Below are 142,998 nucleotides of genomic sequence, written 5' to 3'. Positions count from 1 at the left end.
AGCACCCTGTCAAGGAGAAGGATTTCTGCCCTGAGCTCGCTGTACTGCTCACACCGGTATGGCTGAATTTCTTTTGCCTGTGTGACAGGAGGGGAAACAAATGTGTTAGAGCCCGGACGCTGCCCTGCGACACCCGCCTTTGGAGTTAGCAGCTTGCTTCGTCCCAGTTTATTGCTTCCCAAGAGAGCAAGCGCCCATTGGCATGAGCATCATCTGCCGGTGGGAAGGCAAACTGGAGGTGGGCTGGGATCACCCCAAGCCCTGCCTGCGCTGAGGGCTTGCACGGCAAAAGTCACCAAAAGGTTTGAATTTGGCAGAACCAGAAGGGCAAACTGTGCTCTCTAAATCAGGCAGCCTCGGAGGAGTGCCACGGAGGTCTGAAAATGAAACGGGAGGAACTCGCCCTCCGCCCCCCCGTCCTGCCGCAGCGTGGGTAGAGCAGACGTGGTGTTACTCACCGGCACTTCTCCGTCGTCAGCTCCGTCAGCTTGCTTTGCAGGCCTGGGATAATTAACAGAGATGGAGAGGTGGGTATTTATTATCAATTCCCCAGCACTCAGAAAAAAAATGCAATGGTGGAACTTCAGGAGGGTGCTTGGCTTTGCAGACACCTCATCAATTTACAAACCTTATTTCTGAGGAGGAATAACACACTGCCCGTGTTAAACAATATCACAGTTTAGCATAGCCGGAAAAGTTGTACAAAATGTGCACACATTTTGTATTTCCACTATTTAATGAGTCTGCATTTCCCTCTCACCCCCAAAAAGTCTGTTGCAGTTTTGTTTTTACTTATTTCTTATTGCAGCACACATTTCCCAGGTGGGCAGTATTTTATAATTTTAAGGGCTGCAAAGCATCTTGGAGGATATTTACAGCTGAACACGAACGGCTTTCGTTGATGGATCTGCAGACGTTACATCTTGTCAAATCCATTTCATGCAAAGTAGATGTAAACATGTGGTTTAAGTTGCTCAACAATTTCCGCTAACTCTCACATGGCTTGAAATTACACAAGAGAAGAATGAATTCATAAGCCAGAATCTTCCAAAAGTGCTGTTGTTTTGTTCATAATATTGATACTGGAAATTATTCTAATAGGAAAACAATTGGATTTGGCATTTGTTTGCTTAACCTAACGGTTCTTATTTTAATAACGTATGACCTGAGGAACAATTTATTCCCTAGAGGAATAAACTATCCAACCTGACTCTAAGGTTTTCTTTAAGAGAGCCTCATCCTCCTGCTGCTTCTGTCTTCTAGATTATCACATCTTTCCACTTTCTCTTTGATCCCTCAGTACTCAAATATACTCCAACCTACGTCGCTCAGAGAAAATGCCCGTTGGGTGTACGTGTCACTTCTGCAAACCTCCCAGTTCACCTTTCTCACAGGCCATGGCAGCAGGAGCAGGAAAGGAGCCAGATCCCCCAGGATTAATAGTTGGAGCAAGTGGGATTCCTGCAGGTGGGATATCTCCAGGGATATCAGATGCAGAAATGCCCTCTCTCTTCTGCTCTTCCTCATTGTCCAAAAATTTACTGATTTTCTCAGTAAAGCTCATTCTCCACTGGGATAAGGTGGATAAACCACAACAAGGTGCCATCGGATGGCGTGGTCCCCTGAGAGCCAGGCTGTGACTCTGCATCCCCATCCATCCCCTGGGTGATGCTTGCATTCCCTAATTCCCAAAGCTCCCTAATCTGCACCCACGCCTCCTCTCTTTGAATTATTTGAAACCAAACAGATCAAGGTGGCATTACAAAGAAATGACCTTGGCCAGTTTTTAGACTTCTTGTGTCTCCTTACCTTGGACCTCTTTATCATGGATTTCCTTGAGCTTATTCAGGAACTCTGCAAAACTCTCTGTGGTCATGTTCAGGGCTGTGCCGCACGCCGGGCTGCTTCCAACGTGAGGATGTCCTTTTGTTTCAAATTATTCAAGTTTCAATCTAAAATAGAAATTACAAGTCCAATAAAAGAGAAGTATCTTGTGTACGCGATGTTTTGCAAAGTCATAGAAACAGGGCAAAGCCCAAATCTAGAAAGTGAAATCCTTTGATAAACCACCCGGACGCATAAAGCAGCAGGCTCATCTGGGAACTCATTTTCAGACCTGTCCTCCCTGCCTCAGCCCCAGGCTGGGGGCACAGACAAAGTGGAAGAGCACTGAAAGCCCAGCTGAAAAATCAGGCTTTTCCTCTACTTTTTGAGCTGTTTAAATCGCATTTCTCTGGAATGAGGTGGGGCAGGGCATCTTCTCGAGGAAGGGACTGCAGGGCTCATGTCAGGACCACCTTGCTGGGGACAGATGATGGGACAACTCGCGACAACTTTGGTGCTTGAACCTGACAGACCCATCTCCCGCCGGGTCCCGAGATGCTCCTGTGCATCCCCCTCCTCCCTCTGGTACCACGCACAGCTTCCACAAAGGCAACACATACCGCTCGGCTGCCGTGCTGTCATTGCCCAGGCTCCTCACGTGGCCTCGCTGGCTGCAGCCTCTTCAAACCCTTGAGAGACACCAAACTGGGTGTTATTCACCCCATTTTACAGAGAAACCTGGAGAGGTGATGTGCAGAGCCGAGCCCCACAGGAAGCCTGGTGAGTGGAGAGCTGCTGTGGGTGCAGAGCTGGTGGTGACGTGAACTGGGGCACCCTGGGGTGCACTGGCTGCCCCCAGCCCCCCCATAGTGGGAGCAGTGTCCCAGGTCCTGCCCCTGCCTCAGTTTCCCCATTGATGTTATGGGGTGATTAATGCTCCATCATGCTGAATGCCATCACTTAGTAGTATTCAGTAACCACCAAGAACAGATAAAGTGCTTTTCTTTCTAAAAAATGGTTGCTTTGTCCTTTTTTGGTTGAAAACACCTCCAAACAACAGGAGAGGTGGAGAGCAACCCATGACACCCCTAGCTCAGTAAGCTGGGAAAGGCAGGAGGTAAACAAACAGCCTGAAAGTAAAATGGTTGTTTTCTAAGAATGTTGCCTAATTTTAAGAATTTTGCCCTAATCTCATAAATTTTTAAATTAGTAGAGGTGAAAAGCAGAAACTTTGGTGATGAGAAACCTCACTACATCATTGATGAACTCATTCACCCCTGAGATGCTGACGTTGGGATAAACTCTTTCCTTTCCATCAGCCAAAGCCTTGGGGAGTCTCAGATCCCCTGAAATAGCTGTGGGAACAGTTCTCTCCAGGACCATGGTGGTACTGGGGAGGGGTGCGTGTCCAAGCATCCCTGCAGAGCATCGTGGAGGGTTCCCCGGGGTTTGGGCAGGAGGGGTGTGCAAACTTTCTGCCCTCCCCCCGAGCAGGTCAGCAAAGCCCTGCGTGCTCCGGCGTGTCCTTCGGGACCACCCAAACCACACTGGAAGAAGAGGGACTTCCACGTTGGAGCATTCAGCATCACCGCATCGGAGCTTCTCCCCTAAAAGTCATGCCGGGTTACTGAGCTGCAGCCAGTAATCCCGTTCCTGACAAAGCACCTGGGCACTCAGCCTTCAACCACGCAGAGATGACCAGGGACAAAACCTCCCCTCTGTTGTTTGAAGGTGAAAGTCTGGGCTGGGACCTGGGCTTTGCAGCCCCATGGCAGCACGGGGAGGTTTCTACTGGGTTCCAGCACACTCCCAGCCGGCTCCGTGCCGGCAGCCTGCCTGTGCCTTTATCTGCATGCATAGCAGAGGTGTGCCAGATCGCCTGCATATGCAAGATGTGGGCACGAAGAGCTGGAAGAAGAAACTTTCCCCTAAAGCGTCTGATTTTCAAAAGAAATGAGGCACGCGCCAGTGAGCAGAAGCAGGGAGCTTGTCTTGCGTGCTCTTACCACGCTTGGATCAGCAAAATAGCTTCCTTGCCTTTTGCACAAACAAGCAGAGATCATACTCTCTGGAGAAACAATTTAAAAAAATATTCATTGCTCCCACTTCCCTGGGCAGAACCCACCCTTTCCCAGGGCTGCGTGAGATCTCCCAGAAAATAAAAGCCGCGCGAAGCACAGTGTGGCTTGTTGTGGCTCGCGCAGCTCTGGATCAGCTGCTGTGAAATGGGACTGTAACCGATCTCTGCTGCTCAGCCCCAAGAGCCACAGCTGAATAACGAGCCAGGTTGCCTGGTCCTACTCCAAAAAAACCCCCCAAGCCCCTGATGAAAAGACGTTAGTGGGAAGCACTTCTTGGGATCGCTGAGTCTTACATTCGGCTCTGCCCTGGGCAAAGCACCTCCCCCGGGCTGAAGGGAGGTTGTGAGACCCACCGCTGCCGTCGTGGGGCTGAAACCCCAAGCGCTGGCTGGGAAGGCTTTGAAGTACTCAAGCATTAATTCCATTGCATTCCCCAGTGCTGCAAACTGGGAAGGGATTGCAGCTGGGGGCAGAGCCACCTCCGGCAGTGTGGACTGCTTACCATGATTGCCGGTGCTGGATAAGCCCCTGCCCGCCCCAGCGCTGCCCTCTCCCCAAGGCTGGTGTCTTGGAGGGCTGAGCAGCACCCGGTACGTCCAGCCATGGGGCTCCAGCTGGGACATCCTGGGAAGGTGACATCCAGGCTGGGGCTCATGCCAGCCCACGGTTCAGGGAGCCAGGGACGGGCTTGGATGTGGCTGGAGGCAGAGGGCGTGGGGGCAGCCCAGGTGCTCAGTGCCGGATCCAGATCCCGGCTGCTGTGACTCAGCACTGCGGGCAGAGCCCAGCAGATCAGGATTTGGGACTGGGGTGTGGGCAGCAGCTTTGCCTTCTGTGCATGGCTGTGGTGCCACCAGGGCTGATTTTCTTTTCCTCAGAGCCCCCAGGTCAGTGGGGATCTGTGACCTACTGGGGATCTGGTCAGTGGGGAAAAGCTATTGCCATTTTCCATGCTTTTTGAGATGCCAGCATCCATCCCTGCCTGCAGACGGGATTGCCACTCAGCAGCAGACCTGGCAAGCACTTTGGTTCTCCGGTCCGTACACACACAGGGTTACAGAGATGTTGCATGAGCATTTGCCCCTGCGTATCCCTACCCAGGATTTGGCCTTTTGCTGCAGCAGAGCAACCCCGCAGACAGCCCAGGCTCTCTGAGGGCTTCAGCTTTGCTCCCTTCTTGCCTGGTCTGGACTGGCCAAGGCATGAAGCCGCAACTCCCTGCTCCTCTGCTCTGCTTGAGAGGATTTATTGAGGGAGATTTATTGATGAAGACCAGACCACAGAGTCCCTCAGTGTGGAGCTTGCTCCCTGAGACAGGGATTTCATTTACAGCCCTGAGCCCTTTCCAGAGCTGTCACTGTAATATACACCCGGCAGTGCTGGATGCGGCCCTGCGGCGGGGCTGGGAGCAGCCCTTTGGCGTGCCGGTGGGGCCAGACATATTTCAAAGTGACGGGTACCCTCTGCAAACAGAGCCCCAGTGTTGGGGACCAAAGGCAAACTCCCCATCCAGCCCCTAAATCTGGCTGATTTGGAAAGCGCAAGCCCCAAGGCAGAACAGTTGCTGACGGCTGTGGCTTTGCTCACCTGCTCTCCACGTCCCCCGATGCTCAGCTCAGGGTGGGACAGGGGGCCCAGGTGGGGGCACAGACTCCTCGGCACATCGGCTCTCAAGCACGGGGCTGGGACAGCCCCCAACATCGCATGGGTACGGGTGGCATCGCTCCTCGGGGCGGGATGCTCCTGACTGCGGCCAGGGAAAGGAAAAGCAGTAGGAAGGTTATTTCCTAGCCCATGCCAGGGGGCTTGGGAGGGAATGGACTTGGACAGCCAGCTCTGACAGCACAGCTATTCCCCACCCCCAGGTTCCTGGGGGCGTTTCTGGCCTCTTGTTGCCATCCCCAGTGCTGCCTGCCGGCCACACTTGCATCGAGCCGTGGCACATCCCCACCTTCAGCACTGTATCCTTTCAGAAGAATAAAGCAGCTCATTAGCTAAATGATCTTAAGGCATTTAAAAAAAAAAAAAAGGCAAGACTCTGAAGTTCTGACACTGACGGATCAGTGAAGCTTAATGGATTTACAACCAGATATTTCCCCATCAGCAGCGCTGGAGTTGTTCAGCTTCAGGCAGGATTTATGTAATATACCTTTTGCTGGGTGATTGCCGGGCAGGACTGCTTTCACCAGCCAAACTTTCTTTTCTTGGCTACCCTACTATGTTCTTGGTCTAATTTTAGAATTATAAATTGAATTTATACTCAGAAAAGCTGCCTGATCGCTCATGGAAAATCTGCAGTGCCAGGAGTATTTCACGGGCCAGCATGAAGCTGATCCGCTTTGCTGATGTACTGTGCACTTGGCAGATTGGAGAGGGGGTTTTTTGTGTGTGTGTGTTGGGGATATTTTTTTTTAATGGGCATTTATTTATTTGTATGACTTAACGTGGTATAGACTGTCCTAAAATGGAGCCCAATGCTTGCTCTCCTTCGTGCTGGTTTTGCATGCGGGTATTGGATACGGGCTGGCATATTGCAAAATTACCCCCTGACGGGTGAGACAGGAGGAGCAGCTTTGGCTCTCACCTCACCAAGGAGGAGAATTCGGTGCCTTGCTCAGCCTCACACAACCCAAAAATCCTCCCCAAAGCAGGGCAGCTGCTCTGTGCTGCTCCACCAGCCTGGGAGCCAGTTTGCAGCAAGCCCTTGCTGCAGACACCCTGCCCCAGGGTCGCCTCTGCCGACTGAGGATGGGGATCCCACCCAGGCGGTGCGGAGCTGCAGCGGGGCTGTGATCTGCCTCGCTGGCCCTTTAGTTTCACTGGGGACTGGTGCTGGTCACAGCCCCCTGAACAAGCCAAACAGGACCGGCAGCACCAGGGAGATGCAGCCCCTGCTCAGGTGCATACAGACATACCCCATTTTGGGGAGAGGAGAACAAGAGCCAATGCTCCAAGAGAAGCCTCAAGTCCCAACCTGCACACTTATTTACTTCAACCTTATAAAATCTGTGTTGTCATAATACAGAACAGCCCCAGCTATCACAAAAGCAGCAGCTCAATTTCTCCCCCATCACCCCAGCCCTTTGGAGGCAGCTTCTGCTTCTCTAACCACAGTTGCAACCACCAACCACCCTTATTTCCAGGGGACACAGGGACACCCCTCCTTCCAACATACAGTCTGTGCTGCCCTGGGCTTGCAGGATCACTAAAAGCAGAAGTTGGTCCTCTGCAATACCTGAACATACCTGGGAACCAGACTTTGGCTTTTATATATCAGGGTGACCAGTTAAAGGGTCTCTTCTTGCACCAGCCCCAGCTGGGAGGGAGGCTTTATCCTCCTGCTCCCCAGCTCCCTGCTGCTTTGCTGAGGTTTAGCAATAAGTATTTGTCCTACTGCCCAAGGAAGAAGGAAGGGCATTTGGACCCACCAGCCATGCCATGATGCTCCCCAGAGCATGGTGGGCTTTGGCTGGATCTGCAGGCAGGTCTGTGTGCCTGCATGAGGATTCACAAGATGATTAAAAGTAGCCACTTATCTGCCTGTGCATCTTGGGGTAACCACAGCTTCTATAAACACTACTTAATTAACACCTCAAAATGCTCTGGGAAGTGGGTAATGAAGCATTATCACATTTTTCAGGTGTTTTAATTGAGAAGTGGTGAGGCTCAGGGAATAGCTCAAGGCCCCGTGGGGAGCAGAGGCACACAGCCGCTGCCTCCTCCCAGCCCAGCCAACACACTCCTGCTGCCTCCCCTGTCCCCAGAGCCCTCGGCTGGGGAAAGCGGGTGGTAAATACCCTGGGAAGCTCTGACAGATGACAGTATCACCCCGTGCTCTGCTTGTGATCCTGTTACGCTGTGCACAGTGCCTGGAGAGCATCTCAGTCTTCCTATCTTCTCCTCCACAGCAGAAGACCTTGACAGAAGCGTGCCTTGGAGCCCACGCTGCTCCTGATGGATGGAGAATTCCTCATTCATGGTCCCGCACAAGCAAGCGGGTCTCGTGTGGGGTAAGGGGCATGAAGATCCTTCGTAACCATACTCACAAACTGGCACCTCTGCTCCTGCTGTGTTAGGGTGTGTGTGGGCACCCCGAGTCCATCTGATGGCCATGCAAATGAAAAGAATAAATCTCTCTCCCCTGGATACAGCACAGGTTATGAAGCCCTTAACTGAATCAACTTTTCTCTTCAACACTATTTAAAAAAAAAAAAAAAAAAGGATAATGTGCTAGAAAGATTGTCCTGCAAAACCATCCTGGGTGCTTGGGCCCCACTGGTTGAACCGGGTCAGCCGGATGGAGGTGGGACAGCCTGTGGCACTTCTCTGTAGGAGCTCACAGGACCTCGGGGTGCTGGATCTATCTCCATAGCCAGGGCAGTTTAAAGGTGGTTCACATCAAAAGCTGAACCAGGTGGCTGGGATCCCCTGCCAATGGCGACGCCCCATTGGTGGATGCCCTAGCTTTCAGGGGGGCTGGAAGACCACATCAGGCTTTTATCCACTGATGTAAGGCTGAAGTCTCGGTGGTCAGTAAATATTTCTCTTTTATAACAGCAGGAGCTGCAGGAAAGACTCTATGTGCTTTGAAGACCCGGGGCAACATCTGTGTTTGCTGTTATTCTGCAAAACAAGCTCCTCATCCTCCTACAGGACACCTGCATGGGACGTAGTCTCCTTGGCCATCAGTGGCCGCGAGCTGCTGGGACCATGGTGGTGCCTGGTTTGGGGCAAGGGGAGGCTGAGGGGCTGCGAGAGGTCATTTCATTCACAAGGATCTGCTCCACGTGAGCTGTGCTCGCTGGTCCAGTCTTGGGCAAGACCTCATGCTTTGGGTTTCCCCGTACATCCCACATGGCTCTTCTAAGGCAGTGACGGAGCACATGTCCTGACACTGCTTCTCTGCTTTCAAGGCTCCTTTTGGGCAATTTGAACAATGACAGGGTTTCAGGTGACATGCAACTGGGGCCTCCTCAGGCCGAACACAAGCAGGGCAGGGAGGGTGGATGATTTCTGTTCCCGGCCTTGGCATCTGCTCCTGGTGAGGTTTGGGAGCCAGGTTCCCATTCCTGACGTGGTACGGGAATGGGCGCATGGTGCTGGGCAGCTGGAACAAATAAGCTGCCTCTGAAAGCCCAGGAGAAGCTTTGACAAAAGATGCCAAGGACTAATTCCACCAAATCTCTGTCCTTTGGGAATTTCTGGAGCTCATATTGAAACAGGTGGGAGGTCCTGCTTACCTCCTCACTTCTGGGGAAGGAAGGAAAGTGCCCAGTGCCTCTAATTTGGAAGAAAACCCCACCCAGCGTGGCTTTACCTTCCTCACAGCTATACATCAGTCCACCCAGCTGTAGGAGCGTTTGCCAAGCAGAGCTAGTCCGCTCCTGAGCACAGCCCCTAACACACCGCATATTTGCAGGCTAGCCAGGACATGTGCACCCTCTCACTGGATCGAGGGCAAAGCTCAGTGGGAGATGCCATATTTGGGAAATATCTGCTTCTTCGACAGCTTGCACAGGACCACGCTTCCCCGCTTTGCTGGGCAGATCTCTGCCACCTTCATCCTACATCTGATCCAGATCAAGTGGTGACTTGATTCTCTCCAGGGCAGCTCTGCTCCACTTGAGCTTTATCCCCACTGTGGCATAATGGATGGGTCCTCTCTTACCAGCTCATCCCCACACTGTGCCATCCAACAAGCGAGACAGTCGCAGTCAGGCATTTTTATGGGCTGAGGCATCTCTGCTTGTCCCAAATGCTTGGTGACGCATTGGTGTTGGGGACACTTTGCTGCCCAGGCTGTGTTTTGAATCAATACCATGCATCAGTGTCCCGTGTCCTCCACTGAAGCTGTGGGAGTATCTGCGGTCATCTCCCCTGCAAGTGCTTTCAGGGCATTCCCCATCATGGGGCTGTCCCAGCAGAGGGGACAAGGAGCAGGCGATGGGGACAGTCCAACCCACAGCAGCAAAATCCCTGTGCAGGGAAGCAGCTTCCCCCCTGCAGCAATCCCACCATCGCTTCCTTTGACCTGGATTTAAGGCAGAGGAGAGCAGGGAGGGGCGTGACAGTCCCCATCAGCATCACAGATCGTGGCTGCGGCTGCCCCTGGAGCTCTGGCAAGCTCCAGCGTTGCTGAGTATTTGCACTGCCTGCAGGAGCGTATCTGCCTGCCCTGGGAGGGCACCAGCAGGATGTCCCAATGGGAATGCAATGGGGTCAGAGGGTCTGAAGGTGGTGGGGACAGACAACCACCTCACCCAGCTAGTGGGGGTCACCGCAACCCAGCTCCCACCTGCCATGGAGGAAAAAAGGGTTCTTATCCCTGGCAATAGAGATGCAGTTGATTTAGGGTGGGAAAGGAGCCCCACGACCCCATTCAAAGTTATTTACTGCCAAGCACACGCATGGTTTGGCACAGCCCAGCGCTGTGTGAGATGCTGCATGGGAGGTGGATCAGGCACGAAAGGAAGTGATGCCCCCCCCCCCACCCGGTGTTGGGCACTAACGCCCGGGTGAGTGGTGCTGCCTGCCCGGGACGGGCACCGCTGCCAGCCCACACGCTCCTGTGGTGCATCCCGATGTGGCCACGGACCCGGCTCTGCTCACACCACGACTGTCACACACCCTGGATGTTTGCTCAGAGAAAGCTTTGATGTTTGCTGCCTCTGGTCCCTGCTCTCTAATGCAAACGTGACCAGATTCCCCGGAACTCACACAAACCCTGACACCCACAAACTGCTCTGACCCTCGCACAGCTATTTCACTTCACCCGAGCTAGAGCTGGATGCCGTTTCTTTGCATTTCAGATTCCAGTGATATCTCATTACCTTTCATGCTCAAGTGGAAAACGCCAGAGGAGAAGTTTTTGTTAGAAGAGAGCAGAGCCCCGGGGTCCCAACTGGGCAGTGGCTGCGCAGCCCGGGCTGGCTCAGCTCCGCTCCCTGCCGACCCCACATGCCCGCAGAGGCAGAGCCGCTCCTTTGCAACAAGCCGTCAACTCCCCAGCTGCTAGAAAAATCCAAATTTCTTCCACAAACTCCGAGAGGGGACAGAAAAGCAAGCAAACCTGTGGCATGACAGCCTCTGCCCATCAGATGGGAGCTGGAGCAAGCTCTGGCTGCCAGCACCAAGTGACAGCTCTCCCCAACATGCTGCTGTGTGGTTTTTGGGCAATTCTCCATGCGCAGCTCAAGCCAGTTCCCTTCCCAGCTATGCAACGCTGCCGAGGATGCCGGGGACAGATAAAAAAAATCAGTGCAGGCTGATACTCACATTGGGGGGCTGTCTCTGTGTGTCTCTCCCTCGACTCCTCTGGCTCAGTTAAGTTGTGATCAAGAGACGGTCATCTGGGACACGGGAGACAGGAGTGAGCAGTGTGGGTGAACTTGCACAGACAATAAGCCATAATTTTTCTTTGCAGTCTGACTGGCTCTACTGGTTTGTGTTTCTTTGCCCCAGCAGCAGAAAGGAGGCTCAGCTTAACTAAAGCTGCCCAACAGGTTCTGCTATAATACAAAAAAAGTGGCAAGACCAGTATGGTTTGAACCCAGATAGAGATTTGATTGTTTTCCCATAATTACAGTTCAACCTGTGCTGTTGGTTGAAGTCAATCACATTAGCAAACAGACCCATTTAAATAATTCATCTACCATTAAGAAGGGAATTTTTTTCATTTTATATAAATTTTATCTCTTTCTGAGAGGAAGAGAAAAAAGAAGAATCAAATGTGACAGCAGCATCCTCCTACTAAACTAGAGTGGCATGGCCCAGAGTACACAACAGCCCCCAGCCCAAACAGGTTGGGAGAGGGGCAGGAACATGCCCAAATTGACCCAAATGGCTACTTGCAAGTGCAGGATGAAAGCCTGTGGTCCTGGGCTGCCTCTTGGGGGCACTTTGCAGCAGCTGGAGATGCTTTGGGGACCAGCAGGGAAAGGCTGGGTGATTTGGGTGCTGATCCTGGCCGGCAGCCCTGGCTCAGCCTGGGGTTGCCTCCCATCTCCAGCTGCTGACACAAGCAGCTTCCACCCCGAACCGTGGGCTGTCGGAGCTGAAGGTACATGGACACGTCCTGAGCCTTTGAAGTGCAGGTCTTTCAGCATCCTCTGGGAAAATGCTGGCACTGATTCCCCTGCCCATCTCCGCGGAGGCTGGGCAGGGACAGCCTCCCCCCGCATTGCTGCAGACAGCGGCAGCTCACAGGGGCTGTGAAAGCAAGCGGTGCATTTGCTCACCACCATTGTGGCAGCAATAAGAAGCAATAAAAATTTGTTGCCTACATATTTGAGATGCAGACAGTATGTCCTGCTCAGCCAAGAGCTGCCTGGCGAGCGCAGGGCCCTGCTGTGCTAGCACAGCTGCCTCCGAGCACGGCTCCCTCAGACGCATCCGTGTTGCTTAACAGGACACGTAAGCTGCGGAGGGTGGATTCCCTGTGATTTTTTCAGGGCCAGTGGACAGGGAGAGTGCCTGGGGAAGGTGATTTGGAGCATCAAGGCTGAGGTCTTTCTCCGAGCCACCCTCTGGAGCAGCCATGCTGTGCAAGGAAGGCAGTGCCATTCTGCACACCCCTGGAGCTCAGTCCCCCGCCATCAGCTCCGACCCTCAGTCGATGCAAAGCCACATCCATCCACCGGCAGCAATACCACCATAGTGACTTACACCCCAACTGCTGAGCTGGCTCCTTAAGTAAGCCCAACGCAGTGCTGAGCATCCTTGGCAGCATTTCCCTGCAGCAATTGCATCGCCCATCTGCAGCCCTGCTGCCAAACGGTGGCTTTGTGCTTTCTTACTTGTGCACGGACAGGTCGGGCAGGCAGAGAGCAGTTGGGGCTCCCAGGAATGTGGCTGCACACCCACGCTATGGAAATGGGCGGCAGGTAAACAAGCAGCTGCTCGGTGAGCCGTGGTCCTCGGCAGACCTGTAGGGACTGTTTGGTGGTTGCTCTACGTGCAGGGAATTCCTGGCTTGTTCCTCTGCAAGAAGGACATAGCACAGGACTAAGAGGGGTTATTTTCCACCTGAGGCTTCTCACGAGCCATCTGCAATGGGCAAAGGGAAGTTCTGGCCTCTTTATTCCCTTTCTCTTTCCTTTTGGGCTTTTTGTTTTACTGAGGGATATGGCAATTAAAGATTGATTGCTTGATATGGTCCGGTACCTCAGGCTGTTGTTTGAGATGGTGGAATTGATGGCAACCGCATGGTAGAGAGATCCTTGCTCAGACCAGCCCGGTGATATCATGGGAGCGGCAGTGGGGTAACAGGGAGGCATGGAGCTTGGGGAGATAACCCGCAGCAGCCAGACCTCTGAGCAGCGGCAGTGGGACATGTGGCACGAGCCATGGGGGCACCACGACTGTCTCACACCTGCCTCCAAGGTTCAGTGACTGCTCTATCTGCAGCATCTCCCACAGGGGCACTGGGAAGGGAAACACTAAAAGGAGGGCTTAATGGTAGCGGCTGCTTGTGGGGAGTGAGGAGACTCGAGGCAGGAGCAGCTGCCTGGAACGGTTGTGCCAGTGCCCGAGAAGTCAGAACGGACATTTCTGGGGAGCTTTTGAATGCACTTTGAAATAATCTCCACCTTGTCTTGCAGGTGTCTATTGGAGATCACGCAGACTGCTCACAGGAACCATGATTACACCAAAGATTGCTCTGCTTCCAGGCTGAAAAGCCAGACGATCTGGACAGGACATCAGTTTCTTTACAAGTGGGAACTTAAATGGAAATAACAATTAAAAAAAAAAAAATCAAGCCCTTTTTGTAGAAGGAAAAAAACCTTCTAAGCAAAGAAACACAAACCTACTAATGCAACCTGGAGGTATCTGATCAAGATGGAGATAGATGGCTGCAACTGGAAAACCAGCAAGACAGGGGAGCGCTGCTGCACGGGCAGGCAGGGAGGCTCTGCAGCACCGCCGCTCTGATGGGCAGCATGGAAGAAGGGGCCATCAGATAATTGCATCTGGGAAAAAGCAATCTGGTTCAGAGTCAGAGCTGTCAGAGGCTGCTGCCAAAATGTATCAGCTGTTGAAGAGAACGGTCACAAGCTGGAATCAGGGCAGAAATGCCTCCACAGTCACCCTGGGTATGTGCTGCGAGGAAATTGCTATGAACTTGTAAGAAACCTGGAGGAGGGTGGGTGTCCAGAGCAGACTCCAGGCATTAGACTGAATATATATTAAAAAAAATAAAAATCCTTCCCTGAATTGATAACAGCCATTATTGCCAAAGCTGGTTGTTCATAGCTTTGAGTACTATCTAAATAGAAGCCAAAGGGAGGGGGGGAGGAACCCCTCTCCTACTACCAAAGAAAGCAACCCTCATATCTTTCCCACCACCTTTTTGTACCAGATCACTTGATGACACAATAAAGAAGAGCAAAGTAATTGATCCAAGAGCATCAGCTCAATATACATAACAGAGAAACTGTTTTAATGGTGAGAAAATCCATTCCCCAAGTTGATTTGTACTGACCCCCACCCAAAATCAGAGGACAAACATGAGTTAGGCTTTCAGGGAAAAAATGGGTGCCACAGATAACATCTATTATGGATGTAGTTTATCCTTCATTCCACAAATTTCAAAAGACTGGGAAAAGTTCCTATTTCATGGAAGAACTCAATGAAAGCACATACTCATTCCCACTGAATGGGCCACCACAGGGGGCTAATGACACCCAGTGATGGAGGGGGTGGGGGGTCCTCCCCATGGGCTGGGCTGCAGTACCTGAGGAAGGATCAGGGCAAAGCTGGACATCACTAGCAAGTTCATCCAAGAGCCCAGGTCTCCAGGTGAGTTCACGGTGACATAGCCAGAGCTGGAGACCAGCATCCTGCAGCATCACTAGGACAGAACTGACAGTCCCACACTGGGCTGAAATGGGCTCCTGGGCCAGGGGTGTGGGTGGAGACCCCAGGTGAGGCTGCTCAGGGCTGTTAAAGCCCATTAGTGCCCTCAGCGCCCTGCCAAAAGCATCCCCACATCATTTGCAATCACTTGTGAGGAATCAGGCAAACAGGGAGCAGAGCCTAATGCCTAATTTTAGATTACATCCATAGTGCCAATTGCAGTATGTGTCAGTGATACTGGAGCCAACTTCACCCCCAGTAGCCTCGGAGCTGGTGGCCCTGCAGTGTGCACCTCCCTGCCTGCTAATGCAACTTCACGGGACCCCATTGCCATTCTGATGAGTATTTGGAGGCCAAATAACATGAAATCGAAACCCAGGTTGAGTATCCAGAAGTGTTTGCCAGCTCCAGGGCAGGATGGGCAGCAGGAACACCCACTGCAGTTCTTGGTTGCATTGCCCTGACCTTCCCACTCCATGGCATGGTCATCCAGCACAAAGCTTTCCCACCCATCCTGGCTTCTATTTAGATATGAGGCAAGGTCACAGACTATCCTCCACCTGCCTTGCCAACAGCTGCCTTTTTGCAAGAAGCACAGTCCTTATCCCTCTTAAAGTGTAAGTAAATAATAAATTGATGTTAGGCTGAAATCAGGACCTATGGTGCAGCTTCAGTGGGGCAGGCAGTGCAATTAAAGCCCAGAGCTCCAGATGTCTTTGGTGGTCTCAGGTTGGAGATCCAGCATAAAAAAGTTCATGTAGGTTTTCTTGCCACCTCCTCTGTTTCATTCCTGTTAACAGTCATCTCAGCACAGATTTAAGAAACATTTTTCCAGGCTTGCAATCCTTGTTGCCTTGTCAGCAGGGCTCTGGCATTTTTGCAGCCACACTGAGCACAATTTCTCTGAAGAAATGTAAGTGTGTGTCATGTGAACAGGAAATTTTTGGAAATACATCTCCCATGTTTAAAAGCAAATTATGTGGGCTCTGCACGCAGAAACCTTGCTGGGAAGTGATTGCTCCATCAGCATGGTTTTCTGGGAAGCACAGTGAGTTGAACACAGTTGTCTGTGCCATGTATAAATCCATATTAACGGTGGAATAAAATCTTCCCACGGACTATACAGGACTTTTCAACTTGGTCCAAGAGCAGACCCCCACCCATGGGTCCTTGCCAATAAGCTGAGCATGGAGGTGCGGTGTGAAATGTCCTCCTTGCTTGGCGCTTCAGTGGGGTTTTGTGGTGACGAGGACGAGCCTGACCCACTATGACTGAGGTTGATGCCTCCCCATTTCTGGCCCTGTTACCAGACCGATGTTAGCAGACATTGATATAAGCCTGAAGGCACTTCAGAGCCTGATCCTCCTGGGCTATTCATAGAGCCCCATAAAAGCAAACCCACCAGCTGATGCCCAGAGCTCTCCCTGGCAGGAACAAGCAGACAGGAGCAGCATCACTAGACTGATTTTGTGAAGACACTGCTGCGCAGCAGACATGCAGAAACAAAGGCAAAAAATATAAAGGGGACCTGCATAAATCCAACCAGGCAGATGTTGCAATGAGATAACGAATTTTTTCCCTGGTTAATACCACGCCAGCCGACATCCCTGCCGTGCCCGCGGTGGGCAGGCTGCAGGCTATGGCAGAGCAGCACATATAGCAGGCAGCATCCACCAGAGGCTGCTCGCCCGCTTCGGAAATGCTGCCGTTGCCTGCAGCTGCCTGCACAGGACACGGCTCCGGGCCTCGCCTGGGGCAGGATCGGTGCACCCGCAGGCCTGGAGGGGGTCCTGGCAGGGCAGCGCTGGATGCTGGACCCGAGGGATGCATCATCTCCTGGAAGATCGTTGCGAGGAGGTTGCAGGTTGCTGGATGCTTTTCTTGCCTTGCAAAGGTGGAAAAGCCCTGTAAAAGTGGGATAAGGAGAAGCCAAGATAAAGCAGTGGTTTGCAAGTGCTATAAGCATTTAAATAACGCCAAATAACAACATCCTGCTTTTGTGCAGTGTGGTCACACCCTTTAACCCTGGGTTTGCATGGGGTGGCACTGGGTGACACAGGGTGCCGGCAAGAGGGAGCTGCTTTAACCCCACAGGTGTCCTCCAAAACCTGCTTGGAAAAGCCTTGTTTTAAGGCATACCTACCTTAAATATCCATTACTAAAAGATATAAAAATGGATCAGCTGGGAGAAGGGCAGCCACTGCAAGTGTACTCTTGGCAAGGACAGAATAAATTCAATTTTTACACGGGTTTTCCTCCTGCCATCTGCTCCTGGAGAACGTAACTCATCTTCTCCGAGTCACCTCACTGATTTCAAAGCCAGGAGCTACCTGCTTGCAAGCCTCCTGTCATAATTAACAAACTGGAGCAAAATGCATATCAAGGCAGAGGGTGAACTTTGGGAAATCTCTAAACATTTAGACCCACAGCAAAGGGTATCACTTCCCAGACCTAAGAGCTTCATGCCGACACGGTAGTGCTGCGGGCAGGGAAAAGCTATTTCTGGAAGGGATGTTCAGCATAAGGATATCAGTGCTTTTTGGGCAGGTCTTTCCTGAACCAAAGGACTCAGCCTATATTAGATGCAGCCATGGAGACTCCAAGCAAATGGTGATAGCAGATAAATGTGTTGTGGTTATGCAGCCCCGCTCACCGGCAGATTGCCCGGCTCTTTGCTCTGAAGTGGGTAAATATCATTATCCCCCTTGCAGATGCAGAAGCTGCCAGTTGGAGAGATCAGAGTGATTTGTTCAAGGTAATGGAGCTAGAAACTACCTGACACCTCGTGGGAGGGCAGCCATGGTGCTGCGGGGTTCTTCGTGCAGCAGGGATGGATGCAGCCCATGGCCGGCATCGCTCCAGTGATGCCAGTGCTGGCAAACATGCAATACAAAAACAGCAGAAAAACTTTGATTCACTCAGAAATCAAGCATCCAGCCAATTTTTATTCTTTTACCTCTCGAAATAGCAATATGTTGTCCAGATTCATGAAGAAAGTGGGACAATTTCCTGCAATACCCCCTTTTTTCTTTCTCTTTGGACCAGTGCTGCCAGCTCCAGCCCTGGACACACACCGGCGAGCTGTGCCCACACCCCAGACCTCCTCCCACTGATGCTGCTTTGCCCTTTAGCTGTAATTTTTCTCTCAATTGGAAGGAGAAGCAGATGAGTCCTTTCCACTCTGGCTCAGTTTTCCTTCACCTTCTTGAACCTGCACCATCTGGGTTGCAAACCCCCTAGGTGAGCAGCTCTTGCCTTCCAAGGTGCTGCAAACGTTCAGTAGAGTACAAAGACATCAGCAAACTGGGTGACAGCTGTTCTCAATGAAGAGCAAAAGGATGATGGAAATGTAGCTGTCGACGTCAGGCTTTGGCACAACTTGTCTAGTCAGGAAACACGTTGTAAGTTTTTGTGATCCCACCTAAATTCACCTGTTCCTATCGCTGTTGCTCAGATTTTCCCGATAGCCCAATGTATAAATATTTAATACCCTAAAAAACATAGTCACGCCCTGTGGATGGCATGGTTTGCAGGGTGCACCAATGCCCGATGCCAAGGACTGGTCTATGCCAGAAGTTATCCCCCTCTCTCGCAGCAAATCAGCCTGTTGAAATGAGCACTTGAGAAACTTTACAAAAATGTCTTCTTTTTGGCTCAGCCATCTTCACGATACCCCTCAGCTGGCAGTGGCTTGGCCCAGGCTGGGGAAACAAGAACAGGCTGCACATGTTTGGATTCTCCTCCCCTCCACCTCTGCCTCCTTCTGCAAGGAGGAGATTAATGCAATTAGGGTTTTTTTAACCATTTCTGCACTAACATGAAAACGTGCAGGCAGTGTTCACAGCTGGCTCCCACCTCCCAGGGACAGAGGATGGCCTGGCAGCCCCTCTTCCAGCCCACGCTCCCATCCACGCTGGACCAGGATGCTGATCTTGCCCAAAATTCATCTTTTTTTTCCATGGGGAGAGAGGAGCCGGGTCTGTTTTCAGCTGGCTCCCACTTGGCTGAACTGGGGAGGACCCCGCTGTCCTCTGACACGTCTTGGCTCTCTTTTAAGTGGTCATGACCCATAGTTTGAGAAACTCTGCACCTAACAGTCCTTCCTATCTCTTACTCCTCCATCTGAGCTCTGTCTCCTACAATATCTGTTTCCCCTTGCCCCTCCCTCGTCCTCTGGCCAAAAAGAAATAAAAAATTAAGTGTGAATTTCAGAGCCAAAGTTACTTTTGTTTTTTTTAAGCAGACACCGAGAAGTGAAGGAAGAACCCTTCCCGTAAATTATAGTCCCATGAAAATGGCTCCAATTGCACAGAGAGTTTGGCAAATTACAGAAGATGCAAATGTCAGTCGGAGAAACTCTGGCAGTAAATATTTTTCACAACTGCTTCGTTAGTAACGCTTTTCATTGGAAAGGCTCCTGCTCTCAAGAGCTGGGGAAGGATAACAGCTCTTTATTTTTTGGTAGGTTTTAAATGGTTTACCCATAACACACAACTATGTCATTTATCCCTCTGTAATTAATTCATCAATAATATCTCAGTTTTAAAGGCAGGGAAGCTTATTTTGAACTTCATTGCTGGCACAGATCCTTGAAGGAAAGATGCTTTATTACTCTCCTCTTCACAGCTCTCCTTGACGTGTTATCTCCAGCAGGGCAGCACCCAAACACCCACTGTATGAACCCTGAAAGTGCCAGAGTTGGGTTTTTTCTCACTCTGTTTCCATCTCCTCTTCCCCATGATGGAAAACCAGCAGCAAAGTGGTCACACCACAGTAAAAGGCAGGAAGAGATGATTTGCGTGAGTCCAGTTGAAGTGGAAAGAATGAAAGCCAAACCAGCTGTGGAGCACCCAGTGCCACTAACCCATTGCTGGTTTCTCACCAGTTTCCTGTTATCTAACGATTTTCTTCAGAAAAAAACATAGAAAACCTAATTCTTTGGTTTGCAGTGGTGGCTGATCAACTCTTAGGCAAGAAAAAGTAGCTCTCCACCAAGTTAGGCTGCAAAAACTCTTAGAAGATGTTTCCCATAACCTCCAAACCCAGAAGGTGAATAAAAGGACCGAAACAAGCACTGCACTTACATGGATAAATTGCTAAGCTGGTGCTACCAACATTATGCTCTCCTTCTGGGGCCAAAACATTTGGAAATGTAAGACTTGCCCTAGGGTCTCATTGCTGGTCGGCCGTTTGAGTGGTGTAACACTCGCAGAGTGGTGTACACAGTTGTGCAATGCCACAGCTTGAGCTCTGTGAGCCCGTGATTTATGTCCCTTCCTCACGAGCACAAATAAAAGACAACATTGTCCGATGCATTTGCAAGGATCTCTGCGAAATGTCCTTCTCCGAGTGAGAAATCTACTTTGGGGAATGGGGTTTATTTGGGCCAACTTTCCAGCCGTGGTCTTTGCGGGGTCCCTTGCCCGGCTTGCTCCCTTGCCTGGGCGTGGGAAGATGCTGAGCAAGCGTGCTCAGCACACGAGGGTGTCTGGGGGGGGACGGCTCCTGCAAACCCTCCCTCTCCCATACATCTGCCTGCCCTGCCTGGAGGGGTCAGAGCACACCCACCCAGCAAAACCGCTGCAGCCATGTGCTGCCAGGTCCCCGTGCAACTCCTTTTGGGAAGTATTTTAGCAAGTTCCTCTCCATTGCCTGGTAAAAGCAACACCCGCTCCGTGCTTTTTGCAGAAATGACCGTGCAAATAAAACCTGAAGGTGAAGGGCTTTGCCGCTTGCCTTCACGCCTGGCCCGTCTGCTCCCAGCCCCATGATTTATGCTTTGATTTGCAAATGCCTCTTCCTGCCAGGTGATCACATGGGTCCTTGCCTGCACATTATTTTTGCATTTGCTTTTGCTTCCCTTCCCACCCCCCCCCCCCCCCCCCCCCTTGAAATGGTTTTCATTTTTATTAAAGCAATTTATTCTTGCGGTTGCCAAACGCTTATCAGGTTCGGCATACATTCAGACAAGTCGTGCCTGGTGATTTTGGAGGGGGGGGTATGTTTGAGGGGAAGAAAATGAATGAAAGCAACTCCACAAGGGCGGCCGAGAGGGGCTGGAGCAAGCGTGGCCAGGCTCCAGCGCCAAGATTTTGGCTCCAGGCAAGGGTGGAGGTCAGGAGTAAGACAGCCTGCGCGGGACTGGGGAGGACCAGAAAAGGGGCAAAGGGGATGGGGAGAGATATTTACACCCCCTTGAGCTATCTGCAAAACCACTGCTGCCAATCTGGAGCTGCTGGTATTTAAAATGGCACGTAGAGAGGCATCTCTTCTCCCTCGAAGGTATGTTAATGAGTACCCCATTAAGAAACTCCTTGGAAACTTCAAGGGAAGACAAATCCTCTTGGTTGACGAATTAATTTTCTTCCTTTGCTTGACCTGTCATCCTGTGCTGCCAGCAACGTTCCCATTAGCTTCAGCAGAGTTTGCCAACATTTGCTGAGATCCAAGACCCATAGAAATCCACTGGAGCCTTTCCATGGATCTCAGGGACCTTTGGGTCAAGTCTTCTGCCTGCGGGATGAGGCTCGGGGTATGCGTGTTGGCTGCCTGCTCGGAGCCTGCCGGTGAGTGATGAGCTGTTGAACAATGTCTTCATCTCTGGGCAGGGCTGGGAGGAGGGACGGGGATGCTAACTGGAACCAGCCTGGAGTGAAGTCATTTGTTTCACTGCACTGTTTCCCTTCTCCTGAAGGTTCCCAGGGCGGGAAGTGGAGCTCACAGGCGGTGATGTCTGCAAAAACCCGGGGCTCTTGTTCTGTTGTGTTAAAGCTTCACATTCATCCTCAGCCCTAGCAGAGCTGCTCAGTCCCTGAGGCTGTTATCCACCAAAGATCAACCCACCACATCTGTCCCACCATGGCAGACCTCCCGCCGCTGCTTTCCTGCAAACATCACGGCTCTGCTGGGAAAAGGCTGTGGCAAATGCTGGCGGCACAGGGCGAAGCATGGCCCCCGTGGAGGCTGCCCCGTCCCTGGCCAAAGAGAGTGAAATATCTCTGAACCGACAGTTTTCGAGCGCTCCTTGTGAGGCAGCTAAACATGGGTTTTATCAGCATATGAGAGCTTGCAGAGATAACACTTCAAAGAAAACACGTTCTAAATACACCTTTAAAAGCCTTAAAAAGTAATTCCATAAATGTTTGTGTTACTCGGGCAAGAGATAAAGCCAAGTGGTATTACTGAATTGTAGTGGTGCCGAATACTTGCAAACTTCCCTCATGTCCCTATCAGATGAATGGCTCACTTATTAATCTATATCTGAATACAGTAGAGCCCTTTCCTTTCTCAATAATCATTTTTTCCCCCATCTCTGTGTGCCAGCTGCTTTGCCACTCCAGCAGGACCTGGGTGCGGGTGCAAATCCCAGCAGGAGCGTGGGGCGGCTGAATGGGCTCCAGTTCAGTGCAGAGACCCCGTCCCTGCAGCTTTGCCTCGCACCTGAAGATTAACAGAAAAGCAAGGTTGTAGAGAAATAATTAAAGCCAATTCTTGCCTAATTGGCGATGCTGATCCCACTGGTTTGGAAGTGGTTGATCCCTTTTTCCTCTGCTGTTGGTGGATCAGGACTGTGATGTCTCCCTGTCCCAAAGGATGGCTGTATTTCAGCATTATAAAAGTGGTAGGAGAGATTTCTGGCATCCAAGGACCGCAGAGCTGTGGGGTACAAATATCCCATTTCAGTTTTGTCTTTTGTGAGTATTATAGAAATAAAGAAAATCAAAAAGGCAGGACCAAAGCAGTCTGTGCAAAATCCTGAATTTAAATCCTTCACAGCACTGCAGTCAAATGAAAACGACTCACACTGACACATGGTCAGAGAGACTTCACCCTGCCTGGGGCAGGAGTGAAGGAAATCCCTGAAATCTCTGCTTTTCTATGAGAGAGCTCTGCTCCGCTGTCGCTCCAAGCAGCCGGTGACCTTACGGTGGGTACATGTTTACGCAGGGTTATGAGTCTGGGGGGTGACCAATGCAATTTTCCAATTAATTTCCCTGCAGCTTGTTTAGTCCCTGCGATGCTTATCGGAGAAGACAGCACACTGTTTAACGGGCCAACGCAGCGTGTCATAACAAAGCATCACGCCGACACCTTTGGAAATGTTGAGCCCTGCGAGCGTCAGCCCCCAAAAACTATTTTAAGAAGTGAGTCTGCCCATGCTGGCACATGTGCAGCCCTCCAGCCGTCTGGGCTGTCAGCAGGATTTGGCCAGTAGTGGAAGATTTCGTGCCTGTTCACCCAATCTGTCCTTGACTTACACTCAGCAGCTTTCCTGAAGCTCAGTACGGGGCGATCTGGCCGGGGGTCTCAACGCCCATCGCCAGTGAGCAGTGGCACATATGAACCAGGCAAAGGGACTTGTCTCCGAGGGGCTGCACAGCCTCTGAGGTTTTTCCCTACGTGAAGAGTGGGGATGAGGCCAGAAGTTTTTTGGCAGAGCTTGCAGCCCCCACCCACGGGCAGGTTACCCTGGCAGCACTAATGGTCCGGGAGTGGAAATCGATGGCCATGCAAAGGCAGCACAAATTGATCCAAACTCTTGTCTGACAGACAAAAATTTCCTGGCGTATCGTTCAGTGCACTTAGTCTTAAATAATTAACATTATTCTTAAGGTGCTTTCTTCTTTCAATCCCCACATGCACCGTTCTCTGTATTTAACCTGTGCAGACAAATTTTCAATCTCTAGCACTTTCTTTCTCCCAAAACAAAGCCCTCTGGAGTTCTTTGGATGCCAGAAAGCAAGAGTTTGAATATTTGGTTTAGATCCAGAAATGCTTCCCTCTCTGCAAGCCAAAGAAAAGATATTTGAAAATTTTTTGTACTGCATAGTGCAGAAAGATGCTTAGAGAAAGGGGGGCGAAGGGTAGTCCAGGGTGTGCCATGTCAGCAGGACCTTGTCCTATCGGAGCCACCACCAGCACCCAACAACCCCAGCAAAGACCACAGGGAACCAGTTTTCCCCCATAAAACCTGCAGAGTTTATAGGGAACATTGATGATGATATGGTTTCAGGGAAGGTGACTCTACCCTGCAGAAAGTTGCTCTGAAAGCCCCGCGGCCAAGGGACGGCAGCTAGGAGCCGCCCGCCTGGTGGGCTGGGAGATCGAAATCAGGAGTCAACAAAGATGAAGAATGGCAGAGGGAGAAATCCTGTGTTTTCTGTGAAGGAGATGTTTTCTCTCCTTTATCTAGCACACAAGCTATCATCTAGGCTGTGTGTACGTTCAGCTGTCAGTGCCTGGGATGTTTAACATATTCCCTTCTGCTCAGCATCCGAGGGCAAACCCAGAAAAGGCAATGGCTGCAGCAGCACCATCAGCAGCTCAAGAGCTTTCGAGAGCCAGGGTGGTAAAGCACCCATCCTTCTCCAAAAGACCCTTCTGAAGCCCAATTCTGTGCTTGCCCAAAGGCTCCTCTGGCTTCTGGTGCTCAGGATGAGTTCCCAGCATATGGAGCTGATAGATCAGTGCTCCAACTTGGTAAACTCAAGTCACTAATGGTAAATAAAGGCTTAATCATTTGTGTAATCTTTCCTAATTACCAAAGAGAAGCAGCTACACTGAGCCCACCCAGAGGCTCCGGTGTCAAACACTTCTCCCTGTGGTGATTGATGCTGGGTCCCCAAAATTCAAACTGATAGGAGCGTGTTGAGTGAGTGCTGATGGGCAGGAGAAGGCACCCTGGAGGGCACACGTCAACCCAGGGCTTTATTTTCAGCCCTGAGCTCCTCGGCCTATAGCTGTGAGTGGTTTCTACCAGGGCAGTCAATCATGCTTGCTGGGACTGTCCACTCACGAGAAGAAAACACGTTAAAATACCACCCCTGTTGTTTTTGCACATAAACCAAGACTATTTGTGGCTGTAGGTGACCTGCTTTCAGGTGCAGCTTTGGGGGAAGGGGCTAGGTGCATCCCTAAGGTGCGCTGGCCTTTTTCCCAAGTCTGGCAGCACCCACGGGATGCTCCAGCCACATGGAGATCCCACTACAGCAGGGACACGAGGGTTCCCCCACAGGTTACGTGACCACATCAACAGCTGCTCTTACAATGCAATATCAAGACTGCAAAGGACCACCACAAAGTGTTAACTAATTAGGAATTAATGACTCCTTTTGACTGAGTTACTGAGCAGAGACTTGCCTAAGAGGTACTCACGGTGTCTGGAAGGGCTGGACGTGGCTCCGCTTCTGGAAGACTCCTAATGCTACCCCAGCCCCACTGCCAAACAGCCAAACGCCAGCAAACATCCCCTGCCCACACCAAGTGGCAGGGCTTCGCTCCTTTTGTGGTGCCGGTGGCTCTTCAGGCAGAGCTCAGGCAACGGTGCCCGTGTGTTTTGGCATTAGGGCTCCTACCCCTTCTCTTACCACTGCATTTGATTCAGACCATTGAACCGGGGTGTCTGTGGTAGGACCGATGGAAACCATTAGACTAGAGAATAAATGACCACGGCTTTCATGAAACCCATGCTGATGAAGAAAACACGATACCTCCTCTTTGCAGAGGTCAACAGGCTGTTCTTGGAGGCAGAACTGAAGGGGAAAGCCAGCAGGGCTGGTCACAGTCTGGAGCCATATTTACACTTTTCAGGCTTCACATGTAACATGACTTGTACAGGACTCGCTACACCTCATCCCAGGTGCAGGAGAAGAAAATGTTGTCCAGAATGCCAGTCCTAGGAGGTGATGCTCCTCTTCTTTCTGGCCAGGATACACAGTTTTATTGCAAAGAAGCTACTTTCTGTTTCATTTTACCTGGCTGTTATATGCTTTTCTTCCCACAAGAGTGAAGTGCTATCCACTGGTGCTGCCCAGGTTTTCAAGTCTCTATGTCCATTCAGTCCTCAGTGGAAATGAGGGAGATATTTCTTTAGTTATGTGACATCTTTGCAGCATGAATTGCCTCATGTTTTACAATGCTCACTTGCAGTCTGCTGTGCATGCACACTAGCACCGATAATATTTTGGCTAACGGTGGTATTAAATCATCAAATAAAAACTAATGAAGGAGAGAGCCAGAAGATGTGATGATGATGAGGGGGAGGAATTCATAGTACCAGAGGGGGCCAGGCATCATCCAGGCAGAGCTGTTGAATTTGTGTCTGTTAATTAACATTTTGATTCATTAAGCATGGCTTATTATATGGCTTCATTGATGAGAAGGTGATTTCGGAGCTGGTGTCAAGCAGAAGGAAGTTGTTCCAGGTCCCATCCTGTCCTTGTTTTGCTGGTGTAGGACAGAAGTGGCTCTTAATCTTAAATGCAAATAAAAAGAGAGCCCAACTGGAGCATGTCTGAGGGACGAGGCTGCCCATCGACTGGCCGGAGCGAATGCACGAACAAGGCTCCCTACCCACATCAAGTTTTCTGGGCCATTGCAATGATTAAGAGACCTTGCTGAAATCCGGCATCCGGATCCCCCAGCCTTCACTTCTATATACAGAAAACACTGTACATCTTCTCCTGGATGGCATTACACGGCATAAAGAGGTTACTGCTATAGAGATAGGGATGGCCACATAACTCATGTGCAGCCAAGTGCTGAATCATCTGGGTCACCTTATGAGATGTCATCTATACTTGTCACATGTATTTTACAGAACAAATATTTCCAGGATGTTTTAGAGAGCATTAATATCATTTATATGTATTGCTTCTTTTATCCCTTTGCATAAAAAGCCAGGTGTATTTTTTTGCCATGAATCTGGCCACCTGGGACTTGTAAGGAGAGAAGAGTTATAGCTCAAACATTTCAGAAATCTCTAAAATGCACCTGCAATAGTTTCCTCATCCATCACCACACGGTTATTTTAAGCTTCAACATTTTGGGACTTCCCAAGCCTCCAAGTGAGCGTTGCGTGTCCTCTCTCCCCCTCCTAGAAATTAATAACTACAATTAAGAAGGTGGACCAGGTTCTCCATGGGTGGATATCAGCGCAGCACCAGACCAAGCCACCAAGCCTTGCTATCCTACACCAGCAGAAGACCTTGCCCTACGCAGCTTTAGACTAGAAAATGCTGATCCAAGACCAGAGGGACATGAATGATCCTTCTTGAGGCACTTCAGCATTGTCTCCCCTGGCTGCTAGAGTAGGAATTACAGGGACTCATAAACATGGAAAATAACCTGATTAATTCTATTTGAACATCAAGAAATGAGGGGGGTCAAGATAGGAGATTGGTACTTATTGTGTCCAGTCTGTTTTGCCGAGTGCCTGGTGCCATGCTTTTTTACTGATATTGTTTTTCTTCAGAAAAAACTCAGCCAAGTTGCTCTGCTGGCTCACTGTACTTTTAAGAAGTGCATTTGGCCTCATGAGAATGCATCACAATTTTGATGCTTAGCAGAAAATAAAAATATTTGCACTCAGTTCATTTATAGAGCTGCACATAAAATGCTCCCCCTCAGGGCATATCCAAGGAAAAGACTAGAAATAAAATATAAATTCTAAAAAGCAGTAAAATGTTTATCGCTTTGGGGGTTATGAGTGTTCAGCTTTTATTACTATGAAAATCAATTTACTGAACTTAGGTTTACTGCAAAATCACAAAAGTGGAAACCTGAATTCATTCAGCACCCGCGGCTTCGCTGCTTCGCCCTTCCCGTGCCCAGGAGAGCCGTGTCCCACACAGCCCCGCTCTCTGCCTCGTCCCCACCATGGCTCCTCTCCCGATGACAGCCAAGCCGCCCTCCGTGGCAGACAGCCTACCTGGGCTCCCTCCTGCTGGACCTCTCAAAGAAGGAGACCAAGAGTCCAACCTGAAAAAACAATCCCTGAAAAAAAGAGGAAATGGCCCATTTCCTCCACCAGGATTTTCGGTTGCGTTTATGACCCCGCCATGAGCCACAGTTTGGGATGGGGATGCAGGATGCTAAAAGCAGCCCGAGTGTGAAAACCCTCATGTGAACTTCATCATAGTGGAACTGGATTATTTGGTGGAAAGTGCAAATCTGCATGTTCAAAATAATATTATGATATTGTAATAGTGATTCAAATGGTCAAAATAACAAAAAAAAAAAAAGGAAAAGTAGGTGCATAGAAGTCACTTCACTGTGGCTGGGTATCATTCAGTTCAACCCAACCCACCAACGAATCCCACACAGCCACTCCTCTACTGTCATTTCTGGAGTTCTTAAGGCTAAAATCAATGCAGGGTTTAACAGAGCTAATGGAGAACAGTGCAAAGAGTTTGGCCGAAGACCTTCAGGCTTGCTCTCCCTTAGCAGAGGCTCAGAAGAGACCCGTGGCCAGGCTGCCACGACAGTAAAACTTTGCAACTCCTTCACAATCCAGCACATTCCAACCTCAGAGTCCCAGTTCTCAGTATATGCAAATATTTCATATAAAGAGAATTTCAGCCCTGCTGATAATTTCTGGAAAAATTGTAGCAGGAAAAACTCTTTTTTTTTTTTCCAAACCAAAAAAAAGACAAAAAAGAAAAATATTGAAAGAGGGTTAGGTCAGCTCTACAAATAGTCAAAGCAAACGTTTCAGGAGCGATGAGGAGGATGAAAGCTGCCGAAGTGAGCAAGTCAGCAAATAGCTGGGGATAACAGTGAATTCCGGGAAGGAGAGGCGTAGCTCGGGAGAGTGTGTTTGGGGTGGGAGGGTGAAACTCCCACCCAGTATTAATAGGTTTGGCCTGCTCTCTGTGCTGAAATGTGGTCAGAAACACGTGAAAACACGGTGTGTAAGAAGGAGGGGCTCAAAGCCTGGTGTGCCAGCCACTCTTGGGGTACAGGAGACCTGAGAGCCGGTGCACACACATTTCCACTTTTGCCACCCAAAAGAGAGCAAGGTTCCCAGATTTTGGAGGTGTGTGGGATGTCCCATCTGAGGTGGCTGGTCAGCAGCCCTGAGTATGGTCCTTGGCTTCTTATTTGGGGGGCCTTGTATAAATGAGGTGCTTCTGGAGCGAGTCTTGGCATCTCCCCGCAGAGAGCCAGAGGCGCTTGCCAGGACCGCAGATTGATGGGGGAGCCGTGGAGGGCAATGTAAACAGCTCCATGCACAGCGGCCAGCCCTGCCGCCTCGCTGCTGGCCAGCCAGAGGGCTGTTGGGCATCCCCAAAATAACAGCAAGCATTGGGGACCACGGTGTCCCTCAGCCTTTTAGGGCCACGTAGCACAAACAGTCTTTGCAGTGCCCTTTTTTAAGCTCAGCACAGTTTGCTTCCACCCTTGCTAAGGGCACAATACCCACGAGATATAGCCTCAATGCTGCGCAGGGGATGCCGTTCCCCGGTACGCGTGAGCACAACCCACCCCAGATGCAGATGGGACTTCTGCCCTTTCCTTTGCACCTCGACACCCCTCCAGCAGTTCCATTCCAGCTGAAGTTTTCAGCTCTTGCACCAAAGCAGCCCCTCAAGCTTGATCTATCTATCTTGCAAAAGATGGAAAGTGCTTTACAATGTTTCCAAAGGTCATCTGATAACCCTGTCAGGCTTAATTGTGCCATAATCAAATCCCCCCCCTCGGCATGGGATGGGATGAATCAATCGCGAGCAAACACTGCTGACAGACCCCACCGACATGAAAGGCATGAGCTTACAAATAATTTATTAAAAGTGTGTGCGATGGAGAGGATTCGTTTTCATTTCCTATTTAAAAAAAAAAAAGGTTTTCTTGGCTTGCAAGGGAGCAAACAAGAGAGAGGGGGGAGAGGCATTAAACTGCAATGAATCACGGAGGAAGGGCGGGTGGGGATGCAGAACAGGCTGCGCTGTCTCCACTGTGGGCGCTCGGCCCTGGGCATCGTGTTGCGCTCGAGAACCTGGGGACCCTTTGCCCCTCGTGGAGTGGCTGGAGCGGGCACCAGTGGGGGGGCTGGGGTGACGCCTCCTCCCCAAGGCACGATAACAGGGACATTGGCTTTATTCAGCTGTGTCCCCCCCTCCTCAGCTAATAGCTCCTGATTTTGGGCCATGGTGTCCTGCCCGCGCTGCACAGCGCAGAGCTCTGCCTGTACTTTTCGGGACACTCAGTTGCCTGTCTTTAATACACAACGTAGTTGCTTCTTGGCATGGAGTACGCCACGAACCTGCTCAGCTGATTCCTATTTTTCCAAGAAGAGGGGCTGTCCCTGCCACCTCCAACATGCCAGATGAGAGATCAGTGATGGAGACCTGTAACTACACGCCTGGGGTGCCCAGAACTGTGTGTCCCAGTGCAGAGGCACAAACCGCCCATAAATCCATTGCAAACCCGTCACCAAGGGGCAATTCCCCCTGGGGACCCGCTGCCGGGCTGTGCATGGGCAGCACAGCCAGATGTGCAGGGCTAGGGGAACTGTGGGGCGGCTTTGAGCACCGTCGTGTCCTTTCCAGGGGTCACATCCTGCTCCGAAGACTTTGCTGTGGTGCTGTCTGTATGAGCAGGATCAAAAAGACTCAATTGAAAGTTAGTCATTAGTGCAGAAGTAGTCTTGCCTATTTTTCTTTGTGCTGAATATGTTTTCCAACAAAGCAGACTCTCCCCTCAAAAAAAATAATCTTGGTGAAACAACACACACGAGCAGGATTTCAGCCATAAAAGTGCTGAGTTTTGCACCCCTTGAATAGCCTTTGATTGGCATCACTGGGAAGAGAAAAAGCACATGTGAAAAATGACCTGAATTTTCCCCCAAACTGAGGCTGTTTTCCCTGGTTCAGGTTCCTCCCAACGACAAAACCAAACCTGACACTCCTGTGTGACAACTCTCCACCACTTTGCAAATTGCTGACACAGTCTGAGAGGTGATGCTGATCCCGATCCAGCATCACTTGGACGGCTCTCCTGGGGACGCTGATGCAGTTCTCTAGGCAGGACCTGCGGCTCCTGCACCAGCACTGCTGCAGTGATGGGATGCACATTGACGTGCTCCTTTGGGCACTGCAGTGCTCGGAGCACATATGTTCCAGGTCCTACACAAACAACCCCTCTGCCATAGGCTGAGGGAAGAAGAGGGACAGCTTTCCTTGCTGCTCCCACCATGCCAATCCACCGCAGCATGAGCAATGTGCCAATTTCCAAACTCCTTTGACCATTAACACGTGAATGTTAATTTATCAGCAAAGATTTCGCACTAAATATCCCTATTAATCCAGCTTTCCAAGCCAACAGGGATTCCACACTAAATATCCCTATTAATCAAGCTTTCAAGCTACCAACTGGAAAAAAATAAAATCTAGATTATCTATAGGTTATTTAATAGACCGGTACAGCACTTCCCCAGCATGAGCGGAAGCCACCAGCCCCTCACCGTTCCCTCAAGCCATGATGATAGCTGTAGTAACACCGAGCTGACTCTACTTTTTCCCGCGCAACTCTTGCAGAAGGACCATCGGACTGACCCCGTTTCCCTCCGGGAGCGGGAGAGCCCTGCAGATGCAGCTCACATTAAATATGGGAAATGACTGCCACCTCCAGCCCTCCGCCTGCTACTGGAGCCAGCAGCTCCCAGCCCTCCTTGGGTGACTTGGGGAACCTGGAAACTTGTTTTACTGCTGGCTTGTACCGAAGATATAAACAGTGCGGCTCGGAGAGCTGAAACACGAGATGGCAATTAGCCCAGAGCTATTAGCTGTGCCTGAATATCATATACTCCAAGCTTCCTTGATCCACTGGAATTTATATGACCGTTAATGGGGACTGTAAATTGCTGTCAGCAGGGATAACTCGATCCATGTTTTTTCTGAGAGGTGGAGGGACATGGGGGAGTGGGGAGGAAGAGGGGAAGGTGCCCTGAGATGGACATGAGGAGCTGTACAACAGCTTTAAGGCACTGCTGTCTACTGGCATATAACAGATAATAAAAATATGGTTTAATTTAGAATGTAAGGATATGGTGTCAAAATAAAATGTCTCAAGGACAAGTAGGGAACATAAAAAAGTCATAGCCCATGCTGTGAGCATCAGCTGCACATCATAAAGATACATTAATGGTATATTTCTTTAAAAGAAATTTTCATACTTGGGGTTTTTATGAGAAATAAGAGTTTAAAATATTAAATGTGGAAATTTTATGATTGGGAGGGGGAAAGAGTTCGGATGAAGCTGACAGGAATGGCAAGAGTGCAGAAATAAAGCACTGGTACCTTTGGTGGTGCCAGCAGCGACTGAGGGCAGCGACCCTGCCATGCTGAGCCGGGGTCCCCACCAACCCGGCGTGTCAACCCTTCCCTCTACCCCTTCTGCATCCACAGAAACCAGTGGGGTTTGTTACTAAATGGGAACAGAATCAGGCCCCAGAGGCCAGAGGTACAGGCACAAAGTAATTTCTTATTGTAAAACAACAGGCAAGCAAAGCTACTTAAACCAGGTCCGCTTGCGTGCCAACGGACAAAAATAAAATCAATGAAAGAAACAACTTTGACAACTTTGCTGTCAAATTTAAATATTAGAGACAAAAGCAATTAATCTGGGTGTGGATCATTCCTCTTTGATTCTGGGCTTGGAGAAATGTCCTAGGAAGAGCTCACAGCATCAGAGCATCTTTGCAGAACTGATGGCTTAAAGCCACAGAATAAAGACTTCTCAGCTTGTGGCCGGTCTTCCAGGGTTCATCCGGGCTCAGGAATAATCAAGAGACCCACAAGTCCATTTTTATCAGGGGAAAAAAGCATTTTAACCCAATGACTAAAATATCCCTTCCTATTGTTCCACTCCTCTGTCAGGTGCTGGGAAGAACAACCTGGCATTTCCTCTCCCTGTCCTGCTGCTAACGTGCAGGTTTCTTGGAAAGCTCACAAAATTGGGGAATTTCTAAAATTTGATCTCCCATATGCAACCATCAATGGCAAGCAGTTGTTGATGGTCATTGCTTGCAGGGATGGTTCTACTATGTATTTCACTGACATTAACATCCAGGGGTCCTGAACAGAGTCAGGGCGTTGGGATACTTCTGAGGCAGGTTGCAACCGTTTGCTGATTTAATACTTGTCTGCTAGATATTTACCTGCACCTCTTCTGGTTTCTTAAAGGTGAAAAGATTTTGCTGCAGAGCAATAGGGTCCAAAAACAATGGGCATTGCTTGCACAGATTGCATTCGGTATCTCACGTTGGAGGATGCTGCCTGCCCAGCCCCAGTGGAACACAAAGGACCATGTAAAGAGAGCACACCCCCCAGGCTGGAAATCACAGCTCTGGAGAAAGGACAACTAAAATTTCATCCAAACCTGTTAGAAAGACATGTTTTTCCCAAATATAAAACCAAATTTGCAGTATCTTGGACACCATAAATATTAATGCAGAGTATATTATGCTTGTGTAGCGTAACTATTCATGATGCATGAATATTAATGTCCTGCATCTGAAATCTCTCTGAGGGCACTGAGTGCCCATCAGCGAACCTTCACGGCTCACAAGAAGTGATTCCTTCCTCCCTTGATTTAAAACCTGTGCTTGGTCCAATAGTGCAAAAATTGCAATTGTGAGCATTGCTCTAGTAAACTTTTTAGGAGGAATGTCCTTAAAATAAACCAAAACCCTGTTCTCTGGGTCTCCTGATGCCATAACAGCCTATCTGGATACCATTTTACGCAACTGGATTCTCCACGAGGCTGAAGGTGGCATCACTCTTCCCCATGGTCCATAAAATGTGCCTACCGTCGTTAGGCTGCTCAGAGCCTTGTGTGGTCCATTATATTTTATGCTGGTTTCCTAAACATTCACAGTTAAATAAACTATGATAACACTTCATAAACATTTTTCTAACATGTGGAATGTTTGACATGAATTTCAGCTATTTTAAAACTAATAAACAATTGTCAATCGGACGTCGGAGACTAAGCAGAAGCCACAACTGTTCTTATGGAACATCAAAGGCATAATAAATATCTGATTTTTTTTAAGCGAGGCTTTTGTACTTTTGCATATGAGCCTCTGTCAGAGCGCAGAGGGACGAGCGCTGGAGCTGTGTGTTACTGTCTGCTGTGCTTCAGGTTTTGACCGAGAAATATGAGGCGTTGCACTTCATAGGATCAGACTGCACTTAAGAAATCTCCCGGTATTTGGAAAAAAAAAAACCAACTGCCAAGCAGACGTCAGGCTCCCACTGTGCCTACTGTAGATGCACTTTTTTCTCCCAGGTGAAAGGCACCTTGCGGAGCCGTTTGCAGCCCCCCTCGCTCTGCCGTCCCTCCGGCACCGCTCCTGCGGTGAGCGCGTCCCACGGCCCTGCCCGGTCCCCACAGCGGCACAGCGTCAGGCAGCCTGGGGCTGAGGAGCTGCCTTTAGGACATGGGTCACTGGGGAGCCACGCGATGAGTCTGGCCTGACTTACAGGGAAGCGGTGGTGGCCCAAAGGCTGCGACTGCCGTCCTGCACCCAGCTCTCCTAAGCCACTATGCATCTGCAAGCGGGAGCAGGGTAGGGCACCAAGAGTTCCATGACGGGCACACAACTCCCTCCCCAAAAAACATCTCCAGAGGATTTTGCATTGCTGCGATATCAGAGCACGGGGTCACACGCGCGGTCCCTTAGGGCTCGAGCCAGTGCCACCAGGCAGGGATGGGGCACAGCCCTGGGGCCCCACGGCCACCCCAAGCACTCGCAGCTCCTCCCCAGAGCAGGACCGGCCCTTTGATCATGCCCTGCTGGGTGGGGAGAGGAGACAGCTCAGAAAAATATTTGTCAAGAGAAATATAATGTCAGTGGAATATTTTTTTCTGAGGAGTGCCCTGGATTGGGAAAAAAAAAAAGAAAAAAAAAGAAAAAAAAAAGAAAAAAAAAAAAAGAAGCTAATTTAGAATAACAGCTCATTTAGCAAGAGATAGTCCGTCTCCTTTAATCCATTGTTTGCGACATCCCAACTAGTTAAAGGTTTCCCAGCCTGACAACAAGAGCTTGTGAGCTTTGGAGAGGAAACTACCACTGCTTAATATTTATCTCTGGGCACATACATCAGGAAGGAGTCACCCGCGGGAGCGGAGCTATCAGGCCCATGCTCATCTCTCGGGTGCTGCGAAGGATGTGTGGTTCCAGATGAGATGAAAGTTGTCCCCCTGTTTGGGATGATGAATGGTAGTTGGTCTGGGAGGAGGACCACTGCGATAACCACGTTGCTTTATGAAACTAGAGAGTTTTGGAACCAAATCTAAGGGAAAGTTGCAGAATCTCAGGGCCAGATGCACTAAAAGCTCCGTTTTTTTTGTCATGACACAAGACAGAAACACTGGAGAAGCCACCCGTGAGGCTCACGGGGGTGTGGGATGCTCTTGCCAAGCTGCTATGGAGACGGGGGTCCCCAATATTGGGCTGCCTCCACACCCTGGACAGCTCTGCCTTCCTGGATCCCCTCTGCCTTTACAAACCCCCACTCAATAAAACCCCAGAGGTCCATAAGATGAGAAACGAGGAGGGCATGAAGCTGTCGAGACCTCCCACCCTCCCCTAGCATTTTCTGCAGGCTTCCAGGTGCGATGCCCAGGGAAACCACAGCAGGGACCTGCCGCAGTCTCCTCCGGCTGGATGCTGCTCCCCTCTGCCCGGCAAACCCTCTCTGAATTCACGCCTCAGCCCGTGCCGCCTGCGCAGATGACCCGTGCCGCTGCTTGGGCTTTGCTTCAGTCCAACCTGCGCCGAGATGTTGCTTCATGCCGGCACAGCCCTGCCTCTCGCATCCGTGCTGCTGTCTTCTCCCCACGCCGGAGCTGAGGGAGGGTTTTCGGCTGCTTCGCTTCGCCCCTCCACCCCCTTTCCCCACGGCGCTGCCCTGGCTGGCTGGGACGGGGCTGGCACCCAGTTTTTCCCACCGGCAGGAAAAGGCTGGTGAGCCACACCGGAGCCAGTCTGGCTGCTTTCGGCCGAGCTGGGCGCTGGGACAGATAAGTAAACACTTGCAGCTCTGACATAAATTACTTTAGTCCTTGACAGCAGGACACTGACCAGGGTCGCCTGATAAGAGAGGGAAAGCCTTGCATGTCTCTCAGTCCCACTCAGATATTTCACAATAAATGTCACTGGGAAAGAATAGACACTTCTGTACCCATTAGGCAGCTGCATGTTCCTGTCACCTTGAGAAGAAGGGACGCATTGTCAGAGCTGTCGGAGCAGGCAGGAACCAGCTGTTAATCTGCTCTGACATCCTTTTTCACAGAGCAAGTGTGAATGGGGCGTTGCAAAAAGCCAGTGGAAAGGTGATTAAAAATAGGCCCTCATTGAACACCTAAGGGTCTGTCACTGTGCCGCCAATGGGAAGCGTCAGCCGGAGGACCAGGATGGAGGCACCACCTGCTCCTGGTTTCAGCTCCATCACTCTCTGCAGTCCCCTCCTGCCTGTGCCTCAGTTTCCCCCCAGCAGGGATCACCTCACCCAAGAGCAATTCATCTCCCTCTACTTCTGCTGGTGGCCAAAGTACATCTTGCCTTCAAAGGACCGTGGATCACCCAGATCCTCCTTCAGAGCTGAGTGTTTTGGACTGGAGCTGGTTGCTGGAGTCCAGCTGGCTTGGTTGCAAAGTTGATTGTCAAAGGACGAGCTGTCACCTGAATGGGTCCTGGCAGAGGTAACAGTGATACCTGAGGATGCCACCAGCTCCAGCTGGACACCCAGCTCCTCTGCCAGACATCACTCATGGAAACCTGCCTATGCCTTCAGCATCAGTGCCCAGCTCCCTCCTCCACCCTGGCTGAGGGGTTCCTGCTCCTCCTTATGGATCTTCTTGCATGGCAGCTCTCATTACCCACACTGATGCACGTGATACGGTACAGAGATGCTGGTAACGGGTATCTGGGAAGTCAAATGTGCCCGACGGAGGGCTCTGAGCTGAAGCTCCTGGTGTGTCCACCTGGGAAAGGACCTGGGAATCACTGTGGCTTTGTTGCAGGCAGATGAGAGACCCAGAGCCCGGGCAGGGAGCAGAGTGCCTGCTCTCCCGTAAGTGCCCTGGAGAAAGTGGGATGCGAGGCTGAGGACATATTACATGCTTATTTTAGATTCTGGCTTCAAATTATTTCCCAAACGAAAGATCCTTGCCTCCACCCCCCCTCTCCTTTTCTTAGCAACATTATCAACTGACGTACAGATTCCCATAGTGGAAATGAGTTTGATTTTTGCCCTGATGGGTAAGACTGCTGCAGACCCGTTCCTGGTCTTGTAGCTGGATACTTCCAGTGAGATTTTGCGGCCCAGCTTTTGCTCCGTGTAAATAACCTGCACGTACTCTCTGCCCGATCTTTCAGCCATTCCTGGATCCCCTTATCCTGCAAATCTTCGACGCTTTGCTATGTGGTCTTTTAGCTACAGGTCCCTTTTATTACTTCATATTTAGGAAATTTTGGGTGGAACACATCTGCTTAGTGTCTAATGCATTTAAGATACTTATTAGAGCGATATTTCCCCCTGCTATCTCACGGCTGATCTCTGGAAGAGGATGCTGGTCGCTGTGGCCGCAGGTTGCTGTGCCTCGCTGGGACCCCACCATGGCCGTGCCCCTCAAGCCCCACGCACCCCTGGGGACCTGGCCTTGTCTCCCACCCGGGTAGGACAGGTCTGGCCAACACCATGAGCTGAAAGCTCCCTCACAGCCCCATGTTCAATATTTGATTTTGCTCCACTGTTTAGCCTTTTAATGTGGTTCTGCTTATTTTTACAGGTTTCCCAATCTGCCCCCTCCCCAGATTGTTTATATTTTTGGAAAGCCTTCTGTTTAGTGCCTGTAATACCCCTGACGTCCTTTAGCTGCAGTGGTCTTCCCTTACCCTCTCCTCTGCCGAGACTTAACTGGGATTTGTTTCAATACTAATCTCTCAAACTGTTTATTAAACCATCTCCTGATTTATCTGCAAAAGATTTTTCTTTAAGTTATAAAATTTCAATCAAAATTCCTTTGGGCATTTCACATTCCCCTCTTATGATCACTAAATCCTATTTGTTCTCAGTGTGACCCCCCTTGGCTCGCAGCCCGGGCTCGGCCCCAGCGTGGCTGGAGGAGGAGGCGGCGCGGCAGAGAGTGCGGATGCACGCTGCAAGCGAGCGGCTCCGATTGCCCCCCTGCAACCTCCCACCTCCAGACAAGGAGACTTCTAGAGTCGCTCTGCTGAAACCATTTCTTTCCTTTTCACCTTCAGACTTAGCCGCTAGCAAGGCTTCCCTGTTAGCAAGAGTGAGTTTTCCTTGTTGTTTCATCCCCTCGCACCTAGTTCCAAGCCCGTAACATGCTAAATAATTCCTCTTCCACCTTGGTGTTTACATTCTTCAGATACTTTCCGCTGCTTTTCATGTCCCGACTCATTTGGCCCTTTGCTGGGTTATACCCGGCTCCTTTCATCTTTGCCCGGCGGAGTGGCCTCCCATCCCTCGCTCCCTCCAGCCCGCCCAGCTCAGCAGCGGCAGCACCGGCCAGGCTGCTTTCTCCCCAGAAAAAGACTCGTCCACCCATCGCAGCCCTTCCAGGATGAGGTTGGCCCAAAGGACGAGCTCATTCCTGTGCCTGGATCCCTGTTATCCAGCAGCTTTCCCAGCCAGCTCACTCCTTTTGGGGTAAATCAGGTGTAGATTGGACCAGGCAGCATTTTATACCTGTTACTCCACAGGGAATACAACTGTCTAAAATCCCGATTTGAGAGGCAGTCCATGAAAGCACATGGCAAAGCTTCATCTTCCCAGACCAGACTGCTCTACCTTACTTCCCAAACATCACCGCAGCTTTTCCTGGTGCCCAGGGCAGCTTTTGGCCAGAGGTGAGGACAGAAAATATTTCACCTATCTGGAAAAAAGTATTTGGTGTTCAGCCCTTCAAACAGCTTTTGGGGTCTATTTACAGGAGGAGGAAAACCCCTTAATGGTCTGCATACCCGATAATGTCACATCAGGGGTTCAAATCCGTCCGAGGGTTTTAACCTTGATGTCATTTGATTATATATTTACTACAGCAAAGGAAAGGAAAGTAATTGGAATAATACTGCTATGCAAAGAAAAAAAAAATCACCATATTAGTTTAATACACACTATTTCCCCCAAAGCATAGCTCTTGACTAAAGTTTGCCAAACAAAACAGTCCACCTATGATACACAGGACACTTCAAAGAGAAAATTAAAACGGACAAAACCGATGTGAGAGGATGAGGGATCCCAGAGGGTCTTTATCAGGATCCCTCTCAGTGGATGTTCCCATGTTTTAGTGGGGAAAAAAAAAAAAAAAAAAAGCAACAACAACAAAAAAGACCCGGGAGTGTGAGCCTCTGCGGCTGATAGAGGATTTTCCTCTGGCTAGACACAGAGTCTTTAAAAAAGCTGCGGCAGAGTGTGGGATCATTAAACACCTTCAGATTCCTTCCCTGCTGCCAATCACGGCATCAGCAACCGCCCTCTCCATGGCGTCTGCTGATCCCACTTTGAAAACCTCCCCATTTATCACCGCTGGGAGAGATCCTGCTGAGACCACTGGAGCCTGCTGCTTGTCAACAGGGCACCTTATCTTCTCCAAACATTTACTTAACCCTTTGTCTGGCAGGCCAGGAACAATGGGAGCCCGGCCGCGGCCCCGCACCGGGGATCCCAGTTCCAGCCCTGCCTCGGGCAGGCGCTGCCCGTCCCTGGCTGGTCACCGGCAGTGGGCTGAGTGAAAGGAGGATGCTGGAGACCGCCACAGTACCAGCCTCCACCTCCATGGAAAAGGTCACTTGCAACACGGTAGAACAGAGAATTTTTTTTTTAAGCGTTTTCTACCAGGGACAGACATACAAAGAGCTTTTCTGGCTCTAAACAGACAATGAACTACATCATCAGTAATTCAGAACAGTCCCCTAAAATCAGCCCAGAGCTGGCGCAACTCTACTTGAAGGAATGACACCATCTTCAGAAGACATAGCTCCTCCTGTGTACCGCTCTAAAGATAATTTAAACTTACTCTATACTTATGGCCATTGTAAGTAGAAGATTCCAGATGAGTCTTCCTTGAACAACTTATTTTAGAACAAGTTTTCTTGTAAAAGCAGGCTTTTTTGGAGAACTTCCCCGTGATGTAGCAAGTGAACCAGAGTTACATGTTTCCAGCGGAGATGGGTCAGACACTTGCAACTGGAAAATGAGATCTCAACCCTTGACCTTCAATGCAGCAGGAGAGAAACCCACGGGCCAGATCCTGGTCCCAGCAGCACAAAGCCCCTGATGTGTGCCCACTCCTGCTGTGCCAGCACTTGAAGAGTCGAACGGCAGCGATGAGGCACCTGCTGCCAGGAAGGATGCTCATGGGGCCACAGCTGAGAAATTTGGGCATTTTTGGCATGAAGAATCTCAGGGTTACCCATCCTCATTTCGTAACAAGCCTTTAGCAGCCCCACAGCAGCTGACGGCAGGTACAGAGGCACTGGCCCAGCAACACAGAAGGATAAAAACCCATAAGGAAGCAGAGGACAGATGAGCTCTCACAGCTCAGTTCTCCCAGTTGTGAACAACCCGCAGCAGCCTGGCTTCACAGCTGCACTGAGGACAGTAACAAATGGCTGCGTATTTGAAGCCGAGTTTTCAGTCTTTGTATTGTCGTTGTAATGCTTTGTGCTGTTATCTGTGACAAGAGCCGGGAGTTCACATCTTTATCTGGGAATAAAGACTCACAGATCGCAGCAGTGTTTGACGGTATGACAGCCTTGGGAAATCTGGGATACAGTTAGCAACAAACAGCCTTTCCAGCACAGCGGCTGTGGCAGACTGCTGTTCCTTTCTTAATCCCAGTCTGGGTTACTAGATTCTCTGAAGTGTTTTAATTAACTGTCCCTCATGTAGTTGCTTAGCGGAGCTGGGAATGAGGTTGATATACGCTTATGTGCTTCCTAGGACTTCAGCAAGTAACGCTATCCAGGTGGTCTCCCTAAGCCTTTTGGAGGGGATATAGGAAGGCATAAGTAAGAGCCATATGTTTCCAAGTCATATATGTTATATCCGTATTGTCACTTAGTTACATACTTAATTAAGCACATATTCACAGCCTTGGGGACAAGTTCTTGTGTTCTTAACTCACATGCCACCTAATGAAGCTTAGAACCCCTTCTAAAGAGAGGGATTTTTTTATTCTTCAGCAATAAGCATTTATATTGAGCATTAGTGCTGGCAAGTGACTCACACTGTATTTGTGTGATGCTTGGCAAGCTGGCATGGCCTTGTGGACACCACGCTATTGTTACTGAGATGCAGGCATGGACCTTCAGTAAAGGAAGGGACTCCTTCAAATATAGCTTAGGATATATCTGTGAAATCTGCATTCTCCCAGCCCGTGGGAACGAGAGGAACAAAAGTAACATTACCAGCCACTCCAGAGCAGAATTGAGCTTGGGTATCTAAAGGTCATCCCTCTAGGACACAGGACCACAACCTCAGCAACATAGGCATGGTGCGCAGAGGCCTTCAGGACTTGTGAGCGCACAAGCAGAGAGCGCTGGTTGCCTCCTCAAGGGCACCAGCATTTACTCTTCAAACATTGCTTCAGCACAGCAGAGCCCTGGATGGAGTTAGACTGCATCCTGAGTTTAAGCAAGTGCTTAAACAGTATTTAGACCAGCCTAAATTTCACCCAACTCAATGAAAAGACTGCAGTGGGTGTTAGATTGAACAATATGCATTGAACTTTCTAGTGAGAACTAAGCTCCTCTACATAAAGAGGAGCTCTTTTCAGAGCTATGCAGCTACTCAGAGAGCCAACATGTTGATCTTAGATCTACAGGAAAGTTTAGTGATGCTTTCATGTTACTTTCCATCTTTTTTTGGACAGTGGAAATGCCAACTTGCTCCAACTGTTAACATATTTTTCTAAAGATCTGTGACCAAGAGCTAGTATTTCTTCAGTGCCTCTCCATTCCCTGCTCCCCCTCAAAGGCTTGTTCTGTGATTTTGGACAAGGAACGCACAAAGTTTCTACTGACAAAACAGACACAAGATTCCCTTGTCTTATATCATGGGTTTTAAAGGATATTGTGATAGGGAGAAAAGCACATAGAAGTAGGTCAAAGGAATGCTGTTATACTTTGTGACATCTGAGAAACAAGCACCACCTTCATTCATCTGCTAAAAAACCAAAACAAAACAAATCCAGGATGTAAGGGGCTCGGATAGCTTTGGATCTAGAAGGGGCTTTTGATGGGGAAGGAAAGCAGAATTTGGAGGTACCTTGTACAACATTTATCCTAAAAAGAGCTATAGGAATGTGACATGTTTAGCCAACATGCCTTGAACCATAGGGGACACTGCTGTGTAACTCATGAGTCCCATTTCCTCATGTTTTTATTGAGAAAGGCTCCCTAAAATTGCCAGACATCTGATGTATTCCACTGCGAGTCAAGTTAGTCCTTCTGGCATGGAGCATGCAACCTTTTGTTTTTACAGAGCATTTCTGGGCTGACTAGTGAAGTGGCTGTCATACTGAAATGGCGTGCTTTCCCCAAGTTAAGTGACATTCCCGCACCCTTGGCAGCAGAAGACATGTTTCTCCTGCAGTGGAAGCGTTCGGAGGAAAGCCCCGCGTGCTTTGGCAACGCCAGCTGGGTACCTGGCAAAGATCACTCAACACCACCCGCCCTCGCTCCATCCCACGTTGCCTCCACTACGATAATGGGAGCCTGCAAGCATGCTTCTCCTAATCCCAACAAGGAAAAGTGGAATTACATCCATCTTAAGAGAAGAGAAAGACATCACTTTCCAGATGGCTGAGTTACAGTATCTCCTGCCTTATTTATGACAGAGGGGACAGACCACAGTTCTAACTCACTGATGCAAGCAGGGGAGCACAACCATGACACACAAGTTTCAACATGACTAGGGAGGAATTAGACACATTGAAGACAATGGAGCTGCCATTACACGTGGAGTTATCACACAGAGGTATCATCAGTGCAATTAAGAATTTAACAGCAGCAGTTAAAGGTGTTTTTCTCCACCTTACCAGAGATGGGCAGACATTTTGCATTGGGCTGACAGCACACCCAGACCATTGCTGCTGTTCAGGTGGTATCACTTGCTGTTCAGGTGATATTATTCGGCCACAGACCTGAGCTCCAAATAATAGTGTTAAAGATAACAAAACCCCTTTGGGATCATCAGAAGTACTCATGGGATTTTTGGAGCATGCATGGCAAAGCCACAGGTCTACGTTGAGCTCTCCTGCCTTTCCCTGGAGCTGGCTCTGCAAGAGCAGCAACCTGCCCGCACAGAGATCAAATCATGGCTATTATGGGATGGCTGACAGGTCTCTGATGCTATAGCATGGGGTGTGTCCACAGGTAAACTGTCTGAATCACTCTCTTCAGACCCCTTTTGCCCCAGCCTTGCCCAGAACAGTAAGTTGCTCTGGTGGTAGCAATGTTAGGTAATAAGCTGGCTGCTGTGTAAGGATCACAAGGCTGACTGCAACTCGCTGGGTCTGAGACATGAATGGAGTTGGAAGAGAGTTCATTTAGCCCATGAAATATCAATTAAGACACCATGGGACTTTGCCAGCCAGTAATTAACTGGCTGTTATAGACCAGAAGCAGCAGGTTAGTACCCACAAGTGCTGGCTTCCTCACTGCCTGTTAGCTTGCTACTAACATGGCTGTGAGAGGACAACCAATGAGTGCCCTGTGATTATGTTTTACCCACCAAAAAAACCTCACATTATGAACTTAAATTGATAGAAGATGGTTATGAGCAACAGGAAACAACATAAGATACACCCAAGACTGTCATCAGGGGCTATGGGAAGGGCTAGAAGAGAAATAATCCCTTAAAAATGCTCAGCTGTTATCACAGCAAAGCTGGTTTTTAGCTAATAAAACAGCCAGGACTGCCTCTGTTACCCCAGTAATCCCATATACAGCCAAACAGCCACAGGTGAAGCTGAATAGGTGGGCTCCTCTGGGTCATGTCCTGCCAAACTTGAGCATGGAAACCCTCTAAGTGGCACATCCTCATCAGCAGTTTTGGAACAGGAACACACAGAGGTCTCAGACCTAAGCCCCACAGCAGGAGGGAGAAGATTTCAAGCCTCTCCACTGATGAATGAAGCACCTCTGGCAGAAGCCAGGATTACTTCAGACCCTAAAGCCACATCCCTGAGACAATGTACAATTTGACACAATGGTGTCTGCTGGGGCCCCAGGCAGGAGCAGATCTACAGCTGTCACTTGTCCTGGGCTTGCTTGGACTTTGAACTTCATTTGCTGCATGCCAGGAGAGCAGCAAGTACTCACACAGGGGTACAACGCTGCTCCATTGAGGGTGCCTGCTGCTTACCTGAACCCACCTGGGACCAGCAGTGCCTTCACCTCCCCTCTCCACCAACACCCAGAACAACCAAATAACCTCCCTTATATAGCCCAGCCCCTCTATCCTTCTTGCTCTTAAAGAGGCACTATCTGGATTGAGCCCATCCTCACTGAAACAGGCTTTGTTAGAGGGAGGTGATTGCAAAGGAGAGCTTTGGGCAGGGGCTGATAGGTGTGCTACAGCCGGGGGTGGATGTGAGTAGTGCCCACCTCTCATTTGGGCCACGCAGCATTGACGGAACATCCTCTGCTCCATGTAGGGAAACACAGAATAAATATTTTATGCATAATTAGTCATTTTTCATTCCTTGTCAGTCTATGAAGTGGCTCCAATCTGCAGAGAATTTAGCTGGAGGGGCATAAAAAATATTTCAAGATCTTATGCTTTCGTTGCATTAACATTTTTCCAGATACTCTTCCCAGTCCTTACTCATGTTGTTCCTCTGCCCATTATGGTCTTCTTTAATCCGAAAAGGGTGAGGGAGTGCTACATGGAAAAAAAAAAGGGGGGGGGGGAAATAGGCCCGGCAAATGGAGTTAAGGAGAGATAGGAAGGAGCCAGGGTCTGTCAGCTCCCCGGGGCCCTGCAGGATGCCTGCAAATGACAAACAGCATTTCCCGAGTATCAGACGAGGCCAAACACATTTCTTGATAAACTAATTAAGTAAATGTGTTGAAACAATGTGAGTGTGACTGGGCGCTTGCGTGCTGGGGCTGCTGCCAGGGCAGGAAACAGCCCTGCGGCTGCTGAGGAGGGTACGGCGGGGGGTAAAGCATCCTTCTGGGACCAAATAAAGTGTAATTTGGGAGTGGGTTATGACTAGGGTGCCCGTTGTTGTCACTGATCAGCAGAGGATCTCCAGTGCCTGCCTGAGGGTAGCTCAGTGGGTGCCCATCCCTGGGTCCATCATCCCAGTGTGCTGAGCAAATAAGGGTCACTTTATGGGGTTTGCCTGATACAAAGTGGGGATGCTGAGGTGGCCTGTGGCACGCCACGGTCCCTGTTAGCTGGGGCAGCACATGGGAGAAGCTGTGTGCTGGGGGCTCAGCCCCAGGGCAATGCTCCCAACCCATGAGGGAAACATGACATTTTGTGGGTGAGACTGGCAGGTGAGTAAGGACTGCCAGCCTGCACCAGCTGAGCATTGGCACTGGGAGTACTGGGGGATGTGATGCAGGGAGCTTTGGGCAACAGCTCTGAGTAAAACCAGCTGAATATTTTATTTAGTTACAGTACTGATGCTGCTGGGGTTGCTGGTGAGAGTGAAGAGGAAGATGGTGGTGGTATCCTGGAGAGGAAGGAAGCCCAGTGCATTCGTCACCTGCTTTATGGGATGAGCTGGGAGGCAGCTGCCCTGGGGCACCCTGAGCTCACGTCTGCATCCATCAGTTTGATGCCATGCATACAGCCTTCCTCCTCAGCTTGCACATCCACACTGGACTATGACCATGGTGCATTTGTACCTTTAGATCTTCTATTTCTTCATCCACACAAGAAGCGCCACTGAGTTCAGCACAACATCCCTGACTTTTTCTGCCTTTAAAGTTTTCCTGCAGCCAAAAATAGCAAGTAGGTTCTCAGAAGGGCAGTGCCAGGGCTGCAGAGACAGGGGATGCTCTGATGGATGCTCTCTGCCCGGGCTGGGGACTCCCTTCCTCCACCCGCTCGGGGGCAGACCCCTGGCAGCAGCAACAAGAAATATTCCCATACCGCATGCTTGCTTGCAGGATGAAAGATTACATCCTATCCTTCCTTCTCCTCCCTCTTGGTCCTCTGCTGCCTTCCAAACGTGACGTTGGACCATGCGTATCCTGAGCAGCGTTTGCTCAGACACGACAACCTGGACTTGACCCCTGAGGTTCTGGCTCCACTGAGTCTTCCTGGCCATTTCGGGCAGCAGGAACCTCTGTCAGCACCGGTGATGGATGGGTTCAGTGGGAGAGGGCCTACAGACAAAAAGTCTCGTGAACACAGCAACAGGCAAAAATAAAATAGACCCTGAGCATCAGCAGCTTGCTATGAGCAGAGCTTATGGTTCACAGCCACAAAGAGCCATCCCTCTTCGGGGCCACTTGATTGTCACCATCCTTCCTGTAGCCCATGCAGTAGATGAAGAGCTTTTTCTCTTGCCCAGGCATGTGTTGGCTTTCAGGCTTTGCTGCCCTTCAGCTTAACCACCAACAGCTGGAAATAAAGCAAATAACAGCAAACATTTCTCTAGTGTGTTAAGAAGCAGAGGTGTGGGCTTTCCAGGTGGAGGGAGTGCCGTCGCAGACACAATAAATGCCTTATTCACAACTGAGCTCCCAGGAAAGCAGATGGTCCATGATGGTATCTCCAACTAAATATTGCAATGAACCTGGCTTGACTGGCAGATGACTTCATTATATTGTGTAGGGTCAGGACAACTTCTGGGCAGGATCCATCTCCTCAGGACCATACTACCCACAAGATGTCGTTGAACTAGAGGTGCTCCAGCATCCCTGCCCAGAGCCCACCCCTCGCAGCTGCCAGTATCCTGGTTTGGGTTGTGGGTTTGCACTGAGGGAATCCCTGGTGAGACATATCCTGGAGACTCGTCTCAGAGACATCAGCCTCTTGACTCCTCTGCAGTGTCTAGGCAGCCAGCGCAGCCAGAAGAGGAAATGAGGGCAGAGGAGAGAGGATCTGACCTTGTGTTTCTGCCTCCTTTTCCAGATTAAGCCGTTTCCTTATAAGAGACACACACCCTGCAGTCCAAATATTAGCTGAGTTTCCATTTCAGGCAATGCCATCATCAGCAAACTCAATCCCAGCATGCATTTGTTCCCACTCTCCACTTCATTACATTTTAGCATTGAAACTCTATTAATTTTTTAGAATTAGTCTTTCATTTGTGTATCCAGTGCAGAAGACAAGGCCATCTGAAGCACCAGTGACCTGCGAGCACTGGGTTGGGGGAACATCAAACTGGAGGGACAAGTCAGAGCAGCCCTTTGCTGCTGCTGCCCCCGTTCCACGTGCCAGGACACGAGCAGAGCAGTGCTGCTCCTGGGGACTGCTGAGTTTATATCCCTCCTTATTCCACCACCAAAGCAGCAACAGGAGCTGCATTGTGCAAACCATTTCCTTCAATCAGGGGGATCAAGGCTGAAGACGAATCCTTTGGGAATACTGACTCTGACTAAGAAATAGGGGTTGCTGTAGGACAGTGACTGTGTGTGCTCCGAACCCTTGCCCTTATTGCCTGTGGCCCTTATTCACCTGGTGCTTTATGATGGGTTGTGCTAACATACATGAAATTTAATTTCCGGTTATTAACCCACAGAAGGGTATTACTGTTTTCAGAGAAATTACATTGCTTCCAATTAGTGTTGCCCTTTGGTTTATGGTATGTTGTTTTTCTTGAAAACCTTTGAACCAGGTTGTACACCAGCTGAAGGGCATTCTGGGGCTGTTAATAAAGATTAACTCTTTTGAGCAAATACATGCTCTGATTCATTTGCGAGGATTGTGCCGTTGCAAAGGAAGGGGATCTCAGGAAATGCTAGACAGCTTCTTGCTTTCTCTTCAATTTTCTCCCTATATATTTTTATACTTTCCTGTTCCTAGTGCCCCATTTTCCAGCCTTACCAAGATGTTCTTCTTTCCATTGCCACAGCAGGATGGTCATGACAAAGAGTTGCCTTCAGAAGCTGGACATTTAGCAACTGCCCTGCTTCTCCTAGAGAAAAGCTTTGGGCTGGCTTTGTCCAATCCCTCTGTAAAAGTTGCGTAGAGAAGAGGAAACTTGTAACACCAAGGGGGGGAGGGGGGGGATGGGTGTTATTGTCACTTAGGAACAGTGATATACAAACCTATTTGATGTCTTGCTCAGTCTTGGCTCTCACTGCCCATCTTTTCCCATACTACCATGAAATTTTATGGCTCTGAGTCAGCTTTAGTCTTTCTGCCTGTCTGGTATCATTTACCCACCTCCTTACCTTCAGACAACCAATGTAGAGTACAAATACAAAGGCAAAAGTGTCCTCAATGTATGTATTTTCACTCCGACTGGCTTTCAGCTTACTTTTATTATTACCTTACACTTCTATCATGCTACCAAATGCTGTAGTCTCCCATACTCATTTATTTTGTCCTTTCATTGGACCTTCCCCAGTTGAAATATTTAAAACCAAGGGAAAAAAAGAAAATTTACCCTAGGAAATTTAGCTTTCATTCCTGACTTGCAGCCAAACTCTTCTCTAGACTCCTTGCAGCTCCCACAGGAGAAACATGGTTTGCAGTGTGAGCACTTGTGCCATACCTCTGCAACGTGAGGTGATGGGGTTTTGTTTAAGAAGGATGACAATTCAAAATATTCCAATTTTCCTTTAATAAAGCTGTTTGCATGACCAACACTTGAATTTTATACTTCTCTTATTTAAACGAGGCATGCAGCCTGTCCTGTTACTCTGCACGTAATAACAGCATGTAGCTCTTATATTCCAGTAAGATCACTTGAGGAGGAGATCATTGGTGCTTCCGATTAGTTGATGGCAACTTTTCTCTTCAGGCGCTATGCCAGTTGAAGAGGCTGTCGAAGGTGATCCAACAGCTAACAACTGTCACTGCTGCAACCTCTCAAAACAATGCCCCTTGTTAGCTCTTTACCACCCTGGCTATGACCTGATGCTAAGCAATAAACAACAGCTGGTGGATCTGAGCCATCCACTAGTATGTCTTTCATCTAAACTCTTAGGATTTCCCCTGGCTCCATTTTTTCTCCTCCTGTTGTGTCTGGGTGGCACGAGGTGTAATTTTGTACTTATTGGATGCTTCCCACCTTGGTGCTGAGCTCCCATTGCCCATGTTACCCCGTGGATGCACACGACTTTCCAACCTGGAGTCCCAGGGCAGAATATCGCAATCTTACCTTTATCCCCACGCTCCAGGGAGACAGAGATATGTCCCATCTCTGAAAACCTGCTATTGAGTTCTTGAAGCACCAACGTGTAGACAAGTCCATTAACTTTAATTTCAAGAAAAAAAGTGTGAATTAGACTCATTTGTGAACAGGTTTGATGTTTAGGGAGGCAATGTCTACATGGATTTCATTGCAATTCAGGAGCATCTCACCCCTTTGCAGATGCAAACCCAAGACAAGATCTACCTGCCAGACAGCCATGGGTCAATATATTCCTTGGCCATACTCGTACCTTATGGAAGTGGATCCTTTGTCCTCCACCTGTTTGAACAGGCTTGTTTAATCCACTGTCCTGTGCTAGCGCTTCTCCTGAAAGCTGGTCTATAAAGCAATGAGCCTAAGATCCTGAGTGGGATATACATTGTACTTATCTGTTTTCAGTATGGCCATATATCTGCAAGGATGCGTGGTGAGCAAAATGGCTGCAGCCTCGGTTGATCTGTGGACATTTATTGTGAAAAGCAGCCGGGGAACAATCAAAGTAATTGCTCTGGGCCGACGTACGTGTTTCTAATGAGTCTTGTTGCAGAGGGACTTATTCGGTGTATCTGCATTATTTACACAGGACACCACTATCAGTAAAAGGCCTTATTATCTACTCTGTATTTGTTTCTATATCCTTCAGTTTAGCAACTCTCAAATTCAGTGTGGTTGGGTGGTTGTTTGTTTTTTGGGTTTTTTTAATTTTATTTTTATAGCTTGTTTCCTCTTTAGTGATATTATCATGGAGCCAATAAAAGTGCTTTCCTTCTACATCTGGTCAAGAAAAGATTTTGCTGGGTACACGAGTCATATTTCTGAAAATGCCTCGGAGTGAATATAAAAAGCTGTTGGAAGCAATTGAGTTTACTGTTGCCTTATGTACTGTCGCCTTATGTACTGTCATTAATTAGGAAATAAAGTAAACTGCATTTTATATCACTTGTAATCAAAATGTTACAGTCTTAATGTGAAGCTTTCCAAGTGTGGAGCCTGAAAACAGACTCTTTTCTTGTACAGATGAGCAGAGAAGAAAAGGAAACAGAGCTTCTTTCAATTTTAAAAGTCATGGCCCAGATTTGCAGAGTGACAACGTAAGAAAGGCTGCCACGCAGCGAGGCAGGATGAGGGCAGCTGCCCTGATGGGGCAGGCAGGATAACTGTACCTTGTAGCTACCCGGATAACCAGGTGGCTGCTGTGATTTATTCCACTGCTGCAGCATCGCAGCAACTCTGGTAACTGGCCAAGCTGCAGCTCATAGTCTGGCTCCCAATCTTGGGTACCACAGAACACTGATGTACAGCAATCACTCTTTTCCTCTGCTTTAGATTAAATTGACATTTTTGCCCCCTAATTCTATTTTCATAGAGTTCAGAGTTTTCTTGATCCCCTTTTCTGCCTCCCAGTTCAAAACATTGAGCATGATAAAATATAAATAATAAAAGAAATTCAAACAAAATACTTAAAAAGAAAAATAAGCATTTCACCAGCAACCCTTTTTTCACAACCTTTAACATTAGGTGCCTTTGTTAAGTCCATTAGGACCATATCTCCACTTTCCGGAGTTTGAATGCTTTCGTATATTTGGCTCCATATGAACAAACTGGTGGAGCAAACATATTAGTAGATCATTTGCCATGTACATGATTCAGATACCCAGACATGTACAAAACCCAGGCAGGGATTAACCAAGTCTGACAGCGCTGAAGTGACTCCAGTTCTGTGTATGTATAAGCGATAATGAACGAAAGGCCCTGTTTGCCTTCAAATAACATACAAAATGATTAATTAGATGGAGGGGCATGAGTAATAATCACAATATTATATGCTGTACCATAATGGAACGCTGCTCTCTTCTTGCTTTGTTCCTCTAATCTCCAAGAGGCAAATATCCACAGGGTGTTACCAGAGCTGGAGGCAGATTGCAGTTGCTCACAGTTTATTAGCAGCACTTCTTTCCCATTGTGATTTTATACCCCAGGGACATAGAGAAAACCTCTTTAGAAAATGCACATGGTTGCTAAAGGATTAAAGGGATCTGCAGGGGAAAAAAAGCAAAGAGCTCTAGTTGCAGATTACAGACTTGAACATGTTCCCATTAAATTCAAAGGCAAAGCTTTCTTTGATTCAAGATTGGATCCTAACCGAATGTTTTATCAGGATATTCTTTGGTAAAAATCATATAGTCTGTCATAGAGATACATAAGAAAAAAGAAACGGTTGCTCAACCCCCTGTTTCCTGTTTATTCATCTCCTCGTGATGCAAGGCAAAACTGCTCTTTTCCATCTTTTACCAAAGCAACCCTTCTGGCAATGGGATTTCCACCCTCCGAGGTGCTCGTGGTGGGGTTGGGCACAGGTGCCAGTTGGGACTAACAGATCCTTGCCGGGATTTAGGCCCGGGAACTCGCCCCAGGGTTGGTGTTCTGCTCCGGACTGAGCCTCTCGCTGTCAGCGGGAGTCGGCAGAGGGAGCAGCAGCCTTGGCTTGCTCACATCTCCTTGTCCCTCTGAGGAGCAGCACAGATAGCAGGTTTCCAGCACAAACTCGAGAGCAAAAGGTGAAGTCAGGAGCCACCTTACACATTGTCCCATGGCCCAGAGAGCCAAGCAGCAGCCGCCACATGATCCTGCTGCCAAACTGCCTCTGCAAACAGAGCCCTCTCCTCCACCCCTCTCCCCTGCTCAGCTCAATAGCAAACAGGAAAAAGGGCTAAAATCCCCCCAGTGTCTTTATGACATGATCCATACTTGCCCCCCAGCTCCTTCAGGAAGCCCACGCACTGTGTAAAGTCCCAGGGTAAGCACAGAAAGGTGGAGTGCCCAAAAAGGGTTATTGATTTTGAAATTAAATCTATATCAAACCAGTTATCCAGCTAAACAGCCACACTTTTTGTTTTCCTCATTTAAACAACAAACCCCATTTTTCTGTATTGGCTATATATAGTTTGCCATCCTCCAAGTTTAAAAATATTAAAGGCAAATTCCTGTCTTTGCCTATTTTTAGTTGCTATTGTCCACTTCGACATTTTGGTGTACAGTATTGACTTGGATGTGCACAGATCTGGCAGAGGCTTTGAAGGGGTTTTTCAGTAGGAAGTGACCAGGGACACAAGCTGTGATGCATTTCTGCATTTTAATTCATTAATTAGAACTCAGCTGAAGGGAAGCTGGTGCACTTCCTCAAGTATCTTCTCCTCCAGGGACCTTTGGGTTTGGAGGGAGCAAAGCAGCAATCACACCACCTGCGTGGGAACCAGCTCCAGACAATGGAGTTACCCAATGCATATTTGCTTTTTGCAACTGTATTTTTCTCCTTTCAACCATCATTTCTCCTTCAAATGACTCCCATCTCTTTCCTCAAAGATGACTTGGTTTGGGGGGGGGGGAGGTGGGGGTTGTGCACTTTGCAAGCAAGCTATGTTCAAGTGGAAACAGCATTAACTTTTTCAGTCCCCAGAGCATTTCTGTCTCAGTAACATCAGTTTCTGGTGGAAATTTTTGTCTAGGATTGCAAAAGGGCACTCTCATTCATTTAGCAACATAAGCTGTTTCCACCATGACTTCTTGGTCTAACTCTCCCTTTGAAGCATCCCATGTCAGCCATTGATGAACAGGGTAAGGGAGATGTGAGAAACCCTCCCAGGCTGTGCCGAGCTCTTGCTCATGTCAGAAGGACCTGAGCAAGTAAGAGGAAAGGTGTTCTTCTAGCCTACTCTAAAAGACTAATTGGATAACAGCTTGGAAAAACTGATAACTCCTCATGATTTAACTGTCCTTGCAACATTGCAGTAACCTCTGAAATGCAGATCCAAGCAGCTCTGCCTGTGCAGCTCACGAACATCAGCCTTTCCTTCACCACCTCTTGGCCCACAGCACCCCATTTCCATTCAGGGGCTACCCAACCAGCACCTTCCCTTCCCCACAGCCTCTGAAGAACTTTGTACCCCATAACTGCACTCCTTGCCAGCTCTGACATTTACAAACACGCTCCTGTGACCGACCTCGGCAAAGTTGGAGTCTGATGCAAAAGGGAAAATATTCCCTTCACTTGACATACCTACGTGTTAAAATGAAACAGGCTTGTACAGGGAAAAAACCTCGCCCTTATCAGTGTGACATTGTGGAGTCTCACGATCATAATCCAATATTAGTGTGTGATAGGGATCCTGCTGGTGGTGCGGCCCGTGCCGAGGGAGAGATTGGACCTTGCAAGTGACCTCTGCCTGGCTCACAGGTCTGCCTTCACCTGCCGCATAGCCCCCAGCATGTCCCTGCTCCAGCACAGGTATTTTTGACTTTGAGAGGGGAGAGGAAGGTCTGGGACCTTTCCTCAGCCATCATCCTTCTGCAAAATGCTCTGTAAGAGGGACCAGCCATTAGAAATAGTCAGATCTCTGGGCCTCCATCACAACCCAAGATCTCCCCAAGTTTATGGGGGGAAGGACCATGGGAAATTGTAATACCTGCAGCCCCTGCCCACTGCCCAGGCTCCAGGTGACAGCAGTCCTTGGCTCAAAGATTATTGTGTGAAGCAGAGTTTGGCCCATGGCCCTACTTCTGGACAGGGATGTTGGACAGAAGCAGGCAGCTTTTCGTGGTCACCCTCTCCTCTAAGCATGACATGGCTTTGCTGAGGAGTACAGAGCTAAAGGCCAGCAAACTTCCACATCCAATTGGGACCCATGAGAGTAAACCTTGTTCCATCATCCTGCAATCAAATCCCAGCCAACAGGACCCAAAGAGACTCTGAAACCTTTCCTCTTTTCACAAATAAAGCACTACACATCAAAGCATTATACTTGGATGTGAACCTGAGAAGCCCTATGCCGAATGATGAGCTTAGGAGCATTAAAACCATATGCTCTGCAGGGAGGGCTGCAGCAGAGTCCTTTTGGCACCCTGACACACGCCAAGCCACCTGCAAAGTCCTGCCCACAGCTGGCAGAGCCAAACTGGCCACATGTGCCTTTTCATATTTATCATCCTATAATCCCTCTTTCTCAAGGAAAGACATTTAACATGTCAATCATACTCCCATTACTGCAGCAATTCATTAGTGTGGTGGAATGAGATCCTGGGAGAAACTCTCTTGAAGGAAAGGAGAGGAGAAACAGGCTGTGGAGTCTGCAAGGTTAATTCACTGGGGAATTGCTTTATTTTTTTAATTCAAGGCATATTCAATCATGCTTGCCAACTATTTTAAGGAAAAAAACAATTACCTCGGGTACTACCACACCATAGAGAGAAGCATGACCCAAGTTATACCCTTAAACCCAAACCAAATTTAAGTTTTTCCAAGCCAGGGAGAGGAGAAACAGGGCAGAAAATGGCACTGCTCACCCAGGCAGCTACGTACCACTTGTGAGATCTAAACCTAACAGTAAAGTTCAGCATGACAGTGGTTAGACAAACCCTCCTTTTGCTTTACACCCACTTGTAGCTCTGCCTGTACTGGATAACTACATCAAAACAGCAGCACAGGCAGCAGCCTGTTTATCTGCACCACACACCAGATCAATGGGATGCACATGCACTCCTGAAAGCACAATATTTGTCCCTGCCCTACAAACATCCCTGGCCCAGACTTCAGCAAGAGCCGCACGTGGCTGCTGAGAGCATCCATTTATAACCGAGACGGTGGAGATCCTACTCAGCACTACGGAAAGGCTCTTTACGTCATAAATTGTATTTAAAGGCTCTTTCAAGAAGACAAGCAAATTGAAGAGGGCAGTTAGCTTCTGGCACTTAGATGCATAACTTTATTTGAGTATTCAATTTCCTCCTTCATTCAAAAAGTAAACATCTGAGTTATCTGAAAGTGACTGTATACTTATGCAGTGTTTTCTTAAAAGAGTCAATATGAGCAAGGCGACATAAAATGCTTCAGAGAGCATGACACAGGAAAACACAAGCCTTTAAATTATACACATTCAGGAAACGGTTGAATTCAGCATTTTAGATGGAAAGGTTAAAATGTTTGTGTTGAATTGTATTAAATCTTTCACCAGTAAATCCTGTAGGAAGCAGAACATTTGAAGGCGCTTACTTATTCCCAGTGTCTACGAAAGACTCCCAGAGTTTCAAAGGAAAACATCCATTAATCTCGTTGGACAAGTGCAATCTAATAAAAGCTGTTGTTAAATTAAGGCAACTTTGTTATTAAGTGTTTTCCAAATTTAGTCTGTTCCCCCCCCACCAAATCTTTTTGTTCTGAAATGGAGGACCTCTGTTGCCTTTCAGCCTGAAATGATCTTTTTTAGGAAGACTACTGTACAGAGGATTGGAAATCCACCTACTAGAGAACAGTTTTATTTACTGCACATCTGCCTTTACACAATTTTTATATAGATAGATGAGGTTTTGGTTTGGGCATCACCTTAGTGGTATAAATATCCTACTGACCTTTACGCAGTGACTGAGGACTGTGTTGCTTTGGGAGCACAGCAGCTCAGCAGGAGCCACGCTCCAGCCCCTGGTGCTGGCAGGGGTGGCCAGGGCTGCTCAACAGCAGCTCAACTCTGATCCAGGATGGGTTTGCAGATTCAGGTCCATCAGAAGGACTATCCCACGACCACTGCCCGACCCTGGCAGTGATTACATTCCTCAAACATGATCCAAACTTTACTATACATTGTTTTACTCCAATGCCATGACAAAATCCATAGGAAGGGAACTAGGGCCATTCCTGCCACTGACCCTCTGTCGGACCTTCAGCAAGTCACTTTGTCTCATTGCATCTCAGCTCCATCACCAATGAAGTGTGGATGTGACAGGTGACCTCTTACACAAAGATGACACAGAAAGTGCCCTCATCACTGCATGGTTAAAGGTGGGCACCCAAGCTTAAAATTCTGATAGAAATTTAACATTTTGCCAATGTTTTAACAAAAATCTCTGGGGAAGATAAGGAAATCAACTGACAACAAGACAGAATATTCACAGCCTCTTTCCAAATTTTAACTGAATTAATACTGAATTTCAATGGAGGACTGAAAATGCATAGCTAGATTTTTTTTTTTAAAAAGGAATTTAGCACTTCTGGAGTCTGGAGAGCCTGAGGATCTGAGGCATTGAAACTTGTGAGCTTCTCTGTGGTCAATTCAGACTTGGCTGGGAAGGGAAATTCTCAGCTTTCTTACAAAACAAACTAAAAGCAAAACAAACCACTTTTCCTGGTGAGACTTTCATTCAATTCTGCAGACTCAGGAAGCTCACGAGATAAGCCTCCACTCTGAGGATACACTCTGAGCTGGCTGAAGCCTAGCCCAAGCTGGCAATTAGCAGGAAGGCAGCACACTTAATGAATTAACACATTTGGGCAGCCTGACTCAGTGTGGAAAAATAACCTAAACATTTGTGGTGTTTTCTGCAGCCCAATTGTGCACCTCAGAAAAAGGCATCAATGATAAAAAAAAAGCATGTTGGTGTCTCAAGAAACCTCCCGAGGAAGTCCCCAGATTTCCTGGTTCTGAGTAGGACTGAAATCACAAGGATTTCTCCCTGACTTTTTTCCTTTTAGTTTTGAATTTCAGTGGGAAATTCAGAAGCACTCAAATACCAAGTTAAAAAAGCTTACAAACCTCAAATCAGATTCTGGTTTTGTTTAGATTTGGTTTCTGATGAAGAGATAAGTAGATTCCTATTCTATCCAAACCAATTTCCTACTAATTATGGACTGATCCCTAGCCTGTTTTTCTTTGAAAAATCAAAATTGAATTTAATTACAAGAGTAGAAGATGGCTATTTTAACTGGAAAACATGAATGATATTGCGGTTTTATTTTTGGCTTTTGCCTCCTGCAAATGTAAGCTGGCTTGGTTGCCATTTATTCATGCTGTCTTTAAAAAACAAAAGAAACTCCATCCCCAGTGACCTTACTCAGCACACTCCAGATGTAACTGATTTTGCGGTTATGTTACAAGTCCCACTGACACCGCTGTAACTAAAATGATTGGTGATGCACAAACCAAACCAGAAAGGAAAAGCAAGCCAGAAAAGGAAAAGTCAAGAGGTATCATCATTTCAGAGCAACCATAGGCTTCAAAAAGTTGAAGCAAAAACCACTGTGTGCAAGCACAGAGACCTTCTGAAACCTGGAGCTCCTGAGGAAGAAAAGTGCCAACATCTCAGGCCAGAGAGTGGTGTCTCCAATGTGGCTGTCATCCCCCAAAATTGTACAAGGCAGCGCTTTTCCTGCCTGCAACTTTGTTTTAGACCCAGGTGCAAACTTCCAGGGGTAGGAGACAAGAGCAGGCCAAGCACTTCCTCCCCACCAGCACCTCAGGGTGCTGCTCGTGCTCTCCCAACCATGCACCTTCAGGGTAATGGGGCAGATGTGGCTCTTCTTTCCGCAGGTTTATTGCCATGAACTCTGCAACGGTAACACCAGCTCTGAAATGTAGGGGAAAGGAAGCAACATGGGGGCCAGTTCTGCATCTTTATCTAAAGATAAGGGCGAGCAGCAATGTCAAAGTCAATAACCTCAGAGCAGAGCCTGTCCAGGAAGGAGCACTGTTATTAAAACTTGCTGCTCAGAAATGAGTTATCCATTATTAATATTTTAAGTTGCTAAATCCTTTCTAATCATGTTTTAATATGAGGGAAAGCTGCATGATATAAAAGCAAAGCCCAAGCCACTGCCAATCACTCCTGGGCACATAGCAAAGCCTGCTGCAGGAATACTGATGAGAACGACTTTCCTGCAGGGAGAGATTCTTCTGGAGCAGATTTGCTGGGTCCTCTGCCTCTTTTGAGAGAAGTTTCATGGCCTTTCCATGCTTTGGGACTTTCCTGGGAGCCACAGACACTGCAGGTACACTCACCCTGAATGCAGAGCACAGGACCAAGCTGGCACACAACGCTCACAGTCATAGACCCTCCTCTGCGGATGCAAGTCTGCATTTAGGAGCAAGCTCTGGGATGTACCAAGAGAGAAGGAGGTCCAGGAACAGTGTCCCTTTACTCTGTTTCTATCATGGGCTTTCTACAGCCTCTTGTGGAACTGCAAGATCCTCCCAGCACCTCAGCACACAGGAAGGGTTTGCTCCTGGGCCATGACCCAGCAACCCACGCTAAGGCCAGTGAGCTCTGGGTTGCTGTTGACTAGGATGAACTTGGTTATGGAGGAACAACAGTCTGCATTTATCAGTTGTTCCAGTGGAAGGCAGGCAACAACAACACGTTCAGCTATCTTTAAGTGCCAAGTCAATCACAACTCCTGCCTTGCTATTATATCTGTATTATTAAATACAGAAATAACATATACATATTATATCCATGACAACATAATAGGTTTTAAATGCTGTAGGACAGCAGAAAAGCAAGCTTACACCCTTCCAAGGGACTTCTCATGGAGTGAGGCTCAAACACCACCACTGTTGCTGAATGCTCACCATTAGCCATCACCTGCTGTGGAATTCCTCTGCTCCAGTTTGGTGTTGAGGCATTATTAATCGGGGAGGAAAGATGTCAAGGTCAGGCTCAGGAGCAGCAATCACCCTGCAATCCCCATCCGTGCTGTCTCCCTGCCAGTGACAGGGCACCACGGCACGGGAATGTGCTTCTACAAAGCAAACAAAGGTGGATCTGAATAAACTGCCTCCCCACTTTATGGTGCCCTTTGAGCAGCGGCTTCCCCATTTAGCATTTATGCTTGCAGATCCCTACACACACACAGAGCGTCTATTATAGCTTCCATCGCACTCGGGGTGAATGATTAACACTGCCAATTCCACCTTGCCGCTCACCTTAGTCCTCCTGCTCGCACACAGAGGGGTGGTGTCTCCAGCACTATTTTCCTACCCCGCTCGTTAAGGCCATATCACTAAAAGCAGCTTAAGCACTGCTCCAGTCAGATGTTATAGCGGGCTCCTGTGGCTAAATGCCCGTCATTTCCATTCATTTCACGAGCAGGAGCTATTCTTCTTTATTACAAGCAAAAAGCAAACAGATGGGAATGATACCGACACCTGAAATAACAGTGACATTAGGGCCCCGCTCCGCATCCCGTCTGTGCCCACCTCTCCTTTCCTCCCATTCAATCTTTCAGGCAGTGCTGAAGGAGGGCCAGCCCCATGCCTTGCCCTGGAGCAGGGGAAATGAGCACAGGTGAGACTGGGACAAGGGCTGGAAGTTTCCACCAGTGATTGCTTTAAGCCACTTGCTTTGTTCAGAGGAAAAAAATATAGTAAGAGGCACTCTTACTCTTTTCTATCCATCCTTTCCCTGATGGGTGCTCTTATGTGGCACTCATTCCCAAGATGAGGGCTGCCAAAACTTTCACAGGCATGAAGCAGATAGTTAGTCCCTCAAGGCAAGAGGGACACTTTGAATGACAAAATTTTCCCACTTTCTCCTTTCTCCTTCTGGATCATCAGGAAATGTAAATAGCATCCTGTTAATGACATTAAAGGTTTATATGGGAGACAGATTCAGCACTGTTACCTTGCACCAGCTGAGGAATTGGCCCTGGAGGCACCTCAGACTCCAACATTTTCAAACACCACAATAGTCAGCATCTGCTCTTGGCCACATTTAACACTACTGTGGAAATGCTGGTTGTAAAATCTTTCTTTAAATTCCACTACTAACACATTTCCTAGTGCTAGCCTGAAAGAACAGGAAAAAAAAGCTGGTAAGTAAATGCTAACAGTCCCAGGGGCATTAAAGCACTGTAGATAAAGCTGCTTTTTGCCATGTTTGATCATACAGACAGCCTACCACTGCTCCTCTTTCCTCTCAACACCTACTGTGTCCACAGCACATTACCTGTAGCAAGACTGTTGGGTAGAAATTTTGCTGAAACACAGTATCTGGAGTTTTCAGAGAAGACAGCAGAATATGGAGATAAACTCCCTTTAACAAGAGCCTTTTTGGTATGCGCTGCTTCTCACCAAACTTCCCCTTAAGAAGGATCTTCCTTGAAAGAAAATCACTTTGCCAAAGGTGTTGCTGCTCCTCATTAAGTGTCTTTTGGGTTATTCAATGTAAATTTGATGCTGAACAGGAGAGGTTCTTGGAGACACCACCTCCTGCCAACCCCTGGCCACAAAGCTTTCTCCAAGAAGGACCACCTGATGTGATGAAAGGAGCAGCGCTGTTTGTTTCCTTCTTCTATGCATACAATGGTGAGATTGAATATTTGGCTCTGGTTTAGCTGCTGCACAAGTAAATAGCCTAGACATTTAATTACTGCAGCACATTGACCTGGAAAGCAACATGAGTTGTTTTCCTTGCTGATACACAACCAACTTTGCAATAAAAAGCACTGGAGAGGAGCAGGGAAGCAGGGAACAAGGACTGGGAAGCAACAGTGAATTTGCCTCTCTGCACCACCAAGCACTTCCAGAGCAATCAAAAAACCAGCAACAGAGCCCCTTCACCCCCCATAGCACTGCTGTACCTGGCTCGCAGCCTTGCTTCCACCTTCTTTCCAGGAAAAACATCTTGGATTCACACAATACTTCACAGACTTACCAAACACTAGGACCAAGAAAAGGAAGCTTGATGCTCTCATCCTCTTATAACCATGATGGGCATGTTCCTCAGCTGGCATAAATCAGCCTGACTTTGGTGCACAGCTTCACCTGGGGGACCTTCACAGCCTGTGCAAAGGAAGAGCTAAACCTATCTGCCAGCTGGATGATGTTTGCAGTTCAGGCAGAGCCCAGTCGGCAGCTGAGCTGCCACACAAGTTGTGCTGAAGACTGCTGTGTGCAATGCAGAAAAAATGATGGCTCTCTGTGCTCCACTGTAAAAGTGACACCCCATTAGAGAGTCTGGGGCTTTAGGGCTCCCAGCAGAAATTAAACCACAACTTTCCATTTTCCATGCAGAAATCAAAAAGAAACAAACATTTTTATATTTTTTTTTTAAAGCAAGTGCTTGGGTGAGGAATGATTTTATTGTGCTATTAATATGATCATAAACAAGAATAACATGTGTTTATAGGCTCGAGTGCTTCATTACTCACTCGCTGACTTGGTAAAAATCACCGTGGCATCAGTATAAAGTGCAAAATGGAACGGATCATTGTAGTCATGTTGTAAAATCATCTGGGCAGATGACCTTTGAACAAAAGCAATTGATAGCTCTGAGGTAGCTGTACAACAGTAAAGATAATAGTTGTCCACAAGCCACCAGACCTGTAGGAGCACAAATACACTCCATGCCTGGGAAGGGGAGAGAGCACCCAGGGGACTGAGAAAGGTTTGGGAAAGACAAGTAGAAGTTGATCTCTGAAGCGCGTCTGCGAATCAGTGTTGTTTGGGGCTGGGGCAGGGAAGGGTGAGCCTGGTCTCAGAAGGTGGCAGTGATGCTGTCAGCACAGCCTGGGCAGGGTCTGAGCAAAGGCAGCTCCTGCCTGCTGGCTGGAGCCAGGTGGGGTGGGACAGCGCGTGCTGTATGGGAAGCCCATAACCTCCAGGTCAGCTGCGGGGGTCTGGTTCTAATGGACCTTGGCTATGAGTCCAATCTCCTCCTTTACTGTCACCCCGAGCATTCAAACTCCTGCGAACGTGCAGGCTGAGCTGGGCTGTGCAACCAGGCTCCCGGAGGCTGTAGGAGCAGGACTGGGAATGTAGCATGAGCTGGGAAGACCCAAACTTTCCCGTGGTTTTTGTTCACACCTACTGGGGCAAATGCTCCTCTTTGCTGCATAATGAGGGGTGCAAAGGGATGTGGACTCCCTAGGGAAGGTCTTCAAAGTGGCAAGTTGGGAAGGTAATGTCTGGGAGGTGCATGGGTCCCCCTGGACGTGGCTGCTGCAAGGCTGGGACCTGCACAGGGTGAGCTTCCCAGGGTGCTGGCTCCTCTGGGGATGAAAGGAGCAGGAGGAAAGGAAGCCTCCCCTCTCCTGCAGGGCTGTGCAGATGGTGCTGCCTCTCCTGTTAGGGCTGACCAGGAGGCAGAAGTCTGCAGTCACAGCTTCTGCCTTGGGGATGGGAGCAAAAGGTTAGGAGATACCCCCAAGAAGTGAAAAAACAGCTTTATGGACGATGCCGTCCAGTGAGTGCAGGAGTGAGCAGGAAGGACAAATTACACATGTCCCGGTTGTTTCACTTCTTGTCCCTCTGCCTTGTTTTGTCAGCCACCAGCCCCCGGAGCATCCCGACGCCCGGTCGACGGTTACCAACAGGCAATAAATAAAATCGCTGGAGCCACTGGTGTCAACATCTTGGCATTGTTTGGGTCTTCTTGTTTGCCTTTAAAATAACTCTCCCCCTCGGGGTCATGCAGATGAAAAAGCGAGGACCCCCTGCCATCATCCATAGAAATCATCTTGCCACGACTTGTGTTGCGCTGCTTTTTTTTTGCCTGCAAAGCTTGGGGTTTGGGGAGCTGCCCAGGAGTGTCACTCACACTACGCCCAGGGCTACTGCTCCCTCCTGCCCACCCGTGTCCCGACACGTCACCTCGGGCACCTGCAGGTTGCCTGAGCCCGGGCCACATCACCCATTTTCCTGACTCCCAGAGGCACACTTTGGGACAGATTTGGGGCTGGTGTCACCCCGCCTGCCCCATGCTGCTGGCTTATCTGCTGCGAAGCTGTGCCTGGCTCTGCTACGGATGTTGGCAGGCCAGAGAGTGGAAAAACAAATGGTGGAGACGCAGATCCATGGTGAGAGCCCAGCCATGCAAACATGATGTGCCAACACCAAGGTGCTGAAGGGGTGCCCCTCTGTGACAGCCCCTACCCCGGCACTGGAGCTTGGCATGATACAAGCTGCTAATAAAGCTCTGGAGGCACAAGAAATACTCCTCCAAAGACAGTTTTTATCCATGGGCTTTGATAAAAGGGTGGCTTGAACCCCTCAATGCCTGCACAGGGCTATGTTGAGGGACCAGCTGCTGAGCTACGGCAGCACTGGAGGGGACCAATGCTCCCCAGTGCCTGGAGCATCTCCTTTCCTCCAGAAAGGGTTGCATGGTGGAAAGCATCATCCTCCATCTCAGCCGAATTGTGACTTGATGCCAAATTCACTCTCCCTGATCATCTTTAGCCTGTTGTTTATAATAAAAATCAAGCGATCCATCTCTTCTGACAAGAGGAAGAGTTGCTCCAGGAAGCTCTGGACAGGTCAACTTCTATATTAAGGAACTATTACTTGACGGCTTCCTGGCCATAAATAGCTGTCCAGCCAGGCTGGGGATTTTATTTAGAAATAACAAATAAAGCAGGCCATAGAAGTAACTTCATGACCTTGCTCCCCCTTCACTTCCTACCCATGTCCCCACCTCGGTATGGTCTCCTCCTCACCCCCAGGCTTCTCTGGAGCTTCAGGGCCGCCTTGCATGTCCCCAACAGAACATATCTCCCCATCACTCACCTCCCCAGGGCAGCTCTGAGAAGCTGTAGAAACACGCACTTGCCAGCTTTTGGAAGTGTGATGTGGTTTTTGCATCACTGATGGTCTTTTGCTACACCTCAGCTCCAAGAAATTATTTTCTACTTGGCTTTTGTTAAAAAAATTAAAAAGGAATCTCTGCCCTGCATGGCTGAAAGCTGGAAATCCTCCATTCAAAACATCCCAAAAACTGGATGCAAACAAATATACCTCCAACACATTCTTTATTTTTCAGCCACTCAAACCTTTCCCTTAACTTTTGGAGAAGAAACTTCTGATTTTCTAGTGCTTAGAGTTGGCAGTATCAAAAACAATCAGGAAATAGAAAAGAAAAACAGCATTTCAGTATTCTTTTATTATTGGGAGGTTTTGACCATTTTTGTCATGTGGTTTGCCTAAAATAATAATAAAAAATCTTTGTTTGGAGCTGGAAAGGGAAGAGCAGTGTGTTTATTTCATGTATGACTCATCAGCTCAGTGTTGATATGCTAAACGCTTCAGAAGCTAACACTCTATAGAGATGATTGTTTTTAATATAAAACAGTAAATGTTTAAAACAACCGTTGCTTTTTTTTTTTCTCTTTTCTTCCTGTTGTGGCCAATAAAACATAAGGGAGGCCACACAGTTTACATTTTAATAAAATTAAGTTATTTGGTGCCATGTTATTATAGTCTTTATTGGAAAGTGGAATAAATTGCACACAGAGGAGTCATAGGAGGGAGAAATCACTGCGAATAAACATAGATTCTGGGATGCATTTATTTGCTGGTTTCATCTCAAAGGAGGGAGGCTTTCCCCAGGAAAACGGAGGTGGCCCTGGGGCTCTGGCCTCGAGGAGGCAACCCTGGGTCACTCCGGCTGAGGATGAGCTTTTTGGGGAGCCGGTGCCACAGCGGGGCCATCCTGGCCCCATCCAGCCAGCATTTTCCATGTGCATCCTCCAAGAGAAACCTGTCCTGCGGCCGCAGCTCGACACCTCGCAGTCCCGAAGTGCTGGAGCAGCCCATCCTCCTGTCCATTGGCCGTTTGCAGGGCCAGCCAAAAACATTGGTCCTGAGGCTTTCTGCTGGAGGCTGTGGATTTCTAGGCAAGTGCCAGGGCACACCAGGAGTCCTGCCGGAGCGGCACGCTCAACCCGGGCTGTGGGGCCATGGTGGTGGGGGAGAAGGTGTAGTCCTCAGGCTCAAATTTGAACTCGCCGTGGCCACCGGCCAGTGCCTCATCTGACTGGCTCTGTGCCTGCCCCAGGAAGAGAAGAAGAAAGTCATTAGAAAGCCTGTTATTAGCCAATGGGTCACTCTTCCCCTTGTCTTAATGCAGTGGTAGGACTTGGATGGATTATGGACATGGTGGCTTACCCCTGATGCTACTGCTGCCCTTCGGAGCAACCCGGAGCTGGGCAGGAAAGGTGCTCCATCCTCAGCAAGCAGAAGGAACAAGCAGGGAGGAGGCATCCCAGGGCCTGTCTGCATTTATTTATTGACTAAACATGTCCAGTTTGGAGATCTCTAGGCATGTGTATATTTTTTAAGAGCACAGCACAAATCAGATTCAGCCAAAAAACCCCATTTCCCATATGGTGCAGCTGGCACCATGCCAGGCACTTGGGTGCTGGAGCTGAGCTTCCCCTCCATGCATGCACATCCAGCTCAGGGAGGGCTTAGGCCCAGCATAAAGATAGTGCTGGGTCACAAAATTTTGATGTGTGTGTTGATTTAGAGCCATTTTTTGACTCTGCCAATATAAAATAGCAACCTGCCCTGAAGAAATCCTCAGGGCAGTACAGCCTTGCAATCAGGGGTTTCCGACAGCATTACAGCTCTGTGAGTGCTGAGCACATCAGGGCTATAACGCTCAGATAATGTATGACCAGGGAGCCTTTTCTTGGGAGCTACAGAGGTTTGCATCTTGGGTTGATCCCACCACCTCGACAGGGTTGTAACTCCCAGGATTTCATGGCAGGAGATGGGAACAAAACCCACCTCTGTGCCAAAGCTGATTTGCCACTGATCACCTCTGTGGTAGCAGGGCTTGGACCTCCCAGTTCCCCACTGCAAGATGGAAGAGCTGATGGGGAGCCAACATGCCGGAGTCCTTCCTGGTCCACAACATCGTGGCTTGTGCTCCCTGCTTTCCTCATTCTGAGGCAGCCCATCAGGCTGGTGCCCTCCAGTGCAATGAACTAATTGCTTAGCCTCATCAAGATCCCCCCCAAATCAGCAGCTACTGAGGCGTGTGGAGCATCCACCCCAGCAGGCGACGGCAGCGGGCCCCTGTGCCTTACCTGGGACACCGGCACGATAGTTTGTCCGGGATACTGCGAGGTCGTGCTGGGCTCTGACTTTAAAGTGACCGTGCTGTCTGAGTTCGTAATGGAAGAAGGGGAGTTAGTGGCCGAAGTCGTAGACCCTGGAAGACAATCGGTACAGGACGGTGAAGAAACATAGGTGCAAATCTGCTCTTACAGAAAATTATATTTTAATGGCTACCATTAACTCTCCTGTTATCTTTCTCCACCTATCGCTATCAGGGTAAGGCTTTGTATTTGGCTGCCAGGATGCTGATTGAGGAGGAGGAGGGGAACCCTTTCACAGCCTGGCAATGCTGGTCCTGGTACAGGCCAGGCAGGCAAATGTTGAATGCATCATGATACCTTCCCCTCAACTCTTAACCACACCACTCCCAGCCCAGTTTTTTCCCATTACTCAGTGTAGCCCAGATCTGCCTGACCACAAGTGCTGCTGGGCTGGAGCCAGGTGCCCACAGAGCAGAGGAACCTCATGGGAATATGACAGCAGTGAGATTTCCCACCCAGCATCCTCCTTCCACATGAGGGCTAGGCATAAATACAGGCCCTCCATCTAAAGCAATCATCAGGGGAAAAAAATCACAATATTATTTTCTAATTATAATTTCTTGCAGAAGACATGTCGAGGTGAATTGTGCTCTGAGCCCCCGTGATGGATCATAGCAGCACTGTACCTGTTGAGGTTTTGCCTTTGGTAATGTTTTTAGGCTTCCTTTTCCTCGTCTGGATACTTTCCTTTTTCATGGCCAGAGGTCGTGGTACCTTGACATTTAAGAAGTTTGGAATCATTAATACTGCATTTCACTTAGCTCCTTCCCACACACATGTAACTCTCCTATTTACGTGCTGTAGCTAATGCAATGCACCTAAAGTCCTTGTCCTTCACTAAGTGCTATTTTTCTCTGCAACAGGCCTTGGCTGGAAGATGTATAAGGCTAACAGCTAAGGCTTTCCCACAAATTTTGTTTTTTCCTTTATTTCCTATTTTCCTTTTCCTGATTTATTAGTGACCTTTATGACAGGGCCCTATTAAATTACACTGACAGACTGAGAGTCTGCATGGCTTGGAGTGAACGGTCATGGGATAAAGAGACTTTAACCTTTATGGCAGAAGTTTGAAGAATCCTGTATGAAGGGATGAAGTCTCCTCTTTGCCGGATGGACATGTTACTAACAGTCCCCATCCTCTGTGGATAAATGTTATCAGCCAACCCCCATGCAGGCTCCTTAGCATCCTTCACACATTATTATTTACCACATGTAGAAGAAATATGCTCCTTATCTCCAGTCTGGGTTTGGGGGGCTTCAGTCTCCAGCTACTGGAGCCTGGTAAGCTTTCTTTTTGGGGAGTAACTTGGCAAACAACCTAAATAAGAGCCACCCAGTGCCAGAAATCTCTCCTCTATGCAGGTACATCCTACGAGTGTCCCAATACCACCTTAGCCTTATTCTGGAGAGCCTCAGTAGACTGAGCTTTTAACTGTTCAAGGAGACAGGACTGGGTTACGGCTCTTCTGGGTCCAGTCTAGAGGCTGGTCCCTCTGGACCTGATGTCCTGGACCTGCTGGGCGGTGATCCCAGCACCCAATGGGTCCCTCCCGGCACGGACGTGCTCCTCACCCCGTGGAGCTTCATGTACAACCCGCAGGCGTTGCAGACGGGCTCTCCTTCGGCATTTCTTCTCCAGAGGGTGGTGTTGGTTGTGTGGCAGTTAGTGCAACATAGGCCAGCACGTCTAGATGAAGACTTAAAAACAAGCAAACAAAAGCATGAATGCAAATACAGGAATGATTAATTGGGAAGTTTCCTTCCATATAAAATCTCCAATTACAAATCTTTCCTGGAAACTGGAAACACACGATAGCCAATTTCAGATCAAAGAAATTACATTCAAACTAGATCACTCTAATTTGCACATACTTTTTTTATTGAGTTTGATAAACCTGGCAAATATCCTTGCAACTCATTTCACAAACTTCCAACAAATCTGCTGGAAGTGATCAGGACTCAGAGCACAGAGAACTTTCCTCCAGGAATTCCACTCGGAGAAAGAGATGGAAAATGCCAGCCAGGCTTTAAGCGCACAAAGAAAACTGCTTTAAGTGAACTCTTATTCTGTTTTTCTGCACTCAGAACTACCACTAAAGTTAGCAACATCCCAATTAATCTCTGGTTTAAGACAACTGGAATCAATTGGCTGAACAGAGCAGAACCAAACTGAGCTGCCCCATGATGGGACTAGGGACGTTATTCTTTGCACATCTCGTAGATAATCTGTTCTCTTACAGGCTGCAGAAACACCGTGCAAACATTAATTAATGACATATTTTGTGAGTGCAGTGATTGCTGGCTCTGAAACATCAATTCTTCCAAACGGAGAAAGAAAATATTCTGGCAGAAGCAGCAAACTTATTCCTGACAACTGTACTCCAAGCCACTGGAAAATTCACAAGTCTCTATATACAGACTTGTCAGCTCAACAGGCATTTCATTTGAAAGTCTCTTAATACTAGGTATTGAAACTATTTTAATAAAAGACTTCACTAAGTATAAGATACCAGTGACATAAGTAATATCACAGGCTCTCCACATTCAGGTGTTTGAATATGCTCTTCAGCCTTGAGAAAAATCCCTTTGATTCCTCTCAAAGGCAGATGATAGGTGATGCAGGCAATAAAGAACTCCCTGTTTGTTTATTCTTCCATTATTACTTGATATCATGACTGAGCAATATGACGAATGAGGTGAGAAGAATAGAAATAAAATGAAATGTTTTTACAAGGTCAGCAGTCAAATAAAGATCAGTTTTGAGTTTCAAAAGATACAAGTGGCATGCCCAAGCTTTGATTCCCTCGTTGCTCAGCAAAGAGGTCTCAGCAACTAAATGCAAATAACGGTATTGCTTTGGAAATTATTTAGCTTTCAAGAAATAACCAGGCAAAAATAATAATACACCCTGGTGTGAACTGACAAGCCTGGCACAGAGGAAGGGGCAGCAATCCTTGTCCCTAATATGGGACATGGTGTCACAGCAAGATCCTGGAGCAGCTACAGAGCTTCCTTAAAGCTGTGCCGGTCATCCCTGCAACAAGGAGGGACCTCAGCCCCGATGAGGGGGTGCCAAGCACCCAACGGGTGCAAGGGCTCTGAGGTCCAGCTCCTGCCATGGGTGCAGAGGGGAATTTGGAGGCACTCAGCCCTGGGGTAACTGTGCCCAGTGTTGGCCAGTGACACCTGTCATCGACTGCGGATGGAGGAAGGCCAACACAAATCCCCTTGGAAAGCCCCGAGATTTCTGGACCACTGGAGGCCCCTGGGAGGGAGGGACGCATTGTCTCTATTTCATACAATGCTTTGTCTGGGGCTTGCAGCCGAGGTGGCAATGAGACCTGTGGCTCCAGTGGCCCAAGAGCAATGCCAGCCCTGCTGGAACCTCACGAGGTTTCTGCTGAGGCAGTGGTGTGTGCCTCCATTTGCATCTTCTGCACATCCATCTGTGGGCTGCCTCCTCCTCCCAGAGCCAGGGAGGGCAGAAACCATCCTCCACAGCCAAATATTACAATTTTAACCCCAGAAACCCTGTCAGAACCTGGCCCTGCACTGCAACCTGCCAGCTTAGCAAGAAAGAGACAGTCAAGGCTACTGTTGCTCACTGAAGGACAAGGGTACAATACGCTATTGCTGGTTTCCCAGCAGTTTCTTTAAAAGAAAATGCATTTGTGCCTGCCTCCACCTGGCTGCCTTTGTACTATTCTGACCTTGTCTAGGAAGTTGTTGACTTCAACATTGTGCTCCAGTGTTTATTTATACAAATGCAGCATACACTCAAACAAAAACTCTTCATGGACTGGGCTTGACAGCCAAGTGCTGCTGATAAGCTCAAGGAATGGTGAGTCGGTGCCTATCGAATCAAATGTGTGTGAGCGCTGCTTGGAGAGCCCAAAAAATTCAGAGCCAGCAGGGTAGGTCCCTCCGAGGGAGCTGAGAGCCGTCAGAGAATTTGCTTCACCTCCTTTTCAAAGGTGGAAATGAAACCACAGGGTTTCACATGAAAAAAAGAAGCCTCCAAAACCCTAGATTTAATCAATGCTTCTCTGTCCCCCTTGTCAGCAGGACAGAGGGGAGGTGGTGTCAATAGGAAAGAAGTTGCAGGAAAGCGTGCTGAGGTACTCGAGCTCAGCTCCTGAAAGCGGGCAGATCCGAGGCTCAGAGCCAAAGGCAGCAGCATTGTCTGAGATTTGACTTGGCTCTGGGCAAACCTGCACCTTGGAGGACAAGGGAGCCGCAGGAACTGACAGCCAGGAGAAAGCCAAGGCACGCACTGTGACCACCGCATAGCTCTAGGGTCCTATCAAGTTGCCCCACCACTGTGATCAGTCCCATCCCCACCTTCCCCACCAGCGTCACCAAACACACTATGCATTGCAAATTGTAAAAAAAAGACAGGCTGAAAAAATACTCCCTGAATCAAACCAGCAAAACTTAACTCCAGGTTAGTCCTTCAACTTGGGACAGTGTGGGAGCTGCTGAGCACAGGACGGCTGCTGCATCTGCCCCCCGTGCTGCACTGTGTGGTGCAACTCTGCTCCAAACACGGGGGAATTGCATGCGCGAGGATGCTCTGGTGGCTGCTCCTGGACGGTGAAAGCGATTTGGCTTTTAAGACTGGCTCTAAGGTACCATCTTGTGAAATGCGCCAAGAAACTTGGTCTGAAAAGATACTGCCTAAAATAAAGTGCTGCTCCCATCCTGGTCTAAGATAAATCCTTTCTGCTGAAAGCCCCAGTGCTTTGACTCTAGACGCAGGCTGGAGCAAAACGGCTGTCCCTGCTGCAAAGAGGATGTTGCCCTTATCTCAAAAAAAAGAAACAAAAAATGAACTGGAAATTACATTACTATTGCTCGCCCTCTCCCATGCACAAGCAGGCTGAGCGCTACCGAGCTTCAGGATGTCATTCCCGCAGTGTTATCTGGGCCACGTTGCGTTCTCCAGGGCTTTCAGCAGGACTTTGCTTCTTTGTGAAAACAGGAGTCAGAATAACTCCCAGAGCGGCATCTACTTACAGAACAAAGGTCGTAACGTAAAGGAAAAAAGCAGCCATTTTTCCTCCCTGTGTCTGTGTTTCACTGCATTGTGAAACAGCCGATTTCATCGTTCCTAGAGCAACGATGTGTCACCGTGTTCACCGTTCCACTCCCACCCAGCCTGTGTGGGTGAGGTTATGAACAAGGAAGACATCCCCTGCCATGGAAATCATTCGGGGGAAGAAACATCCCATTCCACAGGGGTGCAGGTCATACCCTCAGTGGCGGATTTGCAGAATACGCCTGGCACCCTCTTGCCCATATCAGTGGATCCCCCTTCCTCCAACGGGGCAGAATTTGTTGCAATGTGACATTTCAAACCCTTGGGAAAATCCAAGATTTTGAAATGTTTCATTCCAAAGTCAGGATGGAAAGTCAAAATTGCAGCCCCTTTTCTAATCCATAAAACAAAATTCCCTCAAGTATTTCAACCTTACTGGAAGGTTTCCACTAGATAAGAATCAGCTCTTTCATTTGGGCTTTATCGTTATTGTATTGACAGTCAAAATAATAATAAAAAAGGTTGGAAGTGCTTTAATAATTGCCGGCAAGATTTGCTCATCCCTGGGAAACAGTCTTAATTCCGCGAACCAGCGTCCTCCACCAGAAAACTTGGCTGAAATGTTTGCTGAAAAATGCCACACGGGTGCTACGTACAGGGCTGTGCCAGCAATCACAGGGGAGCAGGCAGGGAGCTCGGGGTCCCTGAGTGCTGCCTGCGCCGCGCAGGTAGGGTGCAGGCAACACAAGGCTGGCTCCTTTCCCACGCGCCAATTCTTTTGGGGAAAAGCCGTGGGGAAAAAAAAAATCAAACTGGAAATTCATCCAGCACCACATTTTGATGCCAGCCCAAAATGCGGAGTTGGATTTAAACTGGTTTGCACCGATCTCTCAATGCACGGATCGTATTTGCTCTGAAGAAATCAGCAGTGTAACTGAGATTTGCAGCACAGCAGTGACCACAGCCCGCTGCCGAGTTGCAGATTTAATGTCTTTACACTAAAGGAGACCAGGAGCATTTTAGTGAAACAGGCAAATCCTATCAGATAATGCAAAATGTTTCACAGAAATGCCTCGATTTTGCTGTTATGAAAAAAACAGAGTGATTTTCCAAGGAGCTGCTGCTTGTTTCATTTTGCAAATCCAGATGCACATTTCTGGGATCGGAATCTGAATGAAACCTCTTGCTCAATCCCAACTTTTTTATTATTATTATTTTCTTACACAGAAACTTTTCACTGTTGGGTTATTGCTGATAATTTGTTTTGCAATGCAAAAAAATAACTACAGGAATACACCCTGAGAGAAAGCAAAAAGGAGCTCCCAGCTGTTCCCCAACACGGCTCCAACAAACATCCTGTTTGTAATGACGGTTTCTGATGACAGGCTCTGAAACCAAAACTGTTACCACCAAATTTAAACATCCCAAAACGACTCTACAGAAAAAAAAAAGGAGCCGCCTTTCCTCTCTCACAATGGGATCCCAATTGGAGGAAGCCCAATAATGCTTTAACCTGCAGAGAAACCAGGAACTACCAAACCCCAAGTTTTCCCCTTAGGTGGGTGGGTGAAGGCAGCGGGGGAACTGGGCCCCATCCTGCTCCCATCGCAAGCGGCCCCAAACCTGCCTGGGCCAGCTCAGGATCAGCCCTGTCTCCTGTTCAACTGCCCTGCCTAGACCATGTGTGTCTGCATGAAGAACTAGGAAATAATAATTAGTATTATAGAATAAAAAGCAATGCACTCACTGCGGGAATGGAGCCAGGGGAAGCCCACAGAGCCCCACAAGCAGGGCTGATCGGCCTCCACTCGGCTGCGGTGCAGCCCCTCCGTGCAGCCCCGGGACCCCTGCGGTCCCTGCTGCCCCATCTCCCTGCTGCCCATCAGACATGTCAGGGTAGCAACCCCTCCAGCTTCACTCTGCTTCTCCTGACCTGAGCCAGCTCTGCACCACAACAAGGGGCTTCTGCCGGTGCTGATGGCATTTTATTTGGGGGAGGACCGAGGGTCAAACAGGCCCTAACATAAGTACAGAGAACCCAACAGTGCAGGTACCATGACAGCCTCCCAGCTCCTGCCCTCCAGCCCCCCCCCCGGATGAAACAGGGGATCCCTGCAGGGTTTCCCCCTCTTACCAGCCTTTTCTGCGGCTTGAGCGGCCGGTTGATGCCGTTCATTTTGTGGTAGAGCCCGCAGGCGTTGCACAGGTAGTGCCCGGTGCCGTCCTTCCTCCAGAGTGGCGTGGACATGGCCCCGCAGTTCACGCACTCCCGGCCGTCCCCGGGGAAATCCTCCAGGTACTCTGGAAGAGACACCCAAGGTGTGCGGGTCAGGAGCCATCCCCACCACGCAGGGCCACCCGGGGCCAGGCTGCCCACGGGGACCCTGCAGGAGAGGGTCCCCAATCCTCTGTGCCTCACTACTCCTCTGGGAGGGACAATCCCTGCCTGGTGGGAATTTACCTCCACCCTGCAAAGTGTGGAACAAACTCCTTTCTTCCCTCCACACCTTATTCGTTTAATATTTTGCTTAAAAACAGAATATCCCCCATCCCAAAAGATCCCAAAGTGCTGAGCGTGTCCCTTGGGATGGGAACGGGCGGGGAGCGCATCAGCGGGAGAGCGCGGTGTTATCCCTGCACCGGGTGCAGCCCGGGCTGCAAAAAGAAAGGGGGGGGGGGCGGGGGGAGGGAAAAAGGGGCGATTTTCCTGATTTCTATCAAGACGCGTTGGTCGCTGCTCGGTGGGGACGGCCCGGCTGCGGAAGTGCTCGGGGCTGCCCATGGAGCGATGCCGGGCTGCGGCTCCGCTCGCCCCGCGCCGGCCGGGCTGGGAGCCGCCGTGCGCCCGGGGCTCCCCGGGAGAGCATCACCGGCCGCCTGCGCCCCCAAACTCCTTCTAGCGAGGCTCTTCCTCACTTTTCTCCTCCCCGCGAAAGCCCCAGGAAGAAGCCGCGGAGCCGCCCGCTCCGAGCACCGTCCCCGGTCCGTCTCTGCGCCGAGCCCGGCTCCGCGGCAAACGGGCAGCACAGAGCAAAACCGAGGGACCCCGCGATTGAGAGTCAGTCTCTTTCATCTGGCCGCTTTTCGCTCTCTTTTTGAAATAACTTCCTCCGCCTGGAATGTTATTTTCTTCCGAAGAAAAATACGCTTTTATTTTGTTTCATCTTCGATCGTATTAAAAATGATCCAACGGAAAGAAAAAGGAAAAAGAACAAAAATTAAAAAAGGGAAAATGGAAAATAAAAATAAAATGTAAAAAGTAAAAAAAAGTTGTAATAATTCATTAAATGAAAAAAGGAGAATAGTTTACGCTACTTAAGAGCGGTTTACGCTATTCAAGAGCAAAAATAAACGGCAGAGGGGACGGCGGCCACTATTCCGGATCCCGAACCACCAAATTCAAAGCGGAGAAGAGATTTCTGCGCCATCATCTCCCTCGGCAGGACCGGGGCGATCCCTTCCCGCACAACGCAACGGATTTTCCCAGACAAAGAGAAAATCCTGGAAAGAAACTGCTCCCGAGCACCTCCGGCGTGGGAGGAAAAGCCGAGCCGGGGAGGCAGCTCGGTGGGGAGAGGGGCTGCTTCCCTGGTTTAACTTTGTTCTTGGGGTAAAGATAAGATAATTCGGTTCACCGCAGTAAAGATGATAACGCAACTGAGATCTTGAAGAGGCTTTTAAAGGACTTTGCAAGCCACTGCCGGAGGAGGATGGTGATATACCCCCGGGGTTATAAACCCCGCGCACGGACAGTCCTTTTAAATCAAGTCCAAAACTTTATTTGCTCGGGGTTTGGTTTTAAAGGACTCTCCGGTGTGGATGCAAACGAATTGTAGTGGGGTTTATTGTTCAACGCCTGAGTGCGTTTCAGTGTCTCTCCAAAGGCCGCAGAGCAATGCAGCTGCGGACCTGTTTGGGCGAAGGCGAATTAGGAGACCGAGAGTCTGTTCAGATATAAACTAATTTACCACAATAACTTACTTAAAAGGGAGGGAGCTATAAATCTGCCCCGCTAATTTAAACACAAGGGTAAGTATTGAAGCACAGGCACAAAGTCGATATTGTGGGAAGGAGATATCGGGGATGGGGGGTGGGGAAGGGGTTGAACGGCCTCTGCTCCTCTGTCCTGCGGGGGAATTGCTCTCCTTTGAAATGTGTTCTTTGCCCTTCGTGTCACACACACACACAACCCCACCTCTGTCTAGGGTCAGCCAGCCACACACACCCGATGCCGGGACCATCTCTCCATCCCTGGATAAAGTCATCCCCTCCTTTCCCGTCGGGGATGGCAGCTCACCCCGGGGCCAGGCCACCAACACGCCGGGGAAACGGGGATCGCTCCGACCCGGCGCTCAGAGCCGGGAAATGTGTCGGCGCCCCGAAGCGATGGTGAGGGGCGACGGCGACCTACCGAAAGTGGACCTGCGGCCGGGTAAAGCCGCCTGCCTCGTCTGCAGGCTGTGCAGCACGCTGCTCTCAAAGTGTCCGGCCGTCCAGGAAGGCGGTATCTCGGGGGTCACGTAGGCGGGGTAGGGGCTGGAGTAGGACCCGTTAACGGAGCGCACCAAGGCGTTGCCGTACTGCTCCCGGCCCCCGCCGCCCAGCAGCAGGGGCCCCTGGTAGGCGCCGTCGCGGCCCGGGGGGCTGCTGCCCGGCGGGCTGTGGGAGTAGGAGAAGCCCGACGGCGGGTGGGGGCTGCCGGCGTTGAAGGCAGCGGCCTCGCCGCTGCTCTGCCCCCATCCCGGGGGGTTGGCGAGGTGGCTCTGGTGCGGTTCGCAGCCTTGCAGGTAGGGCAGCGTCTGGAGGACGGAGGGTACCCGGGTGGTGGGCACGTAGACGGGCGAGCCGGCCGACGAGTGGAGGAAGTTGCTGGAGTCGTGCGAATAAGCCGACTGGCCATGGTTGGGGGCGAGGGCCAGACCCTGATACATGTTCCGTCCTCGGCGGCGGCGGCTGCTCAGGGCCCGGCCGGCTGCGCCCCGACGTTGCCGAGGGGCTCACTCAGAAGAACCTGGGGGGAGGAACAGCCGAGAGCCGCGGGTTGAGACCCCGGCAGATCCCGGCCCGGGGCCCTTCACACCCGCCGGCGTTTCCCGCGGCGAAAGCGCCTCTTCCCTGCCTCAAGCAGGGGCCGAAATTTGTAACTATACTTTTTTTTCCTTTAAACTTTCCTCTGGTCAGCTCGTCCCGAGGGGGAAACCCGCGGCGCCGGGCCGAGAGCAGCGGCCGAGCCACGGCGAGAAATAACCTCCGCGCAACGGGCAGCGGCTCCCACCCGCGACCCCGCCGGCACCTTCCCATCGCCCCGCCGCCCGCCTGGGCACTTCCAAGGGGCCGAAAAAAATCCAACAATTTTTGTTTTCTTTTTCTTTCTCCCCCCCCCCCCCAAAAAAAAAGTATTTCCCTTCCCGTCTTTTTTTTTTTTTTTTTTTCTTTTTTTCTAGCCCCGGGCCTGGAGCGCGCCTCGGGCCTTGCAGACGGGGAGGCGGCCGGCCGCGGCGCAGCCCCTCGGGAACCCGGGCCGGGCCGGAGCGAGGTCCCGGCGGCCCCGGACAGCGGCCCCGGACCGGGAGCATCCCCGGTTTCTCCCATCTACCAGCGCTGCCACTTTCTTGTTAAAAAGCAAAATAACCCTAAGGCAGGCCTCCCCGTGCGGGCGGAGAGCTCAAGCCGCGGAGCACCGCAAGAGCATCCCGCCCCCGGCCCCCTCCCGGGCCGCTCCTCCCGCACAGGTACTCACATGGCAGCGGACCGGGAGCGGAGCCGGGCATGGCCGGGTGGGCATGAAGCTGCGCTCAGACCATCCAGGGAAATCCCAGGAAAAAAGTAATAATAATAATAATAATTAAAAAGTAGAACAAAGTTTCCGGGGGAGGGAGGAAAAAAAAACCACCACCAAACAACAGCCAGGACCCCCTGGCAGAGAGGGGCTGCCCTCCCCCGGTCCCTCCCCTCCCGCCGGCGCCGTCTCCCGTGGGTGCGTCCCTGGCTGCGCCCGGCGGGGAAGTGGCGGCGGCGGAGGCGGCGGAGGCTCTTTACGGCGGGCCCCGGTGCGGCCCGGCCCACGTGACGGCCGGTGGGGTAGCCCCGGTCCCGGCGAGGATTGGGCGCCTCCCGGCAGGGGGGGGGACGGGATAAGTCCCGCCGGCTCCGCTCCCGGCGGGGGGGACGCGCCCGCCGGATCGCCCCTGGCGCGGGACTGCGGGCGCCGGGCGGAGTGGGGGCAGGATGCGGCCCCCGAGGGTGCTCCGCACCGCCCCGGACCCACAGGCCGCCTCCCCCTCCCCCGCAAGGATGAAGGTGTCCGCCCGCCCCCCGGGGAGGGATGGGGGGTGGCTCCCTCCTCTGCGGGCCTCTCTGCGTTTCTGGGGGTCGCCTCGACACCCCGGCGGGAGGCGATGCCCCCCCCCGGGCCGCCGGTAGACGCCGGGGAACACACCGAAAACTTTCCGGCGGGGGTTTCGGGTAGCAGAAGACGTGGCCAGGCGGTTTTCTGCTCCGAGCGAGCGCTTTGCAATAAACCCCATACTAACGGGGACGGGGGTGACTCGCCAGCTTGCCCCCCGGCCCGCCCTGCCTTTCTCAAGCGGCCCACGGCCCCGCCGAGGCTGGGGCGATGCTTTTAGCCAGCCCGGCCCGGCCGTGCCCGGGGCTCAAGGCGGCTCTGCTCGGCCGGGCCGCTTCGCAGAGCACCGCTCCGGCCCCTCACCGTCCCGTCGGGGCCGCCCCTGGCTGCCCCACTTGCGGGGGCTCTACTGTTCCCCAGGGGGAGCAGCGGAGAGGGTCCTTCTCTTGCAGCCCCCGGCCGAACGACTCTGGCCTTGCGACGGGGACAAAAGCCCTTTCCCCGCTTTTCCCCGTCGGCGCGACCCCGGGAAGGGGCGACAGGAGGGGAAGGAGCACTGAGTCCCCGCTGCCCGCCCAGCTCGGGTAATTTGGCCGATTTAACTCTCCTCTGGTACCGGGCAGCGGAGCCGGTCCCCACCCGCCGCCGGAGCGAGGAAATAATTTCATCGTTATCGGGTTTTGCCTCCGGGGCGTGCGGGGAAATTTTTGCGCCTTTGCCCCAAGGCGCCGGCTCTCTCCTCCTCGGAGAAATGGGGAAAGAAAAAAAAAAACCAAACCCCTCGGTGAGTCTCACCCGCCGCTTGCTCCATCCACGGGCGGACAGAGCTTTGCTGCCCGCAGGCCTCTGCCGACAGGATCAGGCCCTGCTCGGCCCGGGAGCCCTCCCGTAACCCAGCTGAGTGCTGCTCGGTGGTGGGGTCCCGGCGCCCGGGGGAGCCCGTCCAGCCCCGGCTCCGCAGGGACCAGCGCTGCGGGAAGGGTGGGAAATTTCGGCTCCAAAATAAACTGGTGCAGGAATGCCAGCTATTTCCCTCGGAATAATGCAACGCAACTGGCTGGAGATGTTATTTATTTGCTCGCGAAAGCGGCCGTTTACGGCTCGCAGGGTATCCCCGTGCCCACAGAGCAAAAGAAAAAAAAAAAAAGAAAAGAAAAAAGGAAAAAAAAAAAGGGGGGGGGGGAAGAAAAAGGCGAAAAAAAAAAGCGGGGGGGGGGGGAAGGCTATAGAAAAAGAAAATAACCCAGGGAAGCTCCTGCTCAGCGAGCCCCGCGGCGGCACGGGCAGAAACGTCCCCGCGGAAAACCAGCCCCAACCCCTCCGTGGCTGAGCCACCGCCGGGGTTTCATTCGTTTCGTTTCGGTTGTTAAGAGCGGAGTGAAGCCGTGGGGACGCGTGGGTTTGCAGGCTTTACAATTTCAAGGTGTTATTTAACTGTGGTTTATTCTGTTTTTTTTTTTTTTAAAAAAATGCATGCGAACTGCCCGCTCCGATCGCTCCTGGCGTTCAAATAAATGTGAAAACGTTGAAAGAAACGAGGCGCTGCTGAAATCCGGAGGGATTTACCCCGTGAGCACGTTCACGCCAGAGGAAACCGCCGTGCGCGAAAACCTGCCCGTGGACATGTTGCGTGTCTGTGTTCAGACCTATCCAGTTGTTTTTTGGGGTTTTTTGGGGTTTTTTTGTTGGATTTTTTTTTAACCAGTTTTTCAACCCACTTTCTCCCCGTTGTAGCGTTAGCTCAGCTCCCGGCGGTGCCGGGGTTGCCTGACTCTCGCCCCACTGGGCAGCAGCGACCCGAGGCCGCGGCGAGGGGCGGCGGGTTGCAGGGGCGGCTCCTCCCGCCACCGCGCAAAGCAGCGCCCGCGGGTGCGGAGCAGCGCTGCGGGCAGGTGCTCCGACACCGGGAGGTTTCCAGCACCACCCGCGGCAGTCACCGTTGGACTGGTCCCATATTCCGGTCCCAGTAGGGCACCGACCCGGTCTGGTGCCACTCATCCGTGAGGCCTGCGTGGGGCTGCCCACGGGGTGGGGGGGCCGCACCCGACGCTCACAACGTGCCTCCCTGTGTTTATAGAAGTTTGGGCTGCGGTCGGTAACCGGGGCCAGGCGGCGGGTGCGGGGGTCCTCCTTTAAAGAAGGCCCATGGTAGGCGATGCTTTAGGTGAAGGAGGGAGGGAAGCTGCCAGCGTGGCACCAGTGCCAGCGCCGATGCCTCGTCCGCAGCCCTCGCACTGCGCCCGGGGATGTCACGCCGGGGTGCAGGACACAGGGAGCCCGGGCTGTGCGGACACCCTCCCGTGGGGACAGGCAGGGGCTCCCGGGCGCTCCCTGCCCCACAGAGGGCACACTCGACGTTGCAGCCGGGCACAGGGCGCCGGACATCTCTGCCCGGGACCCAGCTCACGGCGAGGCTTAGACGGGCACAAAAACCCTGACCCAAGCACTGGGACAGGTGATCCCAGGACCCCCCGGTGGAGACCACAGACCCTCTCTTCCAGCCCCGTCGGAGCGGGGGCAGGCGGTGAGAGCCCGGTGTCACCCCGACGGTACTTGCCGGGAGCTTTGCCACCCGAGCACATCCCTTACTTGGCTCACGGTCCGTTAGACGGGCTCGTTCGGACTTGGCCCTGCTCTTCCAGGGGTATACCGCCACATTTTGATGGAGGGAGGGGGTGAGGAAGGGGGCACCGCTCCCCGTCCCCCCTGTCCAGGCAGAGCCTGGCTCCGGCTGGGTCCGAGCGGGGCCGGTGTGCCTCGGCACGGCTCCCGAGGGAGCCCTGACCCCTCCAGGTGAGGCTCCCCCGGGCCGGGACAGACTGCCCGGCGCCCCGGCCCCTCGGCCCTAATCCCGCTGCGGCTGATTTGTGAGTCCTGCGAGGGGGCGGACGCGTGGGAGCGTCCTGCGCGGTCCCGAGGGGGGCTTTTAGCTCCCCTCCCTCCCCAACCAAAATCAAGGAAAAAAAAAAAAAAGAAAAGGAAAGTGGAGGGAGGAGGGCAGAAACGTACCCGGTCCTGCTGCACTGGGTAGGGGAGAGGCAAGCGCACCCTGAGTGGGAAAAAGCGGGTTCACGTTCCCTCTCGGTGCATCGGGAGGTGGCAATGAATTAAATACATCCCCTTTCCGCTCTCTGCCTCCCACGGGCTGCAGCACCCTTCCCCGGGGCTCAGAGGCGGCTCGCAGCCCGCTGCCCCCGGGGGTGCCGGGGAGGGCGAGCTCCGATGTTAGAGTCGAACCCAATCCGGTGCCCCGCGGCGCGACTCTGCCCCGGGCCGCCCGTCCAGCAGCCGGTACCGGGCCCGCTTCGAGCCGCCCCGCACCGAGCACCCCGCTGCAAAGGGAAACCCATCGCGTATTTCGCCCCTGCAGCCCCGGCGGGCGGCACCAGGCTGCTTTCCAGCTCTGCCCCCGGCTCTGAAGCGAACGACCGGGGGGATAAGGACGAGCTGCCCAGGCGTAGAACAAGCTCCCCGGGGGCTGCTTCCCCCTGTCCGGTGGGCTGTGAACGGCAGGGATCGACGGGAGGGGACCGGCGGGGTCTGCATCCCCTGGTCTGCATCCCCCAGTCCGCATCCGTAGTCCCCATCCACCAGTCCACATCCCTCCCTCCTTCCATCGTCCCCCCCAGTCTCTTCCTACCCAGTCTCCCAGGGATGGGTTGGCCCCTGCCCAGGGACCGAGCTCAGGTACCTCCTGTAGCCGAGGCCGGGCTGATTCGTAGGGCAGCGCTGGAGAGGAGAGAGAAGTGATGGCCACAGCCAGGGCTGGGCGAGGCCCCAGCCAGAGAGGGGCTGTGGGCAAGGACTGAGCTGCCCCAGCCCAGCCAGGCAGGGACAGCAGGGTTTTGTGCCTGGAGGAGTGAGGGGATGCCAGAGGGCTGTGTCTCAAAAGGGTTAAATAAACAGCAGGCTCCGCCAAAAAATATTTATCTCCTGTTATATGCAGTGGCTCTCAGGAAGAGGGGCTGTGAGAGAGGGGGGAAGTATTTAATATCTTTCCCCCTCTTACTTTGAGATCCTGTTTTCTTCCTTAGCCCATAAAGATTTCACTGGCATGGAAAATAAAAGAGGTCCCATAGAGCCGATGTTGCTTGCTGTCCCCTACAGACTCGTTTTATGGGGATGCTTCAGTCTCAGCCATTCCTCCAGCTGCTCATGAGCCAATAATGGATACAGAAATGACCCCTCTTCCTTCAATATTTAGAGAGTACAAAATGCAGACTGCAACGTGTGCCCCTCTCAGATGAGTAACTTGGCATGTGCCTCCTAAAAGTGACCTTTACTTGTGCAATTTTGGCCCCAAGTGTTTAAAATTAATTTTCCTTCCAGGCTGATTTAACAGATAGCTCCAAGTTTCAGAGCAGACATGAAATCCTCAGGCTGATGATGACAGGGCTGGTGGGCACAGACCAGGGCTGCAGCACCCACTGCTGGGACTACACCCTGAGGGATAAACCACCTTGTTTTTTGCAGATGGGCAAACTGTGCTCTCCAGATTTATTTGATACAGGGGACTCTGAGGGCTCCAACTTTGCCCTAAGCCCAAAGGACAAGGATATCCAGCCCAGGCAGGATATCCAGCCCCAGAAGGGGCTCAGCATCTCACAGGGAGTGAGGCTCTGACCCCACCTGGGAAGTTCTCCAGGAGTTTTACTATGGGCAAGAGCAGGCGGGAGAAGTGAGTGACTCAGGCTCCGGCCATGTGGGCACGCTGGGGGATGCCTTGTGTATACAATTTCTTGTGCGTGTAAATGCTTGTGGGGTTGAAGCCGAAGGGCACAGCAAGCCACCGGCCAGGCAATGAGAGGCAAAAATCTTCTGTACTGTGAAATGGAAACTATTTCCCTGAATAAACTGGAGCCCGTGTGTGCTGAGCTGGTGGGCTGATGCTGGCAATGCCAGCCTGGTCCTGGCAGAGGCCAGTGAGCAAAGAGCTATGATATGAAATCACTTCCAGAGGCTTTCCAGCTACGTGGGGTTTCCACCATGCTCCCCACTGCCATTATGGGCAATAAATGGGGAAAGAGGAAAAAAAAAAAAAAAAGGCTATTTTGGTATATTAACCTCCTTGTGGCCAGGTGAAAGGTTAAATTCACATGATTCATTGGCGGCTGAGAGACAGCACTTTGTTGCTAGGATTTTGGGGAATGCGGAGGGCTCCAACGAAGGAGTCTCGCTAATCTTTAAGGGAGGGAGCCAGGCTCCTGTCTGACGGCTGCAGGCCCAGCAGCTCTGTGTTTCATTTCAGACTGTCACTCTCCTATCTCTCAGCTCACTCCCAGCTCCAGCTTGCTGCCAGATCTTGGGAACTGTTAACTCAGACAAATTTATAGATGGAAAAAGAACAGTTAGCCATTGTTCCTGGGGTGGGGGAGGGAGGAAAGCGAGGAGCTTCGGCCACCAAAGTCATGATGTAACCTGGTTGTTGCTTGGTTGGGAGAAATGTGCAAAGGATCTTGCTCTTCCAGTGCCAGGGAAGGAAACTGGGACCATTATATTACAGCTAAATATTGGGAGATGGGATGCTGGTGCCCAAGTCACTTGGAGACCTTTGTAGAGCATTCCCACAAAGTGGAATCTCACAGCTGGACACCTCTGGTGTATGAGCTCTTTTTTTTTTCATTTCAAGTCCCGTGATACTGGATGTTTTTCCTTAAAGCTTCAGACTCTGGGGTCGTGCGATCTACTATCAATAGCAGTGATCTCATAAACAAAGCGCCCCACTATGTGGGCTGCTGAGAAGAAACTGGAAATGGGGAAATCTCAAGGATTAAAAAAGAAAAATCCAGTTGGCAGACATGGAGACCCTCAGATTCATTATTCCTTAGGAGTGCCATGACTTTCAGGAAGCATTACTGACTTCATATACCTGGGAGAAAAGTGGGAGACCAAGAAGTTGTTGTCTGACTGGTACTTTGCTCCTGCTTCCCAGTTGGATACTCTTCCAACCAGCCTTCTTGGTGGAAAGACTTTTTTTTTTCCAACACATTAAACTCCATGTCTGGAAAATGAGAGAGCCTTCACTCACCCTAATATTTGTTTTGTAGCTTTTGGATGGTCTATGGCTTTTGAAAATGGGTCTTTCTTGGAGGTATGTCTTCCAAAATTACCCAAAGAATGGAGATACACCTGGGAGCGTTTACCCCCTACGCAAGCCTCCCTGCAGCAAGGCTGTACCTGTGTTACCGTCTTCACGGTTTCTGTAGCCCCTTTACCATCTGGAGACATTCCTGGTTCCTTGTGCTTACTCGCTTGAAGGGAAGCGTGGGAAGGGTTTGGAGGACTGTTAGCTGTGAGCGGGTCCGCCCGCCCTCTTCGGCATTTAGCTTCAGGACAGGAGGAACCTGCATCGCAGGGGATAAAGCAACTGGGGTTTTTATAGCTGTTCTGAATCCAGATCCCCATTTTTTTACCATTACATGTGTGTACAGAGTGGATGGAGGCGAGAAATTTTGGATTTAAAAACCAAATAATAATATGCTAAGCACTTAGTAAATCCAACCACTTGAGAATCTGGCTGCATGGAAGATGGTTTCTTCTTCCAAGGTTTGAAGGGTTGTAGAAATCTGTTTTTTTAATCAGGAGATTGCACATATTTGATTCTGAAGGCCCAGAAGGTGGCATGGTCCCAAAACGTGGCTCCCCCTCTTTTTACTTACTGGAGTTCTATTTAACTCTGCAATAGCAGAGACAGACTTTCACATACTAAAAAAATTCTGCTCAAAGTCAGATGTGATATTAATGCTCGTTGTCTGCTTAATTTTGGTATCTATAACTAGAAGCACTTATTTTTCCCATTGCAGGCTTGGTGTGAAGTTATTGACTCAAAACCCTGGCATTACACAGATGTGCTCTTATAAATACAGGTCTGAATTAATCTCTGGTGGAAGTCTTCCAGTGAAGTTAACACAGATGCCTGAGGGATGAATGTGGGACACTATTTGCATTATGGGCTAATTTTCATTTTGCACCTCTCTCCTCATATATTTTATGTGTCTAAAAATAAGCTTCCATGAGGTAGAAATGGCACTACGACTTCTCATAAGCAAGGTACTGAAAGGATGTGACACATGAATGGTGCAGCCTTTCTGATCTACTAGAACTAAATTTAATGTTCCCTGCATTGCTTTGCTATGCTTAATTTTAATACCCCTATGCCCAATATTTTTCATGCCTTCACACACAGGCTGTGCTTTCCTTCGACATCTTCTCTGCCATATCTGAACTGCTATGGTTTGGGTCAGCAAATCATCTCTTCCACCTCATGAAACTCCCCTTCCCACTTCTCTCCATCTCTTTGGCTGCATCTCTGACCTCTCCTAGCCTCATTTTTCACCTTCTCAGCAACCTCTCAGCCCTCACTGGCTGCATTTTTCATCTGCTTTGGCATGGAAACATGGCTCTAATTAGTTGGAAAGGCAGTATGGAGAGAAGTGGGTGGAGAGGCAGCTCGTTTGGCCAGAGTGGGAAGCAAAGTACTTCTTTCTCTCTCTGAGCATCCTGCTGCCCGAGAGATGTGGTGGCTTTCATGGCTGAATGTTCTGGAGATGAGGAGAGGAGGGAAGAGCTTTTTCCTACTTCTACAGATTTGCAAATACAAAGTTAAGCCAGAACCTTTGCTTTAGGCATGGACCACAGCTGGTACTACCCAGCTGCTTTCTCCCAACACAGTGGAAACCCACTAGTCCTGTGGCCAAAGCAGCGCCCGGGGGAGGTTGCAGCGATGGGCCACTTGCAATCTCCCACTCACTCCTGAGATTTTGCAGAAACAGGCTGAGCAAAGCCATGTGTTACAAGGAACCACTGGAATGATTTTAAGCAAGGAAAGATATGCAGAAGCAGAAGTCCTGGCAAGCCTTTATTCAGTTCCCCATGGAAGGGAAGAAAATTATGAGCATGTATATCCCATCTGACTGTACCCAGGCCAATCTCTAGGTAGAGTTTAGCCATTGTCCAGCTTTTCCAAACCTTCAGCCCCACATCTGGTCAGCCGACCCCTTCCCACAGCCAAATGTCGGGGTCTTCCTTTCAGGGGATGTTGGCCAATCTGCATACAATCGGCACTGCGGGTTGAAGCTGAGGTCACCGTTGAAACTGCGTGTTTCCCAGAGTTGTTTGATCAAACAGAATTTACAGACCAGGACAGTTATTGACAGGGCTGACAAAAGTGATGCTCCAATGATTTACAGTCCAGGTGTGTTGTCAGAGCAAGATATTTACCTGAGATCCCAAGAACTGTTAAAATTTAATCCCTAGAGACCTTCTCTGGCTTTTCTGCAGCGTCTTGAAGGGTCTGACCTCCATTTGAAGTCATCATGCAAATAGCCCAGAGTTTAGGAACTTCCAGGGGAAATATAAGCATATACAGTGATTTAAAATGTTTTTTAATGGGTATAGAATTGGAGAGGTGAACTGATATAGGATGCCCTTTCCCTTATCCCAAATGTACAATTCTCCACAATAAACCTCTTTGAGTATATACACATTAGTCAGGATTATCTCTGAATGTCTAGTGGGCTAAGAATATGGATCCTGGAGACGTCAGCAGGAGGATTCATTAGAGGAGACAGCAAGTGCTTGGAAATGGGAAATGTATTCTCTTATAAACACAGCCTGCACTGGGGTTGACCTTAAGACTGAACAGAATTGGCTGGAAAGACAGGGAAGGCAGGGAATGAAAACAATATTCATACACAACCATCTCCATTTTTTGTAACAAAACCCGTTATCGAGGTTTCTGTAACTTCTCTTCGTGTTTCAAATGAAGGGAACTCTCACCCTGAAAATTGAGACTGCTGGAAAGGGAATGACAAATCAGCCCAAGCTTACTCTTTCTTGGTGAGACAGATTTCATAGGTTTTGGGGGTACATGATGCAACGCCAAGGAGGGATTTCCTCTCTGCTGATGTGCTGGAGCTTCCGCATGACCAAAGCATTACACATTTCTTGTCCCAGAACCCAAATTATTAGTTATCGTCTCTTAAATCTTACTGGCCATTTCGACCCCGCAATACCAGAGTTCATGTATACGGATGAGTCCTTGTATTTGAAGTGAAAAGATGCTGGATCATTTTAAAGCTCCTCTGTGTGTGCATGGGCACACACGTGTGTGGCTGGTGTCCCCTTATTACCACCTCTCCTTGCTCTCTCATTTGCTTACCGGGCAAAATGAAAGGAGCTAGCACCGAGTATGAAAGGAACTCAGCAAACCAACATTGACTCCTACCTCATATCTATTAGCTGTAAATTACTTTAACATGAGTGACATCACACTTGACTCTTGGTAAAACAGTGTTAAGTTAGTGGGTAATAAAACAGCTTGACACTAATGATGGGTTCTGCGTGATAAATTACTGTCAGTGATCAGATAAGGGTTCTTGAGACTAACCTTGAACTAAATCTGTTTTGTTGCTACATCTTGTGTGCAGTGTTCCACTTCTTACCATGGGGATTAAGGGCTCAGAGCCCAATCCTGCACCGTGCTAGAGGCGAAAGGGCTGCTCGTGTGCAGGAGCATTTCCAGAAGCGGCTTCCAAGCATCAGGCTGCTCCCACGAGTGGAGCAAGGAGGGTTTGGCCCCAACCTTGAGAGCAGCTGTCCAGTTACGCAGGCCTCACGGTCAGTCTTTCAGATGCAGGAACAATTTCCAGCAGTGACTTAAGTATCCAAATCTCTGATATTTTTCATTTAAAAAAAAAAAAAAGAAGCATTACACAACTAAGGGGTGGATCCTGAAAGTTTAGGTTTTTTGTGTGTTTGATATGACGGATTTTGTTATTGGACGACTATTTTTTGACCTATGCATCAGATGTATCCTATGAACCATAGATGTCGATGACCTCACTAAGAACAGAGGACGCTTAGCAGCTGGCAGGATCAGGCCCTCATTCAAAGAACTTGTTTTGCTTGCAAAACTTCGGGAGAAAGCTTTATACCCAAGAGCTGGGAGCTGGCCAAAGTCAATGTAACGCATGGGATTTTGAATATTTTTTGCATGTATTTTCTTTGGAATCTAACCAGGGTGCTGCTTAGAAAAGGCTTCACAAATTGTTTTACATTGTTATTATTATTTGAGGCTCTGTTTTCATTTATCATTCAGGTAACATGCTTGTGAGATATTTTTTTATACTACTTCTTGTATAAACCATTGTATTAAAATATTTACCATCATTCAATTTCATCCCTAATCACTGTTGTCCTGGCCTGTTTATTACGACTGGTCTAATCCTGGCATACTTGTGTGTTATAAATGGCTTCAACTAAGAGAAGTTTTCACTATGTTCATCCAGATACCTCATTCATCTATGATTATGACAGACCTTGTATTAAGATGCACTGGTTTTAATGCAAGCCATAATTAATTTATAATTCTCAAAGTCCATGGTGAGAGAAGAGCCCTTGAGAGGATGGCTCCAGTGCAACAGAGAGGACTGTGGGGAGAATAGCTGGATATGTCTGGGTCTTCCAAGGAACAAGGATTACTGAACCACAGACACTGCATTAGGGATGCAGATAACATGCTCCCACGCTCTCTGTTCTTTGCTAAAATGCAAAATATTTATTGGTGCTTCCAAATGAGCAGTCAAGTAATGAAGACCCCAGAGACACTATTTAAATCAAAATATAATCAGTCCCTATATTAATATAAGGTTAATGCACTGTTTACAGTGAGAGCGTGGTTAGTTGTCCATGAAGGGCAATCTCGAGGATGGAGATGAGGACTGAGCTCTGGCCATGCCCGTGGTCCCTGCACTCGGGGCAGGCAGCACAGGAACAGGGCTGCTGGAGAAGTCACAGGTGTTTCTGCAAAACACCTCCAATGAAGAAAAATCCATTTTCTTCCATGTACTTTTCCCATTAAATCCCATTTTTCTCAGAATTTTCTTGGCTGTTCAGTTCCATTTGAAAGTAGCAAGCATTTTTCTGTTTGATTCAATGCAAAAATAATGTCTTTTGGCTTTTTGTTTATTTTTTCGTTTGTGTTCCTTCCTATCCTGTATCTCGATTCCCTCTGGAAAAAAAAAAAAAGGTAAAGACAGAGAAGGAAAATAACACTTCTGTTTGGAAAGAAAGGGAGGAGTCTGTGTGGGAGATGTCAAATGGAGCAGAAAATCCCTGGACTTTCTCCAGAAACCCCCATCCACTTGAGCTGTGGATACCATCGGTTTATCAAAACACCCTCTGGTGCATCGCTGTGAGAGAGCAGAGTCATCCCTCTGTCAGGAAAGGTTGTTAAAGGGTCCCCTGGGTTTATATGTCAGAGGTGAGATTCTCGTCTGTATTGCAGCCCTGTATGCAAAGCAAAAAAGTGCAAGGGGAGATAGAGAGGGACGGACAGCCCTCGACACGCCCTGATGGAGCCAGGAGATGTGGGTGTGGTGGCACTGAGGATGCAGGGCACACCGGGGCTGCTGCTGCTCGCTGGCACTCTGCTGGAGATGGAGCCCTGCTCCCTCCTGCTGCCCCTTCACATCCCAACTCACCCCAAAACTCACCCGTGTCCAAACCCTGATGGTCCTTCCTCTCTTCTCCACTGCCATCTGCTTCCTGGCCACATGCTGCACTGGGGTGAGAAGCCTGGAGCTCTCCTGACTGGTGATGAATTCGTTCTCAATGAGCATTAAGGACCTACTTGCAACCCTCCTGTCCTCCCACCGCTCGGTGCCGACCCTGGGTTCCCACAGTGTGGATTTGGGGGGCACTGGAGATGTGAAATCCACAGTGGGAGCTGGTCTGCACCACAGATTTCCCTGCAGCTCCTCCGAGCCCTGCTGCCGGGAGGGGAAGCGGCACACCAGCGACATTTGGGCAAGATCTGCAGGCGTAGCCAGAGCTGAGGAATTTCTTCTTTCTTCCACCCTTTGATTTGCTGAGCATGACTAGGGGCACAGATTTTACATCCCTGCTTCTGACAAACCAGCCCACAAGTGTGTCACACACATGCTCACAGACGTGTCCGGGCTTAAAAACTTTTGTCTTCAACGTGCCTCTTTTTTTTTTCTTTTCTTTCCTTTCCCTTCATTCCCTTACCAGACATAGCATAGCCCAACCGATCAGAGACACTGTGACTGCCATGATGTAGGAAAGAAACAATCTCTGGCTGGAGCGGCGGGCTCCAAACAGCTTATCCGACAGATGCATGAGCAGGAAATGCAATATCATGTCCAATTTCTCATACCTTATTCATGACTGTTGCAATCGCAGAACACATGTAGCCCAGCACATAATGCTTTTGGTGTGAGACTTCTCTCTTCTCTTGCTCCAAAACAGGCGCTTTTGCTGGGAGAAAAGAGGGCTCCTGAGAGGTGCTGATTTGGCCAAGCTGAGAAATACCCGTGGGCTTATGTAAAACAGCCCAGGCACTGAGAATGGAAACGTGCCCACATTTGCTTTGCTAATTAACCTTAGCTTGGGCTCAGAGGGACTTGTTTTGGAGGAGTAAGTGAGATGAGATGGAGCAGAGCCCAAACAGCTCTTGCCTGCTCTGTGTAGCTGCCTCTGGGGCCCGGGGGGGGTGTGTTTCTCTTATCCTTTTGGACCCAGATCTGGTCTCTCATTTCCCCAGAAGCACCCTGAGTCCATCAAGCAGTGAAAACACTTGATGTCACAACTTCCCGAAACACAAGCAGGACCTCCTGTCCCCAATGTCCCAACCTCCCTCCAGCCAGTCTTATCCTCAAACCAGAGCAAGGACAAGAGGCCAGATCTCAGACAGCATCACAGCACCTCAGTGCTCCCAGACCCATGCAAGGGAAATGTTATTTATCCCCATCCCCTGCATACCAGGAGCCTCAGCCAAGGTGCTTGAGCTAGATCCAACACGAGCTGTTCCCCTGCTCTGCAGGAGGACTGTTTCAAAGAGCAGTGAAAAAGGTTTTATTTCACTGGGAACCATAATCTGGTGTGGGTGCTGGTCTGGGCAGAGCAGGATGAAGTGGCTCTTTAAGGAAGGAATTGGGACCAATTTCCATGCTGGGATTTGGAGGTCAAGCACTCTCTGGGGTTGGCACTGTGTCTCCCCAACCTCTCTGACACCCAGTTTCAGCAAAAGCCTTTTTATAAATCTAATAACTTTTTTTCCTCCTATTATATGGTGCCATAGAAAAAAAGATTGGGTGACAGACTGATCTGAAGGAAACTCCTCTGGCAGTGAGGGCAGGAGAGTAAGGACTCTGCCCCGAAACACAGCCCTGTGCAAGGTTACAGTAATATAATCATTGAGAACTGCAGGAAAGATGAGTTCAAAGTTTTAGAAAAATCCCACCTGGGTGTGCTTGTGTGGAAACACCTATTTCTGCATGTCAGCACCACTCACACAAGAAAAATTTAGCACAGCTCAGCCCCATCTACTAGTTTAAAAACCTAATTTCTGCAGTTTAACCCAAGTGATGATTTTTTTCTGAGTAGCATTCATTGCGCTTAAAAGGTGCCCACAAATTTAATAATAATCATTACAAAGTTTCTACATTCTTGCCCAGATTCCAGGGTTTTCCTCTAAGCTGGCTAGCCGTACTGTAAAAGTTGGTAATAAATATCTGTCTTTGGTATAATAAAAGCAATGTTTATATTCTTGACAGAATGCATTTGTGAACTTACAGTCATTAGAGATGTAAACTGAAGGCAAGAAGATAACCTCTCTCCCAAATGTTCTATTTATTTCTGTAAAGTAATTTGTATGATTTATCTTATAGACTAAGGTTTATGGTTCACTTTGAACTCCAGGTTCTTAACTCAGCAATTGCCTGTTTGGGCTGAAGCGTATAAGTGATGGCATGACCCAAAGTGCTAGATGAAAGGAAAAAGACAAAAACAAGGCAGGCTTCTGGGATTTTAACCATCATTTCTATATGCCATTGACATCTCTGGGTTAAATATTTTCCTTTAGAGGCCAATATGATCATTCCATCTGTATGCCATATCTCCCAGTGACAAGGCAAAGCGCAGAACACGGGCATCTTCAATGAGGCATGCCAGGATGCGTCCAACGGGGAATGCGAGGAGGTCAAATGCTGGTTTTAGTCATAACTCCCAGTTTACACATACTCATAAGCAAGACGGCATCTATTCTGTGATTCATAAAAGAAGCATTTGATGTGGGTCTGCGTATTGCTGCTATACTGGGCTGGAAAGCCCATGTGTTTTTTAAACAGGATTCTAAGTCATGTTTGCAAGAGATAATAGTTAATACTAAGTAGATGCAACCTTCCTGACTTTGCAAAGTTTAAAAAGAAACAGAGAGATGTGACCTGCCCCATTCATCCAACACCAGGCAGCATAAGCTGTTAAAGGAACAGGAAAGCTCCTACAACACTTGGGTTTCGGGCAGATGGACACTACGCCAATGTGTCTCGAAAGCCAGAGCAGCGCCGGGGGATCTGCAAAGTTCGGTGCAAGGCACTGCTGAATAGGAGGGGTGGTCCCAGGTTTCTGTTTGGTTTTGTGTTTTTATCACCTTTTTATAAGAAATGTCTCACTCTGGTATCTTGAATGAAGGGACGTGAATGTGCGTTGCCAAAATATTTAAGGTTGGCGTAACTCTGCCCTCTCCTGAGTGCATCTTTCTGTAATAGGAACCACATCGTCAGGGAGATTTGCTGGAGACAGCACAGGACCTGGTTCCCACCATGTTGTGGGTGCTAAGACTTGTTCCCAGGGAAATGTTTGCTTGCATTTGGCCCTGATTTTAGCAGATTCCTAATATAAGGATGTAGTTAAACACGGCTCATTTCTCAGCATCTCCACTAGTGCAGTCAGAAGGGATGAACTCATTTCTCCATCATTTAGCCTGGCAAAAATGCAGAAGATTCAAGTGTGTATCGTGACATGTATTGGTTTTCTTTGAATAGGAGAGAAAACCTGGAGTAGGAGGAAAATTATCCCTCATTCCCAGACCTGGCTGGAAGGTGGAGTTTATATTCTGTAGGAAACTTGAAGTATTCAAACCATTTTTCATTCCAAATCAGTGTCAAAAAGTCACCTGCCCTCCAAAAACAGGTCATAAACTGGAAATTTTGAACACTTTCCATTGAGAAACATCTGAACAGGTCAATAATAGAAAAATATACAAAATATATGTATATGATATATATATATATGAAATATATACCAGAATAAACCCAGGAAAGTCAAACTATTCATTTTGTTGCATTCCTCCTGCCTATTTTCAGAGCAATGGGTTATTTCCATGTTTTCAAGGTGCCAAAGAACAAGCATAGCTGATTTTAGGCAGATTATTAAGCTTGAAAAACGATTGTGTGAACTTTTAGTCATTCTGGGCAGCTCTAACGTAGGACAGTGAGATGGCTTTGACAGCTATTGATAAATTTAGGAGCTATTTATAAAAGGTGCTGGCTTAGCATGCGCGGTAAGCGTTCAGCCACCAAATACACCCAGGGTGTGGGAACACCACCATCCTCTCCAGATCTCTGTCATTAGGTTGGTTTAGCACCAACACTTGCTTAGCTGTTATTTTATCTGGTGGCACTGGAGCATAATTCAGGTCAGTAGCTGTCAGGCTCCCTGCAGAAATCCCTCCCGGAGGCTGCAGGATTTGGCCTCCGGCTCTAACCCAAATTAGCAGGAAAAGGTGCTTTTTGTTCTGGATAGGGAGCAATGCTGGAAGTTGTTGAAGTCGTTTAACCTCCTGGCTAATCGTTCGCATACGCAATTACCTGCCCTGCTTGGCACTTCTGCTATCTAGTACAGCTGAATACGATTTCTGAGAATGAGGAAGACTTGCGTGCTAAGCGCTGGCTGTATTTTGGTGCATTTACTTATCAATATGTGGAATTCTGTCCAGTCCTGGACGTGAAAAATCCGTATCTTATCTGGCCTCTGCCAGGTCAACATTACTCACAATTCAGACACCATTTACCCTGCAGGGCTGAGACCCATGTGATGCCTGGCTCTGACCAGTACTATTATTCACTTACTCTTGAGAACACTATAATTAATCAGAAATACATGTTAACACCCTGTCTTCTCTCCCCTGCCTCCATCAAAAATCCCCACCAGCCACCCAGCTTCTGAAAACCACTGGATTAAGCCCTTACTGAAGTTAATGGGAAAAAGCTCAGCAGGAATTTATCATACTTGGGGTCAGCCTTCTGCTTTTGCTTGTCTCCTAAGGTAGGCAGAAAGCCTGGAAAATGGGAGCAGGGTTAGGACCTACCAGCTGCATGTGTCTGGTGTTTGCTGGGCTGGATACGACCATCGCTTGCTATGCAGAAGTGAAACAGAAACTTCCTTGGAACTGGTTTAAGTGGAGACAGAGTTTGATACCGAAGCTGCTGTCGTGTCAATAAATCATTATACAGTACAATAAAAATTGCGAAAGGAAGATGGTAATACATAGTTTAGAAACAACTTCATGAAGAGCCTTTTTTTGCAGGTGTAAAAACTCTCCCTTTTTTTGTGATAGACATAACTCACTGATCTCAAATAACATACCATATTTCAGAGTTTTCCTGCTTATGTAGTACCTGAGATGTCACCCAGCAATTAATAGGGAAGACAAAAAGGACACCTGCGGGCATGCCTGGGGCTCCTGGCTCCAGGACCCCTGTTCTTGCCCCAGGGATCTTCTCCCCCTTCAATTCCTTCCCGATTAGTAGGAAAACCATCTTGATGCAGGGGGTGGCTGAGGTGCCCCCCACCTCAGGAACACAAGCCGTCCTGCCCAAATTCCTCTTAGCGTGTGCATTTAACCTGAAATATGGAAAATCAGAGGCAGGAGCTGGCCCCAGCACCAGGTTCTCGGGAGCCGGTGCGGGTGCGGGCGGGAGCAGGGTGTACAATGGGCCATCTGTTTCCCTCTGTTTTCATTCCCAGATTGGATCAGCCAGGCTAAAGAAAAATAGAGACAGCCAGAGCGCCAGCGCCGCAGCCCTCGCTGCACGAGGGGCACGGGCGTCGGGGAGGTTCAGAAATGCATACCCGTTTGCAGAGGTGAGTGGCGTGGAGACGGCTCGCTGCTTGGCTTGGAGAATTAACAGGAGCATGTCTGAAATGTGCAAATTATACCAGAAACCAGGAAAAAAGAGAAATCCCCCAAAACACTGAGTGTTGGATGGGGTTTTTTAGACAGCTTCTTCGCCTCGGCTCTGGGTGGTGCCGTTTTCTGTATTTCCCTGGCTGAAGGAGAGTTTGCTGCTCCGAGATGGGGCTGTTTCTCCTGAAATTATGCCCATTTTCCCCAAAATGTCTCTGAGCAGGGCCTGGGACGGGCTCTGCCTGGTCCCAACGCAGCAGGCTGCAACGTGCTTGGTGCTCCGCACGGGAATAATTCCATCAACGTCCAGGGAACTACTAGCAGCCTTGATGTTAAGCACATGATTAAAGGCTTCATTCTTTTAAGCCTTAAATATATAAATAGACACAAGCTGCAAGGTGCATGAGAATAAATATCGGCAGGATTCAGAGCCTTGTTTAGGGTCATCCTGTGCATCAGCAAAGCTTTACTCTGTCCTGGGTCAGGCATGGAAATGTGCATAATTCTGGCTGGAAAAGCACCTATTTTCAGCATGGCAGGTACTTGCCCTTGTGTAGCATCTATCGGCTTTATATCAAAGCTGTAACGATGCGGGAGGTGGGCACCAAATGGGATTAATCTGCCTTGAAATCTTGTTCCCCCATCAGAGCAGCTATTAGGCGGTAACCCAGAGGTGACCCTCCTGGGCTGTCCTTGCAGCCCCCTTCCCCGCGCCCACCCCACGGGTGTCTCTCCACCCGCCGAAAGCACTGATAAGCAGGGAGGCGATTGCTGTTTTCTCTCTTTGGGGCTGACCTGCGGCTGACCCTGCTCTTGACAGGTCACGCTGCAAAGACAGCAGGGCACAGTGGGTCCCTGGGCTGGCACTGGGGGGGACGGTGGGACAGGAGCATGTCAGGGCCATCCCGGGCTCTGGGGACACCTCTTGGGGGGGGATTTAAATGGGTTTGCTGTGCAACATGCGGGGATGCTTTAGGAAGCCGTAGCTGCCTGCTCCTGATATGTGCACCTTCCCCATCCACGTGCATGTGTTATGGGCATCTTGCAACGTCCCCCAGACACTCACCTCCTCTCTGAGGAGTATTTTAAGAAAAAAAAATCTCTGTTTTACAATGTCCTGGCAGAACCCACTAATTTTAGATGTAAGAGCAGCCATCTGATTGCACTCAGAGGGTATGGCTGGGATGAGAGCCAGCCTGCGGGGCACGAGGCTGGACCCCAATGGTCAGGTCCTCCCCAGGTCAGAGGCAGGAGCCCCTGGTGTCGTAGCAGAACCCCAACACCTCCCTGCGATCACGGAGCAGGACCCTGTGCCGTGGCCCGGCCACGTGAGCCGTGCCTCGAGACCTCCTGCTTCTCAATACCTTTGAATGTCTGAAACATCATTTCAAGCTTTGGCATTTCAAGCTCTTCCTGGCAGCCGTGAGGTATAAAAAATTAAAATAAATGAAAGCTGAGATAATTGCATAATAACACAACTCCAGGACTAGTGGAAAAGAAAAAAAGAAAAAACACTTGTTGCAAGATTCGGGGTTTTATCATCAGAGCTGGAATCGTTATCATTAAAAGCAAATATTGCACACCAGAAATATCTCTGTTATAAAGCCATATGGGAATTTTGCACTAAAAATAACCTGCGTTTCTCTTAGTTGTACTATGGGAGAACCTCTGGACCCTAGCTGTAAATGTGTTAGGCGCCCTGTAAACAAATAATATCAATATCTCCTTTGTTGTATTTATACCCTGCATAAATAGAACAGAGAAAAAAAGCCTTTGCAAAAAAGGGTGAGGAAGCATGAAGAGATTATAAAACCTGCAGAAGAAGTCACTAGGAGAGAGACAAGTGAATACAGAATGTATTATCATAAAGATTGTTCATCTTAGAGACACAGACTATTTAAATATGTATTTTTAATGCAGTCAGGAAATATAAAGGCAACATAGAGAAGTGATTTTAAATAAACAAGTAATAAATAACTTGAAAATATATCAACAATGAAAGCACAACAAAAAGGTTCATATAAATGAAGGTGCTGATGGCAGAAATGCATTTTGCACAACAGTGTATATAATAGAAATGCTAACATTTACTAATAGCATTGACAGATTTTCAGAAACACTGTTTTTGGACCATGAGGTTATTAATTTCAGAGCTTTTGATTGTCAAACTCCTTCAGAAAAATGACATTCTTTTATTTCAGCTCCTTTACCATGCAGGTATTTTTTTTCAAAAAATAATCTCGTTCATGTTTTCAGAAATGGGTTTTTTTCTTTAAGTGCTTCAAACAAACTTTTACAAATAACACCTCATTTTGGCTCGTATTGCTCTGATAAATCACTGAAACAACACTCTAAAATACTAGAATCAGTTGACTCAAGGAGTTTAACATTTAGAATTGAGATAAGAACCGAAAAGTCACCGAAGGCAACAACGATTTTGAGTCTAAGAGTGAAACCAAGCAAAATCTGAAAAGGGAATTTGCAATTAATGGAAACACCACTTGAAATATTTACCTTGTCACTTTACTGTGTTTTCCCTATAGTTTTCTCTTATGTCCAGATAAACGCTAACCTCTCTGGCTAATGACCTTTTCCAGTGCTTGTCTCCTCCAGCAACCCCACGTCCTTGGATCTCGGATCCGCCTGCCTTTACATCCACCGCCTTCGCCCCTGCCGTGCACACGCCCGTGCTGGGGAAGGGTGCGCAGTGTCGCTGCGGGTGTGCAAGGGGTCTGTCCTGCCTCTTCTGGGTTTGCATTCATGGCCCCCCCCAGCTGGGTCCTGCTCGGGGACCCTCAGCCCTTGGTGGTGGCAGAGGGATGATGGGGGGGTAGGTGGGACGGGGGAGCCCCGGCGGGGATGTGCACGGTCCGGTCCCCGCTGCCAGCTCAGAGCATCGTCCCTGCGCTGGCTCACCCCGCGGGGTGACACTGGGGTTTGCTCGCTGGGCCCAGGGCTGCGGCCTGCGCAGGACCCCCTCAATCCCCTCCAGCCCCGGGCCGCCTCCAGAGGGAGGAGAAGCCGTGCCGGGCAGCTGCCGGCAGCGTGGCTGAACTCTGCTCCCGCTGAACCATCCCATGTGAGCCCCAGGCGGGTGCACAGCGCTGGATTTCGGCTGCCGAGCGGATTCTCCCAGCCATATCTTTTCATGACCCCATTTCCAAAGCTTCTCCTGCACCCAGGAGCATGTGCGTCCCTGCTTGGGGCTTGGGAGAAACCCACCTACTTATTTAAACCAGATCGAGAGGGTGTGAGCGGATTAAGAGAGGATGTAAAGAGGCTGTTTCTGCCAAACCCCGTCGGGCTCTGACGAGAATGCGGCTCTCCTTTGTACGAGACCCTGTAGAAAATGCAAGAGCTGCTGTCTGTTCCCGCCCTGGACCAGTCCCAAAACTGATTCACCTGGAGGCACCCATGGAGACCTCCCAGCCCAAGGGTGGTGGGCACCCATCGGACCTTCTCCACTGCTATGGCCCTGAGAAAACCCAACCTAACATCATTTCCTGGCATCTGGGAAGCCTGAACCCGTATCTATTTCTGCCCTCTGCTTTTTATAAATTAGATCTCAATGTGATTTAAGAACTTTCCAAACACTTTATTTATCCCTAGGATCACATAGGAATAATCAATCCCCTGAGCATCTGGTTCCTTTTGATTTCCTTTTTTTTTTTTTTTTTTTTTTCTCTCCTCCTAATCTGGAAACCTGCTGGGGAACCAGCAGGAGACACGTACAGTCCTGAGGGACTTCATTTATACGGCTTATTCAGTAAAAGCTGTCTTCCAAATGCATCCTGCAGCTAGAGGCAACAGCTGAGCAGGGAGGGAGAGAGAAGGGAAGGGGACTGAGCAGGGAAGAGATGTTCATCAGAGATGGAGCGGTGAGAGGAGGGAGAGATGTAGAGAAAAAAGTCAGGACAGCAAAGGGACCGGCAGCTGAGGACAGGGGCTGTGCTTGGGCAGGGAGCAGCAGAAAGGTGAGTGTGAGGGAGGGACATGCAGGTAGAGGGCTGGAGAGGAAATTGTTGAGTGATAATTGTTTTTCCATCACAATCCTGGTGCATGCACTGCAGGGTGAAATGTTACATAAAGCACTGGGGTTTCAACGTATGGGGCCAGGTCTCCTGTCCACAGCCAACGTGACTGCTATTGCTGGGTGAACTCATGCAATTTTTCTGCAAAAGTTGTACAGAAACAGCTATACTACAATTACAGCACCTTTTTTAAATTTAGCTGATTCTATTTCAAAAGGATAAACCAGAAAAAAAGGCCATAACCAGTATGAAATCAGCATCCATACATGGGGTTATTTCAGATGACAAATTCACCCTAGAGTTTATGCTGGAACAATGTGAGAGAAAAGATCATTGTTGGGAAAAAGTGTTACCCCCACCAGCAGACACTGAGCCCCAGAGCCCCGACGTGCATCCCGGGCGATGGAGCTGCCTTATATCCAGCCCTTCCCCGCACAGATCGTCCTGCCTCTGTCATATTAATTGGCCGTACTTGGGCAGGCTCCATAAACCCACATTTGAAGGTTAAAAAGCAAAAGTCCTACCCACTCCCTCTGGCTCAGGGGCTTTCACCCCGTTTTCTTGGAAGGGCGGTCTCTGTGAAATGGCCTCTATCCACGGCGCAGCTGTAAAATAAATAAATGTGTAAATTGACGGGGCACACTTCAGACTTTGAACCACAGAGCCAGGGAGCCCGGACCGGTGTTTTCACAAGCTCACGATTGAGCTCTAGCCCTTTGTAAACTTTTACTGGATTGCCATGGACGTGGCAGAAGCAAACAGTCTGCCTCAGCAATTACAAACACGCGAGGAGGCTGCGGCGGAGGGCGGCCGCCCGGGAGGCCGTGCATGGCACCGCCAGACACGGGGCTGGGTGACTCACCCCCTCCCTGGCCATAAACCCCGAGGGACTGGTAGGGTTTGCAGCCTGGCGGGGCCGGGACCGGGACCCGGGCCCTTGGAGCGGCTCCGCCGAGGGGGCATCTGGGTGACGCTGCTGCTCCCCGCGCTGCCTTATTGACCGCTTAAATCCTCCGCAGATCAAAGCAGGTCTGAGAGTGTCTTCCTAATGCTGCTTGAACTACACTGACCTTTTCCTCTGGAACCTCTGTTAACTCCTGCCCATTACTCATTGTAAACAAAAGGGAGATCCAAAGGGTTTCCAATGGCCAAGACGGATGGGAAATGTTAGGAAGCTGGTGAAGGATGCTCAGGCAGATGACATGATTTAGGGAAAGCCAGGAATTCAGACCTGCATGGGCTGGCAGCCCCAGTCCGCATCGTAACGCCTTTAACTTCGGCCGCATCTCACATAGAAATGGCTTAGAAAAGGTGATGAGCTAAAATGCTGGAGCAGTTCAAATACGAACTTTATAGTTTGGTCGTGGGTCAAACTGGAAAGCAATCGCCAGCCCTGCTGAGCACGTGCCAGTGCCATGTCATGGTTTGCAGCTGTATTGGACAAAATCGTCCCATCCACTTGGAGGGACCTTGAACTCCAGAGGAGCTCTGTTTGGAGCTTTGAACTTTGTGGCTCGGCTCTGCTTCCAACACAAACACTGTGCTGCCATATGGATACTTGGCATCGCGGTTTATCCTCTCCTTTCATATCTTATCCTCTTTGGGAAGCCCTCTGGTATACCTCACATTCTCTTTTCGCTGGAAAGGCCATGTGTACAGGCTTGAAACAACATTAAACCTCACCATGGTCTGTTACTCTTGTCGTAAAAATGTTGGTTTTTCTTATAATGTATCAGAAACATCTGGTTAAACTCCAGAGATGTTTCTGCATGAGCTGGAGAGAGGAGTAACAGCAATGTACCCTCTTCCCAAACACGAGCCCGTGCTCATCCTGCAGTGTGAAGGTGAGAGCTGCTGATGCACAGCGGCCACAGCCAGTCCTAGGCTGGGACCCAAATTCTCCAGAGCCCTTCCTAGTGGTCAGAAAAGTGTCAGGTAACCAAAAATGAGATGGGTTTTATGTGTGATGGCTTCTCATGTTAATATGCAGGCACAGGCATAAGAATTATCTGACGGTTCAGATCAATTCTTCATGGTCTCCAGTGAACCGATGGTGAGCTGAGCCTGGGAAGTTGCCTTCCTGCCAGCTTCTCCTTCCTGCACAGCCAAAGTCCCGATGCAGAGAGACCGGGGGTGACTGCCAAAGCAAGCATCCTTCTCCTGGCCATCTCCAGCAGACCTGCTTCTTGGTTTTGATTTAAGCAGGGCTCATCTTTCCCCATCCAGAACCCTCACCCATTGCCTGCACCAAGACCTTCATCTCCCCTCGGCTTGAGACAAAGGCGCAGGGTGTGACATGGTACCAGCAACACCAATTCCCCGTCTGATGGCGAGCGATAACATGGAGCCACTCTCTCCCGCTGCCAGCCGAGCGGCACCCACCGGGCAGCTGCCCCGTGCCCGGGCACGCTGCCTCCCCCTGGGCCCCTCGTGGGTGTAGATCAATTAATCTCTGACTTTTCCCCATTCCCTCCCCTTGCAGCCTGGCCCTTGGCCCAGGAATTTTCCCCTGGCTGCCCATGGAGTCCACTGTGAACCCTCAGGAAAGTGCTTTTGAAATATCTCTGCCCCAGCAGCCTTGGGGCTTTCGGGATTTTTGGCATTAATATCCAGCGATTTAGATTTTTTGGGAGCCACAGTTCATGGTCCGGTACCGCGGGAGGGAGGCACAATTCGCTGTGTGGAGGCAGGGTAACTCCTTCGTGATGTGGGTTGTTTTTAATGGAGCTGCAAGTATGGGATGAGGAAGGAGAAGAGAGGGGGAATAACCACCCCACTGTGCTGCCCTGAAACAAGGGGGTTTGTGATCACTTCAGCACTTTAGCTGCACCCTGCAAGCCTGTGTGGTGCCATTTACATGAACAAGCTAAATGTGCTAAAATTGCCGCTACAGTTTCACCAAGTCAGGAGCAAGATGGATGAAACACATGAACACGGAAAACAAGAGGCCAATTTTGCCCCAGGGAAGATTGAGTTTTGCAGGGGAGCCCAGCCCTTGCCTGGGGATTTGGGGTTTGTGGTCTGCCAGGCACATAGTGACCTCTGCTGTCTTCTCCCCAGCAAACCCCAACCCAACAGGCGAAGGCAGACGGACACGCATCTTTAATGGAGAATACGAGCTGCGATTATTGGCCAGACGGCGCTGTATTAATTGTATTACAAGTGCAGCCGTGGCCGGGACGCTGCACGCTCGCCCCAGCCATTCTTTAGTGCCATCTTCAGGCAAAGCTTAAATATTGCTGAGATCAAAGAGCTGAGCGTGGCACCAGCCAGGCAGCTGGCTCCTCGTCCTGTGATGCCCAGGCCTGGGAACAGCTTGGGTGGTTGCTGGGGTCTGTATGGGTGAGTGATTTAATCAAGGACAGCAGAGAATTTCCAAAGACTGCGGTGATGGGCACAGCATCACTTGCTTGAGATTAGATGCTGAGAAGTTTTTCCAGGAGCTGAAGCTGGTACCAGGTAAACTCCAGCCCAATGAGCTGGAAGTTGGGTAACGTCTGTATTTTTCTGAATAAGGTATTCACCTACAAATAGTCCCTCTTGGGTCCTATTTAGAAAGGGGTAGCAGAAAGCACTGGGGATTCCCACTGTGCTGCCTCCTCCATTCTGCTGGGTGGGATGCGTGGGGCAGGATGGGGAGATGGGCAGGATGGGGACATGGGCAGGACGCAGCCCTGCGTGGGCTCCAGGGATGGCAGCCACAGCACTGCAAGCCCTGATCTATTTATTGAACCTCACTTTGCTCAGACTACTCCCAGCAATATTTACTGGTGTGCATTAGAGCTGCAGGTCTGACCATACAGTTCGGGTGGCCAGACTGGAGTGATCTCCCCTCTCTCGGGGACCTCTGAGGCTCTGGAGCAGACAGGGGTTATATGGTGCTGCCTGCTCGGGCTGGAAGCAGCCAGGCTGCAACCTGGCATGCATACGCTGGGAACGGCTCCTCCACTGTGGATGGAAGCGACAAATGGAGCCAAAGGTCCCATCTGGACCCGGAGCCCCCAGCAACTCCTGGAGGGCTCCCCAAAGTTGCCAAGGCTCTGGCATACTCACGTCTCAAATCTGTGACCTCCAGCTTTGCCAGCTTAGGGACACAGGATGAGAAAGGCTCCAGCCTTGCCTGCCTCCTGCACACATCTGGCACAGACATGGAGCCGATCCTGCAAACTGTTGCTCGTGTTCCTCTTCCGCTGGAGGATTTTTCAAAGGCCAGGCTTCCTACAGCTGATTTACAGCGCTTTTTAAAGCAAAGGGGCGATTCCAGAGAAGCCACCAATTATGTTGATGAAGAGCCTGACAGTAAACAGTGTCTTTTCTCCCTCTAAAAGAAAAAGACATGGAGAGAATTCAGCATCTTCCCAACATCAAAGCTAATAACAGAAGTGAAGTGAGACTCTGACCTTTAACAGCCTGCCTGTTAGTGTGGATTATATCATGTCAGCAGCCATCTGCAATATAAACTATACCTGGCTTTGATGAGACCTCTTATAGACCTTTAAATGAGTGGAAATACTGCATGGCTTTCTGCGGAGAGGAAACCACATGAATACCAAGGCATTAGCTACGCGGCACAAGGGATGACGGTGTCCTGCCCGAGCTGCTGGGTCGCCGGGGCTGCCGGGACTCTCGCACGGCCGTGTCTGGGAAGCCGGAGCCAGGGCAGGTTGTGACTATCCCTGCCAGCCCCAGGGTTTGGATATTTCTGAATATTTGGGCCGGTATCACCTCATGGGCCTTTTTCTGAGAACAAAATGAGGTCATATCCCTGCTCTCATATCCAGAGGTTGGCTCTCTGGAGACCTTAAGCGTTATAACCTCATTGACAAATTCATCCATTTGGGCAGCCTCCATCCCTACTTCTGCTGGTCTTTCTTTTTTTTCCACCCAAAATGCCACCCCTCACATGCTCTGGGGATGGACAGTCCCGCCCAGATGTAGCACTCATCTTCCTGCTGTGTCCTCTCTGGTTTCGTCAGGGGCGGGAGCAAACCTCAGGTTCCTCAGGTGGTTAGCCAAGCTAGCAACCTTATAGATTGCTAATTTTCCCTGGGTTTCCCCCTCCTCCTTTATCTGGAGACTGGGGAACAGCAAAATTGCTGGGCTAAATATAGCAGGAGCTGCTTCCAGTAATGTATTAGTCTAAGTGTTAGCTAATTAAAGCTAAACAGGAGTAGAAAGTCAGTGGAAAGCACATGCATTGCCCGCATGAATACCAAGTGCCATCATTAGAAATGCGGCATTGCATGGATGCTGGTGACCATGAGTTGGCACAGGCAGCCTATGCAACTAACAGGGAGGGTGTAGGAAAATGCAGGTGACATTTATCTATTTGAAATATTAAGGGACTCCAGGGAAAATATATGTTTTAGGCCAATTCTGCATTAGATCGTGCCAGCGATTCCTGGGAGCCGAGCAGTCCTTTGGTTACCAGAAAGCATGGCACTAACCAGTGCCTGTACAGGAGGAAAAGGGGCTTCTGGCAGGCGTGCAGGACTGGCAGCTCAGTACAGAAAGCACCAGAAATGAAATGGAGACAGCACTTGTAACTCTTGTGCTGTAAAGCTTTGTTTCTAACCTGGCTCTCCTGAGTGAGCTGTGAGTGTTTGGTGCTGCCCTGCACCTCTGCAGTGATTTTTTTGGAAGTCTCATCAATTTGCAGCACGGTGAGATCCCGTCTTACTGCTGCTGCTGCTAAAACCCAGCTTGGGTGAGGGGATGGTGCATGAACTGCTCCACCTTGAAGCAAACTGCTCTCACCATGCTTTGCTGCCCTCCTGCTCCTGGGAATGATGGAGCCTTTGCTGGTAGATGCCAGAAGCAGTTTGGGGAGCCTTTTGTGCTGGCTTAGCTGTGCTGGTCATCACATTGAAGGCTCCAAACCCAGCCTTTGCCCCCACCCTGGGGCTCCTGTGCCCCAGTCCGGAGACTGATTTCTGACCCTGACAGCACAGGGCTCAGTGCTGGAGCATCCTGGCACTGCTCTAGTACGAGAAGCGTGTAAAAGCTCTTCTGCATTGAAGCTTTGGGGGTAGATGAGGACAGAGCAGGATCAGAGATTGTAGGCACTGGTGGCAGGAGTTTTCCTTCCACACAGAAGCATCTCTATGCATTGGAAGGTGATAGCCATAGCTCCCCGAAGAGGATCCAGAAATAGTAGGTCTGATGGAGCCACGGAGCATCACTGAGATGCCAATCTAATTTCCTAACATGTTGAAACATCTAATTGATTTCTCAGGGGACTTATCCCTAGAAAGGAAGTTTCCTTAGCCATATCAAGAAGAAAAGAAAAATGGAGGAGGGAAAAAAGCCATTATTACGCTGACACCTGGAGATAATATTTAAAGCCAAGCATTGGGTAGGATAACTCTGCTCCTAAACAAAGCTGATTTATTAGGAAAACTCATCCGTTTACAGTCCATAAGTTAAGGGCTTAGGGTTCTGTGCACAGCGGTGTTTCAGTCATCAAGGAATATGGTAATAATGTTTTATGGAAATGTCTGAGACTTCCTCTCCACGGGGCCCTGGCCATTTCTGTTATGAAATACACAATGCTTTCACGTCTCAAAGTCCTACACATTGAGCCATAAAGACAAACATGAGTGATCTTGTATCTTCTGGGGCTTTATGGTGTTATAAAATAAGTTTTATGTTCCAATCAGCAGTGACAATTTATGAACAGAGAGGCTTGAAAAGATATAACATCAGCTATGTATTTTAATATAGTATGAGAAAACTGTAATGCCTTGAATGACATTTGCTCTCAGCGCACATGGAAAATGAATAGTAATGCAGTGGAGATTGATGGTTTATTTCATCAGGAAGGGTCTTCTGTGTGAAGCGTTTTATGAGCGTTATAGACAATAACTAGTTGGCTTAAGGAAGACGATTTATTGGCTGTGTGGCTACCTTCTCCTAGAGTGCTCGCATTTTCTTAGTGCCTTGTTTGTGAAATTTGTTAGCATCAATTCCAAGATTTCTTTTTTACCCCCCTGTAAGTATTAAAATTAGAGCCAGAGGTAGACACCAGCCATTTTTATTAATGTTTCATTTTATTTACACAATGTATCAGTTATAAGAATGTATTATGAAGTAACACTGAAATGATCTATTTTATATGCAACTCCTCTGGGGAACGAAAATAAACCTTCTCAGAAGTGGAAGTAACACGGGTGTCAGACAAGAGTTAGAGCATGCTCTTTGTTGAGTATTGGTCGCATTTAAGCATCCCATTTTTAAGATTACATTGAGTATTTACTGCTAGCGCTGGATTTTTGTGAGTTCAGCATGTTTTGGTAAATCATCCTCAAAGCTTCTGTTGTAATTCAGCTTTGGTTAAGCATCCTGCAAAGCATGATATGCAAAAGGATGCTCAGGCTGGTGGCGGCAGAGGGGCTCGGCTCTGCCGACCAAAATTAGCTGTTGAGCCCATGACAACCAGCAGCAGCTGTACTTCTGCTCCTGTGCTCAGACTCTGTGATGGACCCAGCTGCAGGTAGGTTTTGCCATCCCACACCTGAATATCTTTTTGCACACAGCCATTACTGCCATTTATTGTGCCCAAACCACCACCGAACACCATTTCCAAGAATCCCGTGGTGGCAGAAGAAGCCAAGTCCCCATTCTCAGATTAAAGTGCATTTTTTAGCCAGCACATTACCAGGGAAAATCTGGAAAATGTGCTTTCTTAAAGCCTCTTCATGAGAAAGCGGGGAGAAAGATGAGAGCAGCCAGTCTTGCTTTCGAAGCAGGTGGGAGTCTCCTGAGAGGACCAGCTTATGATTTGTTTAATGCTGAGCATTGCAGCTATAATTTGCTAGTCTGCAGTGAAGCATGGGAGAAGGTGGCTTGTCACGAAGGGGAGAGGGTTTGGAGGCTGAAGGGTCATTGCACAGGCAGGGGATGGAGGAACCAGCGTGGCTCTTGCCCAGCTGAGCTTGCTGCAATCTCCTCTTCCTGCCGCCAGCGTGGCTGTGGGAGCTGCGTGCTCAGGACAGTCAAAACCTGACCCACAAGGGAGATGCTCACAAGCCTCACTGGCATCAGCATCACCTTCTGCCACGTCACCACAGAAAAACCCTGCCCTGCTTGTCACCGATGATGCCTTTATATACAAAACTTCCAGTGCCAATTGCAGCTTGACCCTTGCAAATCAATGGGAAATTGTGTCAGGAATCAATGAAGAGAGTCCCAGCCAGCAACCCTGTGGTGGGGCAGCACCCTGAGTGGTGAGGGATTTTAGGCAACAATGGGCTGGGTCAACAGCAGCTTCACAGGAGAGAGGTGGCCATGAAACACTGAAGGGTAAAGCACAAGCATTGCTGTACTGCAGCATGGGGTTGCTTCAGCAGAAGCTTTTCCACCATGAGAGTGGAGCCAGGAGCTATTGATGCCCCTAGAGTACTCACATGAGCGCAGCTAAAATCTCGCAGTGAGCTCCTGGTCCCCCTCGACACAATGCCAGAGGTGAACATTTCATTCCTTAACATCCCCCTTATTGTACCTCCTGATTTATTTTTACTCTAAGAGTTTTATTAATGCTGTTGACTCTCCTGTGCTTAGTACATGCCCTTCCACAGTAATTAAGCATTAGCTAATATCTGCTCATTGAAAACCATAAGAGAGCTTTATTATTAGACAGGAAAAGACTGCATTGATTTAGAAGACACAGTTCACATGGTAATTTCCGTGCCACCTTAAAAATCACTGCAAAGTGATCACTGGAAGGTAATAAACAAGATGCAAAATCGCCATGATAAAATAAATCACCACGAACTCACATGATATTAATAACGACTATGCCATGGATCCATCCAAGGGAATTGCTTTGTAATGCAGTATCAATGTCCCATTATTTTAAAGTGTTACTAAAGTGGAAAATGGAATTCTTTATAGGATATGTGGGATTTTATTAAGCTCTCGTGTGTGGAGAGGAATGGGAGTGCATGGGTGTATCTGCTAAGGATGATCAGTTTGTCCTTTCAAACCTACATCACCTGAGTCCCCCTGTAGCAGGCTGTCCTTAAAACCAGGTTAGGAGAAACTGAACCAGAGAAAATAATCATGAGCATCAACCTTCTTGTTCCAGAGCCTGGGACAGACAGGGAAAGGCCAATGGATGCATCTCCTCTCCTGCTGCCTGCCTCCGATGCACACGATGCAGCCCCAGCTCCCAGGGTGTCACGAAGAGTTAGGAGCAGAGGAGGTGGATTAGACCCTTCTGGCTGGCGTGCAGTGAATTATGTGTTAGCTCTACATACAGCCATTCATTAGAGATTTACCAGCTGCTTTTTGCCTAAATATTTGCTTAAAACCCTCAGCATATTTCATTCCATAGATTATTTTTTCCTACCAGTTATGAATCAGGGCTAAAAGCGTTTTAGAAAGAAAACACACTTTGCTAAAGTCGGATGTTGCATTCAATCAAAATCCATGAGAAACTTAAGACTGCTTGGAAATACAAAGGGGGTTAGTACTCACAGTGCTGGCAAGCCGGTTGTTCCAAATTTTGGCTGGGACCAGCAACTGGGACCAAGTCACCTGGGACAGATGCAGACAGAGCAGAGATGAGCTCATTTCTGCAATTTGCAGCCTCTTCTACTCCAGCAGAATCAATAAGGAAAATGATTCTTTTTATTTTCGCAGTTTAACGTTTCCTTTTCAGTCATATAAGCCAACTTTTCTGCCATTCCTCTAAGTACACAAGCGTGCAGTAAATTTTGCTGTCAGTCTGGGAACACTCCTCTAACAGCACTGGAGCTCTCAGCTAACGCCAGCCTTCCCTGAGAAGGGTCTGTCTTGGTCCAAATGGTGAAGGGAATCACTGTAGCCAGGGATATGAAAAGACTAGTCCATTTTATCTCTTTATTCAAGTTTTGTTTCTATTATAAAGTCAACACGTCAAACTTGCACTGAAGTTCTGAAATTCTGCCCGGTAGAATTTCAAATTTATAAGGATTGAAAAATCTCTGCATCTGTCTCAGCTATGCCAGAGTTTTCCCCTTGAGCTTCCTGAACACAGGAATTTTGATGCAACATTTAATTCAATCCAATTTTAAGATCTTCCAACACAATTATATTTTAGAAGCTTTCCTTTTTTAGGACACTGAATTTTGATGCCATCCCAGCAGAATGAAACACGCTGAGACAATTCAGGGAAACCTCAAATTCCCATCAAAAACTTCCAGAATTTGTATCTAAAGTCAGGATCTATCTCCAGGCTCAGTGAGGAGCCAAAACCTTCTCTCATGCAAGTCATCAGCCAATGAACCTGGATGAATTAATGTTCACCAAGAAGCTGAAACCTTCACTTCTCCACCTTTGTGGAGCAATGCCGATGCCCCCCCAGTAAGGAAACTGGTACCAGTGGGCACCAGTGTGCACTGGAGGAGGTTTGCCAATTCAAACCAAATGCGAATCTGCTCTAAGTGATTTTTTTTTTTTTTTTTTACAGGTCCTTAATCCACTGGGTTAAAGCTTTACAGTGAACAGAGTACAGACCAGGACAGTCCAGTACTTCAGACTGCAGCTGCTAAAGCCAGTCATCCCCCTCATCTCAGTCTTTGAAATAAATCCTTACATGGGTATCTTAAAGAGCCGGACTAGCTCCCCAGAGCATTAATGGGTGTTAAGTGGTGTGCTGAGATAAGAGTACATCCCATTGTTGGGAATGACCGATAGAGCTCAGGGGTCAAGTGAAATTGTGCTTATCTGCTGGCAATTCAATCTTTTTTCTTCCTGTGTTTTCTGTCTAGAATTTTCTTCTGGGGGAGAAAAAAAAAAGGAAGAAAAAGGAAAGTGTAACCTAGCCCCTATTTTAATCAGGAGTCAAGCAAAAGATTCTCCAGGGGCTACTGACAGATGAAAGACAGACACAGCACTTTGGGTGCAAAAGCCAGGGGATGCCTTCCCTGCATGATGAAACCCTTGGGATCACCAAATTACTACAAATTACAGGGAAGTCAGAACTCCCTTCATGGAAGCAATAGTGCAGGAAAAGTCCTTTCTCCACTAACCATCGAGCAGTCAGAAGTCTCCTCACTACTTTCTTTAATGCACAGAAGTTGGCACCTAAACCTGCAAAGTTTTCCCTGGTGCCTCCTGGATGGCTGCACCTCCCTGAGGATGGAATGGTGGGAACCTTCTGGGCTGAGTACAACTTCTGCATTGGGAAAGCAATGACAGCCCAGTGCTCCAGAGGAGACCCCCACTTTTCCACACTTTGCTGGACTCAAAGGTTTTTGTAGCTATAGCCAATGTGTTTTGGAGTGAACTGGGTGGGAGAAGGTCCCCAGCTCTGGAACAGACTCTCTGTTCTTGGCACAGCAAAGTCCACTCTCGCTACCTGGGACATTCGCCCAAGATTTGATTAAAAGGTTGTTGTAACCAGGGAGAAATCAGGTTCTTACGTACTGGGATAGGTCCCAGCACATCCATTTCACGGGGACAGCTTGCAGAGCCAGCAGTGGCAACGGTCTGGGTCTGGCTTACCCAGGGTCACCTTCAGTGGGGTTAGGGGAGCACCTTAATAGTGAGGTGGCATCAGAAGAAACAGCGAGGTAGGAGAAATGCTCTTTAAAAGCAAATATCTAACATTTCTGCTTTTGTGGAAGGTGACCAACTTTTTTAAAATGAGGACCTGGAAGTCAGAAGCAAAATGAGCAGCTGAACTTCTCCTTATTGCAGTTCTCATGACAAAGCTTAAGGAGTTTTGATCGCTCTATGAAATGGTTCAGACTGCCGGCCTACACACAAACTCTCCTAAATAATCCTACCTTGTTTCTCAGGCTCTGCAGTCTTTCTGAGACCTAAATCAGCATTTAACTGGCTGGGCAAGTTCCTGGTCCCACTGAGATCATTGGATGCTTTGCACTCCCCTGCAGCAGTACCAGGTTCTCAACTCCCTGTATTTCTCTCTGTTTCCTTGCAGGTCACCACCCCAGAAGGTTTCCATAGTTCTCATGATTGCAGAAATGCCTTTTGATATGAGCGGTCTAATTCCACGCAACTGGAGTTGAGATTTGAGATATAAATGCAGCCCAGTTAAAATGAATAGCTGCAAACCCGTGAGCTCTTGACTCTGACCTGCTTTCTGCCTAAAGAGCACACCGGGAAAGCAACAGCTACATCCCTCCCTTGTTGGAATCTGATGAATCCCTGTAAGGACGTTATTTGAAAGCTGAAACAATCAAATGTGTTCTTCCCCATGCATTAAAGTATAATATCCATATACAAAGGCAAGTATTCAAATGAGTGGCACAGAACAGATCTCTTTAACACAGTATTAAAGCAATCTGTTTATAATCCTGAAGGAGCCCGGGATTTCCCCGCAGCTCTTTGGTTGCAGGGATGAAACAACCCTGGAGTGTTGCAAAGTTGGGTAGGGAGGCTTTTACTGCACTATCAAGTCTAAGTGCAGAAATAAGAATGTATTTTCTCCTTCCTTCTGATTAATAGTTCCAGTCAACATCAGCTAACTTATTCCTATTGACAGATCTATGAAATACTTGCAGAATCAACAGCTATAAAATAGATGGCAATGCACTGGCACCATAAAGCCATAACGTTTGTGTCTATTGCAATCAAGGCTTTTAAAACCTAATTACTTCTGGGTGACATCAGTCATATATTTTCATGTGAAATTACAGTGGCATGCAAGTGCCCAGCAAAATAAAAGAAAACAAATGATGTCCTATAATAACGGAGAAGTGAACTATCATTTTTAATCTGGCATGAAAGCTCCAACTGATGAAGCTTAATACAACTTGTTAAAACACCTAACAAGCGAGGAAGTGATTAAGTATTGTCCTTTTGCCTCTGGGAAATGGGATCTGCTCTCAGCAAGCACGGAGTGACTGAGATAGCCCTTTGGAGCTGATTGAGCTGCACATAAAGTAACTTCTAATGATCTCAGTCCACTTTGAGCCATAAAGATTTAGAAGGGACAATATTTTAGAAATGATCAAGTTCCACTCTTTTTATTAGTGAGGATAAAACACCTTTGTGGAGGAAATTAAACAGAATAAATTGCTTAAGCCTTCTGCAGCTTCCATCATTTAGCGGCGTCGGAAGAGCGCAGCCCGGCAGACACCAAGGGGGAGCAGGAGCTCATCCGCAGCGGAGTGAAGTGAGGGGAAAACCTGCCTTTTGCTGCCAAACTGAAACACGAGGGGTTTCCAGGCTGAGTAAAGTCCTGCCTCTGGTAAAATCCTTCTGAACAACTCTATTGACCTGATGTTTTTATAGAAGGGCGTGAAGACACCCCACAGCCTCCACCTCTGTTACCTTTCCAGCATGCCTGTGTTATGTCCCTCCGTCCCCACGGGGAAACTGAGGCACTCCGGAACCGCGGTGAGGTTTGGGGCTGTGCAGGGCACGCAGAGCCTGAGGCTGCCCAGGCTCCCTCTGCAGCCGGGGCGAAGGAGGAGCGTCCTTCGGAGGAGCACGCAGAGGGCTCCAGGGATGCTTCTGCCCTGCTCTCCAAATTGCAGCATTACTGCCAAATCGCCTCCAGTGCTAATGTCTCCACAGGGACAAACCTGCAGAAGTTCCCAGTTCCTGCAACGGACCATAGCAGAACCTGCTACAGTTTGGTCTTCTGACTTTTATTAAGGACGCGTTTTTCAGGAGATGTTTCTTTTATGGTGCTTAAATTAAGTTTTCAAGGTTAATTGTCCAATTTGATGTCTTTAGTTCAATAAATAATTCAGAGACAGTTTACGTCCTCCTATGTAAAGATGCCTACTGAGGTTACAGTCGCAGCCCGGCACTTCCTCTGATGTGCTATTAGCTAATGTGCTGAAGGTTTTTCCACCTCATTTTGGAAGCATTTATGCTCTTCGAGAGGACATTTGAATGGAACTGAAGTTCACTGGAAGGGACCGTAGTGAAGACAGCCAAAGCCACCCAGCTATCGATAAAGTCACTGCCAACGTCCGTCGTCCAGTGATTTTCCTGTTGTCAGCAGCCAAACAGCAATAGCACAGCAATAACTTCAGGTCTTAACAACAACCCACCAGACTTCAGTTCAGCAGGTCAAATCGAGGAGCCTTTTACATGCTCTTTGGGGACTCTTTGCAGAGCAGCTAACTCAGACAACTCTTTTCTGTGAGACTCTGAGTTGTTACCAGAGCTGATAGAGACGCCGTTGGAAATTTCACGTCGCTAAACTGCTGTGCGCTATATATGAAGTTGCTTCTCTTAGTCACGTTTTTATAGCTCTCTTGCAAACAATCTACAAGACTGGTTTTCCTATAGGCTTTTTATAATGGGATCATAACCCTGCTGGGACTCCCAGGTACCAATGCAAAAATCCCCTATAAATCATAAATATTCCTGCGGTGCCTTAGTGTGAGTTCCAGGGCTGGGGGAGTCCCAGGGGAGCGCTGCTGGGGACGGTGCTTACTCCTCCCCACCCAGGGACCAGGAGCTGGCAAAAGAGAGGGATGCCTCTTCTTTTATCAACATTGGAGGAGTCTTGGGGGACTGATTAGTTAATGTCGGTACCATGCTACCAATATATAAAGCAAAAGATTCGCAGTGCTTACTAAATACCGGTCTTTTCCCTGTTAATCAAACTCCATGCTGAGTTGACAGCATCAGGATTTTCAGCAAATCCACCAGCCCCAATATCTGTAGGTGCTTTATAATCTCAAACCCCATCATCCCTCTCAAGTACCACTGCAGGTCTGCTGGCACTGCGCTCGCCTGCGGGTCAGTAGGTCGTGGGGGATTCGGGTAAGAGCTGTAGCTGGATCAGTCCCGGTGCTGACACTGCAATGCAGCTCCGATGCAGAGCTCCCGGCAGAGGGACATTGATTCAATGGTACAGTTGTCGTCCTTTAAATAAAGGTCACGTTGCAGGGGCTGGCTCTGCTCGTGTGCGCGTGTACCTGGAGGGGAAGGCTGGAGCGGGAGTTTGGGTAAGAGCGAGCTGCTGCGCCCTGCGTTAGTGCCAGGGGTGGGGACACGCTGGGATGGAGCCCTTGGTCCGTTCGCACCGTGCTGAGGACGCAGAGCTCTCCCAGGGCAACCAGCCGTAGGGCACAGGTATGCCCTCGCTCTGCAAGAACCTGGGGGGTCAGCAGAGCAAAAACTGGTACCTAGAGGATGCTATTTCCATAGTTGTCTGGTTACCCCACGACCTATTTTTTGATCTACTCGTGGAGGGGAAAAAAAAAATACAAAGATCTGAATTTTGCCTGCTAGAGCAAATTATGGCTACAAATATTCTCACTTAAAAAAAAAAATGCAGCTATTGACAACGTGGCTCATAGCTGAGCAGGGCTTGCAGAACAGCAGATTCTGAGGTTTGTAACCGGCAATGTATTCAGGAGGCATCTGATCAAAGCTATAAAGGGGGGAAAAAATCATCAAGGCAACATTGTAAAAGATGATAGTTGTTAAATCTAATTTCAATACTGTGTGTGCATAACCTCTAACTCGAAGGCATCTAAGCATTCCAGACATGGCCGGTGCATTGTAATTTTTGCATCGTTTCACATTACTCACAAGGTACATTAGATGGACACTGAAGGATGAATTATTCTTTTCAGCAAAACATTTTTGTGGAGTAAGTAAATTTATCTTGCGGGGAGAGTAAAAGGAAGAAATATGGCATTGAAATGTGCAGATCTGAGTTGAACACATCTCTCTTTTACAGGGAAACCATGATTTAAGTGCACTCTATTACTAATGTTTAATAAAAGCCATAATTCAGAATGTCAGGCTGAGGCTGTGTGCATTGAAACTATGATTTGGGGAAAAAATGACATGGACATTTTTCAGTACAGTAGCTCTTCTTTAAGCCATTTGTCTGCAGGCCTAAATTAGCTTTGAAACGTACTTTATCTTTTCTAAAAAGGCATTGATACAGCGATTATGTTTTATCAATTAATTTTACCCAGAGCACCGGAGAGGACAGAGGCTCATGGAGCTGGGTGCCCGCTCACCTTCCCCTCCCCGGCGCACGCAGGGGCTGCACCTCGCCGCTCCTCTGCCTGCACTCCTGCATCGCTCTCAGCTTTGAGGGACCCTGGGAAAGTTTGTGCGTACACAGACTAAACCTCCGCCCGCCTGCAAGCAATGTTTGCTGTTCAGTAGGTGTCTCACCGGTCACGTTTCCGAGGTGGAGAACCCCGGCACTATCTATACAGCTGCCAGCAGACTGTATATTGCTCCGTCAACTTTGGCTCCGGGGGGAATGCGGAATTGACTGATTGATGGAGAAGCAAAGCGGCTATTGCACGTCTCTTCCCTTGACGCTTCGCAGACCCAAGCTGGCAGACAGACCCGAGCGGAGCTGACTGCGGGCTGGCCTCTGCTTTCTGTATAGTTGATACCGATTCTTCTGAAAAGTGCAAATATCGAAGGGTTTGGTGCTTTGCGCTGCAGAGCAAACCCCTAGCAGCATCCATGCAATAGCAGAACAGCAATGCCGAGCTCGAAGCTGCATCCCCGGTGTCACAGCAGCCTGCCAGGAGACGGGCTTGGGGGCACGACCAGACCACAGCCCTTCTGCGGCCACACCACCGTCTCTGCGACGGTAATTCAGCCAGTGATGTCCCTCCTGCAGCTCCATTAGGCGTGTCGCTAAGGTCTGCATGTCCCCATTTAGGTGTCATTCAGAGTTAGTCCCTCGAGATCCATCGGACAGTTGTCATGTGGGAGTTTCTTGTGCACAAGTCTGCAAACGCAGGCTGCGGAAGTTGTACTGGAGCCTGAAGGTGTTCATGGATGTACAGTTGTTAGAAATGCTCTGGATTTTGTTTTGTTTTCTCTTCCTCTACTTCCCCTCAATAAAAGCTTTTTCTAGATAAAAAAATAATAAACCAGCAGCTTGTCTGATCTCTGCTCTGCACCTTCACACATGTGCAGCTATCACTGAGCCTGCTCAGCTCCTGCCTTCCGATGCTTTGCTGAATCTCGCCCTGCCTTTACCCAGGCTGGGACCAGCTCTCCTGCCCGCTCTGGGCACGCTGCTGCCTGTGGCATCCCTGCGGTGACCCCCGCCTGCCCGGCACGGCCCTCCCGGGGTGCTGAACCAGCCACAGATCAATCTGTGTCTTGACCCACAGGACTAAAAGTCACACCGTGAGTAAAAAAACCCTCCCCTTTCCCTCTTCCATCTCCCTTTTCCCGGCGGTGCAGGGTGCTGGGTGCTACAGGGCAGAGGGTCCTGCCTTGGCAGGAGTGCGCTGGTGCTCTTGTGCATCTGCTCAGGCTGCTGCAAACCTGCCAGGGGCTGTCTCATTGCAGCTGCTCCATCCACGGGAGCGTTATAAACCCGCGTCAGGCTCGCAAGACCTTCCCAAAGTCACGCATACAGGTCAGTAACACCTGGATTTAAACCAAGCCAGAGCCCAGTGTGAGCAGTAGAGGGGGCAGGTTTACACCAGCGGAGGATCCGGGCCATTAAATATCACTTTCATTTACAATCTGACCTGCAGCTGGGACATTTATTAGCACAAACCAATTCCCCTCGGGGCAGGCAAAGCCTGGGAGCTGGATGCAGAGCCTGGCCCTCCCTGAGCATCTCCTGGGGAAATGCTACCTGTGAGAGGCTCTCCTCCCAGGCACCCCAGTGCCCGCAATTAAACTCTCCTTAAACTTTAAAGGCATACTTAAATGTGTTTTTATGGCCCCATTACTTTCTCTTTATAACCCGAGGTGAAGGCTGGAATCCTGTCCGAGACATCTTAAAGGTTATATGTACAATTAGCTGGTTCTCATCACGTCCTTTAATATTTCACTTCATAAGCCAAAACAAACCCCCATAAATCAGCCGGATGCCAGCAGCCATACGGAGCGCGGGGGCACCGGCAGGGTGAGGGTTCTGCCATCCCTCCCAAATATTAACGGGTGACTCGGCTACGGAGAAAAAGGTGCTGGATGAGCTCTCGAGCTGCCTCATCGTCATTTCAGCAGGGATGCAGGCTCCCCTCTCTCACTCCCTAACCTGCCTGTGATGTTGGGGCAGAGTCAGTAATGACAGATGTGTAAACTTTTGCATGGAGGGATGCCAATATTTTGCATACTTACGCAGTGCTGCCATAAATATTAATGCGGTGCTAATATGGGAAGTTCCACCAGCTGTGTCCATTCTCGAGGGATACTTCAACTATTTATATTCGGGGTAATGAGCAAGCTGTTATTATATAATCAGGCTGTTGGAGAAGCCTTTGGAATAAAAGTCTCGCTGAGAATTAGCCAACAACTGGAGCGTTGTTTGGAGCCACGAGACATCACAGATTTAAGGATGGAGGGTTTGACAGAGCAGAGGCAGGACAGGAGTAAAGTGGGAGAGAAGGACAAAGGTGCTGAGTTAAGATCCTGAGTAATTAAGGCTGATTGGGACCATGAGGTTTTCTTTTACAGTTGTGAATTTGGCTTCTTCCGTAGCATCCGGATTCAGCCTTGGGAGCAGTGCTGGGAAAGTATCTGGTATTTATCTTTAGCCTTAAAAATTAGTTGTCTGCCAGTGCTGGAGTGGAGATGAGATGCCACTCTGCTTGCGGCTCAGCTTCGGGCTCCCACGGACGGACCCAGCTCCCGTGGGAAGGAGGAGGCAGCTCGCCCTGAGTCCAGCACAGGCTCATAGTAAGAAAAATAAGTGAAATATCCCCAAACCCAAACATCACCCAAATTCCCTGCTTGCAAACAAAGAAACCCCAAATTTCTTGCACAAAATATTAAGTTCCCAAAAGAGGCAAAAAGGAGGAAAGGTCAGTGTGTGCTCAGCAAAATAGCTGCATCTGCGCTGAAAATCATGAGCCAGAATGAACTTCGTTATGCTCCCCTCCCTCCAAGCACAACCTGCTTGCTTTAATCAGAGCTGGAATGATGCTGCTTTGATCTGACTTGAGAATCAACCCTCTCTTCTGGTGTTAAAGCTGGATTTGTGTTGATTTTATTACTGTTTTGGACTCCCACAACACAAATGACTGATGAGCCAAATCTGTGCCACATCCCTGAATGTATTCCGCTCCTATTGTCTTTTTTTGCATCAAATCTATGATTTTTACAAGGCAGACGTCTTCCTCCTTAAAAAAAAAAATGCTGGAGAACAGTTTGGAAGTGATTTAAATCCTCTCTCTCCCTTTTTTTGGGAACGATGAATATTTAATTGAGTTGAAGGCGGATAAATGATCATTTTCTTCATCCTATATGGTAGTGAGTAGTAAATTACTTTACCAGGAAACCCAGTTATAATTGCAAAATTGATAACAGAGGTGTGAAAATTTACACCTGTGATAATAAAGACTAGCTTCCCATCGTACATCGACATTATATCTTATGAGTTATCTCTTGTGCATGATCTAAATATTTCATATAAGCCAGCAATCAGAGCCTTCAGCTCACCAGGTAAGAAATAACCTGCTTTTATATTTCATATGCATATATATATTACAAATAACAGCACGTTCTGCATGCACCTACACACCTGCACAGCAGTGCTCCAAGGGTGGGTGTTCATGCACCTGAAAACTGATGGAGATACTCAACATCATGCTGCAATGCAGAGTTTAGAGGCAACATGGCAGGGAGGGGAGGACGGAACTTCATAACCTTGGGCAGACCCAGATTAAAAATTGCTATTTGGCATCCCCCGACTCTGGGCTGTCCCGGTGAGCTGCCGAACAAGAGGGATCTGCCTTCCCCTCTCCATCCTACCAGCTTTTTCTCTGGAAACTGCTGAGTAAAGGGAAGCACAAAACTTCTGCTCAAATTTGGCAGGGGCCGTAGTGCTGGGGCTGGTGGACCCCTGGGTGCTTCAGGGTCCTACTCGTGGCTCGGGACCCCTTGGAGGCTGGCACGCTGCTACCACATTCTAAAGAGGCGATGCTCGGCTGCTAATTAACCACTGCAATCAGCAGAGCTCTCAGCAGAGCACGCTGAAATGAACCCTGTACAGATCGAAATTAATGCCGAGCAGCCTAATGGGCAGAAGTGCACTCGCCAGTATTAACCTAAGAAGAAGTCAAACCCTTTATATAAAAATTCTGGCAGCGGGGATCACCCCTTTAATATCCAGCAAGGGTCTCAGTGCTAACTCTGAATTAATCCATAATTTGGTAAGATTTCCTCAAGGGCAAGGCTTTTTTGCTAAATCTGGTTGCATTGGATGCAAAAAGGGCCGGATGTTTCTGGGGGTCTCCATGGCATCGGGGGGTTGGATCAGGCCCCGGCGGAGCAGGGCTGCAGCTGGGGCTGGCGACATGTACAGTCATACAGGGATTAGAGCCTTCAGCCTGAATCTGAGTCTAATCCATTACCCCCTTCACAGGGTATCGCTAGGAACGGGAGCTAATACTCTCCATTTAGTCTAAAAAAGATGGTCTGTTTTAAAAAGTTTGGTCTGGTTAACAGTGCTGTATTCAAGATTTCTCTTACAGAGGTGCCAAAGCCATAAAATATGTAAATTGCCTCTTTCTCCTCATTTTAGCATGTCATTTCATGCTTTTATATAGATATATATTTTATTATGCACTCTGTTTCTTAAGATATCATTACTTTTATCTTGGCCAGTTTATTGAAGATAATTATATGGAAGTTCCCCTGCTTTCTCCAAGATTGCAATTGGCTGAGCTGGATGAGAACATTATGTTAACAAGAACATATTTTGCTGTACATGAGATAATCTTTTTGTTGGGGGGGGAAGAAGTGAATCATTTTCCTTCTCTTTTTCTCCCGATATTTTTCTTGAAGCTCATTTCAATAGCGAGACATCTTCAGCTTCCCCTAGATAAAGCAAGAGACAAGATGCAAGAGCCATTGATTCACCTTAGGGAATTCTTTGGAGAGATCAAAAAGTGCTCGTGTGCAAGCTGTTTCCTGTGGGAGGAGCATGGCAGTACAATCAATCCATGAATGCATTGTAAAATCAATGCTCTGTATAATTAGGGCACTCCAAGGGTAAAAAAAAAAAAAAAAGGAAAAAAAAAAAAAAGGGGAAAAAAAAAAAGGAAGATCTTCAATGCATACCAGGACTCTTGAAGGCTAGAGAACTCACAAGCCCCTGAACAAACAGATTTTAAGTCCATTTCAGAGGCAGTGAGTGAAGATCTTGGGGAATTGATGCAAACCCCTTTTATCTTGGTGCTGGCTGCAAAATGCTGAGAGCTCTGGGATGCTGATCACACATGAGACGACCTCCTCGGTTCTCAGCTGAGACAGCCGGCGCTTCAGCACCCTGACCACCACTGACCTGTTTGCTGTTCGCTGCTGATGGGAAATCATTTTGATGGTAAACCCCTTTGGCAGTTGTGAGAGATAATTAGGGGGGGAAATATGTGCCCAGAAACCACCTTGGCTGTGCGTGGGGTGGCCAGGATCAGACCTCCTGTGTAAATTCAATCCTCTCCCTGCTGTGGGGTGGTGGAGATCCTCCCTGTCCCATCTGCATCCCCAGCAGTGCAGAAAGGCTCTGACCTCGAAAGATTTTTTTTGCTTTTAAATATTTCCAACCATTTCTCAGAGACTGAATGAAGCTGGATCATAATTTCCAGCTAAACACAAATGTTAACTATAGATCATGAAAATACAGCAGCGCATAAATAGTTTTCTTTTATATGGCACTAAATTATAAGCAAAGCCAATTAACTTAGAAGACAAAAATTCCTTCAAATTAGCAGTCACTTTTGCAAGCTCTTGGTGAGCTTTGGGGTTTTCCCTGAAAAATCCACTTTTTGGGGTATGGGGAGGCCATTGCAGGCTGCCAGCTCTGCCAGAGCATGCCACAGCTCTTTAACAAAGCTTGGCTTGACAAATTAGGCTTTTAAATTTAAGGTCTAAGCCACCCTTTAGCCTGATTTCTAATTATTCAACTCTAAAAGGCTCTGAAGATCCAACCTGCCCTCAAAGATCCTCTCCAGAAATTAGACTCCCAAGCAGTGGGGGGCAAAAAACCAAACAAATACTCTGTCTGGAATGGCCACCGTGCTGGTTAACGTTCCTCAGATGGGTCATTAGGTCTTTTATGGATTGTCAGCATGGAGAACCACTCCTGGTTCCAGGGCAAAGAAAACTACTTCATATTAAAATACATGGCTCTTGTGGGACACGGCACTTTCACAGGGCTGCCTGCGAATTTGGCAAGAGCCCTGAAGTTGAGAAAGATAGATAACCCTGCAAATCGGAAAAGGCAGGTTTTCATCAATAGAAAATTACAGATCCCTGGTGAGAACTCCTATCATTATCTATCAAGAAATAAATTGGCCTGAATTCCTCTTAACTGGTTCATCTGCCGGGATCTCGCGGTGGGAAGGACCTTTGCCTTCCGACCAGCCATCAGTTCGCTGGGTGTTCTAATTGCTTGTAAGAATAACTAATTGCTAGAACGGTGGTAAAGCTGCATATGCCCCAGTTTCAAAGAAAAGTGATTTTTTTCAAAGGAATGCTCTGACCAGTGGCACAGGTGGGAAGGGGGAGGTTTGTGCAGGGAAGAGGTGCAGAGGTGTATCCCAATCTGCCCCTATAAATCTGTGGATATAGCAATCCCTATCCATACAAAACCAACTCCAGGAGCAATGCTTGGTGTCAGACCTTCATTTTTAGATGAGAAACAGCCCGGCGGGGCTGCGGGCCAGCTTTGCTGCGTCAGCTTTAAGTCTTTAAATCCAATCTTTGGAAAATGCATGGAACTACCCCAAATAAAATACCCAGGAATGTGGAAGGTAAGTGTCCCTTTTCCTTTAGGATGCGTAGGGCATGCTGGGATGTGGGATAGCAAGGATGAAGTTTGTTGGCCATCACCCAGTTGACAGCACATGGGCAAGGACAACTCCGCTGAAACAGCGTTTGGGCTCCATTGGCAGGAGAAAGCCGGCATGCCAAAAGGATTAATTATGCCCCAAAATAAACGCAACGGTATGGCTGGAGAAAAGTGCCACCGGGAGGATTTCTGCACTGAGCCGCACACTCACGGGCCAGAGGAAACAGGGAGCGGGGCGGTACACGAAACATCACGGCTGTTAAAGCCGGGTGTTTGATATCCTCGTTCGGCGAGAGGCGCGGAGGGGCACGCGTGGAGCGGCGGCCTTTTCCAGGAGAGGGCACTCGCGGGAAACAGCAGCTCCCGCCGCGCCGGCACCGGGCAGCCGGACTCTCCCCGGACCCCGCTCCGCTCCGGTCCCGGGCAGCGGGACCCCTCACGGCCCCCCGCATCCCTCCGGCACCGGGACCCCCCCTCCAGCCGGACTCGCCCTTCCGGCTCCGGGCAGCGGGAACCCCCCCCACCCCCGCATCCCTTCGGCCCCGGGCAGAGGGACTCCCGGGGACCCCGCACCCCTCCGGCCCCGGGCAGAGGGACCCCCGCATTCCTCCACCACCGGCTGCGCGGGACCCGCAGCAACTGAGGAATTCATTAGGCGAAGATGAATCCTCTCTCCTGCCCCTTCTATGCTGCTGCGTGCTTCTATTTGCCATCAGTCCTGAAAAAAAAAGAAAAAAAAAAGAAAAGAAAAAAAAAGAAAAAAAAGAAAAAAAAAAGAAAAAAAAAGATGATGTAGAGAAAAAAAAGCCCTTAGGCCACTGGTACACTACGTGAGAGGGAAACATCGTGTATGCTAATTGGGTTTAGGTACTTACAGCAAGATTGAGACTTGTATCGTTGCCACAGATTGTTAGAAATTCCTCCGATAAGCTGACAGATGAATGTGTCTCTCTCATGGAGAGGTGAGAGAGCAGCAAAATACTTCCAAGAGCACAGGCAGCGTAGCAGAGCTATTTCAGGCATGTCAACACGCTGGGGCGGTGAGAATGCTGACCACTCGCTGCAGGAAGAATGGGGGGAGAGAGTGAAGAGAAGGGGGGAAAGCTGCGGGCAGGCATGAAATGCTGATCTGCTGGCCACGTCCTGCCACCCGCACACTGAGAAGCAGCTTTTTGTGTGAAGAGCTCCATCAATTTGAATTAGTGCTTGTAAAGTAACGTAGGAGTGAGCAGGAATAACTCAGCCAGAATCTGGCCCATAGCGTTTCATACGCAGGAGCGTGGCCAGGAAAGATGCAAGCAGAGATTAATGTCCCAGCAAAGCTTATTGTTGGGGCCTCCTTAAGCCATAAACCACGTTTGTTTGTTTAGCTGGGGTTTTTGATGGTTCGTTTTGGGTTTTTTGCACAAGTTTGAGAATTAATCTTGCCCATTAGCACAGGCAGAGTTGGTCTCTCCTGAGTCCCCAGCCCCGCTGTTTTGGTGATGCTGGGGGAGCTCCCTGGGCACTAAGGTCTGTGGGGTGGCAGCGGACAAGGCAGAGCCGTGCTGAGGCTTCCCCACCAGCACCCACCCTTCAGCACAAACCTTCACCTCCCCTCTGCGCTGCAAAAAATGAGAAGAAAAGCCTTGAGGCACAGGGGGCTCATGTGTCTTGCACCAGAGACTTACACAGCCGGCACAAATGCCATCGCTCTGCCAGACCAACAATCCGTCCTGAAAAAACACCGGACCCTGTGGTTCACTCGGTCTATTCCAAATGCTGGGAATAAACCCTGCAGGAGAGCAAAGTTGGTGTCACATGGACGGGGTGCCTGGCTGGGCACTCGTGCCACAACGCTGCTCCAGCTGCCCCACCAGTTCTTGGGCCTCCCTCCACTTGCAAAGACTTAAGAGTCATTTCTGATGGTTGAGATGGCAGTTGCTGTTCAAGACTTTTTGCATGATATTTGGGGTCATTTCTGAAGCTTTTGGTTTGGCTCGTTTGGTATCTTCTAGTAGTGACACGTGGCTGCAGCAGTGTCCCCTCCCAGCCATCAGCCGTGCCTGATGCTGACTGTGGCTCCCTCCTTCCTGTCCATACCAGAGTTTCATGGAGCCCTGCAATTGCTCAGGTCAAACAACATTGCTGCTCTTCTCCATCTGCCTGAACACATTTGCACAAGCAATTTCCTCTCAGTTTTGAGCATGCAAGGAGCAGAAATGGTCCTGCAGTGTTTTACTGACCCTCTGGTTTCTAGATCTGGGTTCAGCTCCCAATCCTCTGAGAAAATTCTGCATCTGACCTTGAGCAAGGTCACTTTCTACTTCTGTGCCTCAGTTCCCCCATCAATAAAATGGGCTTAATAACTCTTCCTTTCTCCAAATTTAAGTTTTCATCACTCTGCCTAGCTTTTTGTCTCTTGCCCACACCTGCACACTCTGGATCCGACGGGACTCTGAATTTAATGAGCACGAGAGCCTACTATTATAACCTTCATGCTGTAGCTCCATCTTTATCTCTGTCTGCTATTTGCTGTGGGAAATATCTCAGCTTTCTCTTTTCAATTGCCATTGGCAATCGCAGCAGCTGTGGTGCAGGACCCAGGGATTTTCAGCTGAAGTCTAAATGCAGTTGACAACTGTATGAATCTTATAGCCAATGTAAGTAGCTAGTGCAAATATCAACATTGTAGTAAGAAACACTCAGAAGCAGTAAGTGACTGATAGAAAAGTGATTATATGGACTTTATGTTGAAAAGTAAATATTTACTCTCCAGCATTGACAGATGCCTCAAGCACCATAGATCTAAAAAAGGCATTGATTTGCTTTCCTCCAGCCTCTCTTATCTCCTACTTATGAAAATATCTGGCAAATAGTACATCATCTGCTTCCTCTGTAGCCCAAGTGCCTCAGAGCAGCCACTCAGGTAATTTGTTTGGTATCCAATAGTGCAATAGTTAATAGTAGTGCTCATGGTATCGCATGTGGGGCTCTGCTGTAGCCTCTTGCAACACAGTTGTCCAGTGATTCTCCTGCTTCGCCGATGCAGAGCTCAGACTGTGGGCCAGCTCCCGCCCCGCTCTATATCCACCCATGCATTTAAAAGGAAAAAAAAAAATTATCTGCAAGAAATTTTATCCCTCGAAGAAGAAGTAGAAAAGAAAATAACCTGGGAAAATGTGACTGTGCTCTTTAAGAGCAGACCGGCGGTCCGTGGCTCCCCTTGCCGCTCTCCTCTTTGCCCTCCTGGAATTGCCTTGAAATAGCTCAAATGAAGTTGAGCTGCTCAGAGGCTGACAAGTTTGTAGGACCTCCTTGGCAATCAATTTAACCTCCTGGAATAATTTTTTTCTGCTGCCTGAAGTTGCTGAGTCAGTGATGGGTATCCAGGGGCTGCCTGCAAAGCCAGTCCCGGTCCTGCTTCCCCAAGGAGCCACCCAGGGACTTCTCTCCCGTGCAGAACTGCTGGCAGATAAGGCACCTCGCGCTGTCCCTCCGCCTTGCTATTTTTGGAAGGGGTGCTTGCAGATGCCGTGTTTTAAAATGACCCGTGTGTGACCATGCTGTCATCAGCTGGGGGGTGAGACACCCTTTGGGGGCAGCCGTGGCTGTGTACACCGAGCGTAAACCAGCTTCAGCCTTCCTGCTCCACTCGAGGGGCACAAAAGTCCTTTGGGATGCAGCATTTTCCTGCCCCTTGAGTGGAGCAGCCGTTTTAGCCTCTCGTTGACTCTAAAAAAGAGAAACACAGTGAGCTCCCTCACTTTTGTCCCCTTTTGGGACTCACCTGTCTTTAGTAGAATCGTTTTAGCTGCAGGTGGCATTGGCTGACATTGGCAGGGTACGTTCATGCATGCAGCCGGTGAAAGGCATCCCCCCGCCCATCGGAGCTTTGCCGCGCTTCACACTGCAGTAGCTTTCTCTCTACAGTTGATAATTACTCACCTCAGAAATAAATAATCACGAAGTGGAGGATACAAAGAGTTGTTTGCAGAAGGAGGGAACTAAGAGCACTTTGTGTCTCCTATGGAGCCTCCACAACAGCCGGAGGGATCTGCCCAAGCAGCTATCTGAATGTTGTGCTCCGTAATTACTAACTACATGAACATTTCTCTTTTATTTTATTTTGTCTGATGATAATTTAGTGTGAGAGCCTTGTTTAGCAGCCTCTCACTCTGTGCTGCTCCCACTTGTTTTCATACCTGGAACAGAGGATGGGACCTGCCTTGAAATGATGTGACCCAGTAAGATGCTACCCAATGAGGACACTATACCCTCAGAAAAGTGATCCAATCTGAAAAATCCTCCAGATTAAGCCCAAAAGACAGCTGCAGTGTAAGGCTTTCTTCCAGGGGGTTCACCTAGAAGTGTGTTTAAAAGAGGAGGAATAAGAAACACATTTGCCAAGTCCATAAAACTGTGACCTTGAGATATAGGTCACCAAGACATCACTGGCTTTGGTGATAGGTTCGTGGCACGAGGGGACAACCATAGCAACTTGGAAATCAGTCTTTGATAAGACGTTTCAAGGAAAGATTTGCTGGTAATGGGGGTTTGGGTGTTTGCAACACTGTTGGATTGTGCTTTTGCTTTCACCAGAGCATCTAAAGCCAATGAAGTAAATGAAGTTATAGGTGTTCTGCATCTGTATCGGTGGCTCATTGCATCCAAATTGCGCAGTGAGTCAGGGCTGGGTCTTGATACGTCCTGCGTCCACGTTATTTGCAGACTGCCTGTCCCTATTGCTCTTCTCCTCCATCAAGTCCTGCTGCCTGCATGCAGGAAAATAACCCCAGGGACTTTGATAAGATTATTCCTGTGAAGGCGGCAGGCGAGATGGGACCCCCCTCTTGCAAAGCCACTGCTTTTTTCCCCTCTTTCTTTTGTAGGTGCTGCGGTGCCTACGATCAGGCTGGAAGAGCATGGCCCAACACACACACATTTTTAAAGTTTTACTGTCATCAGAGCAAAGAGGTGTGTGGATGGAGAATATTTTCTTCATATAACTAAAATTCAGGTTTCTTTTATTTCTTTTTTACACTCTTCATGCAATGCCAGCAGCTCAGAAAGCTGCTGCCTGCAGTCTTAGGTGTGCATTAGCTTCCATTTGATTGCTGTACAGCAACTCTTCTTATCTTTGAAAATTAACCATTTCATAAGCACAGAGGAGGTGTCTCGCAACGTGAGCGTAATGCACCAGACATTGCACCAAAGACTGCAGAGTGCACCACTCTTTCAGTCAATGCCGAGTCTTTGACACCTGAAAGAAAAAGTATATTCCAGCCCTGTCAGATGTACAGAGCAATTATGCAAAAGTGTCTTTAAGAAGATATTATTCTCAGGACTTTTTTTTTTTTTTTTTTTTTTGGTGAGAGGCAGTATTTCACAAAGATCCTCACCTTTTCTTTGTTATATAATTCAGTGCCGCTTACAGTAAATTATATTTGTGCAGTTTCATTATCACTTCTATGTAAATTCTGCTGCCCTCCAGTAAAGTATCCTCAGACTTTAAGATGCAAAATGATGTTGTTAAGATAGGATATAAGATAAAACAAAGGAAAGGAAAGGCAAGAAAGGTGGATCCTTTCTCTGCATTGACTGCATGGATATTAATGAGAGTCATCTCCATGTACAGGTCTAGCATCTGGTTGCTATATTTATTTTAACTGTAGATTTTTTTTTTTTTAGGGAGAAATCCAAATCCCATTTGTGCTCTCTTATGACACAAACACCTGCAAATTTGGAATAAATCTATAGATGAAACATCCATGTGTTTTTTAATCGCTCCCTTCCCACTAACTAAATATTGTGGGATGTTTCAGGCTGAGATATGAACTTTCCAGCTTCATCTCTTTTCCACTCCCGTATTGTCCTAGCTGCCTGCTGTTGACTCCTTGTAGGTCATTTCAAGCAACATAAGCAAGACAAGCAAACAGCAAAATTGCAAGATGCAAATGCCCTTCATTTTTGGCTTTGAGTCAAAAAATAATAAGTTGACAATAACCCTGCCAGAATATGCAGCAAGGGTGACTGCATATTTCTTCCTGCTGGCGTGACAGTACAAGGGAGTTGGGCACCGGGAAGAGACAAGCCTGTGTTCCCCTGGACGCTGCAGCATGTGCCTTGTCTCAGGTTTTAAAGGTTTTTCTGGATAAAGCATAAATGATTCCACGCAGCCAGCAGCTTGTTTCCCCTTCTTCAGCAGAAAAAGTAGAAAAAAAAGAAAGAAAAAAAGCAGGTGATTTAAAGTTATATTAAAATAATATTAAATGAAGCACAACTTGTTTTTTAAAAGCTGCTGTGGACATAGGGAAGAAATGCTTTTCTGGGTGATGCCTCTGGCGAAGATGGGAGGGAAGCCGGGGGCCCACAGGGGTTGGAGCTGAGAGCCCAAGCCTGCATTGCTGTCCCCAGCCCCCACTGTGCTCCAAAATACCACCCAGGTGTCTCATGGGCCCCCAAATGCTGTAGAATGGAGTCCTCTGTACAGCACCCAGGGGTTTGCACCTCAGGACAAACTCCGTTCCTGCTGTCAGTCTTGGGTCTGTTCGTTATCTCTGCATTTCCTCCACCATCCCTTTGCTGACCTGTCTCAGGCTTTTCTTCCTTTCCGAGCCTCCAAGCCTCCAGCCATCCCTCTGTAACTGCTCTTCAAACATCACCCTTTTCTCCCATCTCTTGTTTCTCAAAAGTTTTTAATAATTTAATAATTTGCGTTAGCATCCTTGGAGCTGAAGGGTTTGAGGTGGCTCCTCTGATGTCCTCCCTTCTCTCCAGACAGAGTTTCCCACCGCTGCCAGTCGCTTGGCACCAGGCGTGCACAGAGGCTGACTGTCATGCTGCCGTGCTGTCCACTGGAACGATGATGGGGACATCCTTGTGGTGGGAATAGACTAAATGATTGCATGAGCTCCTGGACCCTTTGGAGGTCAAGATTTGGGACTCAGCAATCATCTGAAGATCTTGAGTTGAAAGTATTGAGATGCTGTTACTATATTGTACGCAAGAGGAAGAAGCAATGAAGTCTGGCCATGGAGGGATGCTCATCTTCCAGAATTCAGATTTCTCCCAGCCAAGCCCATCTCTTTGTTAGCCAAGGTCCAGCTCCAGCACCGGAGGCTCTTTATCTCCAGCTGCGAGGAGACAGTGTAGAAGAATCGTGCAGTGAGCAGCACTTTGGGAGTTTGTGATAGATGCCGTCTACCTCATTACTGAACAATGAAACTTTATTGTTCCCTCTGTTCTATTGATTTTTATGTCTCCAAAGCATGCTGGCGAACTCTGAAATGAATATCTGTCAGAGGAAGAGGACCGCTGCTGCTGATCTGCATCTTTGAAGTGAATGTCCATGGATCAAGTCGCTGTTTCTGCCGCCTCTCTGGGAGGGGAGGGCTTCCCCAGCACATCCGCTGGGGGTTTGCAGGGGATAGGGGCTAAGAGTGTGGTGGAGGTTTGTCCTTCCTGCGCCCTGCTCCTGGCTCCTGGCTCACCCGGGCCATCACAAGGATGTACCTGCCTACGGATCTGGTGGAGAGGGCTGCTCTGCAACCTCTCTGCTGGAAAAAGGCAGTGTTTTGGCCAATATCCATGAAATTCAGCATGAACCTTCTCAAACTAGCTTGGCTTAGAGGTCAAGGCTCCATCAATAGGGTCTTTGTTGCGAACTCCAGCCTGGGGCAGTGCCGTGCCAGGCAGCCCCCCTCTGTGCACTGGCAGGGGACCCCACATCTCCATGACACTCTCCCCTGGACGCTCATGTCCTCAGTGTGCAGTCACCCTGCCTGCAACACCAGATTAAATATATGTATTATTTGTTTCATATTTGTATATAGCCCTCAAGTGGGGAAGCATTTGCCCTGCAGTCTACATATATATCTGGGAACTTCACAATTAGTTAATATTTTATGCATAATTCATAAAATTATACTACATTTTCTGGGAATAATTAGCTGACTCTGTACCTCTAATGAACTGCAGGTTCAGCTATGACAAATACATTGGGCGACTCCAAGGGATAGCAACACGCAGGCGCCTTTAAGCAAAGTTCAAGCAGCTCCTAAATTAACCAAAGCGAATCCCTGAAGATGCAGTATTTATGCACTGAAGCAAGAAGGGAGGGCTCTCATCTCACAAGTCTCATCAGCCATCGCAGCCCAAGAAGCAAGAGAGAGAAAATAAGAGTTATTTACCTTTTGCTAACTGGGAGCTGGGCAGCTCAGGTGAAACTTTCCTCCTTTTCCTTTGTTTGGGTTATTGCGTGGAGCCGTCATAGAAATGATCCCCGGTGTGCAGACAGCGGGATGAAAATGGCTATGATTGGCACCAAGGTCTTCAGGCTTAAATCGCAAACTTTTCTTAAAACTCTGGTCTAAATCAGAGGAAAACCAAACCCAGTTGAGCTGTTCTGGTTTTTAAGATAGTAAGCGAGCAATTTTGTCAAAATGCTTATTTCTACAGCAGCTCTCCTACCTCTGTGGGTGCAAGGCTGACCTCTCCCAGGGGGCTCAGCCCCAGCACAAAGCCCCTTTGGGGCTGCCAACAGAGGCAAAGCCACCTCTGCTTTGGCAGTACACCCAAAAGTTGAAAATTTGGGTGCTGGGTGAGCAATGCCTGCTGAGACACAGGAGACAGCCTTTTCCTCTCGCCTCTCACTTTCAGGCTGAATAACTGATGCAAACCCTGGAGCAAAGCCAGCAGCCCCAGGGTACTCTCAGCACCCGGCCGCTGTCTGCTCCCAGGCAGGGACCCTTGCTCTGTTGGCGTTCACTTATGGCATTAAATACAGAGCAGCGGTCATGAGGCAGGAGAGCATCTTCACCTGCCCTGCTCAGCCTGGCTGCTCCGTCTGACCCACCGCAGGCGCTACGACCAAGTGGCATCATGCTGGATGCTGGCAGCATCTCCAGGACACACACTTCTCCTCCCAGCTCCCCCGCTGCCTCCTGCTCACGGATGTGGGCAGAAATGAGCTACTCGCTGAAGATGACCTCAGAAACCTGGAGATCTAATACACCGCTACCAGTAGTCTAAAATATTAAATTTTCCCTAGACAGCATGCTCCCTAAATGAGGAGGCAAGGCGAGCCCATCCCACAGCAGGCAGCCGCGCTGCCGGAGCGTACGTATCCACCACCAGTAATTGACTTTAAGTGGAGGGCTGCAAACTGGCAAGTATATTAACTTTATGTGCCTCCCCGACATTTTAAAAAAAAAATTAGATTTTCAACTCTGTCGTAGGTACAAAGGAAGACACAGAGAAAAGCTGCGCGTGTCAGGGGGTGAGCACATTAAGGCAGACGATGATGACACCTGTCTGGTTGAGTTTAGACTGACAAAATTCAGAGAGACCTCGGTGCAGGGAAGAGGATGCTCGGGAGAAGCTGTGCTGGTGGGGCCCTCCTTGGAAGCATACCTCATTTTTTTTAATTAGGTCATAACTCAATTACAAATGCAAGGCTCTTCAATCCTGACAAGTTTTCCGTAATCTTAATTTGATCTCATGTCAGAAGGGTACCTTCCTCCGATAACCAAGCCCAGCTAAGAGTTTAACTAGAATAATAGTGGATTAAAAGGGGTTAATAGATACACCTCAAACAGAAGTAAATTAATGGGAGACGCTGTCTGTTGGCTAATGGGATCAGAACAGTATTTGTTTAGTTTATGAATGATTAATCTCCTTCTCTTGGCATTCCTCAGATGCTAATTGCACTTAGGGAGCCCGTGTTTGTTTTTACAAGAGTTGGAGGTGGCAGAGGGAAGGCGATGGTTGGCCCAAAGGGGAGCTCCTTCACCCCGTGTAATGGGCTCTTGGCACAGCCAGGGGGAATACCGGTAAAACCACGCTAAACCAGACCTGACCCCAAATGTGTGAAACGCTCAACTTAAAGGTATTATTAAAGTCATTTGGGATATTTTATGAGAAACCCTGTTTTATGAGACCCCTCTTACCCTAATGCCCTCTATGAGCCCCAGGGGAATTTCATGCCACAAAAATACTTGGATTTTTCCCCACGGAAATACTCTGGACTGATCACAGAAAAGCTAAAAGAAAGGCCAAAGGAGGGAAACCACTTCTCATGGCAACTTTTGCATTTGACAGTTCAAAGCAGGAGAGAAGTAGCATTTGTCAGAAGCGCTGGGAGGGAAGCAGTAATTGCCTCGAAGCAGCCACAGATGCAGGGCTCACTCCAGCTGCTGCTGCATCGCTAAGAGGTGACCAAATCATTTTACTCTCTACACACTTGTCAGCATTTTAATCCTCTATTATCTTTGTACCTAACAACACAAATGTGCTATCTCAGCCATACTGTGAATTTACTAGCAAACAAACCATTTTAAACAACAACAACAAAAAAAGGTTTTTCATCCCAAGCTTTGCAAGCATGAGGCATTTTCTAAATAAAGCCCTGCCAAGTGGAGGCCCCAATTCAGCTTATTGAATTTGGAGCCAGGAGGAGCAGTTTTGGAAGGCAGGTACCCATCCTGAGGGCAGCATGCTTGCAGTGATGGGTCAAATTATCTTTGAAGCCATGTCAGTCACTTGCAGAGGTCAAGGTAGCTGGGCTCACCAAATTACTGAGCTGTGATAAAGGCTGGTTCTTTGTTCAGCATAGTTTCAAGTGTCCCAGGAGATGGTGGGGTGACTTTATGGGTGATTAGGGGTCATTGATGAGAAAAATTTTGTAGTGGAGAGGAAGACTGGGGTGCTCAGTCTGTGTTCATGGTCTTTCAGTCCTTGACTTTACCAAGGGATGGATGTTTGAAACGCATGAGGAACATTGGGAAGACCAACCCAACACCACTTCTGCACTAGACCTTTTTTTAAGTTTGGGATGAATTGAAATGAGCTGAGGGGAATCTCATTTTAGTCTCAAAATTCTGTGGTTACTGAAATTGTGTGCTAAGAAACAGGATGCTCTTTTACTATTCTCCATAAATAATGCCACTTTGTACTGTTCCCAGGTATTTCATTCATCACTGTATCATATAGAAAGCCTGAGCTGAATAAAACCTTCTGAAAGAAGATGAGGAGATGCACTCTACCTTATGGATTATTTTACAGTTACTGAAGCCACTCGTTTTCTCTGCCTGCTTTCCACAAACGTGGAAAATTAACCCTATACCAGGAGCCGTGACTTCTATTTTTTGCAAAATGGTATTGAAATAAATTCCCTATTAAAGGAGTCACATAGAAATATTTGTTTTAATAATAAATTACTGGTTTATTGGCTTTCCAGCTTGACGGGGCAAGCAGCACTCTCCGAGGCTGGGGGAAGCTCTAGCAAGGCAGGTTTTGGCCGAGGTCTGACGGGCGGCTCAGAGCAGGGGCAGGGTGTGGGTACAAAGCCCTGAGAGCCTTTGCAAAGCCTGGGGAGGGGGTCCAGGTATTGCTTGTTGATGGAATATGGGAGCAGATGGGAAGTGAAGAAGCACCATAGCATTTATTAAACATCCCCATGTATCACCTTCCTGAGCCATTTGATCCCCCAAACTACAAATATTTGTTATCCAAAGCAAACTGCAGCTGAGGTCTCCTGAGAGGTTATAGCAAAATTGTTGGCCACAATGCTTATAAACCCCATGAGATGCTTATGAGCATATGAAGGATGTACAGACACAGCATCCAGCCAAATCACCCCTGCACCCTGACATCCGCAGGGATTATTGCCTGCCTCTGCAAAGTGAAGTGGACCTCGTGCCTGGAGGTATAAGAGGTATAAGCACATATGGGTGCAGCTATGGAGCCGTTGTGCAAAAGGGAGAGACTCTGCAGAACTATTAAACTATTAAACTATTAAACTCACCCAAAGGCAACACTGGAAGAGCAGGATACAGGCGGTGACAAGTCTTGCGTGCAGCGGCTGAGCTTTGGGACCCCGTGGATGGTGGCCAAGGAGTGTTTCACGTAAGGGGCTGGTTGAGGAACTGGTGCCCTCCAGCCCTTCCCCCCATGCTGAAGGCCCATATCTGCAGCTGAAATGGCCTTTTGTAGAGCCCAGAGCAGCCTCCCAGGCAGCAGTTTGAAAATGTTCTGGCTTTTGCAGGCGCTTACAGCTGCAGGTAGATGCCTAGCGAGATTTTCAGAAGTGCCTAGGCATGTAAAGCACCTCATTCCCAGTGCAAATGCCACCAGGTGTCTGCCTGCATCATTAGGCACTTAATTGCCTCTGAAACCCGGCTCCTGAGAGCGGGGCGGCTGCTGCCAGCGGCACCCCGGTGCTGAGCATTGTGCGGAGCCGGCTGTGCCGTGTCGCAGCTCCCGCAGGACACCAGTTCCTGCCTCCTGGTGCCTGGCACGATTCTCCCTGCCTCAGTTTCCTCACGTGGCAGCTAAATTATTCACACGCCTTTGGGAAGTCCTTTGAGATCTCCCGCTGACGAGCCATGTCGGAGAGAGAGGTGGTACCAAAGGGCTGATTATTGCAGTTATTGCTAAAAAAACCTTTACCTGTGAACCTAGAGCACAGCATGGCAGCAACTCCAAAGGATTAGGAGCAGAGTTAAAAACACATCCCAGCAGAGGATGGCAGGAGCTGCCCTTTGGCTGCCTGTATTTCTAACTTGTCCTTGCATGGAGGGGCTACAAGGCAAGGAAATTTTTGCTTCTTGTGCAGTGACGAATGGTCTGGCCAGGTAACAAATTCCAGGCTGGAATATGCCTCCTCAGCAGCCCAACTACGTGTGATTGGAGTGGGCATTGCATTAATTTGTGAAATGTCATTTTTAAATTGGTTTTACAGTTCACTGGGAGTGTGAGGCTGCAGCCTCAATAGCAAGTGCCGCTCGCGCACGACTGGAGGAAATAATACTAGAACCTGATCTCTGCTGCTGACCCCCCACGACTGGGCCTGGCAACAAAAGTGAGGTGTGAGTTAATAAATACATATATACTGTGAGCAAAGAGCATGCTGTATGCAGTCATGGAAAAATACACAAATGCATGCAACTTGGTCGCTGAAAATTACTCCTGTGAAATTCTTTGCTCCCATTGCCTGAATTTCACTTGTATGCAACGTTGCAAGATGGGACTCTGTTTCCAAAAGTGCCAGGCAGAAACCATGCCCAGGGTAGAACTAGCGATTAAGGGATGCTGAGCTGCTGTGCCGGAACACGGCGGGGAGGCTGGTTCTCAGCGCTGGTGGTGGCAGCTACTGCTGTCAGACCGACTCGGGAGCTCAGTGGGATGCTGGGAGCTGCAGGGATCGGTCAGAGCTCGAAGAGGCCATGGAAAGTCCTTCTGGCTTAGAGGAGCTAAGCACCATCCATGAGCAACCCAATTGTCAAATCAAAGAAATTACCCAAATAGCACAAGCTCCATGATACACTTACGCACAAACCCTGGAGACTCCAAGTTAACTCTTCTCCTGTCTGAAAGGCCCTTTTCCTGCTGAGCGGGTACATGTTTGCTCTGGTTAAGTGTTCACGCAGATTTAGGAGCCTCCTGTGCTGCCCACGTGTGCCATCACCATCCCCTGGACCGCGGGGCGAGCTGGTCCCCGCCGTGTCCTGCTGTTGAATCCCATCAGGTTAAAGCATGGTCACACATCAGACGTGCCTGCAAAACCCAACAGCTTCCTACCCCACAGATCTGCTGACTTTAGGGATAAAATATGTCTCTCTACATTCTGCCCATCAGCACAGCACAGCCGTTGCAGCAGTGATTTCAGGGCAGGAGCTGCCTCCCTTTCCATCGCTGTGTCCCACTGATGGGATGAACTATGTCTCCTCTTCACCTCCAGAGCCTGGGGTGAGCTTGCTGAGCTGCCGATCAGAAAAAAAGCAAGCAAAGAAAAAAAATCCCAAACAAAGAAAAAGAAACTAAACCCCTTCATTTCTGTCATGTTTTATTTTTTAACCTGGAAAATGAACTAGAGCCTATGAGCTCAGAATCCCACAAGGGTAGTAATGGCAAGTCACTTTTCGGAGTGTAATCACACTTGGAGAGACAAATATCTGCAGCGTGTCTGCATGGGCAGGATTCATGCCCGAAAGCCGCCAGCCTCCTCCAGCCTCTTCGAGCCATCCGAAGGCTTTGAGAGACCTTGGCACAGGTTTGCTGATTCCCCCTTGGTTGTGTTTTATTTTACTTTTTTTCTTTCAAGCAGACCCTGCTCTCGGGAATCATTTGCTCTTTATTCTAATAAGTCTCTTAACAGGCAGGAGGCTGCACCGATCTCCATGCGATGTGTCTATCATCTTAGTCCAGGCATTTTAATTTACACTGCAGTAAAAAAATTGGCACCCAACATTTTCTACTTTGAGCCACAATGGAGAGGCTGTGCCAAAGGTTTGGCTGTGCTCGTTTCCCTCTTCTATTTGAGGGGTGTTGTGTGGAAGAAGGACACTGGAAAGAAAACCCCCCCAAATCTGGGATGACAGTTTTTAATCACGTCTGCCCAGGATCGCAGTGCTGGCATGACTCTGCCGAACGAGTATCTGTCTGTCTGTCCAGAGGAGCTTTGCAGCATGCAGGAATATGGACGATCTTTCCTAAAGTATTGACAGAGGATGTTTCACTCTAGGACTAGCAGAAAATATGGGTTGCTTTGCATGAGGAGGTTGCTCCGGTACAGAGGAGGTCCTCAACCCCCTTGGGTAGCCTTCGGAGCTGGGTTGAGGAAACCTCTGCCGGATGATGGGGCTCTGGGGGTCCCCGGGGCCTTTCCCTGCCTCTCCCCTCCGCATCTGAGCGAGCTGCGGGTTGGTGCAGCCCCACGCTGAGCTCCAGGAGTGATCCAGCCGAGGGGACTCCTCTGCTGCTGCAATGCAGGGCTGAGTGCAGGTTGCAGAAAACGAAGGACATACCGACACTGCAGAACCAGGTCCGGAGGCTGGAGGGGAGGATCAGAGCCCAGCCCGCCGCCGCTTTTGCTTTCCTGTCTGTCTCCCTTTGGCCGCATCCATTTGAAGCCAACGCCACCCATAAACAAGCAGCCAGCAAAGGGCACCATCACATTTAGGAGCACGAAGGGGCACAAATGCAACCAGGAAGAGGCAGAGCTGATTTGCACTGTCCTACATTGCTTACCTAATGCTTTGGCAAGAAGCTGGAGCCAATTCATCATTATTTATCCCCAAAACAGCTATTGCCTTTGCCAGATAATGTCTGGGGAGAGTCACCTCTCCTCCCTCCTGGGGCCATTCCTGCTTTGCTTTTCAGGGAGGTAGCACTAATTCAGCTGGGCACAGGGAAAATACACCGATAGGAACACACTGATCCAAAACTCTTAAAAAAACTTTGGAAAAGAGCAAAAAAGGGAGTAAAGCAGTTTTCTTTCTCCTTTGTCTTGCTTATTTATCACCCACACTGTTTTCAATATAAAATAGAGGACAAAAAAAAGAAACAAAAAGCCACTATAAGTAGGGAGACTTTCCTATTTCTTTTATGCATTGTTCCTGTGAATTAGGATATTTTTGTTGTGTTTTGGACACAAATTCTCCAAAATTAGAAGGGGCAAGAGGTCAAAAAGAACTTCCTGAATCAAAATTTCCAAGCAAGAGGCTGTTTTTCCTTCTCCTTTCCTTATCTTAGTCTTGATTCTTGCTGATACCCAGTGGCCTCATTTACTCCTATATTTTCACTGAGCAAACCCCCTGACATAAACTAGCCCCAACTTTTTTTCTACAGACCATCTTCAAAACCTGCATAAATGGGAATTTAAAAGATGAACACACCTTCAGAAGATGGAGTGGAAGATAAAAGACAAGGAGTGAAGTCATGGACGATGTATGTTTGCTATTGTACAGAGAGATGGGGAAACAACCAGCCGCGAGGAACAGTGTGAAGAATTGGAGCCAGCTTAGTGGGTGACACACTGGCAATGCCTCAAGGACGAGAAACAAATGATTGACTGCTGTGTTTGTAACAGGATGGAGGGTAAAGGATGGTGGGCAGGGAGACACGGTCCCGCAGCTCGAAGGAGTAGGAGGGAGATGCTGGTCGAGACGCAAAAATTCATCCACTGGGTTACCCTGTGGAGAATGTTATTCCTTCATTTTTCACCTGTCTTGTTTGCTGTCCTGATGGAGGAGCTGAGGTTCTGGGCATCCACAGAGTGGGATGGAAAGTAATGGGTAGAAGGGATGGGAAAATGGGACCGGAGACCCAAGGAGCAAGGAGAGGAGGCTGCTGAGTTGTGGGACATATGTTTCTTCTGAAACACTTCTTTCTTCTACCTTGGAGTTTCCTGGGGAGACAGAAGGCTGAGAACGGGAGAAGGGACAGGAGACATCAGATGCAGACACAGCAGTTGTGCACAGGGTGACAGGCGCCAGGGAACCTCAGTGTTATGGAGCACAAGGGAAGCAATAGGGAGATGGGCAAAAAAAAGCAGCAATAAATATTTCAGGACCTGTACTACTCATGACAGCTGTAACAGGCGTATATCAAAAGCTCCTACAAACCCTGGAAATTTCATTAAGAAGTCCGCAATGCCTGGACACATATGGAATTATGATACTCCTCATCCTTTCCTGTGTCAAAATCCTCCAAGCCTCAGCTACCTTAAAAAGTTGTTTATAATAGATCTGAGAGTTTACATCTTCTTAATGCTACTATATAGGGTATTTGCAGCTGGATATATTTGACTGATATAGTACATTCTTTATGGTGATCATTCCTTGATTAAAAAAAATATTTTTTCTCTGTCAGGCGCTTTCTGCCACTATCTACCATAAATCAATTTGTCACATAGATGATAATAAAACAAGAGGTGTTTGTTCTCTTAAACACCACATCCAAGCAGCTTTTGCACCATCAATATAGCCATGCTTGGACGTTGGACCTGGTGGTCCCTGCCCTGATGGTCCCAGGAGGGCAGCACGGCTCGGTGGCACCGGAGAGTGTCGGGGGAAGAGTCAAGGGCTCTCCCAAGCATCACTGGTGTCACAAGGCTCACAGCCGTGTCCCAGCACCGGGGGGTGAGGACTGAGCCCTGCGCCAGCCGCTCACTGCAGGCCTCCCCAAACAACCCAGAACCAAAGTGAAATATTTAAAATACTGGGATGTCCCACCCTGAGCAATGGTGCTGCAGGATGTGGGTCAGTATCTGTGAGTGTCCCTGTGTATTTTAATACGAAAAAGCCTTTTCTCTTACTGCAATGATGCCAAAGCCGCTTCTTCCTTCTGTGTAATATTTTAAGAAATGCTGCTTTGCAAAATCCTGTTTCTGATAGTGAAATATTCTTATTGTTTGAAATTTCCCAGCCTGGAAACACGGGACGAGTCAGCTGTGCTCTGGGAACCCAGTACCAGCCTGGCTCATGGGCCATCCATCTCCCACTCCTCACTTCCAGAGCTTCTCAAATTTCAGCCTGGCATCTCTGATCGTAAGTCTACTTAACCATTTTAAAAGCACTAAATGGAGTCTGTGTTACTGCCCTTATCTGCTCTCTATGTCTTCCGGGTCATACATGCTTAGTTTACTGTCAGAGACAAGTTTTTACTGCTGTCAGCACTGCAGCGTGGCGGTACCTGCAGAGCAGCAGGCTGCGGGCTCTGCTCTGCCTTCTTCATTGTCAAGAAAATTACCACCCGCAATCTGATTCCCGACTATTTGTCTTGCGGTTTCTTAATTGGTGCCATCAAGGAAATGCAGGAGAAAAAACCACTACACAGTGCAAAAGAAAAGGTGATGTTATCTATTTCCAATCCTTTTGTGCAACGTTAATAATAAACAACATAATAACAATGACTAATAATTAGAATTACCCGCATTAAGTTAAGGGCAAGATTTTGTTTTCCTTTGTGCACATGCAAATCTGGAGCCCTTTTCCTCCCGTCACCAGGGGAAAAAACGTGTGAGAGGAGAGTAAGTCCAGAAGAAGGTAAAATGCTTTTAACTGGGCATATGCAGAGGCTCTAGTTACACCCTCAGCCCCTTGCCCAGTGCTGGCAGAGGTGGCCCCCAGCACACACCTGGGTTTTCATGCAGGATGCTGTGGGCTGTCCATGCCCACTCCGTCTGCGTTTGCACCCCCCCTCCCCCAGAAAACCTGGTCAGCTGTCTTTAAAATCATACCAAGCAGAACAATGCAGGTGGAGAGAGTAAAAGATGCAGAAAAGATGCACACGTGGCTTCATTTTCACCCCCCTTCACTCTGAGCCCTGCAGGCTGCATCTGCAGTTCCAGCAGCTCAAGAAAATCTTTGTCAAATTAATAGATTTAAAAGTAGAAAACACCAGCCAAGAGTCCAGGTATGCTTCTGAGATCGCCCGCTTGGGTTTTGCACCAGCAGCACTGATGGAATTACTTTTGCTTTACACCAGCATAAATAAAAGCAAGATCAGGTCCTCTATCTGGAAGATAAGGATGAAGTTTTACAGCCTCCCTCTCCTTATCACACCCGGACTTCTTAATACTTTGGAAGTATAATGAGCAAGGCTGAGGAAGCTCCCAATGGCTCGTAGGCACTTCTTGCCCCTCCTGCCAGCAAGTGGGCTCTCGTGCCCTTTTCCTCTAGAAATTCAGAACGCGAGCAGCACCGAGGCCGGTTAAATGATCAGTTGTTTATGAACAGATCATTTATTAAATCCTGTTTGGCTACAGTAATTCCTGCCAGCATGAAGGTACAACAAATTGAAAATGAATAATCTCTCCTGCAATTCGCAGGGGCACGAGACCACACTCCCCACGCGCTCTGTTACTATATTTAGCAGAGATACAGTAAATGCATTCCTATATGGAAACCACTCTCCCCAAAGATCACTTTTTGAGCGTTTCAATAGCAGGCTGCCAGGAGAGGCTGCAGAGCAGTGTGATGGTGCGGGGTGTGTTATTGGGGTTGCTTCTGCTGCAGGATGCTGGTGGTGGGCACGGAGTTACTGTAAACTGAAACCCAGGGCACAGCGTTGGAGCCCATGAGTTTGATGTAATCGAATGTAACAGCTGTGACTTACCCAGACGGTCACTCCAGCTTTGGAGTCATCCAGTTACAAGCACGTTGCTCTTGCTTCATCCAATGCTGGGCCTTAATATAACTTTTAAATCATTGCGAAATGAACTTTGCATTTTATTTCCTCAGACTGTGAAAAAATACATTGCTGTATCCTGTCCTGGGATAGGGACAGAGACAGCTATTTATATCATTTCCAGCAAAACACCCTACGAAACATAAAGTAAACTGGAAAATCAATAATTCTTATTACAGTGTCTCCGGGTCTCCGGTGTGTGGGGCACTGTACATCCCTGCTCCAGGATCCAGCCCCCACTCAGAGTATTTACAGCCGTGCTAGCAGTGACACAGCGTGGGAAGGAAAGGAAGCAACAGGGAAACTGAGGCAGAGAACTATTTCTAAAGACGAGTTTATGGCACAGCAAAAAGTCTCTGTCCTCACTGCCCAAGTCCCCTGGCAGGGAATAAGGGTGTCCCAGCCCAGCGGCAGCACCTCCGCAGCAGTGCAAGAGGCACAGTGCCTCTGCAAAGCACCATGGGGCCAAAGTTTTGGGGGCTGAGTGTTTCTGGCAGCTACATAAACCTACTCAGATGATGCAACTGTGCCCCAGACCATTTTAGGGCTGGTTTTTGTGCCGTGCACCCCAGGTTAGACTCCGCTGCCAGGGCACTCCCCTCCCCAGGAGCCCCTTGCCCTGCATCCAGCCGCAGTGCCCGTGGAGCAGGGGAAGGCGAGTGGGGCGTCGTGGTCCTTCTCGCAGGATGCACATCCGTTGGAGGGGCTGAATCCACACTGTGGTAGCTTGGGCTGGTTTCATCAAGGTGGGCTTGCTGTGCCACACCAGTACAAAACCTCCCGACAGACGGACAACAGATCCCATCAATGGGCAAGGAGGAAAGGAGACACGGGCTGGGATGTGCCTAGGACAGCAGCTGGCGCTGCTCTGACTGCACTAATGCTTATCATGCTCTAAAGCACTCATCTATTGATCTCACTCCACCACCCAAGCACCTTTTGGGTAAAAGAAACCACTGGAGCGAAATCCCAAGGGATATTCAAAGCTTGTGGCACTCGCACATTGCTTTACATATCAATCTTCTCTATTTTGGGGGCAGTACTGCGGGAAAATCCCGTTGCCTTTTTTCTTATTCAACCAGCACTGATGTCCTCATCACAGCAGTGGGCTCAGGAGGGAGATGTACTCAATGGTGGTGAGTCCATGTTCTTCCCTCCCTCCTTCCCCTGCATCCCTGGTCCACCACAGAGCAAGGCATGCTCTGGCTGGCATCGCGATGGGTTGGGTGTGCGAGCCGCCCCTTTGCCTGGCTTTATTTTTAGCGCGTGCACAGAAGGCGGATAATGGCGATTGATGTGCTTTTTCCTTCAGGTTTAGGTTTCCTGTCAGTTGAGCCACAGATAAACCATAAACACGAAGAACAAACAAACAATTAGCCTCCCTCGGACCCAGGCGCAGAGGCACTCCGCTAAGGTTTATAGCCCTTTTCCAGCTTTACTGCCAAGATAAATCTTTCGCCACCCACTGCCCAATCAACCCCAATACAAAAAAGTTTTTGTTGGTTTTTGTTTGTTTTTTTTTTACAGTAGATATTTGATTTTTTTATATTTAGGAAACATTAAAACAAGGGTGCAGACAGATAGGTAGGGACCGACATGTAAATTGCATATTGATCTGGAGGATGCGCTGGCTTAATTCTTCCTGGTGTGGGACCAGATGAAATGAAGAACAACCTCTGCTTCCTCTGAGCTGCGGTTTCCGTCGCTGCTGGACCTCCATGTGCAGCATCCTTCGCCCTCACGCACCCGCCGGCACATGAACAGCGCTGCTTTGCACAAGCCCCAGTGTCTACTTTATTACCCAGATTTATTTTTCAATCTGAAGAAAATTAAGATAAATCTGTTTAGGAGCTTGTTTGCTTTCCATTCTGCATTTCTATTTACTCACCCAGGTAGGTTTTTCGGTGACCAGGTGGAAAGTCCCGTCATGGTATCACTGGTGCATCACTGGCGTAAAAGGCTGATTCAGTTTTGGTGGTAAATTACCCATGGCCTTTTTTTTTTTCATATGACTCCGAATTTTGTCAAAACTTTGTGTGGCAGTTTCATTTCATGTCTTTATTGTCCAGCAAGGGAGAGCTGGGAGTGCTAAATTAATTTCCGTGGTGAGACCAATAAATTCAGCTCTCCTGCTGTAAAAGATACATTAATTTTGCTACATTCCCTTTTTTAATAGGCACAAAGCCACCTGGATAAATACAGGTTGCACACAGAGAGCAGCCACGGACCTGGGCACAGAGACTGTCAGCTAAAATAAATAAGTCAGACGTTAAGAAAACAGTATATGCAGAGAAATTTCACTTTCTTTTGACTTTGGTTTTTAGCATTTTTTATGTGAGGTGAGGGAAAATGCTAGGCTCCAATAATCTCGTCTAACTTATAGACATGAAAAGGAGATGAAGAATATTCTCTGGGTTTAAAATATTTAGGTTTTAATGTTTAATGTCAAATATGTTGGCTTTGACAAATAGAATAAAGGAAGTATTAATCTCATGTACCATGCACTTGCACATGGGACTATTCCCTCATTATAGCTTCACTGCCAGTGGACAAACCTGTGGACCATTTTTAATGGACTTTCTTAGGGATAAACAGGGATACTTGGGACTTGAGCCCTGTTTTCTGCAGGAGTTCCAGAGTAAATTTCTGTTGAACAGCAGAAGTTGGCTGAACATCTCCACTGATATGACTGGGAGAACAGACCTAAGATACCCATTGGCATGTCAGCTCCAGAGACAGATAAAATAGAAACCCAGCCAAGCCTGGGAATATGACTCGATTGACTATACAGAGAGCACGAGGAATTTGGGTTTGGTGCATGGCTTGGTGTTCCCATGGCGTTCCCTACTGAGAGTTGGGGGAAACTGGTGACAGCGATGCTGGTCATTCAACCGGCAGCTGAAACATATCGAACTGCAGGCAGATGTGTTTGCTAGAGAGACGATGCAGATAAGACACAATTTGGTACTTGTCACATTTCGCGGCTGTGCAATCAGCCAGCTCTGCAGCACTGGTCAGAATTAAGATGCGATTCTGTTGGGGAGTATCGTATTTTAGTAGGCTCATTGCAAAATCTTCCTTCCTTATGCTAAAAGTGGAAAGTAGCAGATCTCAGGCTAGTGGCTGCCCCAGGGATGTGTCCCTCCAAGGTCACCAAGCTTAGAGCTTTGGATTTGGAGGAGGTTCTCAGAAAGTGCTAATTTTACCGTTGTGTTTTGAGCCTGATTCTGGTCTGGAAGGGGTCTTGGTATCGCATATTCAGAAGTCAATCAAAGATACATTGAACAACTTTTTTGATGAATTGTTGGATGGTTCTTTAGTTCCTGA

At 48.8% G+C, this 142,998-nt stretch overlaps 2 protein-coding genes and 1 long non-coding RNA gene across 4 annotated transcripts in view; 1 reads left to right on the top strand and 2 right to left on the bottom strand.

The window, feature by feature from the left end:
* Nucleotides 1-11,248, bottom strand: part of RBBP8NL (RBBP8 N-terminal like) — a 23,461-nt gene extending 12,213 nt beyond the window's left edge. Inside the window, exons 1-4 of the mRNA XM_054845530.1 lie at nt 11,181-11,248; nt 2,445-2,513; nt 1,810-1,952; nt 459-501 (exon numbers count right to left, since the gene is read on the bottom strand). Coding sequence (XP_054701505.1) covers nt 459-501; nt 1,810-1,876 — 110 coding nt within the window. The 5' untranslated portion in view covers nt 1,877-1,952; nt 2,445-2,513; nt 11,181-11,248. The remainder of the gene's footprint in view (nt 1-458; nt 502-1,809; nt 1,953-2,444; nt 2,514-11,180) is intronic.
* A 52,634-nt stretch (nt 11,249-63,882) lies between these two features.
* GATA5 (GATA binding protein 5) lies at nt 63,883-76,882 on the bottom strand. Its single transcript, XM_054845669.1, has 7 exons — nt 76,386-76,882; nt 75,057-75,656; nt 72,780-72,946; nt 67,180-67,305; nt 66,234-66,321; nt 65,536-65,660; nt 63,883-64,490 (listed from the first exon to the last, which is right to left on the bottom strand). The coding sequence occupies exons 2-7, from the start codon at nt 75,574-75,576 to the stop codon at nt 64,335-64,337; spliced, it is 1,182 nt and encodes a 393-aa protein (XP_054701644.1). The 5' UTR covers nt 75,577-75,656; nt 76,386-76,882; the 3' UTR covers nt 63,883-64,334.
* On the top strand, nt 75,227-114,811 carry LOC129214278 (uncharacterized). Of its 2 annotated transcripts, none has more exons than XR_008579647.1 (3): nt 75,227-75,432; nt 93,822-93,938; nt 109,939-113,762. It is a non-coding gene; the product is annotated as an uncharacterized LOC129214278 (long non-coding RNA). The 2 variants fall into 2 exon arrangements; XR_008579648.1 differs by lacking the exon at nt 109,939-113,762 and adding an exon at nt 113,915-114,811 and having other exon boundaries at nt 75,313-75,432.
* Nucleotides 114,812-142,998: the final 28,187 nt, after the last annotated feature.

The sequence above is a fragment of the Grus americana genome, chromosome 17 (assembly GCF_028858705.1).
Source record: "Grus americana isolate bGruAme1 chromosome 17, bGruAme1.mat, whole genome shotgun sequence".
In the NCBI taxonomy this organism is placed as follows: domain Eukaryota; kingdom Metazoa; phylum Chordata; class Aves; order Gruiformes; family Gruidae; genus Grus; species Grus americana.
The sequence above is the reverse complement of the archived record's forward strand: the minus strand, read 5'-3'. Positions and strand labels throughout refer to the sequence as shown.

Excerpts from the sequence above, each read along its gene's own strand:
- GATA5 (XM_054845669.1), bottom strand. The coding sequence starts at position 75,576 with ATGTATCAGGGTCTGGCCCTCGCCCCCAACCATGGCCAGTCGGCTTAT. Across the intron at positions 72,947-75,056 it reads CGGCCGCAGGTCCACTTTCG|AGTACCTGGAGGATTTCCCC; the intron begins GTAGGTCGCCGT and ends TGTCTCTTCCAG. Across the intron at positions 65,661-66,233 it reads CAAAGGCAAAACCTCAACAG|GGTCTACGACTTCGGCCACT; the intron begins GTACAGTGCTGC and ends ATTGTCTTCCAG.